This window comes from Lissotriton vulgaris, chromosome 8, assembly GCF_964263255.1.
Source record: "Lissotriton vulgaris chromosome 8, aLisVul1.2, whole genome shotgun sequence".
NCBI lineage: Eukaryota > Metazoa > Chordata > Amphibia > Caudata > Salamandridae > Lissotriton > Lissotriton vulgaris.
This window is the reverse complement of record NC_141696.1, coordinates 434,015,856-434,160,034: the sequence shown is the minus strand read 5'-3', so window position 1 is coordinate 434,160,034 and position 144,179 is coordinate 434,015,856.

Genomic DNA, 144,179 nt, shown 5'->3' with positions numbered 1-144,179 from the left:
TCATCCTAGACAGTGAGTGAATCGCTACACTCACCAGGCGGGGTGCGGTGTCTTTACTCCATCAGGACGGCTTTGTGGTATCTGGTTACTAACGCGAGTCCGGGAACGCGATATAAATGGACTTCCGCGTTCAACCTCGAGGACGTACACGTCGCCTAGCAACCCGACGCTAGACAACGTAACGAAGTGCGGGAAGAATTCCATGCATTACTCGTTATTAAACGAGAAAACTTCCTCAATTATATATGTACAAACAACCTATGGATTCTCGACATTTTAGAAGGTTAAAATTCTATTGATATAGAAATCGTTCGTGTTGCTAGTTAACCAAACGCTAAACAACGTAATGACGCCTACACACACAATACGGAGTGACCACATCCGAATGCGTGAGGATTTGCAAGCGTCTCTCGTTGCTAAGCAATCGGGAGACCAATGCAGGAAGGAATTCCTTATTGATTTTACGTTAAAGTTATTCGTGGATTTAATCATTAGAGGGTATTAAAAGTGTTCGGCCAAGTATGGTTGAGTGATGAACAAATACGGTCTATGTAAACAGTTAGAGGTGTCAGTTGGAAACAAAAATGATGAAAAATGAAAATTGATTAATTAAATTATCCTGACCCTTTCTTCAGTTTGGTTTTGCACTTCTTTGCTAATCACAAAAGCATAATAAGTAAGGAAGTTATGCTTTGAGCTGTGTTAAAGACATATATATGATTTAAAGAAATTGTTTGCGTGCCCGAAAGAACCACTGTTGATATTTTTCATTGTATTGCCCAGGTTCTTAGGGATACTGGGTTACCCCGTAAGAGTTATTGTGAATTCATCGCAGGCACTGGAAATTACTCGCTGCATCCCAGTCCATCATTTTTTTGCCCACAATGCCACCTCAAATTGGACCCTACCAGAGGTGCAACTAGAGTCAAATTTCGCGGGGGGCTAAGAAAATTTTTTGGGGGGAGGGGGTTGAATCTTTAGGCAATCGGCAGAGTCGAGCTGCAGGGGCTCTTAGAAGAGGTGAACCGTCAACAAAGCCCCATTAACATGCACAAGGTCTTTTAAAGACCTGTGAAGTCCTAGGGTGTGGCTGTGAGCGGGCCCGGGAAGTGTCTCATCCCGGGCTGCCACACAGGACGGGGGGGGGGCTGAAGCCCTTTGAGGCCAAAGAGTGTTGCGCACCTGGACCCTACCGTATGCAAACCAGTCTTGATCCGTTTTCAATAGGAACAGTCTAACACAAACTACCAAGCCTCTGAACTGGAACACAAGCAAGCCAGGACCAGTTTCAGCATAGTTATGTGTGGTACATTTGAGTCACATCTTGACATCACTGGTCTTCCTTCTGAGCTGACAGACAGCTCAATAGAATATTTCTGTTCCCGTGATTCCAGTTTCAAATGCAAGTCACCATTGACTTTTACCTTCTCATCTGGGGTGCACCAACGGACTTTAACTCAATGCACCTGAATTCTTTCTACGCAGACCTTAGTGAGTTCAAAACTCAGTAGGAGGATTTTTTTCTACACCTTCATCCTTGGGACTGCACGTTTTCTACCTTACAAATACTCCAATGGACACTAGTCAAGAGATATATCTTCCATCGAGTGCAGCTTGGTTCCAGTGGCAAAGTGGGCACGGAACCCTCGTCTGGGCATACCCGTCACACTTAGGATGTCTCACTGAGGTAAACAAAAAAAGTAATGTGTGGGATGCTTGAATTAATCAGAGTCACTGGTAATTACTCGAGGTCACATTGCAGTCCATTGTTTTGTTTCCCACAATGTCAGCTAAGATTAGATCCAGCCATATGCAAATCAGCCTTGATCCTGTTCGAATAGGAATACAGGAGCCGGAACTTCCAAACCAGGTCCTCGCTCAACTATCAAACACAGCAGCAGGTAAGGAGTCTTGATCAGGAATGACCCATATTATTTAAACTTGGAAGGCAGGCAATTGTTGAACCTTGCTATTGAGTTTTATTCTTCTGCTGAATCTTCCAGTATTGTGTGTGGCCATCTGTTACTAGGAAGAACAGTAATCAGATGCATGCACTCATTGAAGCGGAACACTGGGACAAAAATCTGAATTCTTATTAGATATAAACAACTTAGATGACGTTTTGTTTTACTTTATTCAATGCACTTCCATGCTTTTTGCAAATACTTTCAGCCTTATCATAAGCTGCCCTTTATTTCAGAGATCTGATCCTTAATTGCCATGTTTTAGGAGCAGGCACCAGAAGATGTTAGAACTAGACATATCCAAACCATTGCTTCAGATATATACGATTAGCATAACGTGTCAGTGTATTTCACTGTAGCCATTCATTTTTAACATTGCTTAAAGGTTGATTTAAAACATCAGTCCAAACATCTGTTACAATTAAGCAATACCACGTAACTCCAGGAAAGACCTGAATCACATGCACAGCATTGCCAATCAAGAGGATAAGCAGTAAAGCCCGAAAAAAACCACTGCTGGAAATTTTGCCGGTTCTACGCCATCTTGCTTTTAAAATAAAATTATAAACTATATTCTAATTATCTTGTTTACGTTCACTAATTTCCTTTTGATTCTAGGCTTCCCACTGAAACTTGGGGAGAACTGATTAATAATGTATGTCATGTATTGTAGACTTCCAAACATCTCTCAAACTGTTTGCAATTTACTCCACCCAATGGCAGAGTAAACATCTTTGCAAAGTGGGAAGTAATCCCCTCAACTCCTTACATTCATAGTGTGCAGGGAATGGGATTTATCCATGTGGAAAAATATTTTCCAAACGGGTTGATACATAAAAATGTCTAATTTCATCACAAAAGCTGTCATTTCACTATGTTTAATTGTATAATGTATGCATAGGGAAAATGCCTTTCCCAAAGGGAATGGCACTGGCAAAGACAATAGTTTTAGATATTTTGTAAGTTTATACATTAAAGAGATTGCTTTGAAGAGTTAGGCTGAGGTCGTGTGAATGGGTGAATGTGATAAACGAGTTAAATGGTTTGATGGATTAATGAGCACATGAATGGTTGAACAAGTAAGTGATTGAGTGCATGGGTAAGCACAAAATGAATGCGTTATTAAATACAATAATGGTGAAATAATTTAATGTATCAATGATGGATGAATTTCTGAGTGCATGATGAATTAGTGAGTATGGGCAAGAATGGACACAGACAGTTTACATTTACAAATTGATGAGTTGAGAGTGCATGCTGGATAAAAGAGTGTGTGCATGGATGGATGTAGATAGACCACAATAATCCTATGGGCGGGTGTCGCAGACATCAGTAGTAAAAGTGTTAAAAAAATGGCAAAAATTTACAATATTATGACTGTGAAATCATTACACCATGGCTACGTAAGACTATGCCAAGGATACCTACATCATACATATGTATGAATAAATACCAACAATATGCTTGTGCAAACATTGTAATAAAAGAGGGTATAACTGTTTATAACTGTTTAAAAAGTGCCCACAGTATGTCAAGAGTTACCACCATTATGCCAGTGCAAGAGGAGAAGAGTGGGAACCAACATGCCAGGAATGTCTTCCACATGTCAATAATTATCATTATGCATATTTAGATTTGCACCCTCACTCATTAATACTAACTGCATGTTTGGATTTGCTGCATTACACGGTAATATCAACAACAATGGGGAACCCATTGTACCCTTGATGGCTTGGGCAAATAATAATAGCGGGTAAAAGTACCTACAAGGGATATATGTAAATCAAAAGATTTTTGAATGAATTCATATAATTGACAAGCTATCTTGATTTGCCTGTACACGAATATTTTTCAAGGTAATTAGAGTTATTCACATTTGAATCAATCTATTATAGGAAGAAATCTTAGAAACATATTAGATGCACAGGTGTATATGTTCAAAGAAGAGGTTTATGGTAGTACAAAATGTTTCATAAGGGTACAGAATCATTAAATACCACAATGAAACCAGAGGTTTTCATTCTAAACACATAAATGTACTTCCTAAAAACAATTGTGAACACCGTTCCTTTAGTTGTTTACAAAGCAATCAAGAAAAATGTGCAATTTTCAACGTTTCGGTCTATTGTGGCATTTGACCGTTAGACCATCTTCAGGACTATAGTGAATAATGGTTGACCCCTAAAAGATACGGAAGAAATGACAATTACCGTATATTCTTGAACAAAACATTTTTGGGAGAATTACACCCGTGCAGAAAAGAAATGTGTTTGTTTAAAAAGGAAGAAGTTAAAAACATGTGGGATGCAGATCGAACACATATCATATTGTGTTTAACCTTTTATTGAGGGACATCAAAACAACTTACAGTATTTAAGGCCAGTCCGGTTATCCTTTAGGCCGAATTAAAAATGCTTGCACACAGGAGTGTGCAGGCATCTATAAATGAATAAAGAAGATGAAAACATATGGTCTCATCATCGAATAACGATTATTAAAATTTAGATTGGTAAATATAGATATGGCTCCTACTGGATTGTCTCACTCAAAGCTTAGGGAGTGGCTGAAATAAGGTATAGCACTGCATCAGTATCCTAATGAATATATAGTCCGGATTGGGATTACATCAGAGAAAAAAACGGTTTATTCCATACATTTTGGAATTCTACTTTTTTAAAGGCTAACAGTGTTAACCTGATGTAAGAGGTTTCTAATATCCACCTACAGTTATTTTACTTAGTCAAAGACTGACCCCTGGATTGATATATCATGAATATGCTACTAGAGCTTAAAAGGTGCCTTATTTCAGGCTTAAACCACCAAACTGTTAAATTGTTTTACCAGCCATCATCTGTAAAAGAAAAAACTACAATAGCCAAGATTAAGAGTAGAGGTGACAAGGGACAGCCTTGTCTTTTTCCCTGTTCAATGGCAAAGGGAGTGAACATCTCCCCATTCACCCTGACACTTGCCCAAGGTTTTGAGTATGGCTTAACATATATTTGTGGAAGGGATGGACATAGTTCATATGCTTCAGTAGACAGAGAATGATCCACCAAAGGACTGAATCAAAGGCTTTTTTAAATTCTACGGACACTAAGACCTTCCATTCTGGGGTCATTGCTGTTAGTGCCAGTGTATTGTTTAAGTGCCTCAGGCAGTGCTGCACTCCAGCATAAATCCATTCTGATCTTGGTGTACCAGGGTCCTGATTATCTTCACCAGTCAATTCACAAGAATCTTGGTCTCTACACTCAATAAGGAGATGGGCCTATATGATTCACATTTGTATGTTGCTTTCTGTGACTTTAAAATTATTAGGATCATGGGTCCTTACAGGTCGTATGGCATTATCCCAGATTCTAATGCTTCATTGTACATATCTTTTAATGATGAAACCAAGCACAATGCATTCTTCTTGAATATTTTGAGTGGGTAGCAGTTGGGAGCAGACGTTTTTCCCTAAGAGGAGTGACTGTTCTTCCCCAAAACCCTGTCTATCCATGTAGGTGGGTAAGAGTGGTCTGCTTAATTCAGACACTCTGTTCATCACCACCCCCTTTTCTGAATCGTTTTTGGCCACTATAGGTGTGGCAGGGTATACTCAGACATGAGTCCCTTTCTCACTGCTCCATCAGGATTCAAGCAAGCCGGGCCGAAGACGGCTGAAATGCCAGAAACCGGTCCCCGGTAGCTTGTCTCCTTTCTGGTGAAGAATTGGCTTGGTAGTTTAGTCTGCCCTGTTCCCATGATGCACTGGGCCAGGGACAGACTGATTTGCATATAGCCAGGTTCTGAGCTGGGATGGGGCAGTGAGATAAATAACGGTGATGGATCAAGCCCTGATCTTTGGACTGGGTAAGAGTGGTCTGCTTAATTCAGACACTCTGTTCATCACCACCCCCTTTTCTGAATCGTTTTTGGCCACTATAGGTGTGGCATGGTATACTCAGACATGAGTCCCTTTCTCACTGCTCCATCAGGATTCAAGCAAGCCGGGCCGAAGACGGCTGAAATGGCAGAAACCGGTCCCCGGTAGCTTGTCTCCTTTCTGGTGAAGAATTGGGTTGGTAGTTTAGTCTGCCCTGTTCCCATGATGCACTGGGCCAGGGACAGACTGATTTCCATATAGCCAGGTTCTGAGCTGGGATGGGGCAGTGAGATAAATAACGGTGATGGATCAAGCCCTGATCTTTGGACTGGGTAAGAGTGGTCTGCTTAATTCAGACACTCTGTTCATCACCACCCCCTTTTCTGAATCGTTTTTGGCCACTATAGGTGTGGCATGGTATACTCAGACATGAGTCCCTTTCTCACTGATCCATCAGGATTCAAGCAAGCCGGGCCGAAGACGGCTGAAATGGCAGAAACCGGTCCCCGGTAGCTTGTCTCCTTTCTGGTGAAGAATTGGGTTGGTAGTTTAGTCTGCCCTGTTCCCATGATGCACTGGGCCAGGGACAGACTGATTTCCATATAGCCAGGTTCTGAGCTGGGATGGGGCAGTGAGATAAATAACGGTGATGGATCAAGCCCTGATCTTTGGACTGGGTAAGAGTGGTCTGCTTAATTCAGACACTCTGTTCATCACCACCCCCTTTTCTGAATCGTTTTTGGCCACTATAGGTGTGGCAGGGTATACTCAGACATGAGTCCCTTTCTCACTGCTCCATCAGGATTCAAGCAAGCCGGGCCGAAGACGGCTGAAATGCCAGAAACCGGTCCCCGGTAGCTTGTCTCCTTTCTGGTGAAGAATTGGCTTGGTAGTTTAGTCTGCCCTGTTCCCATGATGCACTGGGCCAGGGACAGACTGATTTGCATATAGCCAGGTTCTGAGCTGGGATGGGACAGTGAGATAAATAACGGTGATGGATCAAGCCCTGATCTTTGGACTGGGTAAGAGTGGTCTGCTTAATTCAGACACTCTGTTCATCACCACCCCCTTTTCTGAATCGTTTTTGGCCACTATAGGTGTGGCAGGGTATACTCAGACATGAGTCCCTTTCTCACTGCTCCATCAGGATTCAAGCAAGCCGGGCCGAAGACGGCTGAAATGCCAGAAACCGGTCCCCGGTAGCTTGTCTCCTTTCTGGTGAAGAATTGGCTTGGTAGTTTAGTCTGCCCTGTTCCCATGATGCACTGGGCCAGGGACAGACTGATTTGCATATAGCCTGGTTCTGAGCTGGGATGGGGCAGTGAGATAAATAACGGTGATGGATCAAGCCCTGATCTTTGGACTGGGTAAGAGTGGTCTGCTTAATTCAGACACTCTGTTCATCACCACCCCCTTTTCTGAATCGGTTTTGGCCACTATAGGTGTGGCAGGGTATACTCAGACATGAGTCCCTTTCTCACTGCTCCATCAGGATTCAAGCAAGCCGGGCCGAAGACGGCTGAAATGCCAGAAACCGGTCCCCGGTAGCTTGTCTCCTTTCTGGTGAAGAATTGGCTTGGTAGTTTAGTCTGCCTGTTCCCATGATGCACTGGGCCAGGGACAGACTGATTTGCATATAGCCAGGTTCTGAGCTGGGATGGGGCAGTGAGATAAATAACGGTGATGGATCAAGCCCTGATCTTTGGACTGGGTAAGAGTGGTCTGCTTAATTCAGACACTCTGTTCATCACCACCCCCTTTTCTGAATCGTATCCATGTAGGTTAGCATATGTATTTTTAGATCTTCTATGATCAGGTGGGTATGGTCAACCATGGGTAGAGGTTGCTCTGCATAAAGGCTGGCATGGCAAAAGTCTATAAAGGCCAGCGATCCAGCCTATGCGTTCAAAATGACCGATGTACGAGCACGAATGTTGCTAGTATCAATTCCAGAATTCATGACTGCATTAAAGTATCCCCCCACTATTGTTTGTTCCAAAGGACATGACAGCATTACTTTTGTGAGTGGCCCAGGTGTGTCCTTTATGAGTGTAGGGGGTGGGAATAGACTGAAGTAATTGATCAGTGTGTCTCTTCCATTTTTCCTTCTATAAATGTAAATCTGCTGAGGTCATCACAGTGTGTTTTTGTGAATTGAACTGTGAAGTGTCTGTGGAGGAGAATGGCAGTTCCCTGGATCCCTTAGTGTGGCCTGCATGGAATACGCTGGTGTAACCACTGTGGAATAAAAAGGGATACCTATAGGCCAACATATGTGTTTCCTGTAATAGTATCACGGCTGGTAGATATCGTATGGGACACTGGAATATTGCGCTCCCACTTAATTTTGCTGTTCAAGCCTCTGATATTCCAGATGAGAGTTTTAAATAATTGTTGTTTCTGTCATGTGAACTTGTGTTGCAGGGGTGTGTGCCCTGACTGCAATCATAGCGAACGTAAGTGAATATATATATATATTCACTGAAAAACCATAGGTTATAGACCATATATAGTTAGGAATTAGCATTTACAAAACCTTATTTTACTCACACAAAACCATTGAAATTCGCATATATAGTTAGTTGCACTAACTATATATCGCGCACCCGCAATCCACTGCTGATGATGTCACATATTACATCATTCATGACATGGTCAGTGACATCACTGATGATATCACTGATGACATCATCCAGTGACTGTATTTTTCTGTAAAGTTAAAATATGTCTTACATATTGATGAATGAGTGGATGTATAAGTGTCTGGATGAAGGATTTAGTAGGTGCATGACTGACAGTATGAGAGAGTGATTAAATGTGTCTCACTGAGTGCTTGGGTTAGTGATGAAACTGTCTTAATTTGTGCATCATTATATCTGTTGTTCTGTAAAGTGCTGCATGTGTTGATCAGTACCTATATGAGTAACTATATGGGTTATTGATTGGTTGCCAAAGTATTTGTATGGGAGAGTGAGTGTGTGTGTGTGGGTGGCTGGGAGGTGTGTGGCTCTGTGCATAGATGTGTGAACAGTTGATTCACTAGATGTATGGGTTCAAAACTGCATGTGGAAACAGCTGTATGGGTGGTTGACTGTGTGCATGAGTGTATTGGTGAGTGAATGGATATCTCAGTGCTACATGTCAAAGTAAGTACATATGTAAAACACAGTACATGTGAGAGTTGACATATATAAATAACTGTGCATAAGAGCCAGTGAATGTGTGAGTGGCTGTATGGATCATTGTGAACTTGTATCAGGGATTGTATAAGAGAGTAAATATGTGTTAGTATATGTTTGAATAAGTTAGGTGTGTATTACTGTATAGTTGAGGAAATGGAGGTGTGATTTATTTTTTGCATGACTGACTAGGTGTGTGAGTAACTCCATGGATGAGTGACAGTCTGTGAGTGTCTGTTTACACTGATTGTATCTAAGGTTATATTAGAATCTGAAGAGGTTCATCGTATTATCACCTGAATGATATCATCAGTGATGTGATGAGTAATGTCAAATGAGATGTCATCAGTGATGTCATCAGTGATGTCATTTGAGATGTCATCAGTGATGTCATTTATTTATTTATTTATTTATTTTGCGAGTTTATAGAGCGCTTGAATAGACTCCCAGGGGAGTATCTCCGCGCTTTATGACTGCCAAACCTACCAGGGAACAAGTTATATAACTGTAATCCAATTCTGAAACCTGTCATCAGTGATGTCACTGACCATGTCATGAATGATGTAATATGTGACATCATCAGCAGTGGATTGCGGGTGCGCGATATATAGTTAGTGCAACTAACTATATATGCGAATTTCAATGGTTTTGTGTGAGTAAAATAAGGTTTTGTAAATGCTAATCCCTAACTATATATGGTCTATAACCTATGGTTTTTTCAGTGAATTTTCAAGGTTTTGTAAATGCTAATTCCTAACTATATATGGTCTATAACCTATGGTTTTTTCAGTGAATTTCAATGTTTTTTTTATTGCAAATATCAAAAACTGTTAAATGTATTATTCTTTTAAATGGAAAATATATTTTATATGTTTGTAATATAATTTTTTTATGCATCTGCCAAACCCTAACCTCTTAATAGTGCACTGTGGTGCAATTGATTTTGGGACTATGACTGGGGTTGGTCTGGAAATGCTTTTAAAGGACACCTTTCATCAATTGATGACACTTTTTCCCCAAACTGCCTTGGTATATTCCAATATATGCCAATGACAGAAATGGAAGTGGTCCAACCAATTTTTTCCACAATTCGAGAAAGCACGGAAACATGTGAATAAATCTGTTTCTGCTTACATGAGAGAATTTACAATGGGTTTAATATAACAATAACTTGCGTTACAACATGCAAGACATCTACAGAGGAGATGGTGTGCACTTCTCCGATGAGGGGAATAGAATATTCCTCCTGCATTTAAAACTGTGCATTGGAACCTACTTGTAAGTACCTTAATTAGCCACAGAACCCAATAGCTCTTTTCATTGCTTCCCTACCTCTGATCATTCAAAACGTTTATCTTTTTCTAACATTTTTTTTTTTCCACCAAAGTACGCTCCCCGGTTCGCTTACCGGTGCGCGTACCGGGCGCTTCCCACGCAATTTTTTTTTGTTGTGCCTATATCAGCGTCCTAAGCCCCCCTCAGAAAACCTAGAGGATCACAAAGTGTCTACCGTGCCCCCTTCTACCCATTCCGAACATTGTTTGTCCTCCATCTTGTGTCCATCTTGTGTCTCAATTCTACCGATACACAAAATGGAGGACTCCCGTAACGCTGCCGGTTCGCATACCGGGGCGCGCACCGGTGAGCGCTCGCTAAAAAAAGGTGGGAAAGTAATTTACAGAAAAACCACTAGAGACACTTTCATCAAATATAGAATAGGCCCTACTACATAGCAGTCCCTACCATTTACCCAAATTTGATGGAATTCCATTGAGAAAATTATGCTGTAGGCCTGACTAAATATCCTGAGGTAAATTACCTTACAAAAACACTTATGAAGTGTTAGAATTGACAACCAATTAAAATGCTACTTTCATTATCTTCTATTATTTCATGACATTTGATTGGTTATGTACCTGAATATATATAAAGAAAGAGAGAGAAACACAGCCATTTTGACTACTTTTTCCTGAAGTACATTTCAAGTGCATTTCAACTGACAACTTAAACTTCTTTTTGAAAGGTAAGATGTTATTTTAAAAACTGAAGTATGTTGTGCACTTTAAGTTAATTAGGAAAACATTTTCTGATAGTTATATACTATCCCTCTGTAATAGTTATAGAATAAGATAGACTTCTCTGTTATAGTTATAGATGGAGTTAGGCTTGTCTTGTATAATTATGAATTTACTTAGGCTTTATCACATACACTTTTTTATATTTTCACTTCCACTCTGATACCATACACTGCCCAAAGATAAAATCACTGTTAAAAAACCAAAACTACCTGTCTGAACTTAAACCCAACAGTGCCCTATCTCTACTGATATATTTTTTTTAAATTCAAATTACAGCACAAAAATGGAAGGAGAGCAAAAGAATACCATCAAAATTGTTCTGGAAAGCAACAAAGATACAGATATTGAACCCAATGACTCATAATTCATGGATGAATCACGGGACTATGAACTTCTTCAATGTGTAGAATCAGTAGATTTCCTGATTGAAAATGAGGACATTTCTGACAATCAAATATTAGAAGTTCTTTTAAATTTCGAAAACGAATCTGAGAAATAAATTTATTTTTAATTATTCAAAAATTGTTTGAGACATTATTCATTTTTATATGTATTTTTTAAACTAGTACCAAATTGATTATAATGTAAAGTCAGACTTTAAATATACTGTGCAACTTTTTTGTGTAACATAGTAAGTTTGCTCAAAGTTACTTCCTTTCTCCCACTATTTTATCTCCAATGTGTATTTAACATCTCTTTTTCCTCTCCTGCCTCCATATTCTTTCTGCTTTCCTCACAGACTATGCTATGAATTCCATATACCACAATAACTTCTGAAACAACATGCAAGATATCTACAAAGGAAACTGTATATTTTTATTTTTAGACTCTGCATTGGTACCTACATGTTGGTACTTAAATTAAAAAAAATTAACAAAAAATATAACAAAAAGAACAATCAATATACATACATTATTTGAACATTCTTTCATTCTATTTTCCCTATATTACGCTCCCCGGACCGCTTCCCGGTGCGCGTACCGAGCGCTCCCCCGCAAAAAAAACGATAATAAAAATTAATTTTTTTTGCCCCGCGGGGCCCTTTTAAAGCCCCCTCATCAAACCTAGGGGGTCAGGGAGGATGTACTCTGCCCCCTTATGCTCATTTCCCCCTTTGTTTTTGCCACCTCTTGTATCTCGATCCTACCGAGACACAAGATGGCGACCGCTCCGGACTGTTTAGAATGTTCACAGTCACCGGGGAGCCAATCCGCTTCTCCTCGCGAAGTTCCGTTACGCGTCAGGTACGCGAACCGGGGTGCTAACCGGGACGCTGTCACAGATATATCTGTTTTTTAAAATGTCAATTTCTCAAAATCCACTTGAGCACATATATTAAGACATAGCAAAGGCACGTCGGGCAAACCATATCTACAATTTTGCCAAGTTTCGTGTAAATCCATTCAGCCGTTCGAGCTAAAAGTGATTCCAACCGCCCTATGGAAAAATGAATAGGAAAAACGCGTTTTGGGACCCCCCTTTTTTCTCGGCCCCCCCTTGACGAAATCCCCCAAATTTCAAGGGGCTGCTCAGAAACAAAATGTGCCATTTTCCTGAAAATTTCAGCCAATTCCGTCCACAAACGCCAAAGTTATTCGACATAGAATTTTCAGAAATCCCATAGGAAAAAAATCCTAACTATATATACCTACTGGCGACCGCCAGTAGGTAATATATATATATATATATATATATATATATATATATATATATATATATATATATATATATATATATATTGCAAAAATGACTGAACCCACCACCTGTCTTGTCTCCTCTCAATAGAAAGTATAATCACTGCTATCCGTGAAAGAAATGATTTGCTCCTTCAGCAACAAGCTCCGAAGTCCCCAGAAGCCCACCCAATGGGACCCTGGATGCTGCTGTAATCTCTCACTGTCACTGTCCCCTTCATTGGTGCTATGGCCCTGCGCTCAACACCCTCATGCACCCCAATGAAGCACAGCTTGTTCTGTCATGACCAACTCTCCACGTCTTCCACCATACACTCCAAGTAGCTCACCTTGCTTTGTTAGTAGGCTACATCAGTGATCATTGTCTGCTCCAAGTTTTCTGTTGTAGAGATCTGTTTTTCTACTTCCATGACCCTCTCTGTGATCATTTGCATGTCTTGGCAGAGCAGCCCTACATCCAGTCCTACCTGGTCAATCTGTGTCTCTAGGGTGGTACGCATATCGCAGATGGCTTGGAAGATTTGTTCTGGGGTAATCTGTGTCACATCAACTTCAGGGCACCCTTCCAGTGGATTTGTCACAGTTTTGACATATTTGTCTATTTTGTTGTGTTGAATGGGTGTTGCTGTCTGCAGTTTCCCCATCTTGCCAGGGGTATGGGAACGCCTACGATGAGCAAGGTATAAGCAGGTCAATTTGTGGGTGTTTAGCCTTGCTCTATCATGCACCCCACTGGTGGGACTAAAGCACAGGGGCCCCACAAAGCTGCCCGGTGACCACTGTCTTTAGGGAGGCAGGAGGGCCAAGGAGTTCATCAATAGTGAAAGAGGTAGGTGATATGCTTTCCGCATTTGTGGTGTGGGTGTGCCTCAGCAGGGTCCTGCCCGCCACCGTGGCTAATCAAGATCAGTCCCCCAGTGTAGACACCGGAGGCATTGACCCTTTGTTAGACTATGGCCCCCGGGAGCCTTCGGCAGCACGACCCCTTGAGCCTCTCTAGTAGTGTTGGGATGATTCAGGCCCAACACTGTCCATTGGTTGTGTTCAACCCTCCAGCGGCACTGTGCTCCTGACGCTTATTCTGCCTCCCCAGGGCCGGTGCATGCGCTGGGCCAGTGTCAGAACACTGATTACTGAAAAACCTGTTAGTCTTCCATGCACTGCACAGAATCCTTCTTGTTGTGTGCTGAGCTGGCCGGCAGGGACTGGCAGGCTCACCTCCACTCCAGGTTGGGAACACCTAGGCATAATGCATTGCTTTCCTCCTACTGGGCCTATGTCACCCAGTCCAAGCAGCAGTTGCAGGCCTAATCTTGAGTATCATTGTCATAAAATGGATAAGATCGTTTTGCCAGAGTTAAAGAAATTGCAACAGCTGGAATTGAAAACAGAGATATTGGAGAACTATTCACGCAATTCATCAAAAATCATTTCTCATCACGGAAAATGTTCCTATGAGGGTGTTCCCGGATTTAGTGTCTGCAACGGCTAGACGTCGTAAAACTTTTTTGGAACTAGCTCAAGAGTTTAAACTTATGGGGGGCAAGGCTCGATTATGCAACAGGCAAAAGTAAAAGTGCTGGTGAAGGGGCGATTTCACCTTATTCTTCCATTGAAGATGTGAACCTTTTTTTATCAGAGTTATCTCAAGATAAAGCTTGAATGTACGATAGGACACATAACCTCTGATTGTGGAGACAGGAATGTATTTTTAATTTCTTGTTTTCTTTTCTTCCTTTTTCTTTTTCTTCTTTTTGGTGGGAGTGAAGTGTTTTTGGGGGGTCAGGTGCAATACCATGGCACCTGTTGATGAAGGGAGGGGGAAACATCTTTTACAACGCAACCATTACATCGCACTATACTTACAACGCAATCATTACATCGCAACATCATTTACAATGCATGTCACTGCAACGCAGGCATTACAACGCATGACACTACATCGCATATCACTACACTCTGGAATTTCAGCGCATACCATTACAATGCATAGTACCCCTACACTATCCAAAATGTACCCTACTATTGCATCCCCTGGAGTTAGAATAGTAATTTTTACCCCTACACTATCCAATACCTACCCTACTGTTGCACCCCCTGGAGTTAGAATAGTAATTTTTACCCCTGTACTGTCCAATACTTACCTTACATGCAATGTAATGGTAAGTGTTGTACTGGTATGCATTGTAAAGGTATAATGCAATGTAATGGAATGCGTTGTAAAGGTAGGTTCCAAAAATGCGATGTAGTGTCATGCGATGTAATGGAGTGCGTTGTAAAGGATGTTACGATGTAAAAACTGTGTTGTAAAAGCATGCGTTGTAAATGTATGCGTTTTAACATCATACATTCGAAGGGAGGGCCCAGGGCTGGGTGGTGGGGAAGTCCTCAGCACTGGGAAGGGGGAGGGGGTTGAGGGGTGTGGGGCTTTCGCAGTCACAAAATGAGCAGAGCAAGAGCTAAGGTGCAATAATGCTTATCCAGGGCTATAGGAAAAAAAGAATGAGAGTGAAGCCATGATATTGAATAAATGCTGTATCAGATTAAGATAATTTCTTGCAATGTGAATAGGCTTTTAAATTCATGTAAGAGGGGGGCTTTATTGAATTGGTTAGACACATTTGCCCCAGAAATAATCTTTTTACAAGAGAATCATTTTAGTACAAATACTCCCAGGATGTACCTTCCAAGGAGACATTCTTATGCATATTTCTCTTCCGCCACCGCAGCAGTTCGTGGCATTGGGATTTTGGAAGTAATTCGGGACAAGAGGGGGAGAGGGCTTTGGGTTGATGTTAAAATTGAGGAAATAGGACTAAATTTGGTGAATTATTAAGGCCCCTTTGAGGATGATACTGCAGCGCTAGAAACAGATTTATGATACAGCAATACAATCGGAAGGTGCTTTTATCATTGAGGGTGACTTCAATTTTATTCAAAATCTTAAACTTCACACCCCCAATAAAACTAAGTGCCAAATGAAACCTAAGATGGCAAGGTTAATAAATATGGTAAAAAACATATTTAGCGCTTGTAGATCCATGGAGGGCGGGACACCCGCACTTAGATATGAAATGAAATGAAAAGGGGATTTGTATAGAGCGGCTGCTGCCCGAGGGCGTCCAAGCGCTGAATAGAGGGCATAGTACTCTGAGGGAAGTGGGGGTAATTAGTTTCTAAAGAGGAAAGTTTTTAGCTCTTTGCGGAAGGACGAGAGGATCCGGTTGGCTCTTAGTGAGGGGGGAAGGGAGTTCCAGAGTTTGGCTGCATAGAGCGTGAAGGACCTGCCTCCTGCCCTGGACCTTTTGAATCGGGGAACTGCGGCAAGGCATGCATTCGTTGATGGAAGCTGTTTGCCGGGGCAGTAGGGGGTAAGAAGAGAGTGGTTGATCTCGGGGCAGGCTCTATGAAAGGCTTGATGGGAAATACAGAGGGCCTTAAATTTTATTCTTTCCCTAACAGGGAGCCAGTGGAGTGATCGAATCCCTGCTTCGGCCTATTCTCTGCGGGGTATTTGGAGTAGAGTACGAGCTGCTCAGTTCTGGGTCCAAACTGAATTTTTGGTAGGACTGAGATTTTTGGCAACTCGTTTTCAGATACGTCGACAGCCTCTTTTGTATTTTCCCTTCATTTATCCATGAGAAGAAAGTAAGACGGCAGTTTGATAAATCACAGCTGGAGGATCCTATTTGGTTAAAGGAGACAAAAGCTTTTATGAAGGAATTCTTTACATTTTATTTAAATACTGCCTTAATTTTTACGGTTTGGGAAGCTTTTAAAACCATCTTTAGAGGATAAGTTATCTCATATAAAGCACGGATTGCTTAACTGCATAAGCAAAAGGTGGGGGAGCTGCAAACAGCTGTCGATAAAGCCAGACAAAAGGTAAATGCAGCCTCAATTGTGGAACAATTACAAAAAATATGGCAGCAGGAATTATTTAAAACTAAGGAGGAACTAAGGGACTTCTTTTTGGTAGAAGAAATCATAGGGAGTAAAGCATATCAACAAAAATTCTATGAGGAAAACCATCAGATTAGTAAATTCTTACCATGGTCTTCCAAAAGCCAGAAGAGCTCCCAAATAATAAATCAATTGAGGGATCCAATCCAATATCCAATCAATTAGTGGAGGATAATCAAAAAATTGTGGATATCTTTCTCTCGCATTTTAAAGAAACGCAGATAATAGCAGAGCGTGTATTTTGGTACTTTAGAGCTGCCACAAGAATAAGGGAAACATATCCAGTGGCAGAACTCTATTACAGAATTTTTAGAGACTGAAGAAGCACTCAAAAATATGCCCACTGCTAAAGCTTGTGACGGGATCCCGGTAGAAGAGTATTAGAGTTTCAAGATGAATTACTTCCAGTTTTTTTTTTTTTTTAATCAAATAAAAGAGGGAGCAATGGTTTCTAAAGGATTCAAGTAGTCGGTAGTGATTATTTTTCTTTAAAAATATAAAGATCCTTGTGATCCTAATTCATATCGACTGATTAGTCTGTTAGATACAGATTATAAGATTTTTATGAAAATCTAGGCAAGAAGAATTGCACCCACAGCCCAACAGGTGGTGCACATGGATCAGAATGGCTTCTTACCCGGGAGATTACTGGCAACTAATACCTATCTTTTCATACAAACAATTGACTACTTCTCGGCAAATCAGATTGAGGCGGTAATACTGATGATGGACGCAGAGAAGGCTTTTGACTTGGTGGATTGGCGGGTCTTATTCTCGATATTGGAGACGGTTGGTTTCCCTAGTCAGTTGATAGGTATTCTAAAAGAATGATATAGCCATGCTGAAGCCTGGATTAATATAAACGGAACAGAAGTAGGGAGGGTAAATATCAAGAGGGGTACTCAGCAGGGATGTTCATTATCCCCCTTGCTGTTTGCTCTTTTTATTGAGCCACTTGCAGTTAAAATTCGGGCTAATGCCCAGATCATACCACCAATGGTAGGGATGACGAAAATAAAGCTATATGGAGATGATATAATTTTATATCTTACGGCAGATGGCTCAAATACAAAGAATTTGTTGGATGAAATTGACAATCTTACAAGAGTTGGGTGATATAAAGTGAATCAAACAAAGACAGAAATGCTTACTTTTAATTTGCCTCAGCAGAGACTCCAGCATGTTTACTACGTGTATCGCCCGGCCCTATTAGATATCTTGGGATTCTAGCTACAGATCAATATACAGAGCTGTTCTCATTAAATTATGGAAGGACGTTGGCAAAGGTAAAGAGACTATTAGATAAATGGACTTTACTGAATCTGTCATTAGTTGGATGGGTATCAATGGCAAAATGTCAATTCTCCCACTGCTCTTATTTCTTTTTTATTAACCTCCCTCTGAAAGTTCCTAATTCTTTTTTTAAAGGACTGATGGTCTGATTTGGACATTTGTATTGCATAATAATCAGCCTCGCGTGAAATTATCTACACTCCAACTGGACACATTATATCGGGGCTTAGCACTACCCCGTTTTGCAAGATATTATCAAGCATCTCTGGTCAATTTGATAAACCAAATAGGTGAGTCAAACTCAGTTTATGATAACTTCCTCTTGAACAATATGATAAATGAAAGTGCAACTAAATTACCAAATTTCTTACTAGTAGCAAAACTCTCCAAGAAAATGAGATACAAGGTGCTACTGATGTTGTGAGGGAGAATCCAGGTGTTTTTTACTTCTCTAAATATTTCGGCCTACTATGCCTATACCCCCATTCAGAATTGCGCACCTGGTGGTTTATTTCTGTCTAGAAGACTTTTGCAAGCTTGGTTTTCAGAATAGGTTGATATGCATTACTTAACATTTGCATGTCTTTTTGTTTTTTAACTATGGATGTGTTTGTGCTGTGTGTAAAATCTCAATGAGCTGGTCTGTTAGTGGGTTATTTTCCAATTAGCTGTGTCTGTTTTGTGAAGTAATTCTACTTGATTCGTGTTGAACTTTGCTTTTTTAAGTGGTGCCTCTGATTTACTTAACACATCAACTTGTGCAATAGAGTCTATAGTACTGTAAAACAAGTGAACAGTGATTCAGCAGACTATATCTCGGTTGTGCTCCAACAATTTTGTGATATTATGTTATGTTTCTTGTAATGGACACTTTGAAATTAATTATATACAAATGTCAGGTGTAAGACTACTTCATCGAAAATGGTGGACTATGGTGTTGTGAATTCCCAAGTCAAACTATGTTGTTAGTCTGCCTGCCTTTAATCCACATTCAGCTTGTCATAATCTTTCCCAGAAGTTGGGAAACTGTCATTCCATCTAAATACCGATTTGTTACAACTACTCCATATCTACCTTTAAAGATTTAACAGCAGTTGTGTAAGACAAACATAGTTAGAGTTGATGTATTCTCATTTTGCTGGTTTAGGCCAGTTGCATCTTAGATTTTGAGATTCCCCCCACTGGATTTTGCAATGTAGGGTAAATTTCACTGGTGAATATCCTGCATAAACTCGTAAATTGACCAATCAGTTGGAGATGCCTTCAGACCAGGGTATCGTGAGAGGTCCTGCCAAATTGCCAGAGCAATCTCCGTTATGCTAAGAGTCGATCCAGTGATGAGAGGAGCTGAGCCCAGCTGATCTTGTGTTATCCTTCTGAAGAAACACTCTCCCCATCTAAAGTCTGATAAACACAGTTGACACCCCATGAACAGGTATGAAGTGCACAGCACGCCAAGAAACTCTAGAGGCAAGTTAGCTATTCCATGCTATCTCAGCATATTGCTTGGAAGTAGCCTTAGTGCGGTAAACTGCTAGGAAAATTCTAAACATGTTAGAACTGTTCATTATTTTCGCTGCTAGTTCAATGCACAAGTGCTGTTTCATTATTATTCATGTACTTAGCAACTGAAGGAAACTGTTGAAATAAACATGTTTAAATGTATAGTATATTTTCTAAGTGCTATGTTTGAGAGTTATAGTCTAAGAATTACATTGGGTTTGAATTACCACTGTGCCCATCAGTAACCTAGAAAGCAAAAGTACCACTCTTGCAGCAATGCTCAGTTGGTCGTGTGGGGCTTCAGTAACCTGGACTTCCTTACTCAGTGTTTTTTTTTTTTTTTGAAAACCTTTATTTTTGAGAACACAGTACACAGCGTCAGCCTACAACCACTGCGGGCCGGCCGCCATGACAACATACAACCATTCCGGGGAACCTTGCGATGCAGCAAGTAAAAGGTAAAAAACACTACGATGGATTAGCAAGGAGTCACAGGAAAAGGATAAGGAGGGTTTCATTTTATGTTTTTGACGAATCACCCTAAAGTCAGACAGGGTAGCTGAGCGGGCGAGCCACGTGGAGGAGATCCACCAAGTATACATTGCTAACAAAGGATTGGCGTGAATTGTTCACAGTAAGGACACACAAGCACAGGAATAGATGTCGCCCCAATTGGCGCCCGCCCAGTCAATATATCACAACAGGATTTACCATCTAGATTGCCTGCAGTATGATAGGATATAGAAGGGTTCATTATATAGCAACTAGAAAGGATCCAAGGACACATAAGAGGGACACTCGTTACTTGGGAAAAATCATGACAGGATATGCGCCCTCAGACGATAGTGGAAAAAGGAAGGAAAAGCTAGTTCTGTAAGCATTCAATGAGGATGCAGTAAATCAAAATCTTAATAATGGAATCAATAAACCATGTGATACAGACTTGGACGCAAACCACAAAGAACATCCCGTGAGGAACCAAACCCAACCTCCCGTCTGACCCGAGATATATAGGAAGAGAGAGAAAATAAGAGTGAAGATAAGAAGAAGGCCATAGAAACAAAAAGAAAAAGTAAAAACCCAAACCCCCCACCCTGCACGTCGAAGAGGCTACGGCCCACCCCCCCCTACTAACGTGCCTGTCGCCCCAAGAGAACCCACATAAGGAATAGAGAGTAAGAAAAGACTAATCTAATCTTAAACTCTCATAGAGAAAAAGAACATTGGAGGAGGAGGTACACTTCGTACACGCTCGGACTCCGCCGGCACCTTAACAGTCTGAGCCCCAATATCAATTAACGGAGAACTTCACCAAAGATCCTGAGATTGGAGAGAGTCAGAAAATAGTACACCGTGTCACATACACAACCCAAGTCTCTCCCCGCCTCCACCCGCCACTGTATTGATGCAACTAGGATATCGCCTAACCCTGGCCCGATCTAGGATACAGTCCATCACCCAACCAACTTGGTAATACGATACAGTCTGCGTCGACAAAGAAACATGGCCGCCTCAAGGATGGGGGAGGTACATCACCGCAGAGGAAGCATAGCCCGTCCCTCGCAAACAAGAGTCCCATAGGAGAATGCCCTTCCAAGACATACTGGCGACAAAAGTCACTGAAGGATGAAATAAAATCGTTCCAAGAAGGAGAAGGGGACAGGGCAGGAGAACAGGCTAGCAATGAACAGCTAAGCGAGACTGGTGCACGAGGCAGACAGTTGATTGAAGAACAAAGGGGAGACATTGTAGCAGCAGCAGAGTCGACTAGCGGCAACAAATCTTCAAAAGTCCCAACAATGGTTCTCTCGATCGATACAGTGTCTCCAGGAGATAGTGGTGGGCTGACAAGCTGCAACATAGTCAGTCCCGGCTCTTGTCGGGGATGGGCCCCCTGCATTCGGCTCTCAGCAGTAATATAGGCATCCAGAGTCTCAGCCAGTACCTTATAGCAGCGCCGCATTTCCAATCGTACTTCACCCAGGATATTCATCACGTCCCTGAGGGTGTAGTCCGGCTGTGTTCCACGTAGTCCTCTATTCATGGAGGAAGAGTCAACTCCGGTCCCCTGCGCAGGGATGCACTCACCTCCCCTGGAGGAGGGCACTGCGCCATCTCCGCAGCGCTGGTGAGCAGGCATCGCCATCTTGCCAGCCGTCCACAGGGCACCAGGAGGGGGAGACACGGGGGCCACGGGCCCCGATGGGAGGTAGATATTGCCCCTGCAACAAACTGTACCCCCTCCGGTGTGTCACGGGAGCAGAGGACAACCAGTAGTGAGGCAGGCAAATAGGGCCGTGAGGAGTTCACCGGCAGCCTGCACAGCAACGGAGAAGTCCGTCCGACAACATGGCGGCCACAAACAAAGGGAACCTCGTGAGCCCTCAAGTATCCGTGCCGGCGCTGCTCCGCTGGATCTCGGCAGGGCTGAGGACGCGGGTATGGCAAGCAGCAGATGGGTGAAAGCGTGCCCGTGTGTTAGCCAGGCGCCGCAGCAGACTGTCCGCCTCGGGGCATGCGAGGTCCGGCAGGCGCCGATGAGCGGGCGGTGACCCGGGGCAGAGACGAGCCGCCCAGAGCTCACAACTCCGGGCGGGCGGAGAAATCAGAGGGACACCGACAGGATCGGCTCCGTGTCCCGCATATTCCGGGCGAGGGAAACCCCAGGATAGGAGTCAGGATGTAGCGCGGGTCTCCAGAGCCGGCGGAGCCGAGCGACCACACGTCCGTTCAGGTCGCCATCTTGGCTCCTCCCCCTCCTTACTCAGTGTTGGGGCACTGAACTAAGTCCTTTCACCCATAAACCTGTGCCCTTGACCCCAGGATATGCAACATTTGGGCTATTTGAATTACCTGTCTCTTCTACCTACAAATCGTGTCTGGTAGGGAGGATGCTCTGTTAATAGGCAAAGTTCTAGTAGTTTGAAACAATTCAGGTATGGAAAGTGTTGTAGAGTTATAGGAAGCATGTCTGAGAGTTATTGGAATGTTGGGTGAAGGACTTCCAACTTGATCATTATTCTGACTAAAAGTGAGTTGTAATTTCATAGTAGGATGTTACTATGCCCATATTATGTTGACTGTAAAATTGTCCGCCACAGGGCTCTAGTTGACTATAGTATTACTCATGAAAGCTACCACATGTATAATGAATGCTAATCATAATTACTTTGCTGACACCAGTCAATTTCATGCAAGGAAAGGTTTATCATCTAAGCTGTTTCAGTAGGACACTTTTTTATGCTCAATGATTTTGATCTCCAACTCCAGATCAGTTGTTCACCAAGATTTTAATTAATTTGTATAATTTAAACACTAGGTAGAGATGGGAATAATGTGGAGCTAGTGGAGATTACCCCAACCTTTGCACTGTTCCATGGATGGACACTTGCCTCAATCATTCTTGGATGACACCAATGAGCATGCTGCATATGATTATGTTGTCTCTGATTCTCAGACAGATTTGATGGTTGTCAGTGAAAGAATGGAAAGCGTAGCAGTCTGATCAGATAAACTCAGTGAGGAGCAACATATACAGATTAAAGAGGAGGGTTGAATGTGCCGAGCCCTGTGAGGCTAAAAGGAAGACTGCAAAAGAGCTTTTTATGCTCAGGAGAGAGACCTTGACCTAATGTTCTTTCTTGAAGAGGGAGAAACTCATTCACCCTGTTTTATGGAGTCAAATGCTCCATGGAGCATTTAATTTGTTTTAGCATGATCTCTTGTATGGCAGTCTGAGGGCTTTATAAAGGTCAATGGCAGTGGTGGTTTGCATCTATGGGGGCGCGCATGCTCAAAATGTTTTTTAAAAATGCAAAACTTACCTGAAGATGAACACGATGTCCTCTGCACCCGTCTTCTTTTTTCAACTGCTGAGGTCCCCTGTATCCGCAGAAACGGAACAGGCGGAAGAGCCTTCTCCCACATCACAGCCAAGACCTGGAAAGAGCTCCCTGTGAACATCAGACGCTTCCCGACCCTGCACACGTTCAGGAAAGACCTCAAGACATGGCTCTTCAACTGATCCGGAGCTGCCCCCCGGTACTTTGAGACCCTCACAGGTGAGTAACATGCTATATAAATCCCTGATTGATTGATATGAGAGCAGTGCTAGGATCGGTGGAAGCGTTCTAGGTCAGCACGTCACATCCCTGTGGAGGTTTTGGCTTCCTCTAACCCAGTTTTCTTAAGGAGCTGGGATAGAGCTGTTTAAAATGTGCACATGTGCCTGGCCGCTGCAAGACGGGTGGCAAAAAAGACATGCACACTTTAAACAGTGCACAGCCATCCCACCCTCCTACTGGTTGCTGTCAGTCAGCAGCAGTTCGCCCCCTTCCTGACTCTCTGTTTGGGACAGGGCATGAAAAATAAAATGGTTATAAATTGCCATTTTATTTTTCATCTCTGAGGCTTCGGTGGGGGGGGGTTATGTGAGGCCATGCTCCTCCGCTCCAATGGAGGAGATGCCCCTAGTCAATAGTAAAGAATGTAGTGAGTGTATCCTCATTTGCAAGTTCTATGATGTATTGCTGCACTGCAATTAGTGCAGTTATTGTCCCTTGTACCGGAGTAGACGTTCATTTCTACTACTAGGCATGAATCGTCATCTGGAGTCAGTAGCAGCTGCTACCGGACAGGGGTGATGGGGGACGAAGTTTAATTAACAAAAAGACCACTTACCTTGTAACGGCCTGCTGGCGACCGCCTCCCCAGCGTCCTCTTCCTTCTTCCTTTCTGCAATCCGGCCAGCAGCAGGAAGCACCCAACACACAGGCTCCCCTTAGCCAATCACAGCGCAACAATGCAGCGTTGTGATTGATCTGATCGCCGCTCAGCCTGGAACTGGGAGCCTGCGCATGTTTCTCACCAGGCTGTGTAATGCAGCCCGGTGGGGAACATGCAAAGTGCACATGAACTGTTTGGTTGGCCGAAGAGGACCAGTCAAACAGCTCATGCGCACTTTGGGAGTGCAAACCACTCCACCTCTGCTCTGGCCAGCCTTGCCCCACACTTCACACAGGTCACTGACTGCATGGAGCAGGAAAAATAAAATGATAATAATGATACGTTATTGTCATTTAATCTTTCCTTTTTGCGCAGTGGGGAGATGCTTCTCCTCCTTAGCGGAGGAGCCGCCACTGTCCGGGGTTACTGAATTACATCTAGGGAAATGTTAACACCCATATGGAGGTGTGAAGCTACATGTGCTGAAATGTGTGATGTCGGCTCATATAACACATTCTGTTTCTTTGCTAATGTGAATAAGCACTGCCTTTAGCATCGGTGCAGCAGACAGAAGCCAAGTGTGGAAGAAACACTCACTAATAAAATAAGCGATTTGTTTTTCATTTTGTAAGCTTGAAGATGAAACACAAAGACAGTAGCGATCTAAATATAACTGACACGGATAGGGGAAATTGCAGTTGAACCTAATCTCTAGATGCCTATAAGCATAATATCTACTGTATGCAAAATGAAAGCTTGATCTCAGTGCGGTTGTTCAGTGCCTGGCTCTCCTTTCCATTAGTGATCAATTAATCTATGTCTGCCACAGGCTGCCTTAAATCATACAATGTTTTGCCTAATGCACTTATGGCTTCAAGAAAGACTAGGCCTCTCGGCTTCTTCCCAAGGGAGGAACACTAAAGACGGAAAAACACATTGCTCGCCTGTGACCTTCTCTCTTCCTTCTATTACATGCAGGAAGCATGTTTTGGAATTCAAGGACATAATTACGCTACAACAGTATTTTTCTTAAATTTCCTCTTGGGCTTATAGTTTACAAATGTTCTGCATCTGATGATCACTCTCAAAATTAAATGTACTTAATTGAAATAACTCCCCATTTGATGGATAAGTTTGTTCCATCTGACTAGCACTGCGTGAACCCGCCCGATGTTGCCCCATGTACAATTGCAGGCGTTCAAGCATCACAAGAAGTATGTATGTATGTATGTATGTCTATCCAAGGGCGTAACTAGATCTGAGCTTGGGGTGGTGCTAACAGGTAATTCAGTGGGGCGGAGCCAGGGCAGACTGGGAACCCAAAGCAGCCCTGGCAATTTTGTCCGACCAGACCGGGGGAAGGCGGGGTGGGGGTTTGGGGTGATTGTTGCTTTTGTTACTGCTGCAAAATTGGTACTCTGTAACAAGAGCAGCCCCCATCGCTGCAAAACTGGGCCTCACCCTTCCAGCCTTCCGAGTAAACGTCCGATGCCCGCCACAAACCAGTCCGGCCCTGGGCAGAGGTATCCTTAGAGCCAAATCAAGGAAAAAGAGTGAGGAATTGTGCATTTTAAACATATGGATCAAACCCGATACGATTACAGCCAACCTGTTTTATTGAATTTTAACAGTTCTACTGAAAAACATCTTTAAAAAGGGCCATAAGAGGTTGGACAATTAAAAATTAGCTTTTACAGATTTCAATCCAAAAGGCTTTAGAGACAGTTTTCGCTAAGTTAGCTCAAGATACAATACTTTTTGGAAGAAGAAACAAGCTTCTCACGAGGACGCATGCTGCCTGGAAGAAATGAATATGTGTACAAGCGGGTAATCGGCCTAGGCTGTTCGGGAGCCAGTATATGACTTCAATTGATGCAGTCATATGAGGTTTCATGATGACTAACATTTTTTCTTTATGAGAGGTAATGTAAGGGGGTTATCCGCTGCATTCTCGGGTGTGTTTGCACTAGGTATAGTAGGATTTGCATATCACTAAAAAATAGGGATAGGAAATAGGAATTATACAAATTCTGTGATAATTATCACACCTTAGAAGTTTTCACAATATAAATTCCGGCAAGTCAAACCTGCTGACATTTTTCAGGAGAAAAGGCTGGAAAAAAAAGGCAAAACATGAGGAATTCACTGTGTTAGAAACCTGTTATACCTCATTTTCCTTATAAATTGAAGTTATTTACCACACATGGTAAATGCCTCACACTAAAACAATGGTATTTAGCACAAATGGTAAATATCCCACCTTATTCTGACAAACACATTATGAGGGCCTACATCTCTGTACACATTTGTGGTAGCCTTATATATACACTAGCAGGAATAACTCTCACAGTGGTTCCTGTCAATGTATTAAAAGTTTGATGGGCAGTACGGTCATATTTTGAGTCCGCTCCTGCATCTAAGTGCAGCAATCACATGCTTTTCTATGCAAAAATGTGATCAATTTGACCTATGTGATGTCAGGGTGTGTATAGGTAAAGGACACTTTCCCGACCAGGGGGTTCATAGACCTATCTGATTAATAATTTAATGAGAGAAAATGTAGCATTGTTTTTAGATCTGCAAAAACAATAGCTGTTGTTGGAAGCAGGGCAGGGAGCTCAGCAGAGGAAGTGGATACTTGAGCCATTGAAAACACTAACTTACGCAGGAGAGTAGGAACTCGTGGAGCAGGAGACATCATGATAACCAAAACTGAAAGATCAAAGGAACTCCAGGGATCATTATGAGACTGATTGGGAATGTGCTGTGCCACATTGGACCAAAACGTTACCATTTGGTTGTACTCACATTTTGCAGAGAACTGCTGTTAGGGATCAGGTGCTAACCTATTAACAAGTGAAAAGTTACATGTTTGTATACTAAATATACCTAGGGAATTTTAGTTATATTTAACCAAAATACAGGCAAGTATGAGAAATAACACTTAACACTACACATTTCTAAAAGCTTCACTATAGGAGTCTCCTTCAAGATTTGGTTCTTATTAGCTATGTATACTCTGATTACAAGTGAGCCAGAGAGTTTGGATCCTTGCACAAACGATTGTTTACGAAGAGGTAGGATTTATGAGATGTAAATGTAAATGTAAATGTATTTGAGCTTGTATACCGCACAGCTACCCGCAGTGGGTTTCCCGGCGCTTGCTTAGGGAACCCGTCCTGGTATTTCCCTGTGAGATAACCCCAGCAGGGTATCCACAAGGTGAAAGCCAGGCATCCCGCCGCGAGGGGCCGTTGTGGAGATTAAGCAAGCTATTGCCCAGAGTCGCAGAGTGTGAACCCGTGAGTCGAGAAGGCACCGGAGAAGGCATCGGAGCGAGAATTATCGAGTCCGTGGAATTTGTAGCCAAAGACCCGCCGAGGCAGGGAATTGAACTCTGGTCCAGGGCCGATCTCAGCTTCCGGGTCTGATTATCACACCCATCAATTAATAGACATTACAAAGGCCAAAGCCTCCATTAAATTTTAGCAGGTTCAAAGACTTTCTTGTAGTGGCTGCCACCCTGACAGAATGGCCTCACACTATGTGCCCAGCCTATCAGACACTCATTGAGGTAGGACATCCCATTCCCCCCAAATCCATTATGTGTCATATTTCCCATTAACCTGGCAAGTGTCTTAACTTCTGAACTTGCAGAAAGGCTTCTTATTACTCGGACTCGGCAGCCTTTCTGGCAATTCTTTAAATGTGGAAACAGTTTGGGCTTTTCAGTATAGTAGATAGTAGTCACTGAGAGTTTGCTTACCAGAAAGAAACCAGTGTCTTCACACATTAAAGTGAAGTTAAATGTCTGTGCCTGTCAGGGCATCTTTTATGCCAAGTTGATGTGACCTGATTCCCTACTACTTCAAACTATTCTTCCTCTTACCCTTCAAGGCCAGTGAAAATCTGCAACTTCTTTTCTTGTTCTAGCATTGACCAAAATATTTCAGGTCAGTGAGATGATATCGATTTTACAAATATTTATATGGAAATCATATAATTTTAAATTGTTTTAATAAATTAGTCAAGTTCCAATGATTGCTACTTTTTGATAATTACCCAACTCAAAACTGCTATGTAAGAAAACTCTGTGAATATGCTTGGGGCACTTTGGGATTTGACCTGACATCTGAGATTCCACTGGTGAGAGAAATGCATTTGTTCATGCTAGTTGTTGTAGACCACAATGGGAAGGGAACAACATAGAGATGTCCTAGACAAACAAAATCCAACGACGGACCCTAGATGCCGCACAAGCCTCAATGTGTTGACCCAAAGTAGTATCAGAGTATCAATTAGCTAAATGGTGTGCACAGACTACTCCTGCATCCGCCGTTGAGGGATGCAACCTGCCTGCTCTGGAAACAAAACTGGAATGAACTTCGTCAGGGTCCGATAGCCTCCCAGGATGACAAGATCCTATGTATGCGGCGTCGGCCTCCATGATAAGGGCCAATGCAGAAATGCTGGTAGTGCAGATGCAAACGTCTTTACACTTCTCGAAGTAAAAGGTTTTACTTCGGAAGCGCCGAGATATTTGCATCCTGGGAGGCCATCAGACCCTCGTTCGGCCATTAATGTTCATCTCAACCCACACCTCTAGCCCTTACGAAGTTCATTCATTGAACGAAACGTGTTGGCTGATGTTTTGTGTTTGTGCATTGGAATAAATTCAAATAAATGATGATATCAACGAAGGAACTGACTGTGCTTCATGATTAAACGTTGCCTTACCCGGTAGTGCACCACTCCATTGCTTTTCCAACATAGAGATGTCCCTTGCATACCAATGAGAGTAAATAAAACCTGCCTTAACTCTAGTAGTCATCCTGTGATGGTTGAGTTCAGCCAAACCTACCAATTGCTCTTCCTGACAGTGCCAATCATCCAGGACCTTCTAGTCAGTTAGAATGCAAAACCCCATTGCATGGCTTGTGCTCTTACCACGTTGGCCCTAAAGCTAAGCTGGTAAAGTTGGTGTAACAAGTTCATTCATATTCTGCCAGATAGGTTTCCTTCTTTGTTTGGAGTAACAAGTAAATGCAGGTGGGGTCATGTTGTCATGATGAGACTTCTGCAAAAATCAAAACACTCTAGCGTTAACCATTAAATAGGAGCAAAGTGATACTGCCCATGATATGACGGTAGGGAAACCCTCGAGACATCCAATATTCCTAGAATCTGGTTAATAAACAAACGCAAAAGAAATAGAGGTTCCTGCAGGTTTGTTTTCATCAAATAACAATTTTACACTTTAGGGGACACATATACAATGCCAATTGGGTTGTTAGTCAATTCAGGGATCTACTGAGCTAATCAATAAGCATACACAAGAAAAGCAGTTGCAAAAAGCATTAAAAGTTTACAAACTCCAATATAATAAGCAAGGTAGATGCTAAATAAACAAAAAAAGCAAAGTGACAGTGCAGTTTTCGAGGATATCAAACATGCAGAAAATGTGACAGGAACCTAAAAGCACGAATAACAAACAGAATGCTGTCAACAAGTATATAATAAGAGACCAAGAAGGAAACCTAATGTTGCATCTCCTATTGCCCACTGTAATGAAACAAAAGGACCGTTCAACATAACATTTTTGACCTTTCGACCACAAGGATGGTTTGAAAAGAGTCATTTCAGGACCAGTTCTAAGACATGTGGAGGTAGCAGTCCTAAAAATATAAGCATTTGAACCATTTAGGGTAAACAATTAGTGATCTAAGACCCAATCAAAGTGTTGGATCTACATGGTGCATTCGTTTATTTTAAATATCCCTTAAAAAACAAATGCTGAAGAAATCCAACACATTGGCAATTTCTGAAAGGTAGTGAGGTAGAGGATATACATATGTGAGCACAAATGAAAAACCCAGGGAATGGCAAACAAATTAGGAGAAATATTTACCTGAAATTGTAAAGTCAATGAAGTAAGCAGAAAGCATGTACAGTAAAACCTTCAAAGATTGACAAAAACTCCAATACAAAACACAACAAAAGAGAGAACTAGCTTGAGGCCACTGATGGTGGGCAGGAGGAATAAACACTTTTGTAGATAAATAAAAAAACTCATGTACCCGAATGGAGTCATCAAACACAGCGTACCATGACAGTCAGGTTGGGGAGTGATGTGGTGTACAGGCACACATATAAACTGTGTGCCACATACGAAAACAAAGAAGGAAGCATCCACAAAGCAGTTCACCAAAAACTGAAGTGGGCGGAAAAGGTTCAATGTAAATTTATAATTTAAAAAAAAATTGCAGGGAAGCGAGAGGACCCAATGTGTGAATAAAACACTAAGGGCCAGATGTAGGAGCCCAAATACCGGTCGGTAACGGCCGAATTCGGCAGTAACCGACTGGTATTTGGTGAATGGGATGTAGGGGCATCATTTTACAGATTCGGTAAATTTACCGAATCGGTAAATTTACTGATTCTGTAAAATACTGAATCGGTAATTTTACCGATTCGGTAAAACCCAGATGTAGGTGGGACTCTTCTGAGTCCCAAAGGCCTTTCAGATTCGGTATTTTACCACCCAATCCAATTGGGTGGTAAAATACTGAATCCTGGTGTGCATGCACATGTGTGCATGCACACCTGTGCAGTGTGCCACATGGCACACAAGTCCGGAATTGGGGTGCTAGAGGGTGTCAAAGTGACACCCCTGCACCCTTGCAGGATTCGGTATTTACCGATTCGGTAAATACCGAATCGGTATTGCCCATTGATTCCTATGGGCTTCATGGCCCATAGGAATCAATGGTCAATACCGATTCTGTATTTACCGAATTGGTAAGTACCGAATCCTACCGATTCGGTAATTCTCAATTTGGAATTACCTACCTCTCCCCGCTTCATATTTACAGACTCTTAAATACCGAATCGGGAAAATTCGGTGTTTAAGAGTCGGTAAATATGAATTACCTACATCTGGCCCTAATAGTTGCAAATTGAAGTGTGTGCTAACAGGCTTCAAATGTTCTAAAGTCTGGACTAGAAGTAGAGGACTGATATAGCAATCCAAGATAGGGAAGACCGTAGCAAAGTGCAGATAATAAAGACATTAGTATTATTAAAAAAACAATCAATGTGGAAATTCTAAGTGTGCAGTAGGGGACTAGGAAATCTTTATTACAGTTGTAGTATATATATAACATTCAGTTGTAATATATATATAACATATCTTATTGTATGCAAGAAGAACAATAGCCACTGGCGTTCTTTAGAATTCTGTGCTTAATAAGGTCATTTGGTAGGAGGAACAATAATGATTCAAAGAGGATGTACATTTTTTCACATAAGAGAAGTTGTTTTGTCTTTGACCCTAGAGAGACCTTTCATAAGATTCATTCTATCCACATTCTGTTACTCTGGAGTGGCCAATCCATTTGCATTCTCTATGAAGTAGTTCTCTGGCCAGGTCACCCAAAGGTGATGTCTTCAATGTCTTGTTACTGGATGTTATCCTCTTTGTGGGTACAAGTAGGTTCATGATTCTGTAGGTTGCTTTCTTGATTGGTTTATGGAGGGTAGGATCATGGTGCTGTGTTGGTAACTCACAAGTGCTGGTTTTTGAAAGAAACTATAATTGTGCTGCTGCAAATTTCTGCCTTCAGTGTTAGAGAATTAGGGAGGAACTAGGAGTGTCTAGGGTATCATTACTTTAGGGAGTGATTACCTTCATGCTACTGAGGTTTGGTTTCTTGTTTTGGGTTGGGAATTGCGATTGAGTAGAACAATACTTCTGGGGAGAGTATATAAGATGTGTTGGGTTTAAAGAGGGTAGAATCAATACAATAGACACAGTTAGTGGTCTGTGTTAGATTTAGATAGTAGGTAGAATCATTCTGCTTTTTACTGTTTTCTAATTGTTCTTAGGGGTCAAATAACTTGCATAAGTTAAAAACATATTTATTGTCAAAAACCTTCCATTGCATTTCATCATATCTATTTGTTGTGGCCTTCAAACATAAGAAAGTGAACTTTATCAAGAGTTTCCTGATGGTGCCTGTCCAGGTGAGCTCCATCATCATTGTTAAATGAATGAGTGGACCAAATTTACACTGGTTAATGTAAGTAGTACATGTAGGGTGGTACTGTTGTGTCTGCATAATCAACGCTTGTGGGCATATTATGTTTCGCTGGTTCTTTGTAACGCAGTTGTTTCTTTAATAATGATTGTAAGGCTGACTTCTAATTTCAGATGAAACCTAATAGAACACTAGGGGGCATATTCACAAGGATTTATCACCAAATTAACAGCACTTTATTGCAGCCAAAGTCGTGATAAATTTACCTCCCTATTCACAAGCTGGTGCTAACAGCCCACAGCACTAGTTTTTCTGTGATAGCATCCGCAAAAAACATTGCCACAGAGGACCCCCGCAACTATCGCTAATGAGATGCAGAATAGGCGTACCCGTGCCAAAAGCCGCAAAAACACCACACCTCAACATTCACAACGACCAGATAGATCGGCGATAAGAACACAAAACACGCGCTAAGGCGTGCTAGCAGAAGGAATTTTACACCTGCTCTGACCTGGTGTAAAGTGAGACCACAGCCTGCACCACAATAATGAGCCCAGCCCAGGACGTCATCGGAAGGGCAACAGATGCCATGGAGCCACACATCATGCAGCCCGGACACCCAAGAGGGCCACCACACCCACCCAGTATCCCCCCCAGACTGCCATAGATGCAGCGCAGACAAAGACAGCGGCCCTCCAGGAACCACACCTGTCTCACAGGCACAACATCTGACAATGTCACTGTCCACTACAGGCTGAAAGGGACAACCATCCTGCGCATCCTGGCCGTCATCACCCAACAGGCCTATGACACCAACACAGCGGACAACCAACATCCCACCCCACACCAAGCTGCTGACTGTGCTGCACCTGTTGGCCCCTGGCACACCCCAACCAACACCCGCCAGAGTCAGCGGAGTCTCACAGCCAGCCACATCAAAGTCCCCCACACCTGTCCTGGCCCTCACCATCACCCTGGCACCCATATAACCAACACAATGCGCAGGATCCGCTGGAGACCAAGCAAGGACCATATGCCATAGCTGGATGCACGCACGTGTTGGGACAATCCACTGCACACATGTCCCACCTGTGCCCCCTGGTGACACAGCACACAATCACCGCAACAGAAAGCACACGTCACACATCAATGTACAGGCAACCTCAGAACATCATGGGACCTTTACCAATTTCGCCTTCAAATACACAGCCAGTGTGCATGATCCCTTCACCCTCCGACAGTCCATCAGCAACCAGCAGTTCCAAGGTGGTACCAAGGGAAATGCACAGCCCCTTGGCAAGTTCCCAATTAACACCCCACTCACCTCAACTCCACAATTCTGGCAATGCACACGTCAGAAATTCACAACCAACATGCACCACAACATGCCCACCCACCAAACACAATAGAAAAACATACAATGGTAAACTAGGCAAGCCGTGAACATGACCAATCAATGGCATGGCACCTCAGCCATGCAATAGACGAATGTGGGGAGAGGTGGCAACCAGGCATGTGTTAATGATGCAGTAGAACCATGATTGGGAAAGTACACAATGCCAAGAGTGGCGGCGAAGTGCTGGACATACCGCAGTATGCAGAACACACCCATATCCACGGCGCCATACACCTCTGGTGTATGGAGTGTAATGGACAGTGGACACAACCATGTCACCCCAGCTAGTGGGGGTCCTCACAGAAATGTTGCCTGTTATGCCCCCTGTATGCATCAGCAGAGTGGGATGGTCCGACGTACAACAGGCCAGCGTCGGAGTGTGAATAAAAAGCATGTAGCCCTGGGTATGGTCCTCTTCCGGATAGCCCAACATCTCTGCCAGGGTGGTGCCTCCCACCCCTCCACGAGGCCCACGCCGTCCTCGACAGTTGAGCTGCCTGAGATCTTGTGCACCTGCCTTACCCCAGCCCGCTGGACCACGAACCCGTCAGGCCCGGCCCTGCACAGCCAGGCCACACTGATCAGCATCCGACACCGGCATGTGTCAAGGAGGGCCCACCATGTGCCAGTGTAAGCTCCAAGCCCGAGGCCTGCGACCCGGCCAGCCTTTCAGACCACATTTGTACCCCCGACGCTAGCCCATGTTACTCCTTTCTTGATTACATATGCTACCGGCGTCCTCTGCGGCCCAGTGAGTCCCATATTTGAAACTGTGTCCTGGCTCCTGATTGGCAGTGACCCCAAATCCAGGCCAGCGGCCACAGCACAAGTCCCCCGATCAGTGAGGCATAGTTCCATATGGGCATCTTAAGACCTGTGCTGCCACAAACCCTGTCCAATGCCATCCGGTGAGCCGTGCTGCCACAAACCCTGTCCAACGCCATCCGGCGAGCCGTGTTGCCACAAACCCTGTCCAACGCCATCCGGAGAGCCATGGATGAGGGACCAGACTACCCTGCGGACCAGTAGGTTTCACATCCAGCACCTAGTCATGGATCACGAATGGCTGAGTCACACAGTGGTCACACGGAGAGGAGTAAGAGGAAGATGCGGCTCAGTTCGGACGAAAGCCTGGTCACAGTCATAGAGGTGACCAAACACGTTGTGCCACTGAACCTGAACTACGCAGTCCAGTGGGGCCACCAACCTGTGCCGGCGACACTCAGTGAATTGCCCGTGCTGACCTCTGCCTCTGGCCTACACTGCTCTCGGCCTAGGCTGTGCTCGAGTAGGTCACAGATTTGGAACTGAACATCGAGTATCCAAAGGCAGGTTACACATCATTGCACGCAAGGAGAGGTCAAAGAGGTGAAGGACTGGGTTGTTGAAGACCCAGCGGTGCCAGGGATAACACCTGATACCTTCGTGGGATACCTGCTCCGGCGTACAAATGACAGAGACACGGGACACTTCCTTCGGCGTCAAAGATTCAAGGTTTATTTACTGCAGGGAACACAGAAGTCACGACAAGTACAACGTGTGCAACTTGGGGAGACTGCTTCAAATTCGTTATGTAGGTCGCTCCTTTTATACACAATTTACCCATAGGACAACATGGTACACAAAGGTTTACAACCCGGTTCCCACAATTATCCCCCAGAGGGGCTGCTTTGGTCGCTTTGATGAGCACGAGGTCCGGAACATAAGTGCGGAAACATTTGGCGGTTCCCAACTGTAAAAACCCATCTTCCCAACATTAGTGCATTCCGATCGGCAGTAAAACAGATCGAAATAGGAACGAAGACAGGTGCAGAGGAAGAAGGAGACAGTGGGAGATTGGAGAAGGGTGTAAAAGGGGAGGTATCGGGAAACACGAGATACAGGCTTCAAAGGGACGTGCCTAATGAGATGCACGGCTGAGACAATAAGTCCGTGCAACAAGATGAGCCTCGAGCGGCGCCATCTGCCTTACAGTGGCAACCCCCTCATCATAAAGACACTTACAAAGAACACGTGTCTTCCGCAGATATCGTGGGAATCCCAGGGTCGCGAAGCGGACAGCGTCCGTTCGCTGGCTACTTGAGGGCAAGAGACAAAATGGATGCCGCAGCTAAGATGGAACCCGTGGGTACAGATGAAAAACCCACATAACAAACGAACGGTTTAAGTTAGCACAGCGAAACTGCACACACTTACTAAACTCGTCATTTGCGGTTCATAGATACCAGACTCGACTATATTCGTGCGAGTCGAAAACACCACTTACAATCGTCACGGAACCTCAGAGGATGTCGCCCTTGCATCTTGGCGAAGAGAAAAGGATCATCGTTATGGAGGTGTTCGTACACTACCGACAACTGCTCTGCTGTCACTAGCGCTGTGCATCGCGAGCCAAAGACACGTGCCTGTGGGCCACTGCTGACCGCTGCCTACAGCCTACACTGTGGTCCAGTAGGTCACAGAGTCATAATTCAGCAATGGCGAAGTTCATATCAGTGTACCCGCATCATCGCAGACTGCATCCCCACTCAGCCATGGTGCCACTACGTCTGTTCCCTGACATTCATGGACACTCTGTGGTCAAACAGTGATGGCGTCTGAGCCTATGGGCAAGAGGGCAGTTTTCACCCCCATGTAGCTGATACGGAATTGGCGGTGGCAACGGGCTGTCGCATCCCACTCCTCCATTTGCTGCTTCCCAATAAAATCAAACCTTTCAGCGTCTAGTTCTGGTGGACACCTTCCACTGTCCCCTGAAACACTCTGAAACATACACTTCGAACAATGATGGTTATCCGCTCAGGTCACATGGCCCATCTGACTGCACCACAAGTCACATTCAGTGGCTGGGTGCCTGTGCCAGCCACAGTGCATCTGGGGCCACTAACTCTGTGCTGTTCCTGTCCGAGACCCCTTCTCTGGAGACATAGCCTGGCCCCTGAGGCATAGGCTTTGGGGTCATCAAAGCCATGACTCTGTAGGCTTGCGCTGTACTCAGCCTCCGGGCACAAATGTGTCCCACCAGGGCTCATACATCAAATCGAGTCCAGACCGGCTCGGACGACGCATCAGAGCAGGAGGCACACGCCACCACCGCAAGGACCACCTCCAAACACCATCTGCCAGAGTTGAAGCGGTGGTCCTGACAAACTTTGAGATTGCTCAGGCCTGTTGTGGATGCCAAAATTGGCCTGATTCCCTACTCAGCACTCCAGGGGCCAGTGACTCAGTGCACTGCTGGACATTATCCATTGCTGATTGTGTGGGGGCCCTAAGATGTTGATGGTGAAGATGATGCAGGTCTGACAGACCCCACTGCATCTGCATCAGGAATGTATCAAAGTGACATAATCCCAGACTTTTTCTGCACAAGAGCAGGCTCATCTCTAGTGTCCACAGCCCAGTGCACTGCAACTCATGAACACTTCAGTTTGCATGTTGGCTGTCCTCTGGACTTTGTCCTGCTCACCCCATGTTGCTTAGTAGTTGACTCTGTATTGCATGTGTTTTCTGTTTCCGTTGCACTGGTGTCCCATGTCCAAGTGGTTGCCAATACCAGACATTCCGTGCGGGTTGGCTTACACTACCCCACACACATCTAGCACAGGCATCAAGGTACATGTGGCACTGCCATTAAAGGGCCCGGGCGCATGTGCCCCTAGCCAGTTCAACATGATCTCTGCATGTGTTCCTGTGGTCTTGTAGTATGCATGTGGGCCCGGGCCCTACGACTTAACATTGAGCTGTGTACATTGGATGCAGATGTGTCACCGGAGGCAGCAGGGACATGTAGCTTTGTCGTCACCCACTCAATTTGCGAGGGAAGTGGCCAGGGCCGTCGTATGCAGAGCCAACATGGGTGTGTGACTGCTATTTGCGCGCCACTCGGTGTAGTTCTGTGCTGTGACTGTGCATCTCCATGTGTCTCTACGGCAGGGTGGGTCTCCTTAGTGGGGTGTGGGTGGGCCCTGAAGGGTTATAGACCCCTACGTATGTGTCCTGGTTCACATTCCATGGGTTCGGCCCCACCCACACGTGTTGGGCCACCTCCTTTTGGCATCCTGAGTGGGTGAAGTGTTGTGAGCCGGCTATGCTTGCGGGTGCTTCCTGCTGTGTGGTCTGTTGCAGGCTCGGTGTACTCCTCTGAGTAGCTTGGCTGGTCAGGTCCTGGTGGGGGGCTGCGTGGGATATCCATGTGCTGTTGTAGGGCATTGGCGTAGACAGTGTGGTGGTCCTCTCCGGCATCACTGATGTGTTGTATTATGTGCTCTGCTGCAGGTGTTGTGTGCCCCTCTGCGATGTGAAGGGGAGGCGTGTGTTGCCTTTGTGTTGACATATATGTTGGCGCATTGCGCTAGTTTGCATGCAGACTGTATGGCAGTGTACACTGTGACTGTTTGGGGGTGCTGTTTTCTTCTGCGGGTAAGTGTACACTTGAACTACACGTTGATGTGAGGTCGTACGCATAGATTTCCATTTCACAGTTACCGGCTCTATCAGCTGTAGTAGGCATGTTTCGGTGCATGTGCGTAGCCAGTTGTGTCCTTTGTTCTGCAGTGTAGGCTATGCTCGTAGTTCCACGTTGTCATCAATGTGGGTGTGCTGTTCGTGTTATGTGTGTATGCTGCAGTGAGCCAAGGCTATCAGGGACATGATCCTGGGTGTTTATGGTTGTGCACTGTGCTACGCCTCGTTGTGCATGTATGCCATTGTCCGCATCTCCCCTTGTTCCCCCAAGCCCTGTTCGTTGCACTCCCAGTTAGTGTTGTGTCAGGTCCACTCGAGCTGTGTCCGTACTCCCTACTCCTTTCACCATCTCCACACTGATGACTGTGGGCTAGGTTTCCTCCAGCTCCTCCTGGGGCGCTGGACTGCCACCTCCTGTCGCAGTTGCTGCCTTCCTGTTGACAGCCGATTGGTGCCTGGTTTAGGTTGTCACGTCATGCGGTCGTCTATTGGCCTCCTGAATTGGCCTCCTTGGCACTCCGACTGCATTCCAGGTAGTCTGCTTGTGGGTCAGTTGCTGGTAGTGTTCTTTCACCTCCGAGACTGGTGTTGTTTTCCTGCGGTCTGCACCCCGTCTTCCTCTCCCTCTTCTCCTTGGCCTTCCCCGACTCCGTTGTTCCTTGCTGGTATTCTGTGGGGGTTGTGGGGTTTGAGTTGGCCTCTGCGCTGGGCCAGGGTGCATCCATGTTGCTACATGCTTTGGCTTATTTCTGGTGTATTGGTTTTTATGGTGCATTGTCCCGGCAGACGTGTGGAATTTGCAGGCCCGTGGCACGTTTTCGCTACTTTTTGTAGCACGGTTAGCCCCTTCGCATGTTTTTCTGCGTTTGCGTATCGCATTTTTGCTGCGTGGCGTTGATGTTCTTGCGGACATTTGCCGCGTTATCTGGTGTCTATCGCATGCTACTGCCTTGTTGGGAATTACACGTTGACATTGGGTTATTTTCCTGCGATAGGCTGCGATGTTGAAAGTTGCCTTACGCTACTCTTGCGATAGTTATCACACTTTCTTGTGAATATATCCCTAGGTGTAGTACAGAGTTTTGTCTATTAAACACAGGCACAACAGTACTAGACTGCATGCACCACTATCATGATACTCTTGAAAGAATACTACATCTCAATGCATTAACCGTCCACAACTTAACTTCCTCTCCTATTACTTGTTGAATTTAAGCTTGCCTTTGACTATGTACTGCACTCTGCTGCCTTTTGGCTACTTTCGCACAATAGAAATACCATATACATTCAAGTCTGTGTTCACTTCTCAGAACTTGCTTTATTATTAAAATTGATGACAAAGATTAATTGATAGGAGTTCAATAATGCCTACCTCTGCTTTCAATAGGATTGTGATAAACCGGTCATGAAGGCATGACTCATAGTGCTGGAATGAGTCCACGGAAGGCCACCTTGTCTGTTGTTAATCAAAACTGAAGTGCATACTTTCAAGACATTGCTGCTGTCACTATTCTTCTCGCAAGTTCATTGTGTAGCATCTGTGGTCTCAGTAGTGGGCAGTAGGTATTGCTGAAGACTAAATCAGCACTGTGTTGTATGTCTCATTGACATAATGAACAGGCTTTGAACCTGCATCACTGTTAGGCATTTCCCAGTAAAGTAACCTGCAACCTACAAGCTACAAGCATCCTGAAACCTACAAGCATCTGGTAATCTTGCTTCTGGTGTTTTAAAGAAAAATTATTTTTATTGATTTTCAACAGTGCTTACGAACACAATATACCAATGTTATCATGCCCAGTTATTACATGCACTGTTACAAAAGCAGCCTTGGGGGGTGTCAAGTTAAAATAATGACATTTAACATGTAACAACCATGACACATTATGCCACAGATCAATAGGTTTGAACAATATTAACATTAGCAATAACTACTGTCCGTCTCTTTCCTTATATGACTACCACATAACATTAATATGTCCCCAACAAAGCATAGACCAATACATAGATGTGTGGCGTGGTTGGCGTCGCTGAACAGGGATGTCTACAAGCTTTGCAGTTATATCGAATTTCACCTTTACTATCCCTGTATACACAAGTATTAGCAATCTGTATTCATATGATAGCAAGCGCAACCATGCTAGGTCTCAACCGAGCACTGTGCCTTGGTGTGTCACATGGTAAGTGTGGGTTTGTGGTGTTCAACTTCGACTCTATGATAGTTGAATATTCTTCGATCAACCTAGGAAACCTATGGGTCTAACTTCTGAATCATGTATCAGGAAAGGAGCTATGGTCTCAGATTAGTAAGAGTACTAGCTGAAGGCGTCATCCAGAAGATGGTTGACCCTGTGTTAGCAAGATGAATACCCGTGTTGGATTCCCATCAATATCATGTATGATCAATATTCTCATGTGGTCCTCCGTCCTAGGTCCAGTGTCTCTAGATCATTGAGACAAGGTGGTACCCTCTGCGGACACATGGTTAACTCATGCCAACACAAGGACAATCATAAGAATCTGATAAGACGGGTAGGTGCAGTGCAAAAAGAAAAGTGTGTGAAAAGTTAAAATAGGATAGAGAATCTCATTCCAACTTTATTCTACCAAGACCTCTTCCTGATTAAAAACAAGGAACAGCGCAAAACTATAATCCTGCAGTTTAACATTTATCTGCATAGGGGCCGACATGTTTCTGCCTAAGCGGGAAATTGACCCTAGGCTTTCATCAGGGCCTCTGTTCTCTTACTAATGCGACTGCGAAAAATGTGTTGGTGACAAAACTCAAAACAATAATTATGTGATAATACAGTAAAGGATATGAGTCTCCTAATACTGTGGCTTCACTCCTCCATGACACCTGGTAAATTAGTTGAATCCAGGGTGCCCGGGGAAGAGACCTCACCTCGTCCTGGTTCTGGCTCAGGGGTAGTGAGACCCCGCTCTGTCCGGCGTTGTCTCTGGCAGTGGCTGAGACAGGGGGAGGCCAGTTGAATATTCTTGCCATTGCATGGGGTTAGATGAAGGGGGCACTCGCATTACATTGGATAATTGGGTCTTGCGCTCTGCTACTAGCGCCTTATGGAGATCTAATAGCCATGCTTGTATGTTGGGGCCCGCGGGTGACTTCCAGCATTTAGCAAGGCCTAGTGCCAGAGCTAGGATTTTGTTAAGGTTTTTGCGATGTGCATTAGGTTTTGTGATTCTGAGTATAAAATGTAAATCCTGGGGTACAACTAGGGTTCCTGCTGCTTCCGTTAGTGTCACAGCCACGATATTCCAAAATGCTCCAAGTTGAGGCCAGGACCAGACCATATGGGGGAATGTACCGTCTACGGCCAAGCATCTAGGACAGGTGTCATTGGAGGTAGGATAAATGCGTGCAATCCTGTATGGTGTTAAGTACATGTGGTTAAGGTAAGTGAATTGCGTGTATTTCAGTGTAGCATTCGTAGATGTAATTTTAGGGTACCCTATGCACTGTATCCACTGATTATCAGTGACCCTGACTGACAGTACTGAGTCCCAGTATTCATGCAGTGGTGCCAGAAGGGGGGCGGTCGGGTCCGAGGGAGTTACATATCACTGGGATCACCTTCCTGCCACTTCCATGTGTTAGGAGTGTTTGTAGCACCCTGGATGTGATGTGTTCGGAACGCACAATCCCCCTACCTTAAGGAGTTGCTGCGTCAGTGTTGTGTAAAAATGTCCGCGGCGGAACTCCATAACCATCCATCAAGCCTGCAAAATCACATATGCTCTTGTCTATCAATAGGTCCCCCCATGTGTCAAGGCCTGCTTTCTGAAATATTTCTAATTCCGGGTGCTTAAGGCAAGTATATGGGCCAGGAAGCACCTCCAGGGGGAGACCTGGATCATGTGATAAGAGCTGGTGGTTTGACAGTACATATTTCACCCAGCTATTACGTTCCGCTGCCAACAGAAGGTCCCCTGTGTTTTCTATAGTGGAGTTTTGGAGCCGTATAGCCATTCCAGCAAGGCTGGTCATCGCAGTGATACTGCCCATGGATCCAATTCTATGAGGTTACTGCTCACAAGCCATTGCATAGGCCACTAGAGTTGGTCCACTGCCTAGAAAATATTCAAAGTTAAGTGCCCCCAGGCCTCCTCCTGTTAGGGGGAGGTACAATTTCTGAAGTGCTGCTCTGTCCCTGGAAACACTCCCCCATAATCAGAAACAGAAGCAATGATTCTATGTCCCTAAAAATGCTGTGCAGGAGTCAGTAGGGGAGGGTTGCAGAGAAATATAGGAGTTGAGGGAGTAAAAACATCTTAGAAATAGCAACCCGACGCATACGGGACAAAGGTAGCCTGACCAGAATATAAAGCGCGGCTCAGGCTCTAGTAATTGCTTTGCCCTGGTTACCTTCTATTATATCTGCCAGAGAGTGGCAAATTTGAAATCCAAAATAGTTTAAGGAGTTGAAAGCCCAGGTGAGTTGGGTGTCTAGAAGAGTTAATCTTTGTCCCATTGGCAGGGGTTTCATTGGGACACTACCGACTTCGACCAGTTGACCTTTAAGCCAGAGATTCGAGCATGCTCGTCAAGAAGCTTCAAGAGATTTGGTAGGACTTCATTCTGGCCACAAAAGGTAGATTAGCGCATCATCTGCATAAAGAGAGATGATGTGCCATTGTGTATACTCTTGTATTAATGAATCCAGGACACAACTTCGTAGCACGCACACCAGAGGTTCCATGGCCAGTGCAAAAATAATGGGCGGTAGAGGGCAACCCTTCCTTGTGCTGGGGCCTAATTGACAGGAGGGGGAAATGGTGCAACCCGTCTCGACTCTGGCTTGGGGATTGGTGAATAATATCCTGACCCAGTATAAACATTTCCGGCCTATGGCAAATCTGGACAAAACTGTCAGTAGGTACTCCCAACCCAGGGCATCAAATGCCTTTTCGATATCTAGGGCAGCTATCCACAGCAGATCTGCTTCTGTACGTGCCCATTCTGGCAATTTAACCCTTTCCCTGCTGCCGTCGGCCAATGGCCGATGGCAGCACTACCTCCCCATTGGCCGACGGCATTCCACCCGCGCACGAAAACGCCCGCACCACGGCAGAATTACCGCCGCGGTTACCAGGTTAAAGAGCTGGCGTAGGTTTAGGCCAGTATTTCTTCCTGGGATAAAGCCATTCCGATCATTATGGACCAATATTTGTACAATGTCTAATAATCTATTGGCCAATATTTTTCCAAATATTTTATAATCAGAATTTAATAATGACAAAGGGTGGTATGAGCCCATTTGGAGGGGATCCCTACCTGGTTTTGGTAATACTATCAGTATCACTTCACAGAGAGAGGGTGGAAGCTCACACCTATTGAATGCCTCCTGATATATAATGTATAGATGGGGAGTCAGCTGATCAGTGTAGGCCACATAGAACTCCGACGGCCAGCCATCCACACCTGGGGCTTAGCCTCTCACTAGCTGAGTAATGATCTTTGAAATCTCTGCTTCAGATATAGGAGCCTCAAGCAATGTATATTGGGGTTATGTTATCTGTGGGAGGGCTGAGCGTGTCAGGAATTGCTAGATGACAAATGGGTCACAAGGGGCAGGATCTTTATATAGGGAGGCATAGTAGTTATAAAAAGAATCAGTGATCTTTTCCTGCGTGTTTACCAGTTGGCCGTCTGAGGCGTATATGGCCATAATGGGAGGTTGTGAGGAGTCAGTTTCTAATAGCCATGCTAAGGACTTGCCTGCTTTATCCCCTTTGGCATTTTGACCGGCCAGGTATCCCCTGTAGTCAAGAGCACAGAGTCTATCAAATGTCTCTTAGTATGCCAAGTGAGCCTTGGCCAGTGTAGGTCCAATGTGTGGATTAGTAGGGGAGAGACGTTCACATTGTTGCACCTCAGACTCCTGAATCTAAAGCTCTTTCGTAAGTGTCATTCGAAACCCGTACACTGCCTTAATTACCTGGCCATGCAACCTTGAACGCCTCCCATTCTATGCCGGCGTGGGTAGCAGTACCCGCATTAGTTTTGAAATATGAGTGGATGGACTGTGTTTTTGAGGTGCATATGCAATGTCCTTAAGCACCTACAAAGGGAGGCGCCAAGCTGGTATGCTAGTTTTTTGTGACCCCACATCAGCTGTATTTGCAGGGGGCTATTATCAAATAAAAGATGGATAAGTATTTCACGTGCGACACCCTGGATGTGGCTGCAGCAAAGCAGTATATTGCATCAATTCTCATATGCAGGTCGTGGATCCCTGAGTAATGTGAGTATGTTCGTTCAGTGGGATGTTTACTCCGCTAGGCTTCACTTAATTGCATATCACTGGCCCAGGCCCTCATGAGCTGTGCAAGACTAATGGATTGCGCCCCTGGGAGTTGTGGGCATGAGCGGTCTAGTTCTAGATCATACACACAATTAGGGAGCCATCCAGGAGTCCCTCAAGGATCGCATAATAGCCCTGTGGGGCTACACGAGTATGTAGCAACTGCAAGGGAGTCTCTGCTGCTATCCATATTAAGGTGCCTCTGGCATAACCCAAGTATGTGGTCCCCATAATTTCGGTTACTGAGACTAATTATGGATATTAGGGCGGGACTATTTATGTTATATATTTTTGTCGATGTATGGCGCGGAGTTATGGCCATTCAGGTACAAATGCCCAATATAAGATGTCCCCAAACTAACACGTGGCACAAACATGGAAAAAGCGAGTAATCTGGGAACGTCCATAGGACTCACAACAGGCACAATAGCAGTATATTACTCACTGAGCGTTCGCCATGTTACATGTAGCAACTTTAATGAGGGATTGGAGACATTATAGGGAATTATATTCATTTTATAAGTTCTGAGCATGTCGATGTGGCTATTTGGAGGGGTGAGAGATGGATACACGGTTAGTCGATGATTAACTTTGCAATAGTACAACAGACAGACTTAGATAGATTGCGCCAACATATCCCGGTATTTCATTTTACAGGGTTCTACTCCGCCCATTCATGGTTGTTTGGATCGATATAAAGGATTTGGAGGTCACTATTTTAGAATTTACCGGTGAGCGTAATTTTGGGAGCTTCTTTTGGTGTAGCTCATCATACGTATATGCACTAGCATTTCTGATTATTTTACTTGTTCTTACTAATAGATGAATGAGTATGCTCTTTGCATTTACTGGATATATTGTTCGGTGCGATATTGCGTTTACAGAGGTGAGCTGGTATGCATACATCAAGATACGCTAATGATCCTGAAACTTACTAAGTGTGATCATGGGTGTTTTTTCTGAGCACATTTCTTTTGCAACACTTCCTTTACGGTGACACATATATTGTGTAAAACATATGGAACGTAGCATTGGTTCTATACCCAGTTGTCTGCAGCATATGAACTATAACATGGGACACCATACAATATATAATTGGTATACAACGTTTACCACGCATTTTTTACCACGCACTACACTTACAACGCAGGGATTACCACGCATACCATTACAACGCATTGCGCTGGGGGGCGCTCTAGGATAGGGAATAAGTTTAATTTTATATCCAACACCTTCCCTAGTATCCACGGGGACTGGAGTTGGAATGTAAAATTATACTTACCACTATCCAGCACCTCAAAGCGCTATGCGTTGTAACGGTATGCGTTGTAAATACCGCGTTGTAATGGTATGCGTGGTAATAGTATGCGTGGTAACGTCATACATCCTATATAATTTCTATCTTGGAATGATCACAATCTGGTGGTAATAATTGGGATTTTGTGACTTTGCTCTTAAAATCAACTAACCACAGGTCTGGACAGGATGTTTCTTAGCTTCCATTTTAATAACTGTAATACTATGTATTTTTTGATGTAATCTAAGGAAGACTACAATATGGTCTATTTATTTTGTAGCCCTGATGAAGTCGATTGGGTTAATGTACCCATGACGAAACATGTGTTGGCTACAATTAAAACTGGAATGATTTGTGGAACTCAGAAGGATTAGCAATTGATGAAAAATGAATAAAAAGACAAAGGATCACAACAGAAGATTACGACTATATATATTGACTCACTATGTTTTTGGAATAATGTGTTGCTCAGGGGCAGTACGAATATGTTCTGGTAGTGGACTACATCCACTTCACATTGTGAGGGTATAGGTGACTACTCCTTTCCCCTTGGAGCACCACAAGACTGGGCATAATTTACATGGGGATACTGACAGGTTTGCGCAACAGATTCATTTGCCATGGATTGTTTCTCATGTTAAAGTAAAGTATATTGCTGTCCTTGTGCCCAATGCGTAAAGTGGCGGGATACTGCAGTGCATATGGTATTTCATGTTCCTCTAAGAATCTTTTAACTTCCAAGTAGGAGGACCTGCACTGTTAACTTGTAGTCCGGATAAATGTGCACAGTGGCAGTTTCTATGTTCCACGGGCCTTGGTTACTTGTAAAATGTGATCTCTGTCGCTGTAATTGAACAAGCGAGCAACCACTGGGCACCCTGTGCGTGCATTTGACTGAAAATAATTTTCAGTATTTGCTGTTGAGAATGGTTGTGGAGAACCAAGTACTGAGGTACAATTCCATACTTTGATCCTCAAATCGTCCTGGGAGGCCTACTATGCACATGTGAGATCTGCCCTCCTGATCTTCTACTAACCATGGGCGAATTTTGCGAATCTCGCGTTCGCGAATTTTGCGGATTTGCGAACTCGCAATCCGCAAAATCCGCGAATTCTCGCGAATTTGCAGATTTTTTTTTTGTGTTCGCGCGGTTTCTGCCAGGTCGAGAGGGTTTTTGTACAATTTCGCAAACGCGAACTTACCTGTCGGGTCGCAAGTTTTGCGAACTTGTTGTTTCTACGTGTCCAGCCTGTTTGGGACACTCTTCTTCATCACTGCCACCCTCTGTCACCACTGCCACTCTCTGGTTCACCCATGCCACCCTCTGGCTCACCCATGCCACCCTCTGTTTCATCACAGCACCCTCTGGTTGTCCAGTGTACATTATTGTGGCAAAGCAAAGCACACCTTCCCTGCCTCAAGTGACCTGAATTAATTTGGGGCTGATTAATGTGTCACAGAATATTTTTTTAGCTGGCACCTGCTTCCTTAGTGCTTCCTGATTAGTGATCTTTTGCACTTGCTAAGTGCTTTCATTGTTGCAAAATTAGTTACAACACCTGCCCTGCCCCAACTGACAATAATGAATTAGGGGCTGATTAATGTGTCACTGGATTTGAACTTCCAGCCTGGCTCCTGCTTGTCTCCCTTAGCTGTAATTCAGGACCTTTGTGGCATATTTGTAACTATTCTGAGGGTCAGAGCAGGGCCACATAATAGTTGCAAGTAGGCAACTGAACTCTGGAGGGGTCCCTCAGGAAGCACTACAGGAAATGGCTACTAATGATGAGCTTGAACTTTTGAACCTGGTAAGTAGTTTCAGTTTTGCTAAGATCGTATTTCTGCAATTTAGCGCTTATTCGCGGGGCGCGAAGTTGAACTGGGAAGCCGCGAACTCACACGAACAGTGCGAGCAAGCCATAAAATCCGCTGCTCACGGATTTGCGGATTTTGCGGGAAATTCGCGAATCTCGCAGATTGCGAATTTACCGAAAATCCGCAAAATCCGCGAGCGGATCGGATTTACCGCCCATACTTATCTTCTACCCGGCCCTTCAGGTACTCCACTTACTATTGAAGTGCCATGAATTGGTCCGTTGCTGAAGACATCGTAGGTCGCAGGGATGCCAGCTCTGATTCAGATTCCACCACTCTTTTTTTATAGTTTCTTGTGGTATTCACGTAAAACTTCTGAGGTTCCGTGACGATTTGAACCCGTGTTTTCAAGTTTGTCGGAAATACATAATATTGGTATCAGCGAACCGCAAATGATCCATTTAGTATATCCTGGTGTTTTCGCTACGCAATGAGCAAGAGCACTCCTTTTATAAACACATTTCTGATCTACCCACGGCATCCATCTTAGATCATGGCCGCCATTTTTTGTTTCTTGCCCTCACATACGCAATAACCTCTGATCACTTCATTTCGATTAAGGACACGTAACCTTAGCCGGAGATTCACCTCTTTCATGACACGTGCACCTTAAACCAGATCACGCTGTAGCTGCATGACTCAGCAAAGGCTGCCTCCTCTGCCCGAGGCCAGTCCAGCTATACTGGTTCTTGTGGTCGTTGGCTTGATCACGATTAGGCGGCCGAAGCCGGTAGCCTTGCCCATTTACAACCCACAAACATCCCTTATCCTACTTTTCTATCTTCTGCACCTGGCTCTGCTCCTTTCCTTCTGGGCCTTTATTAGGGGGAGGTAACGAAATTTACGATGAGGCGGTCCGGGTCTTGAATGAAAAGCTGACATGAAATTATGATGGAGAAGTGGGAACCCCTCGTTCGTAATGTTTTGACATCAGATATTGTCGACGATTCCTGTGCAACGCCAAATATTTATTGTTTAGGACACAAAGGTTTGGGAATGTACTAACATGTAAAGAATTTGCCTGAAGGCTAATTTTTAGTATATAAGGAGCAACCCTCTTTGTACAAATCGAACAGGCTCCTGGTTACTGCCCGTGTGTAGTATCTGTGACTTCTGTGTCCCTGCAGTAATAAACCTTTGGTCTTTGACGCCACCATCGAGAAGCCCGTGTTTCTGTTCATTTGTGCACCAAGGCAGGTGGAACTCCGGGGTCTTTGGGTGTTGTTCCCTGACACCTCTGGACGGAACCAAAAAGTCCAGAACTCCAATTGGCGCCCAACGTGGGGCGACGTCATTCGGTACCGGTCCAAAAGCCTGAAGAGTTCGAGAAGCTTCGTGTGAAGATTCCTGAGGGAGGCGCCCCACTTCATCGATCCCGGCATATCGCAAAAGTGGCCCGAAGTTCTCTTCCACGAGGGTTTCCCGCTCAGGACGGCTGCAGTGGTCCGTTGCCTTGACCGTCGCCCTGTCTTGGACCCGAGGTGCAGTCCTTAGTACAGCGAAACGTGACGGGTTTCTCCTTGGTGACGTCTTCAGTGCCTCAGTTAAGTATTTAGTGATAGCTGGCTGGTTACTTTGTGAGGGTTGTTAAAATCCTTGATCGGTTCTTGGTTTGGTTTGGTTTCGTAAGATTATCACTGGTTGTTCTAGTTACGATAATCTATTTGGTTTAGTTTGGGTATCGATACATCAGTTCGTTTTGGTAGGCCTAAGTTCTTGGTTCGAGTGCACATATCTGTTCCGTGTTTTGTTTGTTTTGTGTTCCAGATTGAAAATGGTAAGTCGGAAAAACTGTATGTTGTCTTGTTTTAGTTGCAACAGTGATTCACGATTGGAGGACTCATGTCTGGTTCCTCCGATTGGGACTCCCCTATATGATTTATATTGTAAGCATGGCGTGGGTCCTATATCTTATAATGAGGTATGGGTCCGTTACTGTAAGAAGGATGGTGTCCTTAGTTGGCCACTGCATGGTAGTTTTGAACCCGAGATTCTCGACAATTTAGAAGCGAAATTGTTTAGGAAGAAAGCCCGGCCGGCAATGTTTGATTCTTTCCGTTACTGGCGAAAAGAATCCAAACAGAGAGAAATGAAAAGGTTGAAGAAAGAACAGAAAGAACAAGAAGAGTTGACTCTAGAGCAAGCGACTAAACAGTTGCAGGATAACGAGTGTGAGAAGGCCATAGATGTAGCCATTAGAGAACATAACTTAGCGATTGACAAGTGCTATCCTGCCTTGCCATCGAAAACAGCTAAGATACTGGAGGATTCAGAAAACGATCCTCTGCTATCTTATCTGTTACGGTCACCTCCACCGTATGCACAAGGTGCTACGGCTCCGCCTTTACCGAATGTTCAATTGCCGGTTGCTGGACAACCTGGTATTCCTGCTCCTGTCCCTCAGAATCAAGTTCCTGTACTCCCTGTGGTCAATGTGAATGTTCCTACGGCTCCTCCTCCTGGATTGCCGACTTCTATACCTGTATCTGTCTTGCCTACATCTACTGTTCCACAAGCTATTTTCCTCGACACTCCTACTGTTCCGTTATCTGTTCCTACCTCTACTGTGTTTTCCGCTTCTGCGAGTGTGTTGACTCCACTTTCTGTTCGTCGGAGAATCACTGATTCTGTATCTAACATTCTGTCTCCTTTCTATAAAACTCTAATTAAGACTCCTACTCCTGAATCAGTTCAGAGACGTAGTCAGCTTCCAAGTACTGAGGAACGGGGAATTTTAGATTCCACGGCTCTCAGATGGATTTCGAAGAGTAGAAGATATAGTACGAGAGATGTACTCGATACGTTTATGCAGTGGAAAGAGCCAACGCAACGGTATGTCTTTGATGAGATGTGCTCGTTGTTACGTGAAGAAATAGAAGAAGATGATGTGGAATCAGATTTGGAGGATTTAATTAAAGTTCAAAAAGAGTTTGCTGCTGGAATGATAGTGGGTGAAAATATAACAGAAGCGATGGAACTAATTTTAAGTTATAGGAATGATCCATCACTTCGTTCACCAAGAGATTTAGGGAAAAGCAAGACGAAGCTAAGTCGCCAATATCCTATGAGGGAGGTTCCTCCAATCTGGCGTGAAGCAATAGCACGTGATGACAATGCTGGTATTGCAGGTGCTCCAGCACAGTTCCAAAGAGTGTGGATACACATTCCATGGAAGCGAGCTGAAGTGCTAGCGGTGAAACAGGCCTTGCCAGATCCACGTAAGAATCCTGCTGGATATTACAAGGAATTAACACAGACAGTTGAGGCTTGTATAATGAACTTAGCCGACATCGATATGTTGTTTGGTAATGTAGTTCCGCAACCAGTGTGGGCTAAAATTCGTAGAGAGGATCATCAAGCTGCCTTAGGTGGTGATTGGGCAGCTATCATTGCAGCAGATGGTCAGCAAATAGGTGGCGCGAAACCCGAACCTCTAATTGCTAATCTTCCAGGTAGAATAATTGATCTAATGAAGACTCTGATGCCAGCATTGCGTGTAAATTGGGACAAGCTGTCAGCATGCAGGCAGAAGAAAGACGAAAGTGTCTCCGATTTCTTCACGAGGTTTGAAGAGACTTTTGTAGATCATAGTGGTCAGGACATGAGCACAGAAGGAGGGCAAAGACTGTTTGTCGATAAATTTGTGCATAATTTGTTACCTGAATTATGCAATAAATTAAAAGACTCAGAGAGTGCGTGGGCTGTTTCCACAACCGCGCAAATACTTGCGACTGCACAGTACTACGAAAATAGGGATAAAGAGGAAAAGGAAAAATCAGAAAAGAAAACGAAAGATTTGAAAACTAAAGTTCTTTTGCAGCAGGCGTATCCGCCTCGAACGAATCAATCTAATACGCAACAGGGTTCGTATCAAAGAACAGATTATAGCTCACCAAGGCCTCAATATCAGTGGAACCAATGTGCATACTGTAAGAAAGAGGGTCACTACAAAAATGAATGTCCGATCTTAGCGCAAAATAATGCAGCAGCAGCTCAGAGAGGTCGTGGTGGTTTTGTGCAAAATTCTAGAGGTCGAGGTCGAGGTGCTATGCCTCCACAAACGAATGATCGTCCTTCAAATCACTTTGATCAACGAAATGGACAATCTACTCAGCAGAACAGATCTCAACAATATCTTGTTGAGGACTATTGTGAAGTAGATGAGGGATTTCAGCAAAATGGGTACTAGGACAGCCATGGACAAAGAGAGGGAGTAGTATCAGTTCCAGTGGATCAGAGTGGGCCTTATGTCGCAGTAGCAACATCAGGTGTAGTCGAACCGTTTCTGTTGGATACTGGTGCCGCAAAAAGTTCTATCATTCATGCGAAACTCCCTGGCGCACCTTTGTCCGGCTCAACAAATGTTTCCGTAGGTTTTTCAGGCGCCCCTGTTTACAACCCGATATCTGGTCCTTTGTCTATTTCTGTTGGACCGTGCCAATTGAAAGCACCCCTGATTTTGACGACAGGTTGTAATGAAAATCTGCTTGGTTTAGATTTGTTAAAACGACTATATGCGACATTGTACTGTTCTCCGGAAGGAGTACAGCTTACATTGGGTAAAAATATCACTTCTCCGATGTACTTGTCAATGGACGCACTCCCACCAGAGCTACGTTCACTCCCTGATTCTCTTTGGGCGACTGGTCCTAATGATGTAGGTCTCCTAGAAATACCACCATATGTAGTAACTTTGAAAGCAAATGTGAAATTTCCAAGAATTCCCCAATATAAAATATCTAGTGAAGGAGAGCGTGCACTTTTATTGATTGTGCAAGATTTGATTAAGAAAGGTGTGGTTGAAGAAACTAGAGGAAATGTCTGTAACAGTCCTGTACTACCGATTTTGAAACGAACTGATCCCGCAAAACCTCCAGTTTATAGGTTTGTCATAGACCTTAGAGAGGTTAATAAGATTGTAGTTCCGCAGTTTCCTGTAGTTCCAGACATTACTGCCTTGCTAACATTGATTCCTGCTACAGCCACATGGTTCTCAGTTATCGACTTAAAGAATGCCTTTTTCAGCATTCCGATAGCCGAAGAAAGTAGGGATATTTTCGGCTTCTGTCTAGGAGGTCGAAGCTTCAGATTTAAACGCGCTCCACAAGGCTATTGTGAGAGTCCATCTATCTACAGTCAAGCATTAAAAAGCCAGTTAGATTCTTTTGTTCTTCCTCCAGGTTCTGCTCTAGTACAGTATGTAGATGATCTTCTAGTGGCTGCCGATGACAAGGAAACTTGCAAAGCAGCTACAATTTCCCTATTGCATCATTTGTCTAATTTGAATCACAAGGTGTCTCCTTCCAAAATGCAATACTGCTGCCAAGAAGTGACCTACCTAGGTCATCTCTTGTCAAAGGAGGGAAGGAAGTTGACCCCAGAAAGAATAAAAGCAATTACACAGATGAGTGTTCCACGCACACAGAGGGAAGTACGTGCCTTTCTAGGTATTACCTCTTACTGTAGGCAGTGGATCCCAAATTTTTCTCTTTTAGCAAAACCATTGGTAGCTTTGACTGGGAAAAATGTTCCGAGTCCGGTGCCATGGTCTGATGAATGTCAAGAAAGTTTTACTGAATTACGAAAAGCATTGTGTTCAGCTCCTGTATTGGGTACACCTGATTACAGTAAGCCATTCACGCTCTACGTTCACGAGAGAGAAGGTTGCGCGTTGAGTGTTCTGACACAGAAGTTTGGTGATAAACAACGCCCTTGTGCGTATTTCTCATCAACATTAGATCCGGTAGCCAGAGCGTTGCCTAGTTGTTTGAGAGCTACAGCGGCAGCTGCGGCTTCCATTCGACAATCTGCTGGTTTGGTGATGAACAACATGCTAGTGGTCATGGTTCCTCATGCAGTGGATACACTCATGAACCGAACGAAGACACAACACCTTACTAGTGCGAGATTATCTGGTTATGAGCTGACATTACTAGCGAGTCATATTCAGATCAAAAGATGTAATGTATTGAATCCAGCAACACTGTTGCCGACTGATCAAGAGTCGAGTGATTCCGAGCCACATGATTGCTGTTTTAAAACGGAGGAAGAGACAAAAGGACGCATCGACTTAAAGGATACTCCGTTATTAGATCCGGATGGTACGCTGTATGTGGACGGGTCATGTTTTAAATTGGAGAATGGTGATGTGACTGCTGCTTACGCAGTAACGACTTTGAAGACGATTGTGGAGACTGCAAGAGTGAGTCAGAATTCTGCCCAAGCTGCAGAATTAATAGCTCTAACAAGAGCGTGTGTTTTAGCTAAGGGAAAGAGAGTGAATGTCTTCACAGATAGTCAGTACGCATTTGGCGTGGCCCATAGTTTTGGCCGGTTGTGGAGAGAAAGAGGTTTCATTACGTCCCATGGGACTAAGATCCAACATGGTCAGCTAGTTAATGACTTGTTGGAATCTCTAACCTTGCCGACTGAAGTTGCGATTGTGAAGTGCAGTGCTCATAAAGCAATCACGGATGATGTTGGTCGTGGGAATGCTTTTGCTGATGAAATTGCTAAACAGACAGCTAGAGACATGATGAGCAGAATGTATGTTGCTACGTCTGCAAGATGGATTGCTGAGTCTGGAATGTGTGAGGATACTATGGAAAGTGTGAAAGAGATTCAGAAAGAAGCAACTGAGGAAGAAAAACGTATATGGAGAGAAAGTACGGGCAAGTTGGACTCGAATGGATGTTGGATTGATTTGACAGAACAGCAGCGTTGGATGTTGCCCGATGCGTATGTGCTTGCAGTAGTGACGATGGCGCATGGAGTAGCGCATATAAGTTCTAAAGGGATATGTAAGATGTTAGCTCCGGTCTGGAAGAATGAGGGAATCAGTAAGTGTGCAGAGAGAGTGGTGAAAAATTGTATGGTGTGCTTGATGCATAATCCTGGTAAGGGAACTCCAACTCCAGCTGGTCATTTCGCTCCTCCTTCCTGCCCCTTTGAAGTGATTCAGTTAGACTTCATTCACATGGAGCGCTGCAATAATTTGAAGTATGTCCTGGTAGTAGTTTGTGCTTTTTCCAGGTGGATCGAAGCATATCCACTAAAGGACAACACTGCCCTATCAACTGCCAAAATTCTTCTCAAAGAATATTTCCCTAGATTTGGAATGCCACGGATTGTATGGTCAGATAACGGAAGTGAGTTTATAGGGAAAGTTATGCAGAGTGTGTGTGCCGGCCTAGGACTGAAACAGAAATTCCACAGTGCAAACCATCCCCAGTCTGCTGGTTTAGTGGAGGGTTACAATGGCACCCTCAAGCTGAAAATAGCTAAAATACAAGCATCCACAGGTTTAGCCTGGCCAGACGCACTTCCTTTGGCCTTGTTATCAACGAGAGCAACGGTACATTCTAGAATAGGGCTTAGTCCGTATGAAATAGTCTTTGGTCGCCCGGCAAATATCTGGGGTGTACCAAGGCCTAAAGAATTTTGTTCCATAGAATATCCTATGTTGATAGACTACCTTTACGACTTGACTGCTAAATTGAGTCTTATTCATCAACAGGTTTTCGATGCTTTGCCAAAACCTCCGGAGAGTCCAGGGCATCAGCTGAAACCGGGAGACTTCGTTGTCATCAAGAACTTCGCGAGGACGAAGAACCTTCAGCCGAGATTTGTGGGGCCCTTCCAAATCCTACTGGCAACGAGGACAGCGGTTCGAGTGGCTGGTCGCAAGCACTGGGTGCACGCGTCCCATGTAAAGCGTGTACCCCTGCCGCTCCCTTACGACGACTGGGTAAAGAAGGGAATTGGTGCTTCCGAATCTGAAAGCACACCGAAGTTCATCTCTTTCAGCGATGCCGAATTGATTACTGACACTTCAAAACCTGACTCTCCTCCTGAAAAGACTCCTTTGAACACTGAACATTTGTCTCCAGCATCAGAAGAAACTTTGCTATCTGCGAACTTAAACACTGCAACAGCTGCTAGTGATACACTATTTTCTGATCAGACAGTACCAGCGAAGCAGAGATATAACTTACGAAACCGTAAAATGGACAAATAAAGCAGGCAACTGCATATTGTGATTTTGATATATTGAACTTTTGCCTTCAGCCAGGAAGTTTGCTATTGTTTATTGTTTTTAAAATTGCCTTGCCGTCTGGGTAGCCGTAGGGTCGTGGCTGTGTGCCTAGTTTGAATCTGCAGGGGTCTGACACAAGGTCGATCTTTCTGTTGGTTCTGGGAACTCCCAGGGCTGATAGAGGCATTTTCATCTACGTACACATCATCAGTGGTCGCGAGCGGATTGTAGAAGATGGAGCTTCCTGCGCTGCAACGAGATAATGTGATTTATGTTCGCAGAAACAGACTTAATAGAATTCTTCATAGCAAATGCTTTTTGATGCAATGTGCCATTACATTCTTGATTATTTTAGCAACATTGGTGGGTGGAATCGTTTTTAGTATAAATTTGATTTTTGTGCCAGTTACTACAGTACCTCCCCTTGATCCTGCCACTTCTACTGTTTCTTCTATACACTCTTTTCACTCGTTTCCGGAACATGAGCAAGCCCGACGCTCAGAATTCACCAACAACACTTTTGTACAGCTCTTGCACCAACACCAACTGGTAGTTAACACTACAGACTGCTGGGTGTGTGGCTTGATACCCCACACTATGGATAAAGGTATTCCCTATCTGGTTTTGCCTTTCAGCTACAATGGATCATTTCAGGCCCTCCAAACCATCTTTGCTTATGCCCTTGAAACCTATCCTCCACGTCCACCGCGTTCCACTAAATATAACTCTGCCAACAAAGCCTTAGTCCAGGGAATTATTGACATGGTCAAGGACGTCAATAATACTCCATCTTACCCTAGAGACGAATTGCGAGTATATTTAAGTTGGAATACTTCAGAGTATCGCCTTAGTTTAGGAGAAAGCAAGCGTAAAAGCTCAACTCCAATCTGGGTCGTACCTCACCGAGGTCAGGTCTGTTTGCAAGGTAACGGGAGAAATCCGAGAGCTCAGCTAGGGAGGAGTGAGTGCGTAGAGACTTATGTGTTTCCGGCTAACTCTTCCCCTGCCTTTCTCACTGCTAGGGGTACCTACTTCATTTGTCGAGACAGAGCTTATACATGGTTGCCTGCCGACTTTTCAGGATCATGTTATATTGCTCGATTGTTGCCTCCGACATACACTGCTTCATCTGATTACCACAGAACCAGAGTAGCGAGAGGTGTCTTCAGCAAGGAAGATACCGCTGGTCAGGAAGCTGGAGACTTCTTCAAAGGCTTCCTTCCGTTCTGGGGGCCTATGGCCAATAGTAGAAACATACGTCAGCTAACACGGGTAGTTGAATCTACTATTACCGAAACTGCTGGTGCCCTTAGCAACTTGACAGCTGAGCTTCAGGCGGATAGGCTCATGACGTTGCAGAACCGTATGGTTCTAGACGTTATACTTGCAGATCGAGGTGGGGTATGCAGAATGATCCAATCGAGCTGCTGTGTCTTTATTCCTAATAATGCTCCAACAGTCTATGAGGCGATCTCTAAGCTACACAAGATTTCCGACTCCATACATGTAGACAAGGGAAACTGGTCCTTCATGGAGTGGTTTTGGACTCTGATATCAGCGTGGGGATGGAAGGTTCTGATGGTCATTGGTGTCATCTTAGTATTCCTATTTTCATGTTGTCTGATTATCCAGTGTGGTCCTGCTCTGTGTAGTCTTTGCGCTGCAACCTGTCTTAGAAAACCACCTGCGTTTGGAGAAAAGACACGAGAAAGGATGATGATACAACAGCATGTCACTGACCTGATGAGCATAGAATTAGATTCTGACATAGACTGAGTAATTGCCTATGTAAGGGCAAAAGGAGGGTCTGAGGTTCCGTGACGATTTGAACCCGTGTTTTCAAGTTTGTCGGAAATACATAATATTGGTATCAGCGAACCGCAAATGATCCATTTAGTATATCCTGGTGTTTTCGCTACGCAATGAGCAAGAGCACTCCTTTTATAAACACATTTCTGATCTACCCACGGCATCCATCTTAGATCATGGCCGCCATTTTTTGTTTCTTGCCCTCACATACGCAATAACCTCTGATCACTTCATTTCGATTAAGGACACGTAACCTTAGCCGGAGATTCACCTCTTTCATGACACGTGCACCTTAAACCAGATCACGCTGTAGCTGCATGACTCAGCAAAGGCTGCCTCCTCTGCCCGAGGCCAGTCCAGCTATACTGGTTCTTGTGGTCGTTGGCTTGATCACGATTAGGCGGCCGAAGCCGGTAGCCTTGCCCATTTACAACCCACAAACATCCCTTATCCTACTTTTCTATCTTCTGCACCTGGCTCTGCTCCTTTCCTTCTGGGCCTTTATTAGGGGGAGGTAATGAAATTTACGATGAGGCGGTCCGGGTCTTGAATGAAAAGCTGACATGAAATTATGATGGAGAAGTGGGAACCCCTCGTTCGTAATGTTTTGACATCAGATATTGTCGACGATTCCTGTGCAACGCCAAATATTTATTGTTTAGGACACAAAGGTTTGGGAATGTACTAACATGTAAAGAATTTGCCTGAAGGCTAATTTTTAGTATATAAGGAGCAACCCTCTTTGTACAAATCGAACAGGCTCCTGGTTACTGCCCGTGTGTAGTATCTGTGACTTCTGTGTCCCTGCAGTAATAAACCTTTGGTCTTTGACGCCACCATCGAGAAGCCCGTGTTTCTGTTCATTTGTGCACCAAGGCAGGTGGAACTCCGGGGTCTTTGGGTGTTGTTCCCTGACACCTCTGGACGGAACCAAAAAGTCCAGAACTCCACTTCCCTCTCTACACATAGCCAATCAATTTTGGGGCCTAACGTAGTTTTAATGTCAAGGACTGCCACCATTAACTCATCAAACCGATGTGAGTGGTCTGTAGATTTTGGAGTCGCTGCTTACGTTGCACCCTCAGTGCCGGATGTTTGGTACATTGCGTCTCCCGGCGGAGGTTGCGCCCTGCCCTATCCTTTCTGGGCTTACCCATTGCGTAGAATATAGCGACTTATCCGTAAAGACACCTGGTAATACCAGCAGCAGTGGTTCCTTTGAGGGTCTAGCCTAAACACACTTGGTAACGCACTTGCAGGAGGCAACGCTGTTATTTCCTCTCCGCAGTGGACTGTAGATATATATGGAGGCAGTGGCGTACTTCTTAGTGATCATATAAACCACGCGTATAGGCCCTGGGCACTGCTCCCGACATACCTCTTCTACTGGGTATAAGCGCTGATTACCATATGGGAGATGGCCCGGAGGAGACCCACCAATTCTTTACGACAGGCACACAGGGGGAGCCACAGTTCACAAAGGGTGGGAGTTTTGCAAGATTATCTGTGCAGGGTATGAAGTTGCTAAGGTTTAGCTGTGCACAATGTATGTGGCAACCTACCACTTGTGGTGTGGCAAGTCCTTTTTGTTGTTGGGGCCCACAGCCTCATATTGTCCCACCATTGATTACAAACCACTAGCTTAAGCCTGGTATTGAAAAAAGGTACAATTGCCCCAGAACAGTGGGCCTGCGCTGCAAACATGTGCATCCAATTTAAACGTCCTAGGACACCCCCGCGCCGCACGGCCACCAGCTGCTGCGTGTGCTCCCAGCCCTCTGCCTCACTGCCCCGGCTCCGCCGCGTGACCATGCCCCCTGACATCGAGCGGCGTGGTCTCTGCCAGCTTCCCGGCCTGTGTCCCGGCCTGCTGTTGCCATAGTGACCTGTTTGTTGTATTGAGCTGTTGCTTTGTTTTTCTTCCTCCCCCATTTTTGCCTGCCTGCGCCTTCGTTTCTCTCGTCCCCGTCTCGTCCCTGCCTGCTGTTGCCATAGTAACCTGTCTGTTTGTATTGTGCTGTTTGCCATTTGCCGGTGTTTGTTTTCTTTCCCTCTCCATTTGTACCTGCTCTCGCCTTCGTTGTCATCGTCCCCGTCTCAACCCTCCCCGCTTCCCGCCTTCACCGCTAGCCTCGCCCCTTTTCTTTGTGTACCCTCCCCGCTTCCCGCCTTCACCGCTAGCCCCGCCCCTTTTCTTTGTGTACCCTCCCCGCTCCCGCCTCCCAGCTGCTCCGAACCCCCGCGCACTTCGCCATATATGGCGACCGTGCGAACGCGCAGCGGGAGCGCCATTTGTGCGCCGAAGGCGCGCCAAAGGTAAGCCCGTCTGCGCCCGTCCGCGACCGGATCGCAACCAGCGCCAGGACCCCTGGCCCACGAAGACCCCGACCTACCCGCCTGACGTACTCCGCCGCCACCCTCATCGCACTCAACACCGGCCGACTCCCAGTATGCCACCAAGCCACACCACGACGCACCCACGGACCTTTCAGCTGCCATGCCTGCAAATTCACCTGCAACCGGACCTGCCTCGCACCAGCACCCGCCAAGTCGAACACCAGCAGCACCCACCTCAAGTGCATCCTGCTCAACACCCGCTCCGTCCACAGACACGCCATCGAACTCTGGAACCTCCTAGACACCACAGCCCCTGACGTTGCCTTCCTCACGGAGACCTGGATGAACGCCTCTTCAGCTCCCGACATCGCCATTGCTATCCCAGAGGGCTACAAGATCGTCCGGAGGGACCGCAACGCCAACCAGATGGGAGGAGGCATCGCCATCATCCACAGGAACACCGTCCGTCTCACGACCAGCACCGACAACACCCTGACCACCGCCGAACACCTGCACTTCCAGATCCACACCGACCCGAACACCACCCTCAGAGGCACCCTGATCTACCGACCCCCGGGACCACGCACACAATTCAGCGAGGACATCGCCGACTTCGTCAGCCCGCATGCCCTCCCCTCCGCTGACTACATCCTCCTGGGGGACCTCAACTTCCACCTGGAGAACAACAACGACCGCAACACCAGCACCCTGCTCGACAACCTCGCCAATCTTGGACTCAAGCAGCTGGTGTCCACCCCCACCCACCTCGCCGGACACACACTCGACGCAGTCTTCTCTTCCAGCACAGACATCGACTTCAGCCACGCCACAGAGCTTCAATGGACGGACCACAGCTGCGTCCACTTCACCTTCAAGAGAACGACGACCCACCACCACCGGCAACAGGCCGCCCGCAGAAGCTGGAACAAGATCACAGCAGACCAGCTCGCCACCTCCCTGAGCCAGCACCCTCCTGCCAGCTCAGCGAACCCCAGCCAGGCCGCCGACAACCTCACGAAGTGGATCAGCATCTGCGCTGACGAGCTCGCCCCGCTGAGGACCCCGCCCAGCAGACCCGGCAGCAAGAAAGCCCCGTGGTTCACCGACGAACTCAAGAGCTCCAAGAAGAACTGCCGAGCCCTCGAGAAAGTCTGGAGAAGGGAACCTACACCGGACAACAGGACCACCTTCAAGCTGGCCACCCGGAAGCACCACCAGCTGATCCGCGCCGCCAAGAAAACTGCATTCAAGGACCGGCTGGACAACAACGCACACAACTGCAAGGAACTCTTCAACATCGTGAAAGAGCTATCCAACCCCAGCGCAGGAAACAACGAAATCACCCCATCGCAAGACCTCTGCAACTCCCTCGCTTCATACTTCCACAACAAGATCGCGGACATACACAACAGCTTCAACAACCAACCAACGCACACCAAGACCGAACAACCACCCCCCACCACCACCCTCCACGCCTGGACCCCGATCAGCACCGAAGACACCATCCGCACGATGAACTCCATCCACTCCGGATCACCGACCGACCCCTGCCCTCACCACGTCTTCAACAAGGCCGACGCTGTCATCGCACCCCACCTGCGAGACATCATCAACACATCCTTCGACACCGCCACCTTCCCTGAGAGCTGGAAGCACGCCGAACTCAGCGCTCTACTCAAGAAACCCACAGCGGACCTCACCGAACTCAAGAATTACCGCCCCATCTCGCTCCTCCCGTTTCCAGCCAAAGTCATCGAGAAGACCGTCAACAAGCAGATGGCCGCCTTCCTCGAGACGAATGGATCCCTCGACCCCTCACAGTCCGGCTTCCGAGCCAACCACAGCACCGAGACCGCCCTCATCGCCGCCACCGATGACATCCGAGCCCTGATGGACAACGGAGAAACAGCGGCCCTCATCCTCCTAGACCTCTCCGCGGCATTCGACACTGTCTGCCACCGCACCCTAGTACAGCGCCTCAGCAACGTCGGAATCCAGGACAAGGCGCTCGAATGGATCATCTCCTTCCTCGATGGAAGAACACAGAGAGTCCGCCTACCACCGTACAAGTCAGAGGCCTCCGAATTCATCTGCGGCGTCCCTCAAGGATCCTCTCTGAGCCCCACCCTCTTCAACGTCTACATGAGCCCCCTCGCGGCCATCGCACGCCAACACAACCTCAGCATAATCTCCTACGCCGACGACACCCAGCTGATCCTCTCCCTGACCAACGACCCCGCCGCCGCCAGAGCCAACCTGCACGAAGGGATGAAAGAGGTAGCCGAGTGGATGACGACCAGCCGCCTGAAACTGAACTCTGACAAGACGGAGGTCCTCATCCTGGGCTCTTCACCCTCCGCCTGGGACGACTCCTGGTGGCCTCCCACCCTGGGCACCGCACCCAAACCGACAGACCATGCACGCAACCTGGGCTTCATCCTGGACTCCTCCCTCTCCATGACCAGGCAAGTCAACAACGTCTCCTCGGCGTGCTTCAACATCCTTCGCATGCTACGGAAGATCTTCTGGTGGATCCCCACCGAGACCAGGAAGACCGTCACCCAGGCCCTCGTCACTAGCCGACTGGACTACGGCAACGCCCTCTACGCCGGTACCACCGCCAAGCTCCAGAAGAGACTCCAGCGGATCCAGAACGCCTCAGCCAGACTCATCCTCGACATCCCACGAACCAGCCACATCTCCGGACATCTGAGAGACCTTCACTGGCTCCCCGTCAACAAAAGAATCACCTTCCGCCTCCTCACCCACGCACACAAAGCCCTACATGACCAAGGCCCGAGCTACCTCAACAGCCGAATCAACTTCTACGCTCCCAAACGCCACCTCCGATCAGCCAACCACGCCCTCGCCGCCGTCCCCCGCATCCGAAGAGCGACTACAGGAGGAAGGTCCTTCTCCTACCTGGCCGCCAAGACCTGGAACTCCCTCCCGACCGACCTGCGCCTGACCCAAGACCACCTCTCCTTCAGGAAGAAGCTGAAGACCTGGCTGTTCGAGCAGTAGCGGCACCCCCCCTCCCCCAGCGCCTTGAGACCCTACGGGTATATAGTGCGCTCTACAAATGTCATTGATTGATTGATTGATTGATTGAAACGTCACTGTCCTTGAGTGCGATGCCGCAGCTATCGGACCACAGGTCTTATCGGGCCGCTCCAGCAGCATCACATTCAGGCCAACCACACCAGTTGTGCTCGCTGCACGGCGGGCCAAACGAGGACTCACCGTCTGGTAGAGGAGGATGTCCCCACTGCACACTGCAAGCGGGGGACTGAGGGAGGAGTGAAACCACCAGCTCCGGCGCTGATAGGTGCAGTGGTGAAGGGGTCCAGATATGCTAGCTGGCGAAGGCAAAGCGTTCGCGATCCACAAACCCCAGCTCGCAGTCCTTGGGCCTGAGTATGACTCCACACCGGTACTGGCCCTCCACCGTGGTGAGCTTTCACCAATGATCTGACATGGCCGTGGGCGCAAGCACTCAGGACTCACCTTGATACCGCACACTGTCCACCAGGTCTGCAGGCCGGGTTGTTTCCATCGCACTGGCAGCCCCCCTCCCCGTGGCTCCGGTGCAGGGAATTTCGATGCGCAGGAAGGAGTAGAGTTGTTTCAGAGGTGGTGCGCTGAATTAGGCGAATTGTTTGGCCGGCATTAATGGGTATATAACAGGATTGTTGACTGGCCAAACATGGAGCTGTCTAAATAGCGTCCGCACTCGCTACCATCTTGGCCACGCCTCCATTTAGCTTCTGGTGTTAGTTCAGCATTGCCTGGACAAACAGTGAAATAAGAACACAACTAACCCTCTATAGCCTGTTGTGTTAGTGACAGGCGCACATTTTCTTTAATTTTTTTGGTCTACATTGAGCCAGCTGTAGTTTTCTCATGTCTTAAGTAAGAAAAAAATAATGAATTAGAAATACTTTAGTCCTCATCTTTCATTGGTCTATTTACTTGTCATGAGCATTTTGCTTCCATTCGCGCAGCATACAGCATTATGCAAGGGGTCACCCACTTGAGCCGTTGGCAGCCATTCACTGCAACTAACAGCATTTGCCTAATCACTTTTGTACATCTGCCTAGATATATGCGCACCTCAGGGCAAAGGAGGTTGGTGGCCCATCAATTAACAGTTGCAGTGCTTTTTTCCTATCATTTAACCCTTTTATTTGATTTTAGTCTTTCTTGCGTGTTTTACACAGGATCTTTTGGTTAAAGTAATTTAAGCCAGCAGTACTTTCCTTGGTACCAATAAGAATCAGATGTTCCTGAAATGTTCAGTAAAACTAAACATTGGTTTCTGCAGTGTTGTATTAAAATTATAAGTGATGGTAGTTTTTTTTTCTTTACATGAATTTTTTTTTATAAATTACATATGGCCACCCCATGTAAGAGGCAGAATGTCCTCTTTTCTATTGTGTTATTTTTGTAACATATTCTTGAAATACAATTTTTTTTTTAACTACACAGTGGCACCAGCTTGCAGAGGCTAGCGGCCATATGCATCATTGCACCCGTTTGCGATATCTTAATTGCGAAAATTAGGGAATCGCAATTAAGAAATCGCAAACGGCAATGCATTAAAAATTCGCATTTTTTTTGTGATTCGGTATTTTTCCTTAATTGCGATTCACAATTTGCGAATCGCAATTAAGGAAAACCCTTCTCATTGATTCCTATGGACCAAAAGGCCCATAGGAATCAATGGGAAGGCATTCACATTTTGCGAATTTCAAATTGCGATTCGCAAAATGTGAATGCAATTTCAAGGGTGCAGGGGGGTTCAAAGAACCTGAAATTTTACTTTAAGTGCAATTTACACACACACATGACCCAAGGACATGTGTGTGTGTAAATTAAAACTTTCAAATATGAAAAAAGTGCATGTTTGAAAGTTTTCGATGAATTAGCATGAAGTTCAACTACATGCTAATTTACCCTTTCCAAATAGCGAATTCGCAATTTAAAAATAATCATGCATTGCATTTAAGAAATCTGAAATTGCGATTTCTTAAATGCAATCGCAATTTTAGAAATCGCAACATGGTTGCAATTCCAAAAATTGCGAAATGCATGATGCATTCCAAATTAGTCAATTGCATTCGGAAATGGCCGAAAATTGTGATTCGCACCGTTTGCGAATGCAATTGACTTTGATGCATGTGGGTGTAGGTGTATTGACTTTGCTAATGTTTATTGTACGCACATATTTGGAAAATTGTGTGAAACTTTGCATTTTTAGATGAAATACCACTCTGGCACCTCACGTCCAACAATGGTGCGAGGGTGTATTTTGTGCTAAGAAAAAGCTCAAAGCAATAGTGACATTTGTTTAACCTTATTTTCGCTTTCAGTTTTGTTTTCCCCCTAAGCTTTTATTATTGTCTGTAGGTAGTGATTTGGAAAGAGGGTCTGTTTTCAGAGCCCCCTGTGAAGGTGCAATTCAGGGTTTTATCACAGGTCATGATTTAAATTAAAGTCTTTCTTCACATGGCTAAAGGCCAGCTACTGTGAAGTGAAAGTTGCACCGTAGAAGGTATGTGCACATCTCGTAGCCGTTCCGTAATATGCAGAGATAAACTCTGTGTGGAGCGAATATTAACTGTAAACAGACACTGAGATGCATAAAACAAAGAGCTCTATATAGAATATGAGAAAAAGCCCATAAATTCACTTAAAAAAGCAGAAAAACTAAAGGTTAAGGGGAAAGTATTGTTAGATTTGTGCAACCTGTTGTCAACCCCCATGTAGAAGTGCGCAGCAAGGAATTGGGTACAGGCCCTCTGGCCACCCCCCACCCCCAGAAACTGAAATTCTGTGCAAAAAAAACAAGATTAAAGTGACGTTATAATTAAGTATGTTAATACAATTTTAGCTTACATTAAGAAACCCTCAAAAATTCACTGACATTTTTTTTATGGTCATGTTATACTTAGTTGTTGAAATGAGATAATAACTTGTCTGTAAAAAATCAAAATCTAACATGTTTCCGTTATAGTTTAGTGAACTAACAATAGCTTGCTTTCCTGTACTGCTTGTGACCTCACATATTGCAGTACTCACGACATGTTAACTGACATCATTGATTACATCACTGATGGCATTGCATGGCATCTCAAAGAAAGAGCATGTCTTTAATGCATATTACTTAAATGTTTTCTTCTCTCATGAGAATAAACTCTATTAATGTTCCTGATCCTCATTTAGATGATTTTTTGAGAGCTGCACTAAATTCAATTTTTCAATTTATTTCAGGTATTGGTTAGTTAGTTAGAAACAAACATGACCACAATTTAACTGATGAAAACATTATGCCCGTTATTTAACCACTTGCTTGCGGCTGCGATTCTGCGCCTGTGCGGCACTTCTAAAGAGTGGGCGGGTTCATGACCGCCCCCAGCCGTCATCAGCACAGGCCCTCCGTGCTGCATGACGGACGGGGGCCGTCATCAGCATGCAAGGGGTTAAAACAGACAACAAAAGCAAAGAATGATTTTGGAAAATACGGGGACTGATAACAGTACGCACATGTAGAACCGATAGTGAGTGAACAAATCTATATTCTCTTTGCTGGCCAGCTAGTGAGTACTGGTATGCCCCATCAAACCGTAAGGCGTGATTAATAGTACTAAAATGGCTAACCATATCAATATAATCACTTTGCTCTCCAACCAATGGAACTTAGGAGCTAGTAAGTACTACAGTGTCAGTGTGTACCTGTAAAAGTCTTATCGAGCCAGTGAGTGCTGGCATAGCTATTCCTACCAAGTACACTGCCTTATCAAGTGAGCTGTACTCATTTTGGGCTTCTTGTGCAATGTCTTGTGATTGTTTTGGTCTTATTATAAATAGGGATTGGACTGGTCAGTAGAACTCTCTGATGACTAGAAGAAGGGGCCAGGGAAGCTGCAGATAGATGGGCTTTGGTGGCCTGTGGCGGGAATCTGAGACTGATAGCCAGCCGTGTCCACACTGTAACCAGAGCACAACTTTAGCACTAGACAACTGGTCTGTGAAACTCTAAAGTTAAGTTGAAGGGTGGTGAAGATGCATACAAAGCAGAATTATTATGAGCTATAATAGGGGTTCTGTGAACACTGAGGGGCAACACACAGGTTCAGTGGTCTGAGAAGGATATCAAAGACGTAAACAGACTCTTGTGGGTCAGCAAGGATATGGTCAGAGGAGACATGGGGATTGAAAGCTGCCAAAAGTGACTTTTTGAAGGCTCACAGGATAAAGTGGAGGCTGGCAGGGTACAAGTGGGAGGTCTGAATGCCAAGATCAGCAGTGAGGATCAAGTGCTAGCCAACTGGCTGTGAGGGTCAGCTAAAGATGGTCCAAAAGATAGGTTTCATGAGTGGACTGATGATTTCAGAGGGTCAGAAGAGGTGTAACAGTATAGCTAGAGATAGGAATACTAATATTAAAAAAAATGTTAAAACATTTTATAAAGAAATTTCCTAATATTAACAGTAACTAACACATTATTGTAAGTGAAATCAGGGAAAGTATTGGGCTTTGAAGGGCTTAGATAAACTGTTACAACTCCAGCATAAGCAACAGTAGGGAAATGTTGGACTTCAAAGGGATAAGATTTACGATACCTACTCCAAAGGAAACAAAATCATGGATAGTAATAGACTTCGGGGAGGTTAGATTTACTATTCTCACCCCTAGGTATGCATAATCAGGGAAAGTTTTAAACTTACATTGCTAGGAGTTCAGAGTTTAAACTCCATTTGTCTCACTTCCTTTATACCTGCTATGATGGCACTCTCTTATATGTTGCAACTACCTGTGCATTAGTCATGTTTGTAGCCTGGTATGCTTCACAGTAGGTCAACTTAAACTCTGAAACGGTGTTCCAATTCAGCACCATGGAGCTAAACAACTTATGTTCTAGTGATAGCTTGCGGTCACAGGTGGACCGTAATGCATTCAAGATTAAACACCCCCCAAGCTATCTAAAAACGCAGCTAAGAACTTCAAGCATAAACTACACAAACAGAACTCGGAAACGCTCATATCTGATAACTACTTTAGTTCTATTGAAGGAGCCGCGGTTAATGATTTAATCTTCTTCACCAACAGAAGGGCACAAAGGAGCAGAGTTTTAACCTCAACGCTCTGGAATAGCACATCTAGAAAAATAACACATGGTTTACAAATCTCCATAACACCCTCACCTGCCTACAAGGCCAAAGCAACCATCTCCCTTTACAACAATGGGAATGTTCTCATCCAATCATCAGAAGTAACCTTGAGCAGTTTGCCAAACTTTTCATGAGGATCAAAAACTTGGTGTTGAATAATGTCCCCATCTCCTCTCAAAGTCAATATTTCTCTCGACATTCCGTGATAGAAACACAGACACCCTCCTGACCCACCTACACACTATCACCTGTGCCTCCCCATAACCATTCCCTCTATTCCAACACAGAAACCATCACTATTGGCTCCAGTTTACTTCCCTCCAAGCGAGAGTTCTAGCCCTTACCCCCAATCCACTTTTACTACCTGCCCCTAGCTCATAGAGGGGCAATAGCTAATACCCACATCACAAGTATTGTCAACAACCTCAGCCTTGAGACGTTCATGACCACTAATTGTCCGCGTTCAATCAGAAGCACCCCCTCTCCTACTACGTCTGCTACCCAATGGATAACTGACTCAATCACTCTGACCTCCAACAGGATCGCTGCAATATCTGGACAGTACGTTATGCCCATCACTGGTGCTCCTAAGAGACTTCTCCATATCCCTCTTCCAAACATCACGCCCAGCAAACTTCCTCCTAGCTCTCATCCTCCAGTCAGTTCCCCTATTGAACCCCTCACCACCTCTAATATTTCAGATTTTCGGACCACTAAGACAGCCCCAGACGGATATTCTGCATCCTCTGTCCCTAGACCACACTACACTCCCATTGATATGGATGACCCTTCTTCCCTTGAGGACAAACTCATTGATCTTAGTGAAGACATTAGGCTAGTTAAAGATGACCTGCAGAACCTTAAATACATCATCTCAAAGCTCGAGAAGCTTTGGAATCTCAACCTGTCCACTTGGGTTAACAGAACCCTACACACAAAACATTCTAATTCACCCGCAACGGGGTGGCTGAACTACTCCTGACAGGAGACATCGATCAACAATAACTCACTGAACTCGCTTTGGAGAGCCAACCCCACCTCAATCCCATCTCCAGACCCCAGAGAAGTACAGACCATATATCTAATGCTGACATTCACTCCCTCCTGTTATCTTATACCTCTATTCATAAAGATGTGTCACCCTCGCCTGTCTCTATCTAGACTATCCCCAACAATCTGCTCAGAGAACCCAATCTCCACTATAGAACGTTGAACAAGTAAAATCTTCTACAAGTCCCTAAAACACAACAAGGAGCATCAGTAAACAAATATTATCTTAGGTCTATGCTTCTTAACTGCAGGTAAGTGGTAAGACACACAGCTGACTTGCTTAACTCATTCTCCCACAAGACCTTGACCTTCTAATCTTAACAGAAATGTGGCTCAATGATACTCCCTCACCCTTTCTAGACATTGATTTGTTTTAAATGTTATTTTCTCTAGTACCCCTTCTTGGTAAGGAGGACTTCCAAGAGGGAGGGGACGTGCTGGGCTCCAGTTTGTTTTGTTTTGTTACCCCCTATTTAGGCGTTTGTTGCGCCATAGCCACGCCCCATTTAGTGGCAGGCTATTTAAACATGCAAGGTGCAGTTGGCACGCCGGTCGCGCACCAATGGCGCACGAAAGGCAAGCCTGTCTTTTTCCGTCTGTGACGAAAGGTGTCAGCATGGGCGCGTTGGTTGCACCGTCCATAGCGAATGTATACATGGCAGCCTTTGAAAGTAAATCCATATATAATGAGGTGGCTCCCTTTTATGAGTCAATTTCCCATTGGTCCAGATATATAGAGGACATCTTTTTTATCTGGACCAATGGGATGGACTTTTTAAAAGAATTCTTGGAGTGGCTTAACATGACGGATTCTAATCTGAGATTTACTGCACAATACAGTACAGACAAAGTTGAGTTCCTTGACCTCCTAATAAGATATAGGGACAATAACCTGGAGGTGGACCTTTTTGTGAAGCCAACGGCACGGAATACGTTGCTACATTTTAATAGTTTTCATCCAAGATGTCAACGTCAGAGTATCTCGTTCTCTCAGTTCTTGAGAGTCAGAAGAAACTGCACTAATCTGGTTGATTTTGACAGTCAGGCTGCGGTAATGAGAACGTTTTTTTAAGAGAGAAGTAACTCACATAGGCTAATAAGGGATTCCTATAAGAGAGCGAGATTTTATGATCGTGACCACTTATTGAGATCTAAGACAGTAAAAGAGAATGTCCAGTTGGTTTGTATCACTAAACACTCGACTTTGGACAATAAAGTCAAACAGATTGTCAATGCCAATTGGCACATTCTCAACAGTAATCCAACTCAAATGAATAAGTTAGCAAAACCGCTCTTTGCATATAAACGGAATCGGAATATTAAAGACCTAATAGTCCATTCACATTTTGAAGACAGAACTATGGCCCATGAACCAGTCCAGAGATTATTGTTGAATAACTTACCTGTTAAGGGCACTGTGAGGTGCTCCTCTTGTAAATCCTGTAATAACATCTTGGGAGGTGAAACATTCACACACGACAGCTTTTCAATGAGTGCTACCAGTATGTGGAATTGTAAAACTGCAAACACGGTTTACTTTATCCTATGCCCCTGTCTCCTCAGTTACGTTGGCGAGACCTCCTGATCTATCCAGGTAAGATTGACTGAACACTGTTCAGCCATTAGAACAAGCAAGACTCAGGCTCCTCTAGTCAAACATTTTAAGGAAAAGAATCACAAACCTGCCGATTTCAAATGGCGCATTTTAGAAAAAATAAGGACACCAGACAGCAAAGGAGGATGTAAAATACAAAAGAAAAGGGAAGTCTTTTGGATTTTTATGCTGGACACCTTTAAAAGGGGTCTAAACAGCGAGATTCCTTGGGAGAATGCGATAGTATAGGTTCATATTAGACCTTGAAAGAATGCGATATTGCTTGTTCTATCCAGCTGTACCCTTATTATTAGGTTTTATTAGCTTTTAGTTCCCCAAGGTAACTGATTGTTTTTTGATCAGGTTTGTACATGATTGCCCATTGATTAGACAGCATTATGCTTATAGGGACTGGGCACACAAATTTGTTTGTTGGTATTTTAGGACTTTTTCTTGACTACCCGTACCATTGTTGACTACTTATTGTGTCATTAAATATTGATACTACTATGAGCCGACATTTATTAAGGTTAGGTGAGTGATTTATTATCAGTATGGATGGCATCTGCTGTTTAAGTTCATTGTAACCCTTAGCGAATCTCATCCTTAGTCCTTGATCTTATATATCGACTTATATTATTTGTGTTGACGTTAGCATCTAATATTTAATTTAATATCTTTAGTGTACGAGAGTATGATCTGACAGAGGTCTCGTAGGATCACTTTTTGGATACTATTACGTGTTGTATCTTTTCACGAGTCAAACGAAGGGTGAGATATGAGAAGGGCACAGTCCTCTTTCTACTTTGCTGCCAATGCTAGATGATCGGTGTTGTTTACATCACAATCATCACTTTTGTGGTGTATACATGTTGGCCCTCTTGTGACAATTTGTATTTAATTTAATCGTCTGCTTTCATTATTTTTATTTTTATCTCAGTAAGAAATTGTCCCTGATCTTAAAAGAAACATTTGTGGTGTGTACATTTTGTCCCCCTCGTGACAATTTGTATTTAATTTAATTGTCTGCCCACATTTTAATTTTATCTCATGATGACAATGTCTGTATTCTTTAAAGAAACGTTTGAGCTTTATACCATGAAACTGACAGCGTGTCACGTGATTGATTTCGCAAAGCTATTAAATCAACTGCTTTGTAATAGGAGTTTGTTTCCTACTCCCCGTGACGTAAGACGCCGGTGGCCATTTTCTAATCGTAAGGATAAAGTCCAATAAAAATTGTATTTGGCTTGTTTTCATTAGGTTGTAAAACACTGCTAGTGAACAATAAAATTTGAGGCTTGTGACGGAAATATCTATCCCGTGCATTAGAGTTATGTTGATTCGTTTGGCCCCTACTTTCTGGTCCTTGTTCCTTCCCCCGTCCTCGTTTCCCTCTTCACATCAGCTTCCCTTCCCTTCCACGGACTGTATAGTCTACATATTGAGATGTGGTGTATGTTTAATAATAAAGTTTTATCCCCGTGATGGTAGAATCTATCACATGTATTAGAGGTATGTGGCTTCGTTAGGCCCTGTCTTTCTGGCCTTTGCACCTTCCTCCATCCTTTTTTCCTTCCTGGCATCAGGCCCCCCCTCTTTCCCTTCCATATACTGGATAGTTTACACATTGAGATGTGTTGTGTGTTTAATTATTGATGCACCTTTAAATGCCCTAATGATTATTTATGGTTTATCCGTACTAGGACGAATACCGACAAAATCTATGCTTAAATCAACATTACCTTTATGATTGGAGGAATACATGGAAATATTAAAGGTATGCTCCTTTAGGACAGAATAGTTTACATTGAACCATCCCGTATGTTCTATACTTGACCCATACTAAGTATGTTGTTTTCCTTAGGTTTGATCATCAACCGCTATCCTACTGTTAAGAATATCTACATTATACTAGCCGTTGGATCTTTGATATTTTAGGAAGATCTTTCACCTTTTTGAACAATGGGCATGCATGGGTACTGATAATTTGATAAATGATATATGTCATCACCCAATAATATATAAAGCATTAGCCATCTCTTAGGTATGCGTATTGGGTTGATAACTTTCAGGATTATTAGCTCTAGTCAATACTATTTTTATCTAATTTTTTTCCATTGACTGACCCTATAATGTCAGTAGTGCTGAGATAGCTTGCTGATATTTGACGTCTCAAGTATGTTATTCAAAATAGGTTAAGTTACTATATACCCTATGCATATATGATTTGGAGAGCAAGTGATTATTCTGTGCTAATCCTTATTCAAGGTCTTACTATATACAGTTTTCAGCGTGTAATGAAAATACTAGGAGGAAGGTGCATTCTGGGTAATCCTCTAGTCACTTTTAGACTGAGATAGCCCTCTCACTTTGTTAGGTCATCTTTAATATGAGCATTCAGATAAAAACATCTTTGTAAAATGGAAACTTGATTCTACAAGAGGGTAAATTAGTATAAAGTTTTGTAACTAAGATATATTTGTTGGCAACAAAATGTTGTAGAAATTGATTATGTAAAAAGTACATCTGTCTCCATTTTTTACCGTTCTAACTTTTGGTACTGTTAGTAGGTTTATATCTGAGGATCGGAGGGTTCTAGATGGACAGTATTTCTTATGTTTTTTCTGCAGGTATTTAGGTCCTTGACCATTTATGGATTTATGAACTAAGCAGCAGATTTTGAATTTGATTCGCTTCCTTATGGGGAGCCAATGCAACTTCTTTAGGCATGGGGCTGATGAGGTGCGAGGTGGAAGGTCCAGGACCAATCTGGCTGCCGTATTTTGAAGGGTTTGTAATTTGGTCAGGGAACATTCCTTGATGTCCGCTAGTAGTGCGTTTCCGTAGTCCAGACGACTTATAATTAAGCCCTGCACTTAGGGAACTGCACTGCAATTGCCTAGAAATTTGTGCACACATATTTCCGTCTGTGCCAATCCATGTCTGGATAGCACCATTGTTCCTGCTCGTTCTGGGTCAACCTTCAGGCAATATTCGTCTGCAGATCTAATGAATCTAGTGACTACCCTACCTAATCGCTGTCATCATGTGCTGGACCTCACCCAAATGGCAATTTGCTGTGGTAAGTGTGGGTTCCCACCCTTGACTGAGCCAGTCTTAAGTGTGTAGGTCAGCGCCAAACCCCAGCCTGCGCTTGCTGCTTAGTTCCTTTCGCTTAGCTGTACATTATTAGCCGTCCATCACCACCCCCTTTTGTACCGCTTTTGGCCGCCATAAGTGTGGCAGGGTATGCTCAGACGTGAGTCCCTTGCTCACTTTGCCACTGGATTCAAGCAAGCCGAGCTAAAGACGGCTGGAATGTCAGAAACCTGTCCTCGGAAGCTTGTTTCCGGTCCAGGGAAGACATGGCTTGGCAGTTCGGGCTGGACTGTTCCCATGAGGCACAGGGTCAGACTGATTTGCACATAGCCATGTCTGAACTGGGGTGGCAGAGTGGGCTAAAGAACGGTGATGGATTAAACCCACATCTTTTGACTGGGTGTGAGTGTTTGATTGATTCAGATGCTCCGTCCATCACCACCCCCTTTTGTACCCCTTTTGTACATTATTAGCCAAGCATAAGCTTGAGATTTATGATTTCTTGATAGCCCATTATCCTGATGCAAACTTTTTGTCACAAACCTGGCTTACTGAGACCTCTGACATTCTTTCAACCATTCCCCAAGACTTTGTGATTGCAAGATTGGATAGGCAATCTCAGATGGGGGTTGGATCACCATTATGTTTAAACAGACTGTACTCTGCACTTTTACCCAATTGACCATTGCAGGGTGCTCTTTTTTTGTTTAATCTTTTCTAGTAATTTCACTCAAGCAGGGATCAGAGATCTTATTTTGTACTTTGATGACATTACATGTCTCATGATCAGGAGTGAGTCCAGCTCTCCCAATCTGTCTCTTTTCCCAAAAATACAATTTGTTTTAATTTGACTAATTTATCTATTGATTCCCCTCTGCCACTCTTGTGATTAGACTACTTTGCTACTGCCTTTCCAGGCCCCTTTGTTAAACCATCTCCTGTCCTCTCTTCTGGTCAGGCTGTAAGGACTCGGAAGAGGGCGAGGGTGACCTCTGCCAGCTTTACCCAGGCGCTGGACTTGAATCGTCCCATCCTTGACAGTTGTGTTGACACAGCAAATTTTCAACTGGACAGTTGGATATCCAGTGCACTGGATCAAATTGTTCCATTGGCAAATCAGACGATATGTAGAACTAAACCTTTGGCTGATTGGGTTAGTGGAAAATTGCCCTCACTTGAAAAGAATTGCAAGGACCTAGAGCACCTGTGTCACAGAGATTTTGATCCGGTCAACAAAGTGAATTATCGGTCAGCCTTCAAGGTTTACCATTGCCATATATGGCATGTCCATATGGAATACTATACCCACAAAATCACTGCTTCCCAGAACTCATATTGAGAATTTCTGTCTATTGTCAAGCCTTTAGCCACCTTTGTCTAGTTTCAGCCTCCACCCTGCCTTTAAAGGAGTGCTAAAATACTCTTGCTCAGTTCTTCTCTGAAAAAGTGTCATCTTCCAAGGGTGCTTTGTGTATCAATGCATGGTTTGAACGTTCAGTTGACAGCACTAGGCTGTTACTTTTAAAGCCTATAAAATCTGCTGAATTGTCTCCTCTGTTTGCCTCAGTCAATTCTGGCTCTCAACTTGATCCTGCATCCCCTTCCATCCTGGCACAAGGAGTGGTAGTGGTGCAGCCTGTGCTCTATGAGCTCCTTAACAGCTTGCTTGTGTTTTCTAGGTTCCACAGCATTGGAAGAGTGCTACGGTAATTCCGCTTCTCAAAAACACTGTGCCAGACACAAATAATCCTAAAAGTTAATGCCCGATCTCATTGTTACATTTCTAATCCAAGGGTGCTGAAAAGTATGTCAACCAGCAGATTTCTGCTTTGATTGAGTCTAATGACTTACTTCACAGGATGCAATCAGGCTTCTGCCCCTACTATAGCACAGAGTCTGCCCTGTTGCTTGCCTCAGAAAGCTATTTGCCATATCCTTGACTGGTGTATTGCCGCAGCACTGCTTATGTTGGACTTCAGTGGGGCTTTCGACTCCATGTCCAACAACCTCTTAATCGAGCACTTGTGGAGGTGCAGTGTCGGCCACAAAGCCTTGCAGTGGGTTCTCTCATTCCTGAAAGAATGCACCTTTCAGGTTTTTCAGAAACCGTTCTACTCTTAGGTTTTTCTACTGCAGCAGGTGGTGCCTCAGGGCTTTTCTCTTAGGCCCAACCCTATTTAACTTATATATGCACCCCTGGCTGAGATCAAATAGTACAGCTTCAACATCACAATATAAGCAGATGATACTCAGCTGATTATCACTCTGTCAGAATGTCTGTCTTGCTGACGACCTGTCTGTCGGAGATCACTCAGTGGATGGATATCAACTGTCCTAAACTGAATAAAGGTAAAACTAAGGTCCTCATCTTAGGCAAACAACTCTCTGGTCCTCTACTTGGTGGCCAGACACTCTTACCCTTTTACCGTCCCCTAAGCCTAGGGGTAGGAACCTAGGCATCTGGTTCGATTTGACAGCTGGATCATGGCTCTTGCAGAAAAATGTTTCTGGATTTCAAACACACTCAAAAAACATTCTTTGGCTCCTACCTGAATCCTCCTAGGAAAACAGTAGTCCAGGGGAGTGGTCACCTTCAGGCTGGGCTCCTTTAATGTCATGTATTTAGGTGTATCTCCATCCTGGCCAATGATACTTCAGCGTGTGAAGAATTCTGCTGCCCTTCTTCTGTTGAACCTTCCTAGATGGCCCGCCATGGGGACAACGCTCTCTAAGCTGCATTGGTTGCCTCTGAAGAAAATACTCTTATTTAAAGCCAAGTGCTATTGCTACAGGGATTTTACAAACAAGGGTTGGCATCTGTATCCCTTTATCAATCAATCAATGACAACTTTATTTCGGTCGAAGACCATAAAAGTGCAGATAAAATACATACAAGTGGCACAGTAAGATAAAACAGTAAATAACAATGCAATCATACATGTTTAAAAAAAGGATTAAACTGAGTAGTTATCAAAATTGGAATATAAAATACATGATCATGCATCCCTTTATCAAGCTGTACTTTCTTGTAAGTAGCCTCAGATCTCTGGGGGTCACCCTGGCCTGCATCCCCACTGTAGAGAGAATAGGAATCTGGGGCAGCTCCTATGGCTATTTAGCATCCAAGCTGTGGAACTCTCTTCCTCTTACAAAACGATAGACCCAGACGGAATCACTTATTTGTTAAAATGTAAAAGATTGGTTATTCAGTTTGGGCTGAGTATACTTTTTATTTCTGCTGTGTACTTGACCTTTGGGAGCTGGACCTTGCAGCACTGTGACACTTCGAAACTATGCACTATACAAATTACACCAGCATTATTATTATTATTCTAGTTCCACCTAATGACATCATTAGACTGGATAGAACCGAAAGAACTGGGGGTGGGCATATCATACATTCTCACTTTGAAACATGCACAAACTGTTCCAATGCCCACTTGTGAATACCTAGGTATTGAAATTTGAAGCAATGATAAGCATGGGTGCAAACTTCACATGATTTACCACTCACTGGGAAATAACTGCCTTTCATCGAAGAAATTAATGGAGACAATCTCTTCTAGTTCGAACCAACACTCCAATCAATCTATCTTGGAGATTTCAATATTCACTGGAATGACTCATATGACCCCATACTGAACACCTTCAAAGCCTTCCATATGGACCTTGCCTTTCGAAGTCATGGCCCAACACCTAATAGAGGCTCCACCCTCGATCTAATCATCGCTAAGAATAATGCCGTACAACTTGAATCCATAACCCCCTGTGACTGGTCAGGTCACTACCAAAAATCCTTCGTCGTCTTGGAAAAAGGGTTGACTAGAAAGAGTTTACCTCTAAAACCTAGACAATGGTCTAGAGTCTTGAGAATTATTAACCCAACCGATCTGATTTCTACTAGCAACAAAATCCTACCTCATCTCACAAATATGACTAATGTGATTAATCTTAATGAGCATTACATCCAATCCATGTCATACATAGATGATACGATTGCTAGAAAACAGCTAAAAAGAATACCCAGTAGACACTCCAAACCCTGGTTTAACAGCACCCTAATGAGGAAAGACACAATTTAAGGCAATGTGAGATATTATGGAGAATCTATCCCTCCATCTCACACCTAACGTACCTGGGATCAACAAGAAGCTCCAAACAAAACACATTCGAAATGCAGAAGCAGAATACTTTAGAGTGCTACTAAACAATGTCAAAAACAGACCTAGTAAAACGATTTGAAATCTTCAAACAGCAAGCAATCTACCATTCTAACCACCACTTGGAAGATATGGTGTAACTCCCAAGTGGCGAAGAGTTCTCTGCCTATTTCAGTGATAAGACAAGGAGTATTGATTCAGAACTGCAACTCACCTCTCAGCTTCTGACAAACCATGTTCTGCCCAATGCAACAAATGGTTAGATCCCCCTCATACTGACTTTAGTACCAAAAATAGTTAAATTGAAATGCCTTCAAAATTATGAATGAAACCGATATACTCTCAATAATATAATCAATTACATCCTCAAATCGCTTCAATGATTCTCTGCCTGCCAAGCTCATCAAAGACCTTAGATCTTCCATAATCCCTCTAAGGACTATGATTGACAGTTCTTCTCTCTCAGGGCATGTTTCGTGATTGCTTAAAGATAGGACAAAAATTTCCGTCCAATGACCAGCATCCTGACACTAGCAAAGCTACTAGAGAAATGCATATCCCTATAACTATGCAAACACATTGAGCAGTTTCATCTCCTACCCACTGCCAATCTGGCTGCTGAATCGGACACAGCACTAACATGGTTCTAACACTCAATATTGATGATGCCTTGAGACTGCAAGATCAGAACAAACCCTGCCTGCTTATACTTCTTGATCTCTCCTCTGCATTTGATATGGTTAAACATGACTGTATGATTGACCTGCTTGAGAAAAGGTCCTGTTTTAAACTGGTTTGTGTTGTTCCTTTAAAATAAAACTCAAAGAATCAAAGTCAATCAAATTCTATTTGACATTTCTCCGGTCACAATTGGAGTTCCTCAAGGATTCTCTCTCTCACCCACGCTATTCAACTTTTTCATGAAACCCCTCACCAAAAATCTGAAGCTCTCAAACATCCATTACCACTTGTACGCTCATGATATGCAACTATTTTTGAACATCTCCTCTCCTTTAGATATCAAAGCACTCAACTGCACCTTACTGAAATCCCACCAGTGGCTGACCAACAATCACATCTTGCTTAACACACTCAAACAGGAATTCCTCTTGATCACCCCTCACAATCACGCTGCCCCCATAGAAGAATAGCTCAACCAACTCACAGCTCTCATTTGCTCTCCCCCACATTATTGACTTCACTAGATCGTTAGGTAGAATGTTGAACAAATATCTGAATATGCAAGATCAGTGCATCTACCAGGGGAGCCAAATTCAAAATGAACACACTAATGTAATTGAAACCCTTTGTGCCCCCTGATGACTGTCAAACTGCAGTCCAATCCCTAGTCATCTCCTGATTAGATTATAGGAGTGCTAAACTTGTAGGCTTAGCCAGAGTAAATTTGGCTCCGCTAGGGGCCACTTTGAACTCAGCTGCTAGGCTCATCTCGGGATCCATAAGATTTGACCACATTACACTAGATTTAAAACATCTTAAATGGCTCTCATTTGAAGCAAGAATACAGTTGAAAATAGCTTGCATGACGCACAAGGTTATTCACCATAACACTCCTGTCTACCTTGCCAAAAAACTCAAACTATCTGGTGGAAGTCTTCCTCAAGAAGCGCTAACTCCCTGCTGTTGAAACCTCAGAAATTCAACATAAAGAACATTTACAACCGCTCTTTCCATGGCCTAGACCCAAGAAAACGGAATGCACTACCTCCTGAAAGTAGGACAACCCCCTCAACTACCTCCTTCAAAAAAGAAGTAAAGATGCTTCTGTTGAATGGATTCCTTCACTAGTAGTCCTAAATTCACTCAGCTGGACTATTATCCTGTGGACACCTCCTGTGCTTTGATTTGTCAGGCAGATTGGTATACTATATTTATATATACTGTATTTGTTTAGTTCCTTGCTTGACTTGACTGCTGCATATACAGCACTCTGATACCCTGAGGGGTCATGTTTGCGCAACATAAAATTCCTAAAATAAATGAATACATGTACTATTTTCAAGAAAATAATTAAATGCCTTACAACATAAAAGTATTAAAGCATATACAATATTATTGTACTTTCCATCTCCTGGTTCTAATACTCTATGTGGAGACCCGTAGAGCTATTCTAAAGAAAACCCTCTTAGGAAACTCCTGGCTCCACAGCAACCTTTATTTACGCTATGCTATGCACCAGCCGGAATAATGAGGTTTGCACACATGTACTGTATGATTATCCCCACTGTAATTAACCCTTTCCCTAGGTGTTTTAATTATGTAATCTTAGTTGTTTTAATTCAGATTTTTTAATATCCTTTTAGAAATATTTATTAGATAAAGTCAAAGGGCCTCATTTATGAGGCCCCTTGCGCCATTCGAACGTCACTTTTTGTGACGTTCCGTGGCGCAGAAGCCTGCATGATATTTATCAGGCAGCACTAGTGGAGAAGTGTGGCTCACTGGTTAGAGGAGGCAGACCCGGACGCTGAGATCAGACCCGGGACCAAGGTTTAATTCCCGACGCGGCAGGGTCTTGAGTCCAAAATGTCCACGGACTCGGTAATTCTCGCTTCGGTGCCTACTGGAATCACAGGTTCACACTCTGCAACTCTGGGCAATAGCTTGCTTAATCTCCACTACGGCCCCCCGCGGCGGGATGCCTGGCTTTCACCTTGGGGATAACCAGTAGGGGCTATCTCACAGGGAAAAAACCAGGACGGGTTCCCAATGCAAAGCGCTTTGAGACCTGGCGGTGATATTGCGCTATATAAAAATCCATCCACTAAGCCACTTTTTTGTGGCTTAATGCTGCCTGATAAATATCAGTCCCTTTAACGCAGTGTTCTGCGTTAAAGGGGCGTGCAATGGGTGTTGCTGGGGGCGTTCCCAGCAACATCCATGGCCTTTTGACACTGCCCCAGATTTACGAGTAATCGTAAATCTGAGGCAGTGCCAAAAGCTTACACCTCCCCAGGGGAGGCGTAAGGGAGGCGCAACGGAGAGAAATATCTTTATTTCTCATTGTTTTTCCTTTTTCTACGTTTGCTGCATTCTGAGGCACACGTAGAAAGAGGAAAAGCCTCTTGTGATTATTTTTGTACAGAAAGGTTTCCCTTCCTGTACAAAAATAATCATCCCCGCAACGCAGGCACCCTTGCACCATTGTGCAAAGGTGCCTGTGTTGGCGCACAGCAGCTCATTATGCACTGGCGCAGAATAAAGGACAGGAATGCGCCGTATCTTATAGATATGGCGCATTCCTGCCTTTTTCTTTTGCCGTAGGGAAGCGCAGCAGGAGGTCCTGCAGCGCTTCCCTACGGCAAAACTCCATAAATGAGGCCCAAAGTTTTTAGCAACCGATATGCGTTTTATCTATTAATGAACTAGTCATTCGCTATAATATGTGCCATTCTATCCCCTCTTGTATCCAATGTAGAAATTATAAATGTTGTTGTACATCATACTATATCCAGCCATAGAACTATGAGCAGGTATAAGGAAGTCGATTCAAGAATGCACTAACAACTTGCACATTCAAAGTGTTTTAACTTTAAAACACGAAAATAATGTGTATAGCTTTTGTGATGATATATTGTATTGTTTTTATTTTTTTCTTGCTAAAATGTATTATTGTTGTTTTTTATGTGCTTTTATGGCCTGTATGGTCGAAATAACGCTTTCTTTGACTGACTGAATGGCATATACAAAATAAAAAGTATGTACTATATAAATCACAAACAATCGACAAGAGGGGAGTCAGCTATAGTGGCAGCTGTAGTGGTAAACCATACTTCTCAGTTATCATCATCTGATGATGTTTTAATACAAATAGAAGGTTCCATGTTGTTTGTTCTATTTCAGAGATGTTGTACTCCCCCTTGAATGGAGGAAGTCCTCATCCTGGGACCATCACCCTCGCATGGGACGACTCCTGGTGGCCCCCAGCCCTGGGCACCGCTCCCAAGCCAACAGACCACGCACGCAACCTGGGCTTCATCCTGGACTCCTCCCTCTCGATGACCAGACAAGTCAACGCCGTCTCCTCATCATGCTTTCACACACTTTGCATGCTTCGCAAGATCTTCCGATGGATCCCGACAGAAACCAGGAAGACTGTCACACAGGCCCTCATCACCAGCCGACTGGACTACGGAAACACCCTCTACGCCGGAACCACAGCCAAGCTGCAGAAAAGACTCCAACGCATCCAGAACGCCTCCGCCCGACTCATCCTGGACATCCCCCGACGCAGCCACATCTCCAGCCACCTGAGGGACCTGCACTGGCTCCCCGTCAACAAGAGGATCACGTTCAGGCTCCTCACCCACGCACACAAGTCTCTCCACGACCTGGGCCCCAAGTACTTCAAAGACCGCCTGACCTTCTACACGCCCACCTGCCAGCTATGGTCTACTAGCCTCGACCTCGCCGCCGTACCACGCATCCGAAGAGCCTCCGCCGGAGGCAGATCCTTCTCCTACCTGGCGGCCAAGACATGGAACTCCCTGCCTATCCACCTTCGGCTGACCCAGGACCACCTCGCCTTCAGGAGACAACTCAAGACCTGGCTGTTCGAGCAGTAGCGGTCCCCTTCCCCCCAAGCGCCTTGAGACCCTTCCGGGTGAGTAGTGCGCTATACAAGTGGTATGATTGATTGATTGATTGATTGTTTGTGCAAACTCTGCCCATTTTATATTATTATATGGCGGCATAACGGTATGGTTCAGTATCTTACACAGGTTTATATCGTGTTTATATGAAGGACAAAATCTGCTGCAACATTTCCATTCTAGGTTCCCTTTGTTAACAAGGGTTTATCTAAATGTATCATGAACAAAAGGAACTTTTTAAAATGTACAGTGCAACTTTGGTTACAAGTTCAGAAACTGCTAAATCCTTGTATACCATGTTAAAAATGGTGGCTTAACGATAAGAGCACCCATCTGCACTTACGTTTTCATGCTTAAATGTGATATTTGAATTTTTAAATAAAACATTTTAAACAGTTTTGAAAAGAATGCTCCACTTTTGTGTGTGTCACTGTGTAACTGGGGTGGCGAAGTGAGCTGATGAATAATGATGGATTCAACCCAGAACTGTGACTGGGGGTAAGTGTCTAAAAAAGTTTCAGTGCCCCGTTCATCATCTTCTTTTGTTTGCTTTGTTCTCTCTAGGTTGGCAGACTATGCCCAGATATGGGTCCCTTGCTCACTTTATCACTGGATTCAAGCTAGCTTGACTGATGAGGGGTGTTACATCGAAACAGGTCTTAGGATGCTTGTTTCCGGTCCAGGGAAGACTTGGCTTGGCAGTTCGGGCTGGACTGTTCCCATGAGGAACAAGGTCAAGACTGATTCGCATATGGCTGGGTCTGAACTGGGGAGGTGAAGTGAGCTAAAGAATGATGATGATTTGAACCCAGATCTGTGACTGGGGGTGAGTGTCTGAAATGTTTCAGCACTAAGTCCATCGTCTCCTTGTGTTTGCCCTAAAGATTTCAAAACAGGAGAATACTCTGAGTCTAGACCGTGGTGTCTTGAAATGATCTTCTGATCCCACATATATTCTTATTCATTCATAACTGTCAGTCAAACAGTACTCAATCTCTGCAAATTAGCTTGCAGCCTGGTAAATATTGAAGTTATGGCTACCAGCTAATTAGTGTATGATCTATTCTAATTAGCTAGTGACAAATAAATAGTGAAATGTCTCTGTTAATTGTAAAGCTGACACCCAGAAAATTAGTAATCTTTACTATTTATCCAGCATCTGGGTTAATAGTAGAGAAGATAAACTATTTTCCTGGCAGCCCTCTAAATAGCTTTCGCCTTATTGTTTACTACTCTGCTTTCCTGATAAGCGAGGAAGCTCCATCTTCCTGGCAGAAGCAATCCATGGACCTGCCATATCACAAATAATGTCCATTCATCATCCTTTCTCTCTCTACCAGACCAAACTTTCCAGAATATCCTAAATGTGGGCCACCACCTGCTTTAAACATTGTTGGAAAATTGACCTAGTCCAGCCACTCTTCATGTCTTGATCTTATTTAGTGCCCTTCCATCAGAAATAGGTGTGTACTAAACTCCTCTCTGCAGTCACCACAAAAACATATTTTCTATCCATAAAACAGATGTCCATTATGATGCCTCCCACCACCAAACCAAACATCTCCCCCCTACTCACCTGAGCCGCAATGTCTACTGTCTCCCCCACATATTTGTGAGTACCAGTTGATTTAGGGATTTTCCCTAATGGACTAACTGCTGGCTGCACTAACAGGCCCAAAAAGGAAAGATGTTACAGGAAACAATGTTTCTGAGTGAAGCAGGCAGTGCGTAGATTATGAAAAAACGTGCACACTACCTAGCTTTAGCTTACTACTAAGTGTTATACTGTATTTTCTGCACCATGATATCTCATGGCCAACCTCGCCTAACAGTTTGCGTCTTTATACTACATACCTGCTCAAAGTGTAAGATTTGTTAATGGTAGAAATTGATTACAGCTCAATAGATCTCACAGCTGGGGAAAGAAAGCTAAGGGAGCAATTAGTGAATAAGTAATAGGAATTAGGAAAACTTTAAAAAGAAACTGACATAGAATTCAGCACTTCATGAACATGGCACATCTGTCATGGAAGGAAGATGACAGATATGTTAACCTATACAAACAGTCTTTAGCAGCCCAAAGATTTCCAGATTAGTTAATAGTTACCTAACCTGAAATGCAAAAGAGGGAGGACACAGACAGTTCAAAAATATTCATAAGAAGTAAATAAAATTGATAATGTAAAAATAATTCTATTACATTCCTCCATTGCCTGTTTTAGGAATAGGGCTAAACCTCAGATCAGACGCACCAAGAGGGTCCTTGCAGAAGCAAAACCTATGGAAAGAGAACAGAAAATGTCAATATTTGAGAGTTGAGCTAAAGATGATGTGCAAGGGGTCAGAGTGAGGATCATAGGCTAGTATACCATTAAGTAGGAGAGGCCTAACGTTTTATGTGTGGAGTAATCTGCCCAGACTGGAGATTCTCTGCAATTGTTAAAGTACTATTAGTACAAATAAAATTAGAGTTTGTGAATACCAAAAAATAGTAAACTTACACCAAAGTGTAAGTTCACCTTTGTAAATCAGGCTGTGAGTCTTAGAGTAAAGGTAAGCTGAGGGGTGAAACAAAGAAGTGCTGGCACTTAGTTAATGAAAGACCACTTAAGCAACACTTCTAGTAACAAATTGAAGCATTCAGCTAGAATGATCACCCAAACATTAAAAATAGCAGATTTATCAAATGGATCATCATTTAGTATTAATTAATTAATGCAGGTTACATGTTTCAAATGTGGTGTCTATCTATTTATGCATGTTTTCTCAAAGCAGCGATATACATAAGCAGTGCAGTCCTTTGAATCTTCACTGATAGCTAAGCACCCAAATGAAAGGTTAGGTATGGGATGCATCTTATTCTTTTGGAACATGGGAACATCCATTTCAGACTTAGAGGCCATTGCACATTGCAGAGTCTACATTTGACCTTAAGGTTGATCTAATTTTATTTCTTTATTACCTTACTAGTCAGTCACCAGGCCAAAATGGTCATGTCTTCTTCCTTGATTATCTATTTGTGACTTCCATATAGGTTCATTTAAGTGTATATACATCTCTTAGCACACCTAATAAAACATTGAATTATTTTTATTTTCTTTAATTTACAGCAGTCATTTCTGTTCTGTTCGAAGGGTATTACATTTAGGTCCCCAATGAAAAGTCAGTCTCCAAATCAGGGACTTCGTCTGGAGGATAAACACTCAACAGACTTGAGACATCAGAGAAATCCCCCTCATCCACTGGTGTGTCTTCTGAATACTTTTGAGAATGAAGGGGCATATTATCAACAACTAGCAATATTTTTCGCTAAATGAGCTTAGTGATTTTTTTTTATCGCTGCACATCGCCGGATTTTATCGCAGAGATAACGTGCTATTAGCAACGTTTATCTCAAATGCGATAAAATATCCGGCGATAGCGGCGAAATGCATGAATATCGCGGGGAATCCAGCGATATTCAGGCATCATCGCTAATAGGGACTTACCCTGAATATCAACCTCCCATTGAATATACAGGTTAAGAAGTGGTCTGAGCAGGCGTTAGGTTTTAGCGATAATCGCGCTTAGCATGATTTTTTTTATCGCTTTGCCTGCCTTGCTAATAGGCGATAGCTGTGCTAGCGACTGTTTTCAGTCGCTAACAGTTTGGGTGCGCCCACTTTGCATGTCATTAGTGATAAATATCACTAATATACAAAGCGGGTCCCAAACCTGTAGCTATCGCCTAAAAGCTGTCGCTAACTGCTGTTAGCGACAGCTTGCTAATAGGGCGAAAAAATATCCACGCTTTAGCGGGAAAAAGTCCCCCTAAAGCGGCGATATGGCCCTTGATAATATGCCCCTAAATGTTTATTCATTTTGCTATAAATAAATGCATTACAGTGGTTGGATGAAGGGATGCTTTTGGTATTGTCGGGGGCATAGCTTGGTCAGTAAGATTGGGGGGGTGGGAGCATCAGATTTTCCGACCATAATGCTGGCCCATAAAGTTAAAATACACTATATGTCAAGCATTGTGCATGAGAGGAGCTTAAGAGGTAGTGTAATGCAGATTAATAGGAGTACTACGTGAGAGAAACACAATATTTTTTAAAATAAACATTATTAGGGCTTTCATAACAGAGATGAGAGAGAGTGTGTGTGTGTGTGTGTGATTTTGTCAGTGTGTGCATGCAAAAATCCCAGATGAAATCAGACAGACACCTCACCATACCCGACTGAAAAAAGCACCTGTACCCAACTATTCCTCTGAAAATACAGTCATGGGGTTGGGGGTGTAACACCCCAAACACACCCCTTGAAGCTATGTCCCTAGGTATTGTTGATTTAGTAGCAGGTGTGTTGTGTAATGGTGACTGTTTTATCACTGGTGCAGTGATAAAACTGTATTGCTGCAGTTGTGACATGCTTCCGAACTTGGGGCCACCAATGTGCACTCCAATATTTGGTGAAGATAGAACTTGAGTTCCTTTTTGTGCTTGAAGTTGTAATCGTTCATCATCCAGTTCTATTGCTTTTCTGATGATCCAGTTCTTATAAATGAAGAAATCCAGTACTATGAAATAAATTAACGGAGCTACCAATTTATTCATCTAGGGTCCCATATATTGCACATTCGGGGGGCATTATCTATTGTTGCAGCCTGAAATTTGTATCCAGGTAGGCCAAAGCAGCTTCTTCTTCATATGCATTGGTATATGATTGTTCCAGCTCATGCAAATGTTCCTGATGGCATGTGCACCAATGGGATAGCTTGGCTCAAGGTACATTTCTCTTTCCTGACTTCCAATGGCAAAATCTCAAAAAGCACTAGCATTTGGATAAGACACTACTTTGGCAATCACATAACCTCTCCTTTGTAGTATGTTAATATTTAGAAACTTGTACTGCTCAAACAGGCATTGCAACATGTAAAAGGTGGAGTTCCTACGAATTAGGACCACATCTACAAGGGCTTTTATGAGGACTCTATAATTATTCTGTATGATCCTCAACTGCTTCTGGGCTTGGAAGGAATGATTGAAATTACTGCAAATCTGGCAAAGTGTGACGAGTATGTTGTTGACCATGTCTTTTTTTAGGACGTCCTGTGCATTTAGGTTGATGCAATGAGTTAAAAATAGTACTCTTAATTCAGTGATGAGATCTCTGAGTTCAAGCAATTCATAGATTGTCATACTCTTCCAGGATGTTGGCAGCAGTATGTGGTTTCTCCATCCAGAACAGTGAAACTGTTGCTTTAGCACAAATGCACTGAAACGTATCTGCTGTTGTAGCTTCAGTAGCTAGGTTTTGCTTAAGCCACTTGAAGTAGACTGAGTGGGCAGTGATGCACATTTAGGGGCTGATTAGGATGGAGGATTCTCCGCATCCTCCGGGCCGGCGGAATCCACCGCCGGCCTGGAGGATGTGGAGAATCCTCTGCGGACCCACCAAGACCCACCGCCACGTTAGGATGGCTGGTGGGTCCTGGTTTCCGTCCGCAGCTTTTCCTCCACGGTTGGCTTACAACCGCGGCGGAAAAGCACTAATATGGTGAAGGTGTCTCTCAGACACCGTCAGCCAGATTAGGATGTGCTTGGAAACATGCTTTTCCGCGGCGGCTTTTCCACCGTGGAAAAGCATGTGTAACTTCACTGCGGGGGCCCGTTGCGGGCCCCCTAGGTGAAGGAGGGGGTGGGGGGTGCACATGGGGGGTACCTAAAGTACCCCCCTGCATTTGTATGCAGAAAGCGGCAGGCACCGCGCGGTGCCTGCCTCTTTCTGCATACAAATGCAACACCTGCATTTTTAACATTGCCGCAGGTGCAGCTTGAAGCTCCACCCGCCGCAATGTTAAAAATAGAGGATGTGACCGCCAGGGTGGCGGTCACATCCTAATTGCACAGGAGGGAACTCCGCATGTCATGCGGAGGTTCCCTCCTGCTCTGGGTTCACGGACGGACGCAAGTCCGTCCGCGATCCTAATGAGGCCCAAAGTCTGTATTCTGAAAACTGGTCCATGGTACTGTGGGTGTACGGAACCACTGAATTTGTACACCCCAAAATATTACCTCACCAACTTGCCCATGAATTGATGAATCAGAGAAGGTGTTAAACTTCAATTTTGTGAGGCAATATGCTAATGTCATACAGAGATTGTAGAACAAACTAGCTACATGAACAAACAACAGTTTCGCTGTTGTAAATGAGCACAGCGCTGTGAGTTATCAAAAGGGCCTTTGCAAACAGCAACATTTCTGTGTATGTGTAGAACATTTTCCACAAAAACAGCAAGAACAACATCAATGGATATAAACAAACATGACTCTGTTTGACTGTGTGCCACAGAAATAATGAACAGTGAGCATGCAGAAGGATACATTCATTTTGGGGGTGTGGAGGCCTAAATTGAGGCCTAGTTAACATAAATCGGAAAAACACACTTCATAATCTTAACAAATTTGTTTCAACTACAATAGCACTACACCAGTTTGAAACACATTCTGCACAAAAATATAAAATGTACAAAATCTTCTACAGTATGTTATGTTTAATTTGAAGTGACCTAACCTTGATAGTAAATGTGCATTATTATAATTTCCCCAACAAGGAAATGTCAGCACTCCAGCGGAGACTAAATGCAGAAAAGTCTATATTGAATACAGTTTATGAAATCAATGGGTTTCAACTCTCAGGCAGAGGCTTTGTCAAGAAAACGGACTACAAAATTAAAGTGAACCATTTCTTGTTTTAAAAATTGAACATGTGGACCTGTAAACACAGTAAACAGACTATGTTTGCAATCAACAAAAACAGGTACAAGTAAAGGCAGACTAATGTTAAAAATCTAAAAAAATCACAAACATATTTATTATGATTGGATCCAAACCCTGTACCAAGAGTCCTTCAACAATGCTACTGCACTAAGCTTAGTGTAGAGATATGTATTATCATCAGATGCCTATTAACAGTTTTCATCTGTTAGATTTGCAGGTGCTCTACTGAGATGATGGATTTCTTCAGGCCACCAAACAAAGAAAAACTATTTGCCATGTCATCAGACATTATCATTGTGGACTGTTTTTTGCTGGATTCTATGGTGTCTGTGTGTTCTGCCCACAGATGTAGTTGTGTTCCTGTGTTGGGATTGCTCCTCATCACCTTTCATAAAGTTTGGTAGTGGTGCCACATTTGGTGTTTGGAGTTGGAGTAAGGAGTGTAGGAGTTGCAATTGTACTGTTCTCCATTTCCATGTGTGCGTCAGTAGCTTCATCAGCCTCAATTGTATTTGAGACGTCCTACATGTGATCAGTGGAAATGTATGTATATAGTTAATGTAAATAATTGGTACATTTGTATTCACAATACTGTTGAAAACTGTGATTTATGTGTTTGTGACAGGTACATAATCTACAGAGATGTGTAGTGCATTTATCAGCACACAGTACATCATGTACATGTGAAGTTCTCTTGGATGCTAAGGAACTGTGGGGACCAAGAAGCCCTCTTGGTACTTTCTGTAAGTCCTACACAGCGGGGTTTCCTGAGTGCTGTTCAGAGGCCCTCCCCCTTTCCCACCAATCTGCAAACATCATTTCTACTTTAAAAAAACTAAGAAATTCACTGAAAAAAAACAAGATTACAGTTATAGTTAGGAAATATAATTTAAAAAAACCTTAGAAATGCACTGAAAAAAACAAAGGATACAGATAACCCTGGGCAAAGCACTACGCTACACTCACAAAGTTTCAAAGTTTGCGCTACTTCGCACTACGCAAACTGCACATAGCACAGTGCAAACACGCGCAGCGTAGCGTAGTGCAGCTGTCATTTTTTGCTTGCTCGCGGTCCTCAACGTCAAGTTGGCAACTGCAAGCAAGCAAAATAACATCCCGGCGAGACTTTTTCCTCGTTCGCGATCAGCAACATCAAGTTGCTTATCCCGAACTTGGAAAATAAACCTCCCCGCGAGATTCTCAATGCGGGGAGGTCAGATTTCTCATTGCGAGTGGTCACGTATGCTCGCAATCGCTCATGATGAGAAAGTACCAGTCCGCGTTGAGAATGCTGCTTCTCGAATAAACATCTACTCGAGCGGCAGTAAAAGATAGCTCGCACTATGCAGGATGCCGTTTTCAAAGATTGCACAGTGCGGACAAGCATCCGGCACTGTGCAATCATTGCGAACTGGGTATTACGCAGTTCGCATAGTGCTACGCATAGCTCGTGTAGTGCGAAGTACACTTTGTGTAGCTGCGTTGCGTTACTTCGCGAACAACGCCCAGGGTTAATTACAGGGCCGTTTTAGTTTGGAAATATAATTTTAAAAACCTTTGAAATTCACAGAAAAAAGCAAAGGTTACTTGGACGCTATAGTTAGGTTGACATTTTACTCATACAAAACCAGAGAAATTCAGCAGTTATAGTTAGCTGAGCTAACTATAACTCATGCCCCACAATGACATGCTTATGACCTCACATATTATATCACTCAATACATGGTCAGTGATATCACTCATGACATCACTGGTGACAACTCAAATTACATCACTGATGACATATTCAAGTGAATTTAAGTGTTTTAAGAGTTTATACGTGCTAAGCATATATACTAACCTACTACAACAGTTAAAATAGTATGCTAGGTGCACTACTACTTAGTGATACTATTTCTAGCATGCATTATGTGAGTAGCTGTGTGACTGTATGTATCCTTGTGTGTATGGGTGAGTGACTGGCTGTATGGCTGTATAGGTGGGTGTGGGAGTATCTGTGTTATGTGAGTGAGATACTGTGTGATTGGCTGTATTGGGGAGTGAGTGGGTGTGTCAGTGGCTGTATGGGTGAGTGAGTGGTGGTGTGAGGGACTCTACGGGTGGGTAAGTGGGTGTGTAGTGATTGTATGGGTGAGTCAGTGGGTGTCTGAATGGCTGTATGAGTGAGTGACTGTGTGCGTAAGTGAACGTATGGGTGAGAGAGTGGCTGTTGAATGGGGTTTTTAAGTGAGTTGGTGTGTGAGTGGCAGATTGGAGAGTGTGAATGACTGGGTGAGAGAACGGATCTGTGAGTTCTTGTATGAATGTATGAATGGGTATATAAGTGGTTGTGTGGGTATGTGAGTGAGTGTGTGAGTGCTTGTATGGGTGAGTGATTGCCTGTGTTCAGAGGTGGTATGGGTGAGTGAGTGGGTGTTTGAGTTACTGTATAGGTAAAAAAGTGGGTGTGTGAGTAGCTGTATGGGTGAGTGTGTGGCTATGTGACTGGCTGTACAGGTGAGTGACTGTATGAGTGCTGTATTGGTGAGTGAATGGTTGTATGAGTGGCTGTTAAGTGAGTGAGTAGGTGTGTGAGTGCATCTACGGAGGAGTGAGTGGGTGTGTGAGTACAGGCATGGGTCTGTTAATAGACACTTGGTGTACTTTGGAACTCAACGGCCAACATTGCCAATGCCAACCACCCGCTTCCATCAACTCCCTCCATGTCCCAGCTTCAGTCCTTCCTGTCTCGCCTTTCAGATGTACCAAGGGCCAGCACACTGAAGTGGAAGTGACTTTTTCAGTTTTCAACCAGAACTCTGTGCTGGCCACAGTGCTGTCTCTACTGGCCCACAGTGCTGTCTCTCGTCGTGGAGAAGTGTGGCTCACTGGTTAGAGCAGGCAGACCCTGAAGCAGAGGTCAGACCCGGGACCAGGGTTCAATTCCCGACACGGCATGGTCTTGAGCTCAAATGTCCACAGACTCGATAATTCTCGCTTCGGTGCCTGACCTAATCATGGGTTCACACTCTGCAACTCTGGGCATTAAGCTTGAATACATGTACTATTTTCAAGAAAATAATTAAATGCCTTACAACATAAAAGTATTAAAGCATATACAATATTATTGTACTTTCCATCTCCTGGTTCTAATACTCTATGTGGAGACCCGTAGAGCTATTCTAAAGAAAACCCTCTTAGGAAACTCCTGGCTCCACAGCAACCTTTATTTACGCTATGCTATGCACCAGGCGGAATAATGAGGTTTGCACACATGTACTGTATGATTATCCCCACTGTAATTAACCCTTTCCCTAGGTGTTTTAATTATGTAATCTTAGTTGTTTTAATTCAGATTTTTTAATATCCTTTTAGAAATATTTATTAGATAAAGTCAAAGGGCCTCATTTATGAGACCCCTTGCGCCATTCGAACGTCACTTTTTGTGACGTTCCGTGGCGCAGAAGCCTGCATGATATTTATCAGGCAGCACTAGTGGAGAAGTGTGGCTCACTGGTTAGAGGAGGCAGACCAGGACGCTGAGATCAGACCAGGGACCAGGGTTCAACTCCCTCCATGTCCCAGCTTCAGTCCTTCCTGTCTCGCCTTTCAGATGTACCAAGGGCCAGCACACTGAAGTGGAAGTGACTTTTTCAGTTTTCAACCAGAACTCTGTGCTGGCCACAGTGCTGTCTCTACTGGCCCACAGTGCTGTATCTCGTCGTGGAGAAGTGTGGCTCACTGGTTAGAGCAGGCAGACCCTGAAGCAGAGGTCAGACCTGGGACCAGGGTTCAATTCCCGACGCGGCAGGGTCTTGAACCCAAAATGTCCACGGACTCGGTAATTCTCGCTTTGGTGCCTACTTGAATCACAGGTTCACACTCTGCAACTCTGGGCAATAGCTTGCTTAATCTCCACTACGGCCCCCCCGCGGCGGGATGCCTGGCTTTCGCCTTGGGGATGCCCGGTAGGGGCTATCTCACAGGGAAAAGCCAGGACGGGTTCCCAAGGCAAGCGCTTAGAGACCCCTGGGTGATAAGCGCTATATAAATCCAATATACAATACAATACTGTAGTTCTCTGGTGCTCCTCCCTACATCACTTCATTTGTCCTCCCTTTCTTGCTCATGCAACTCCGAAGGATGGCTTACAGTACAACAACTTGCACCGCTCAAAAGTGAGAGCATAGTCAGGGCAAAGCACGCTTGAAGTCACCCGCTGACCCTGAGTTAATGAAGTATCGCACAGCACAGAGAGTGAGCTAGACCCGGGCACCTTACTGTCTTGATATCAGCTAGCAGGGGAGTGGATGCAACCACACTTGATAAAGCCAGGATCGGCATGCATAACATTTCTAAATTGCTGTAGGCAATGAGGCTCAGTAAATTTAGCCTTTCCGGCAAAGGTTCCTTGTTTAAAGTTCACGCGTTTGTGTCAAAAAGTATTTTTGGAGGAATGTAGTGTGAGGTGAGACACACATACACGCAAGTACTGCTGGGTTCGGAGAATTATTAAAAAGAGAAGGACAAGGGTAGAGCTGCTGTTATACTGAATTAGAGTGACGGCCCCTTTGATTTATAGCCCTGGCCTTGGGTCGCACAAGTGTTGCTACAATTATCAACTATTTTCCTCTTCCGTGTTTCCTGATAAGTTATTCCTTTGCGTTTTTCTTTGGGCTAGTACAAGGGTGTCTCTGACAAGAGCCATTGAGTTGGTTGTGTGTATATGGCTGCTACACATAAGACCGGATGCTGAGTTTCATGTTACTTAGAAACACCCTGTTGCCTTCATCTGTAAAGTGCACTCCATCATTTCTATAAATTCCATGCATATCTAAATTCTAAATGCAGATTGTTGTTAAAGATACAGCCCATGCAATGGTCTCTGAGGAATGCAAAAACAGTTTTATTAGCATGTTTCCTGGCTTTGTCAATCTGCGGACAGCATTGATTTGACCACTTCCATTTATGTCTTTGGCATATATAGTAAAGTACACCAAGACAGTGTGAGGGAAAAGCAACATCAGTTTTGCAAAGGTTTCTTTCATGAGGATTTCCAACCCTACCCCAGCCAATATGCCTAGATCATTGCCACCACAGTGCATAATTATGAGGGGAGGAGTTTGGGAATCCACTGTGGATATAACCAAAGCCTTCAACTGATTAAACTTTAACACTCTCTGGGTAAACCAAGTAATCTGCACATTTGGCAAACCCAAGTCCCTGTCAATACTTCTTTTTTTTGTAGCTTCTTTAGCCCAATAGATATAGCTGTGGCCCACAATCCATAATCCGAGCATTTTGAAGTGAAGGAGTGATAGTAGTCATGGGAAGGTTGGAACTGAATGAGGTAGCTTTCCAAAGGAAACGCAGTTAAGCTGGAGCTGTTAAAAAAAGGAATATATATATAGGTGTGTGTGTGTATATATATAATTATATATCTGTATATATATATATATATCTATATATATTTATATTGTGATAGAAATAAAACAGTTCAGAATGTATCGGCTAATTTTCATTGTGTATGCCAGTGAACAAGAGCTCTTAAGCTCGAAACGTGTATGGCTGTTGTAAGGGACTGTGACATGGTGAACAGCCTACTACCTGTGGCATCGAGAGCGTTAACCCTTCCTTGTGTGGCGGCTCCAATAGGGCAACCTGTGGTGTGAAAATTTTAGCGGCTTGTCTGGTCGCGGAGCTGCCCCACCGCTACCAGTGGATCCTGGGTGTTTGCTACCATAAATGCTTGCAGGAAAGGAGGGGGCCTGAGCCACAGGTGACTATTGGGTAGCTGGTTATCATGCTACAAGGACCTTTGCCCAACCGGGATATTATTTAACATGATGAATTGAGCGACGCACTTGCTTTTATGAATTCTGAGTTTGCAGGCATATCAGGACTACCGCGACCAGCATGCTTGAAGCTACGCCCACATGGGCGGGACTCGTGATAGAAATTAAACAGTTCAGAATGTATTGGCTCATTTTCAGCATGTATGCCAGTGAACAAGAGCTCTTAAGCTCAAAACGCGTATGGCTGTTGTAAGGGACTGTGACATGGTGAACAGCCTACTACCTGTGGCATCGAGAGCGGTAACCCTTCCTTGTGTGGCGGCTCCAATAGGCAACCTGTGGTGTGAAATATCTATATATATATATACTCACACACAAATACCTATCTGATACTGGTTAGGCAGAACCACCAGGCACGGACCTCGAGCACTCCCAAAGAACACGATTTACAACGTAATGTTGGTGGAGAAAGCAGTGAATTTAATCTTCAATAGTCCACAAAATCAAACAGGCATGATGCCGGCCGTGAAGCATTTCACTCGACACAGCGAGCTTGGTCACATGATGCGCCTCATATGCGGGAACTCTTATAAAACCACAAATGTACACAATTGCCTGTGAAAATAAGCTCACCATAATATTGTGCATGAACAACAGACCACATTTTACAACAGTAAGTTTTGTTTCCATACAATGTTAATGTGTGCTAGCGAAACACAGATTTGAAATATACTGTGCTCGATTTGTAACATAACAGTATTGATGTACAAAAAACTAATTCAATTATAATCGCATTCTAGAAAACGTTGTAAAATTCAATATTATAATAGCATGCAGCAATATATATATATATATATATATATATATATATATATATATTACCTACTGGCGGTCGCCAGTAGGTAGTTATAGTTAGGACCTTGTTTCCATAGGAAATCCGCAACATTCTATTTGGAATAACTGTCGCGAAATTCTCCAAGAAAATGGCCTGCTCCGCTCTGCTCCATCCCTGAAAGTTTGGGGGTGATTCGTGAAGCAGGGGCCGAGGAAAAAGGGAGATCCTAAAACGTGTTTTCCCCATGCAATTTTCTATAGGGACCTTTAGCCAGGGCTACAGCTGGAACGGCTGAACGGAATTACACCAAATTTGGCAGATAGGTAGAGTTCGGTTCGCAGATTGAGCTTTTTGTTAAATGGTGTAAATCCGTTCAGTAGTTTCTGAGACAATTACAAGTAAATTCATAGCGATATCTAGAGACAGAGTTCTACACGCGGACTGAGATCCGTTCAATTACGAGCGCGTGCTGCATGTTGTTTGGTTGTCAAGTGTCTGTCAACACTCGAAACCAGTAAGTGTTGGTGGCCATCTTGTGCCTCTGTAGAACCGAGTCACAAGAAAACAGTAAAACAAAGTTGAGAAATAAGGGAAGTGGGTAGGCTAGAAACATTCTGACCCTCTAGGCTTGCTCAGGGGGTAGTAAATGGATGTTTAGGCTCTTATTTTTTTTAAAAATAAAAATTGCGACGTACGCGTACGGAAATCCCTACAATTACGAGCACGAGCTGCATGCTGATTGACTGTCAACACTCCTAACCAGGAAGTGTTGGCAGCCATCTTGTTTGTCGCGAGAACCGAGTCACAAGAAAACAGTAAAACAAAGTTGAGAAATTAGGAAAGGAGGAAGGGTAGAAACAATTCTGACCCTATAGGCGTGCTGAGGGGGTAGTACATGGATCTTTAGGCTCAATTTAAAAAAAAAATTTTAAATAAAAAATCGCGGGTTACTCGTGCAGTACTCGTACGCAGTGGAAAAGGTGAAAAAAACTAGAAGTCCGTTTTATTCATTAGGTCCCGGGGGGGCAAATTATGGAGGCATTTTCTTTCCATAATGGGGGGCTTGTAAGGTGCCCCGAGCACTGGGGAACGCCACTCGTCTGGTTTTATTTTGAAGTATGCGGGGGTTATGGTTCTACTACCCGCAGTCTCGGAGAGCGGCACTCCTCTGGGCTTTTTAAAAAAATATATGTTTTGAGCTCTCCCTCCCTCTCTCCCCGTACACGTGTCGGGGAATGCCACCTTTCTGGGGCAGTAATATGTAAAATGACCTTCCTGCTCCGGGTACCTGCACTGTCTGGGATTTTTTATTAATGTTGGGAGGGCGTCACGCGGCACCCTTAGTGGAACCATTGATGGTCCTGGGGAGCACCATTTCTCAGGGCAGGCTCTTGCAGTGTGTCGGGGTGCGTACTCCCGGGACACTGCTGTTGGTATGGTAGGGCGGTACCGTCATCGCTCCCACTTTAATACAGCAAACTGTTTTTCTATTTGAAAGAGAGAGCAAGTTAATCTGCTCTCTCTTTCAAGTAGGAAAGGAGATTGGTAGGACGTGGGGAGCCGTCTGGGATCGTGGGGGATTTGGGGCAAAAAAAAAAAAGAGGGCTATATTATCAAGCAAGGGCGATACATTATCGCCGCTTTTATCGGCATGAAACTGCTGCTAAAGCGGCGATAATCGGCTTGATAATATGGCCTTGTGAATTCCCATAGAAGCCCAGGTTAACCCCATAACCTGGGCTTCTATGGGAATTCACAAGGCCATATTATCAAGCCCATTATTGCTGCTTTATCTGCAGTTTCTTGCCGATAACAGCGGCGATAATGTTTTGCCTTTGCTTGATAATATGGCTCATGGTTCTTTTTGAGAACTAGGGGGCATATTATCCAGGACCGGTGATAAAATTATTGCCGTTTTATCAGCATGAAACTGCCGATAAAACAGCGATAATGGGCTTGATAATACGTCCTTGTTAATTTCCATAGAAGTTTGTGCTCTGGTGTTAACATGGGCTTCTATGGAAAATAACAAGGCCATATTATCAAGCTCATTATCGCCGTTTTATCGGCAGTTCCCTGCCAATAAAACGGCGATCATTTTAACACTGGTCCTTGATAATATGCACCTCCGTTTACTGGTCAAAAAAAGAGGTATATTTCTATGATAGTATGTAAAATTTTCCGTTTTGTTTTTTGGTGCAGCAGTTGTACTCTCTACGCATGCGCAGCCTCGTTTCAAAGCCCACGTTTTTTTCTTTTTCTTCAAGTTCAACAAGCAAACCTTTCTTTATTTCAGGTATTAAATTTGCCGCTTTCTCTTCCCGGGTCGTGTGTGTCATCCGCTGCTGTACTTTTGTAATGTATTAATAATCATACTTTATCTATATTTATTTGAAACGTAGTGCCGAGGTGCCAAACGTTGATTACGTACTCCGTCCACCTCCATTTTAGTAGTTTATCACCATTCTTTTTATTATATCTGTTACTTTCATTTTACCGTCCTCCTATTTTCTCTGTGATCGATGAGATTTCCTGCCACAGACACCACTGTGTTTGTCCTTGACCTCTGATATTATCAGACTTGGTCACACGTATACGTAAAAACTAATTTGAAGGACGTAAGCCACAGCCATTACAACGCGTGTCCGTCAACACAAAGACATTATTAAGATTATGTGTTTAACATGCGTGGTAAATGCATAGTAGTTTTAAAAGCATGCATGGTAAAGGCATGCGTGGTAAAGCTATATGCTTGCTAATGGCTTCGTGGTGACGATCACGTGTGCTTATGACTGCATTGTAATGACTATTTCCCCCAGGACACTGCAGCAACCGGGTCTGGGCGTCGTGGACTGGAGGGCAGTAGGCGGAGGGCTACGCAGCTCCTCATACAATATAGAAATCTTTGTGGGGTGATTGTTTCAGTGGTTTGAGGGGCGTGATTGAGGTCCACACATTTAATTTTGTAGTGGGGTAAGTTTTGCACGGTAAAATGTGGCATGAGGTTTGTAAATGTGGTACACATTGTTTCGTATTATTTTGATTTCTTTTGTAAATTATAGTCTATCCAGAGGAAATACAACTCAGTAGTTTTCAATCCTAGTCTTGAACATCTTACTATAGTATTTCAACATTATTTTTATTGTGGACCGTCATACCTCCCCAAAATAAAAGAAGTATGTAGTTTTCTTAAATAACTTTTATTAAAACAATAACTGTAAACGAAACTTAATTATAACTATTAGAAGCAACTAGAAAAATAACTTTTAAAAAATTTTTATTAACAAATTGTGAAATAGACTCCAAAAGATGTCCGGTTGGTAATCTGCAAAACAAAAAAGAAAATTAGAGTTTAGAATTATGTAGATGTGAGTAAATGAGCTGAAGCATTACAAGTCAAGGTAACTCTACGGTTTTATGTGTGCAGTGTGCCTGGTACAATTCACTTCTGTTATAATGCTGCCTTTAAGTGGTATCTATATGGAAGTGCCTACTGCGTTACTGACAGAAAAGTGGCACAACAGGATTGTAAAGATGCGGACTTATTTCTAATGCATTGCAATGAAGACTTTGTAGATCTAGGCCTCTGTGCTTACCGTTGTATAAAAACTGCGGCCAAACACTTTGGCCAGTTGAATTCACAACTTCTTTTGAACAATTCTTCTACACGTACAAGCAGACAGCAGTGTCTATAAGTTTAAGAGAGAAAGAGAAATGATGTCACAGAGAGTTGGAGAGAGAAAGAGAGAAAACAACATTAAAACTGTCTCGCAGAGTCTGGAGTTGACATTTTTTCTTGAAAAGTCAGATGTAGATTTACAAGCTCCTTGCGTCACTTTCTCCATGTTAAAAGTGGCAGAAAAGTGGCGTAATAAGTTTGTAGATCTGTTTGTGAGACTGTTGTAACCTATCTGTTGTCACTGCTCAGAGGAAATTATTCATTTTAGACAGAGAAGCTGCTGCACACTACACATACTCTGCTTTCACAAACAAAGGTAACACTACGGTTATACGTGTGCAGTGTGCCTGGTACATTTCACTTGTTATAGTGGCGTGTTCAAGTGGTGTCTATATGGAAGTGCCAACTGCGTTACTGTCACAAAAGTGGCACAACGGTATTGTAAAGATGCAGACTTATATCTAATGGTTTGCAATGAAGGCTTTGTAGATTTAGGCCTCTGTGCTTACCGTTGTATAATCACTGCGGCCAAACGCTTCGGCCAGTTGAATTCACAACTTGAGCTGGGCTGTTCTTCTACATGTGCAAGTAGACAGCAGTGTCTATAAGTTTAAGAGAGAAAGAGAAATTATGTCACAGAGAGTGAGAGAGAGAAACAGAGAGAAAAGAACATTAAAACTGTCTCGCAGAGTCTGGAGTTGAGATTTTTTCTTGAAAAGTGAGAGGTAGATTTACAAGCTCCTTGCGTGACTTTACCCATGTTAAAAGTGACTCAAAAGTGGCGTAATAAGCTTGTAGATCTGTTTGTCAGACTGTTGTAACCTATCTGTTGTCACTGCTTGGAGGTAATTATAGGTTTTTCAGTTGTTATAGTGCCGCGTTCAAAAGGTGTCTATATATAAGTGCCTACTGCGTTACTGACGCAAAAGTGGCACAACGGGATTGTAAATATCGTGACTTATTTGTAATGCATTGCTATGAAGGCATTTTATATATAGGCTGCTGTGTTTACCTTGTATAAACAGTGCGGCCATCAGACTTCACAACTTGACTTGAACTCTTCTTCTATACGTCAAAGTATATTCAATACATTGCAGAGAATTCCATTGCTGCTGCTCGATAGGCCGTGATTGCTTCTGAAGAATGTTTGGTGAAGGACACAAAAGGACATTTTGATTAATCATCGTCAACTGAGTTGCGAAACTACTGTCAAGAGTGAATTTTAATTTAGGTTCTTAATATTCCGTACTTAAACTGTTGCAGCCCATTGAGTCGCAGAGTTTGTAGTTGAGAATTTATCTTGAAAAGTCAGACGCAGATTTACAAGCTCCTTGCGTCACTTTCCCCATGTTAAAAGTGACAAAAAAGTGGCGTAATAAGCTTGTACATCTGTTTCTCAGACTGTTTTAACCTATCTGTTGTCACTTGTTGGAGGTAATTATACATTTCTACACTTTGAAGCTGCTGCAGACTACCGATTCTTTCCTTTCACCAATAATTTGTTGTTGTTTCGGAAAGAAAGGGCCATATTATCAAGCAAGGGTGATACATTATTGCCTCTTTTATCGGGAGGAAACTGTCGATAAAGCGGCGATAATGGGCTTGGTGATATGCCCTTGTGAATTCCCATAGCAGCCCCGGTTACCACAAGAACCTGGGCTGCTATGGGAATTCACAAGGACATAATATCAAGCCCCTTATCTCCGCTTTATCTGCAGTTTCTTGACGATAAAAGCGGCGATAATGTATCGCCATTGCTTGATAATATGGCCCTCAATTCTTTGTCACCTAGTGCCATCGGGGTGATTAAAAGATGGTGCTGTACGTGTGGAAGAAGTATTCACTGTAATCAAGATAGTTAACTACTTGAATTCAGATAAGGTTGTATACAGCAGAGTGGAGATAGTATCGCTGAAAACTTTAAAAAAGGAAGAGAAACAATTTGAGAGAGTAAGAAAGAGAAAGAGAAATAGGACTTTAAAACGTGGGAGATACACACACTCGACAGGGGGGTGTACATGAAGCCAGAGGCGCTACCACAGTCAAAATATTCGGGGGGGCTTAAGTTCAAACAAAAAGAAGAGTGGAGCTGCAGGGGCTGTAAGTGGGGGGATCATTAAAGCCTCTTTAAAAGACCTGTGACGTACTTGGGTGCGACTATTTGTGGGCGCAGGAAGGTATGTCATCCTAGCTGAAGCCTCGTTAGCCCAATGTGTGTTTTGCGCGCCTGCTGCTTACTATAGATTGTCTCCTTTTACAGATAAGTTGTTGTTTCAGAAACAAGCTTCTTTGCTCACCTTGTGCTATTGCCGTCATCATTGTTACATGATCCATTGTAAAGTTGTACATCTAAAAGGAATTAAAAGAAAGATGTTATGATTGATAATTGTTTCTATATTAATTTGGAGTTAGATAATATCGCTGTTTTATAAACGTTCATTGTCATATTTGTACGTACCAGGGGGCATATTATCAAGAACTGGTGATAAAATTATCACCGTTTTATTGGCAGGAAACTGCTGATAAAACGGCGATAATGGGCTTGATAATTCACCCTTGTTAATTCCCATAGAAGCCCATGTTCTGGTGTTAATATGGGCTTCTATGGGAATTAACAAGGGCGAATTATCAAGCCGATTTTCGCCATTTTATTATTTGTTCTTGAGAATATGTCCCTGTTTGTATTGTGAATATATTACGGACATTTCAGCGATTATAAAAACGTTAGAGCTATTGCGAAAAAAAATTATACACGTAAATTAATATATTATATAGGAGTGCATTTGTCTAAAATATTAAGTCACATTTTTGTATGTAGTCAGCTACAACCCTTTGACTCCTTCTGATGCGTACTAAAGTGTCACTGCTCACCTTTTGGGGAAGCAACAGTTTCTTCATGATGTAGTCTTGATCTCCAACAAAGACGTCTCATATATCGTGCCAAGTCTTGATATCTCTATGGCTAACGACATACTCGTTCTCCCATCATCATCATCATCGCAGGTTCTTGACCCGCTCAGTGCTTCGGGCACTACTAACTCAGTGACCAAAGAGGCCACGCATGTAGTAGTGGGCCCCTTGTTCGGTGCTTTGGGAACAACTCTAAAATGGCATACAACACGTGTGCCCCGTCTTTTTTATAGATAGGGTCACGTGTGTAGTGACGAATGCGCTGGATGGGTGTGGTGTGAGTGTATACTAGAAGTCAACAGAAAAGCAAGAAAGGGCTATTAACTATGTAAAGGTGAAGGAGAGGCTTACCTAATAATGTGTGCTAATAAAGTCATGCCTAGGGTATCCCTTCTTTGTGAAAAGATTCCCATCAGTCACCAATCGAATCCGCCCTTTATCATCTGGGATCCTTCACATCTGCCAGTCTGCTGTGGGTATACGACTCTGCCTTCATGGTAGTTTGTTAGTTTAACTGTTGACATAGGGACAGTAGCATTGGTAGGTCTTTAAACTTTCCCTAGGACCCTCTCTCCCCCCTTGTTGTGTTTATGTGAGTGTTTACCAGCCATCAGGTAACTAGACCTGCAACTAAGAAATCACCACAATGGAAGTTTGGGACTTGTACTTTTGCTGTGTTTTCCTAGTAGCGTAAGAGTGGCCTTCTTTTTTCTATGTGACGTTATAGGGTCAGCATGTATGTAGCCTATTTTGTGACGCATTTTATTGTACAATGCATTTCAAAAACTAGTTGTTGTAGGGTGCTTTTAAATTAAACTGTGTACTCTGCTTACGAGTTTGTTGAGTGTAGAAGTTTATATATTTTTTTCTATTTTGTATTCTATCATAATTGTGCCAACTTTTCTGCTTTGCGTGCAGTACTGTAATATTTTATAAATTGGAAACTGTTGAAATCATGTTTGAAATTATAATGGAAGCATGTAAGCTGCTCTCTGTGAGGAATAGCAATGCCGGCTCCCGCAGGAAGTGGGGAGCCGACTGCGATCGTGGATGCCTTGGGGCTGTTTCCACGATCCGCAATGTTAGATTTGAGCCCGGGGAGATGGGGTCCTCGGGAATTATAGAAAATTAGTGATAAAGGCTATTTTTGTATATGGTAGATTTATCGTACGCGTACCAAGCACATATGGATGACGTGCAGCTGGAATATTGGAAGTCGTCCAGTAAGCGTACGTAAGCAAGAAAAATAAGAATAATTTTAGATATTTATCAAGTTTATGTTTTAAATGTTGGGTGCCTCTAAAAAGAGCCCTTGTGTTTATTGGGAGATTCTAGTACCTACAAGTAAGTACCGATGCAGAGTCTTAAGTTTATGAGGAAGACTCTGTTCCCCTCATCTGTAAAATGTACGCCATCTCTCCTATAGATGTCATGCATATGGAAACGCAGATTGTTGTGGTAGATGGATCCCATTCAATAGTCTCGGAGAAAGGCAGAAACAGATTTATGTGATTATAACATGTGTTATTTATACACACGTTTCCTAGCTTTTTCAATCTGTGGACAATAGTGGTTGGACCAGTTCCATTTCTGCCTTTGGCATATATTAGAATAGACAAAGGCAGTTTGGGGTAAAAGTGCCATCAATTTTCTAAAGGTGTCCTTCATAAGCATTTCCAGACCTACCCCAGTCAAAGTGCCTAGGTCATTGCCACCACCGTGCACAATTATGAGATCAGGGTGTTGGAGATGTAAAAAGGATTTCACCAATGGCATCAATTGATGCCACTTTAATCCTCTCTGTCCCATCCATTTAATGTCTACATTTGGTAAACGTAGGTCTTTGTGAATTCTTTTCTGTTGTGCGTACCTTTGACTCCAGAAAATATAGCTGTGTCCCACAATCCACACTATAAGCATTTTGAAGAGAGGTCTAGATGCACTCTGATGGTCTCTGTAAATGAAATGGCAGTTTGAAAAGTAAGATTTTTCTAAAATGGTGGACAACATGCAGTTTTGAAAAAAGAAAAGAAATGATTGGTTGTTTGACAACATTTTACAGAAAACGAGGGTGCATGTTTCTGTTTTTTAAAAGCCTTATTTTAATTGGTTAAAAAAACTGATAGAACAGAACGTTACATAAGATAAGCTGGTATATTCTCAAGTCAGGCATACTTGCTGTTTTAATTTGCAACAATATATGATGAACTTTTCACCTGTGTGCTGAGTTCGGTGTTCCCTGAAGTGTTTCTATGGTAACTGGCAGATTGTGGAATGGGGGAAGGGTTGAATGTTTTGTCAGATGGAAAGGGTGCAAAAGTTCAAGCAATATAAAAGTGTGTTTCTTTTTTAATTTAATGTGGGAATAAATGTGATTTTTTATTTATTTGTATATGTGTGTAGATTGAGTGTGTAGATTGATCGGAAAAGTTTGCTATTTGCTATAGGACTTCCTGATCCCGTAGGACTGCTTAGGGGGATTTACAATGATCCCCAAGGTCAAAATCTTTGATGGACTTTGTTGAGCCTCCGATGCAGGGCACGGTACAAAATTCGTTTAATTAATTTAATTGTTTACTTACCTGCAATCATCCAGATTCCGTTGTTTATCACCCTCCACCCTGCCCCTCCCCCGCCCTGCCTGCCTGCCCCACCGCAACTCTCTCCACGGGCCGCGGCTGAAAGATGCAGTAGTGATCTAATCATTTACCACAGACTTGTGAGGAATCCTTGGTGAGGCGCACGCTCACTAACGAGTGCGCACTTCACCGATGACGTTCCAGAGTTCAGACTCGTTTTCAATTGCTCCTTAGACATTCCTGAAGAGAAAGTGCAAATATTTCTGAGAGAGTTAAAGAACGTTGTATAGCAAGTTAGTGAGTAAGTAAACTTACCTGACATTATAGACAATATTGAATGTATTCAGTCAATGTATTTTCTATAACTTAAAACAAGAAATGATAACATTCGTGTTAAGCAAGGTCTTAAGGGAAAAGAACACATTGAGTAAGGAATACTAGACAGACTTTTGAATTAAGAAGGAACATTAGTGAAAAACACAAGATATTCAAGGATTGATAGAATAGATAACAAGCAACTGCATAAAGAAAGGTTAGTAGAAGAACACAAGGAAATTAATAGTATAAAAATTAGACAATAAACTGAGAGGGCTAGGTTAATGAATGTTAGATAATTATATGTTATAAGCAGTGAGAAAAATAAAGAACCGCAAGCTACAAGCTTGCAGATAAATACTAGAGGGGAGGCTAGTTCGAAAGTCGAAGGGGTAGGTAATTAGTAGGGTTAGACTAAGTTATAGATGAGGAATAGAGATAGAGTAAACACATGAAGTATTTACAAAGTAGTGTGATAATGATGTCTAAATATACACAAATACACAGTGTTATTCTGGACAATGAATAGTATCTTTCGCATTTTAGTAAAACATACTTAGTATTTTGGAATGGGTAAGGTGAATAGACATATTCTACATTTTTTAGTCGTGTATTTTACTATAACAACCTGAGTCTTTTCTTATAGTCATAAGGAGTGACTTGTTTCAAAATTTAAGAAAAGCTAAGAACAGGATATCCTTATAAGTAATTATATTTATATAACTTTGCAAAGGACTAAAACTCTACTAATGGAATGTTATTAGATATTAATATTTATATAGACTTAGAAAAGGCTTTATTCAATTTCAATTTCTATAAAATCATAAAAGCATTTATATAGTATTTTTTGGAGGCCAAAATAGGTGAAAACTGCAGTTTTGTATTATATTATAGATTAACTGTTTATATTTTTATACAAGGAGTGGGAACATAAAGGAAACATTATGGAAAGGGAACAGCCTCATACTGAGGACATTTTGGATATTTCCTTGAGTATAATTGAAGAACTAATCGTATCTGTCACAGGCAATGAGAGTGAAGAAGGGGAAATTAGTGCTGGAGACATGAGGTGTGATTTCGAAGAGGAAAGCTTGGATGGAGAACTTCTGGAAGTATTAAATTATTATGAAAGTTTAGAACAAATTAATTCAGAAACTACTAACGAGGGAATTGATCTGTATGACATATGTTTTATTTATTTATTTATGTTCTTCTCTAGCGCAGGAATCGACCACGAGAGGTATCTCCGCGCTTATGATCTTCCAAGATGCCAGATCAGTATCATATTCATAGAGAGCCCTAGATCTTATACAACCGGAAACAGATGAGTCTTCAAGGATTTCTTAAAGGCATGTAGATTAGTAATTTGTCTTAAAATAAGGGGCAAAGTGTTCCATAGAGTGGGGCCCTTATAGGACAGTGCACGACCCCCTTGTCTTGCCTTCTTAATCCGATGAATCTGCAGCAATATTAGGTTGCTAGAGCGCAATGAGCGGGTCGGGATGTATGGCTGAAATAATTCAGCCAGATATTTAGGGCCAAATCCATAAAGACATCTGTGAATTACACAACACACTTTAAACTCAATTCGCTGGCGGATAAGCAGCCAGTGCTGTTTATGCAAAAGAGGGCGTGAAGGGGACCTAGGAGGAGCGTCAAGGATTAATCTGGCCGCAGTATTTTGGACTACCTGCAGACGGCTCAGTTGCTCCTCGTTGGCTGATAGGAGTAGTCCATTGCAGTAGTCCAATCTACTGACGACCAATGTCTGAACCAGTGTTTTCCTGTAGCAGTCATCTAGGAACAGGAACACACGCCTCAGGAGTCCAATGGTCCTGAAACAGGTTCCCACCACCAGACTGATGAACTTCTATTGGAATGTGTGTTAAATTATGAGATTTTAATAGAATAAATGTATTGTTTGAAAATAATAAACGTTTGAGCACTATCTACTAATGTTTTTATTGTACTAAAAGTGAAGCACTTATATATTCAGTTATATATTCTTTAAATGTTTGTATTGATTTAAAATATGGAAAGTGGGTCTGAGGGTATGGATTGCTTAAAATCCGTATGGAGTATACATACAGTCTTGTATGCACCTGTAAACTTGTGTTTTATGCCTTCAATTCCCCAATCTGTATCCTTAGACTTCCTCCAAACACTCTGACACTGCTGTTTTAGTATTGTAGTGAGCCAGTCAGCAGTATGTTCTTTTCCATTGTACCGTGGTCAAACTGAAGCTGGAATAAATTTAGTGAGGAACTTTCTTTTCAGAAGTGTAATGATGCAGTCAGTATCTAGATACTCATGGATTAAAAGAGGCCTTAATCCATAGGCTGTTTCAAACCTCTATAGATTGTGCATGCACTGTTCTATGCACCAGCAAACTTATGTTTTATACGTTCAATTCCTCAATGTGTATCCTTATACTTCCAGCAAACATTCTCACACTAGTTTTTCAATATTGTAGTGAGCCATTCAGCGGTATGTGTTTATCTGTATACTGTGGTAAAACTGAGGCTGTTATAAATGCAATCAGGTTCTTTCCTTGCAGAACTGTAATTATCCAGTCACTACCTAAGTACTCATGCATTAAAATAGGCCTTGGGCATAGACTGCTTGAAACCCTTATAGACAATGTATGCAGTCTTCTATGTACTTGCAAATTTGTCTTGTATACGTTCAATTTACCAGTTTGTATCCTTACACTTCCACCAAACACTCTGTCACTGTTGTTTTAGTTTTGTAGTGACTCATTCATCAGTATGTAGTAATCCATTCACTACATTAAAACACTAATGGGCACATATACAATAACTGGCATATCCCCAGGAATATGTCAGGTATTGTGCTCTGTGACACCACCACCATGGATGTGCTGTATTTACAATGCGGTGTACCATGGGACAAATATGGCACATATATGTGATGTATCTGTGCTGTAAAGGTGGTGCTTTGTTTGAGTTATGTTGCAAGTGGAACGTATCTCCAGCAATGCTTTGGGGGCCCTATGCCCAGACTGCTATGTCAATCCTTACACATGCTTCAAGGTAGGGCAGGGTTTTGACACAGCTCGAGCCCAAAAGTGACAAATTGAAATCTTGTATATTTCAGTCAGCCACTTTTAGGAGGTGTTCCTGCGCCGGAACACCCCCCCACCCCCATGTAGGAATGTCTCCTTCTGGTACAGGGTTTTACAATGTGACGCACCTCCCAGATGGGTCACATTCTAAATACCACATACCATGGTGCATCTTTTGCACCACTGCTTCATCAAAAAAGTGATGCAACGGCGGTGCAAAAGAGGCACAAGGGTGTTGTAAATCTGCCTCTAACAAACACTTACAAATTCACCAAGGCAGTTTCACTAGATAGTTAGGAATTATCATTTAAAAAACCTTAGAAATTCACTGAAAAAACCATAGGTTTCAGCCACGTTATAGTAAGGAATTAGCATTTAAAAAACCTTAAAAATTCACTGAAAAAACCATAGGTTTCACCCATGTTATAGTTAGCTGGACATTTCTCTCATACAAAACCATTGAAATTCCTCCGTTATAGTTAGTTCAGCTAACTATAACTCGTGCGCCCGCAATGCACTGCTGATGACGTCACATATTACATCACTCATGACATGGTCAGTGACATCACTCATGACATCACTGATGACATCTCAAATGACATCACTGAGGACATCACTGATGACATTATCCTTGTGAAAGAGTGGCAGACCTCCTCTCAGCGTAATATAACCTTTGATACACACATTGAAAAATAGAAACTAAAAATTTCAAAACAATGGATACCAATTCCAGTTACAACAACCTGTTCAGTAATTCCAACATCTACATACACATCCACTCATTCACCAACAGTTCTATAAAGTCACACATACATGTACTCACTCATCATATGTACTCATACACCTATACTTCCTGTTACACACAATACTCATCCATAGGGTTACTCACACACATACTCACACATGCAAATAAACTATCAAACATCCATTTACTTGCATATATAGCTATACACACACCACTACACTTACTTCTACAGAAACATACACATACTTATTCTCTTAAACAATCACTTATAGAAACACATATTTATTTATATAGGAACTCTTCCAATCTCACACGCTCACACATACTCACTTATATACATCAATACTCACATATACTAGTTTAAAACATATGTAGTTCCTTATAAAGATACTATTGAGACAGTCGTTCACTCACTAACACACCTATACACACACTCATCCACCCATACAGTGCTGCACACATGCTGTGTTAAAAACATATACAAACAGTGAGTCAGTCATTTTTGCATCTGTGCGCTAAGTAATATCCCCACCTTACCATACAGAAACTCATTCTCATACTCAAAAAACCAACTAATAACCCATATAGACACTCATGTATCTACTCACCAACCCATGCAGCCACTTATACATAAAGTAAGACACTGATACAGATATTTACATATTTAAACATTACTCGCTAATACATGTATTAACTAAGATATACTTAATATGTCAGTTATACAATCAATTTTACAAAAAACCCCATCCATTTAGACACTTATTTGCCCCTTTATCCTTCCCTCGACCTTTAGATATTCATATATATAAAACATATTTATTTTTCGGAAAGACACACATTCACTGGATGATGTCATCAGTGATGTCATCAGTGATGTCATTTGAGATGTCATCAGTGATATCATGAGTGATGTCACTGACCATGTCATGAGTGATGTAATATGTGACGTCATCAGCAGTGCATTGCGGGCGCGCGAGTTATAGTTAGCTGAACTAACTATAACGGAGGAATTTCAATGGTTTTGTATGAGAGAAATGTCCAGCTAACTATAACATGGGTGAAACCTATGGTTTTTTTCAGTGAATTTCTAAGGTTTTTTAAATGCTAATTCCTAACTATAACGTGGCTGAAACCTATGTTTTTTTCAGTGAACTTCTAAGGTTTTTTAAATGCTAATTCCTAACTATAACGTGCCTGAAACTTATGGTTTTTTCAGTGAATATATATATATATATATATATATATATATATATATATATATATATATATATATATATATATATATATATATATATATATATATATATATATATATTCCACTGGATGCTGTCAGCATAAAAGTGAATAAAGTTAGGTAGTGTGTTGGATGGCTCAGGAAGAATTCTTATTGTTGGCTGTTGTTTAGAAAAAGAAATGTGATACAGAAATTGATATGCTTTTGAATCTATGGGGTAAACCACACCTGCTCTACCTCATTTGGAAGTAGCATATTATTTCTAGAATGTGCTGTGAACTTTTGACCTACTGGTTCCACTGGGTTGCTAGGTAAACTAAGCTAAGACTGTATTGGGGGGAAGGGTGTTAAAGAGACAGAACATTTTTTTTAAAGCTGAGGAGTGATGACACAATGTAAGTAATGAAAAACCAAAGGAAATGATGGAATGAGCGTTGACAATACAAGCACTCACCCCTTTTGGTTTTTCTTTGTTCGCCCTAAGTTGGCAGGGTATGCCCAGACGTGAGTCCCTTGCTCACTTTGCCACTGGATTCAAGCAAGCCCAGCTGAAGACGGCTGTAATGCCAGAAATCGGTCCTGGGAAGCATGATTCCGGTCCGGGGAAGACATGGCTTGGCAGTTCGGGTTGGACTGTTCCCATGAGGCACAGGGTCAGACTGATTTGCATATGGCATGTCTGAACTCGGGTGGCGGAGTGAGCTAAAGAACGGTGATGGATTAAACCCAGATCAGTTGACTGGGGGTGAGTGTTTGTATTGTCAACGCTCCATCCATCACCCCCTTTCGTTTTACAATGTAAGTAATGGCAAGTTTTAATCCCCAACTCAGGACTATGTAATAAACTGCTGTGCAGTATTTACATTTCAGAAACATGAAGCTAGATATAGGTTTGAACTCCGTTTTTTTTCATGATTTCTTGAAAGCATTGCGAAAACACGCAGGGAGGAACCTCGTTTTGAAAGAGACGGAAAGGGTTACCAGACGCTAACCATTCACAAGTGGAGATAATGTAGGCTAAAATGAAAGACAGGATTTCATTTGTTGCCTTTCTCATGATGATATAGTGGAAAGCTGAAGAGGTTGCCATTTTAGAGTTGCTTTATATGAAAGTTGTGCACCATTCTTTTGCTTTATTTTTACAAACCTTAACAGTGTCAAAACTATCCAGAAATACCTCAATAACAACATAATCTACACACTGAATTCACAGGTATGTATATAACTTTGCAAATATTTTAAAAATGTACATTAGAAATGAGAATCTATATGGGAGTTTGATTAAAAGGAGTATCACATTGATGAGAAAAAATATATGAGATGAACTGTATGTATGTATTAGAAGGTACGTGTTTAAGAGGGTAGTGGTGAATGTTTTGGGAAGTAAGAGAAAAATAAATCAGTGTCTCTTTATTACATTGTGTATTTTATTGAAAAATAACAGTATAGTCTTGTGGAAAGTGGCAATGAGAAGCTACGAATGTTTTAAATGTCTAAACATCATGTGCAGAATAGATACATCTGTTATTTTAATTCTGGGAGTTGCAGTACTTTTAGTAACATTATTAAACAGGAATAGTGTAGTGAGAAATAAAAGATGAGAGCATGTTGTCCGCCTGTATATGAATTAAAAGAAGTAATACTGGTTAGGGATGTGTTGGGAAGTGTTTGTCAGTGTGGTTTTCAACTGATAGGACCGCTTTGCATATGCTTAGATGGTGAGATATGGTTTTTGTGCTTGCACATAGCTATATACGGTGTGACTTTTGAGTTTAGTTATAGATGCAGAGAGGTATATATCTTGCTAAAATTGATTTGAAGGTGTACATCCATTAAGAAATTGCATATATGTTTACATGGTGATCTAAGTTTGTAAGGTTGATGAAAATGTCATGTATATGGTGAGGATAGTGTTTTTCTTTAAGCATGTTTTTTTTTAAATTGAGAAGGATTAATAGTGCAGAATGCCTCGAGAGTTCTTTTGCTAGCTTCATTTCAAGGGTAACTTTTGTTTGAGATATTCTGAATATACGTTTTAGTAGCAGAAGAAGTATTTGAGAAATGATGTAGGTATGCCATTCCCAAAAGGTTTCGTGCTTCAAAATGTTGTTTTCCATTTTAGAAATTTACTGATGTATATGCACGCTCAGTAACAAAGCAATGTATGTATCAAGAGAGCCATGTATGCAATTATATACCAAGTTTGATACCAAGATTTCACTCACATATATAGATGTGTGTGTGTGTGTGTGTGCGTTGCCATTTAAATGTTTGTTGTTAGTGCTACATTTTTGGGTATTTTTTATAATTTATATTTTAGATATATTCTTTTTTGTGGTGAATGGTAAATATTTTGTTGATGTAATATGTTTTTATTTAATTTAAATATGTGTATAACAAGTTTTGGGTTTACTTGTAGTAATTGTTTTTTGTGAAAAGTATTTTTAATTTATAAGTATTTAATTATTTTAAAGATAATATTGTAGTCGATATTGTGTGAATCAATATTTTTCACATGGTAACAGTATCTTTGTTTCTGATATTTTTACTTTTGATATATGTAAAAATGTATATTTTGAACAATGATATTTTTGTTATTGATATTTGTTGTTTTTACAGTTAAGCTTAGGAAGTTGATATTATTGTTATTGGTATTTAATTTCCAGTATTTTTGTGTTTAGATATTTTATGCATCAATATTATGTATTTATGTAATTTATCCAAAGGATATATAGTATACCGCTTTACCAGTGTCTTTATAACTAAATTAAATATACCAATTCAATGAAAGCCAATTTAACCATGTTTTAGGGAGTGAGCACAAGCACCTTAGCTCTGGTTAGCAGTGGTACATCGCATGGAGTCCTAAAGCCAACAACAATTAATTCAGCAAAATAGAAGGGTGAATACAAAAAGCTTGGGGAGCCAACCTTGAGCTGGCAGATCTAAAAGCCAGCAATTACTAAAGATGTTTACGAATTTGAGGCTGCTTGTGCAGTTTGCTCCCAAGCCAAAATCAGTCATTTGCTTATGAAGGGTCTGCTACACCCATCCAACAGTGGCATACAGTATTTATGGACTTAATAGTCGAACTACAACAGTCCAAGGGAGGCCAAAACTCCATTTTCTTTTTGTAGACCACTTAAACAAGGTGGGTCATTTTATTCATCTTAACGGAGTGTCCTCAGCTTCCAAACCGGCCACTATATTCCCGCCAGAAATCATGTGATTACAGCAGAATACCATCAGTACTAATCACCGATGAAACACCTAGTTTGTATCCTTTTTCTGGTGAACTCTCTGTACAATAATGAATATTGACATCAGGATGCCTTCAAATTACCACCCAAAAACTGACAGCCAGACTGAGAGAACAAACCAAACAGTAACCCAGTTTTTATGCCGTCAAATCAGATTACGTAGAAACTCACTTGCTGAGTTTGCATACAATTATATGATAAATGGCTCATCAGCATTTTCTCAATTTTTCCGTGCCTTCGGGTATCACCCTAAATTGTTAAAAACTAAATAAAAAATAAGAATCTTCATTCCTGTACTGCAAGCAAGAATCCTACAAATCCAACAAACACATCAAGAGAATGAGAAAAATCTGGAGGAAGCAAAGAGAAGGTACAAGGACTGTGCTGACCAAGATAGAATCATAGCCCAAAGCATAAAACCAGGAGATATAGTCTGGCTGTCTACAAAGAACATCAAATCAAAAGGAACTAATATGCCCATTTTCATTGGACCTTATGATATAACTAAATTAATAAATTCTGTGGCAGCCCAACTACAATTAGCCAGAACACTAGCCATCCAACCTGTGTTTCACATGTCTTTAATAAAAACCTGCACTTAAAAAGACGAACCTTCCAACAACTCCACATTCACAACTTAATTATCGACCATTCAGAATATGAAGCGCCATATTAGAGTCAAAAGGCTGAAAAGTTCTGACAACCGATCATGGAAACCTGCTAGCCATTTGCTTTCCCCAGACTGTTATAAAATGTACTGCTATAAAATTTCCACCAAAAATATCTTGACAAGCCGAATGTGATGGCGATGCTCAAGGAAGAAGAGTAGTATCAGACCCTCACTTGGCCACCAATAACCATATTCAACCTGATACCTGCAAGGGCACAGACCCATTGCGGTCATCTTTGTTGTGCTTGGAAGAAAGTGTAGTAAACAGAACACTGGTTAAAGAGGAATGTTCATGGACGTGCATTCAGGGAGAGATCCCAGAATATCTCACAAGTTTCAGTGGCCATTTTGGGAGCAGCCTTGGTATAAAGGTCACACCCAAATAACCGCCAACCTCTAGTTTTTTCAGAGACTCCATGAAGCAACATCATGTCTTTAACTCTTGATCCAGAATCCCTGGAAGAAAGAATAAACAAACTGCTGCACTTACCCGTGAATCTTGGTAGTCTAATTGCCATTGGCTCTTCAGTTCTAGAAGATCTAAAGTCAAGCATCAGCAGAAACCAGGTACCTGTAATAAAACAAAATCGGTTATAAAGGAAGTAAGATTGGTTATATGTTGGTTATATATTGCTTGCTTTGGCGTGTACAATATCACTGCCATATACCTTCCACTATAGTAATTGATACCTGGAACGGCATCTTCGACAAGAAAAATGCATTCTGCCAACCCAAGTGTCTTCAAAATAGGCGATTAGGAGACTTAGTTTGTCTTTGCGTGATTTGAACTAGGGAGAGTCTATTGGGAGGTTGTATTAGTTTGCTACTTCTGTTGCTGGAATGTATGTGAGGGCAATTTGTTTATTATTTCGTAGGCAAATTAGGCGTTTTTTTGGGTATTCAACAATTAGGGGCTTTTTACGATGTTGGTCGGAGTTGCCTCTGACCGACACCATCGCAGCCTCGGGACCACCTGATTATGATGCAACCAAACACTGTTTGCTCACATACTCCCTATTCTCTATGGAAGCTTGTGTTACGGCCTTAAACCGGTGGTGATACAGGTTCCCATAAAGAAACCGGGTGTGTGTAAAACCCTGCACCATGTGGCAGGCACCCCATGGTGCCTGTCACACATTGCAGGGATTTACAGGGGGCACCCTAGGTACCCCCTCGGCCACCAACTTTACGCCGCAGAGGCAAGGGAGCCCTTTCTAATAGCCTTTCATTGTCAGAAAGGCCAGCACCGAGAGGCTGTGGGAAACCAACATCATAATCCCGATGGTGGAAACAAAATCCATAGGGGATTACGGTGCGGGTCTGACTGGCCGGAATATTCTGAGAGCCGGTCGTAACCACCTTGGCATGACAAGCCAGTTTACGCTACGACCACCGCCATCGTAATTTGGCGGTTTAGCGGCAAACCAAAGCTATGTAGTCTATACGCATGCAATTTCTGTTATTGCTTTTTCTAGAAATTCAGCAGAACATGAATCTTTGTCTCAGACCAATATAGTGTTTAAACTTTTGATAGAGCGTGGGTCAATCAAAAAAATATCACAAATCAACAGCAAAGCTAAAATGTCATTTACATTTGGTCTACTCTGATAAGAAAGATCATTACCAAATGTGTTTCACCCTGGCAGCATGATTTTGTACCTGACAAAGGAAATATGGATAATATTATACAGGTCATTACATTATACAGTTTTGTAACAGAGCAAGACCATCTTTTGGCAATGATACTGCTTGATGCTGAGAAGCTATTTTATTAGATCTCTTGGAATTGCCTATGGGTGGCAATGAAAAAGATGTGGTTTGGCCTAAGATTTACAAGTTGCATTCAGCCTCTATATCAGAAAGTATACGAAACCTAAAGCAGATAGGATGTCTTCCAGATATGTAGAGTTGCCCATCGGGGTTGTCCCAGTGTTGCACTGTTATTTGCTTTATTTATAGCACCTTTTTGTATAAAAGTCTAATGTCAGAAATTATAACATTGATAAACTATTAGGGATATCTAGCAAATGTGTTAGCATAAGCAGTGTTATGCTTGGGAGTTGACATGTCAATTCAATTCATCAAAAAAAAATTGATTTATGTGGTACATTCTTAGAGTACTTCTTCAACAGAAACAAGACACATATTACATCTAATTAGGGCAAGATCAGCAGAGACTTTAATCAGCTTTTTATTTAGCGGTCAACCTTTCGGCCATTGTTAATGATCCGATACAATAGAATAATGACCCTCACTTAAGAAGATAATCAAAAAATGAAGTAAAAAAATAAGCAGTATTGAATACAGGTTGGACACATCGGCCACTCTCACATTTTTACAATGTCAATCTTACCGAATTTTGTACATCTTTTGAGGTCTATACCCCTGTTTTTAACAACAAAATTGTTCTATAAGAACTAGTTGGTCATCAACAACTTCTTATTGGGATATAGAAGGTCCGTGAGAGCAATGCAATTCCTCAGATTACCCACAGGACTGGTCGTTGGGCTCACCCTAATTTCAAATATTATTATTTTGCTGCTATTTTGGAACATGGGTTTCCTTATGAATTACACTTTTTATAACTTCATTTGATGCAGGGAGTCCATCAAGCTCATTTTAGGAGAAGAAACTGAAAGGTTTTTACTTTGGTTTGCAAAATTAAGGCCTACATTTATGGAGGGCTTGCACTGCTGTTGGGTCACATTTTTGTGATGCTGCAGTGGCGTAAACAATGCGCCACACTGCCCCTTATTTATAAATTGACGCATCTAGGCAGAGGAGTCACTTTTTAAAGAACTGCGCTACATGATACCTTCGCCAGGTATAAAGTATGCAGGTTGGGCTTTCCCCTGTGAAAAAGCCGTGTAGAAGTGCTGCATTGAAATTTATGAGATTTCACTGCTTCACCTCTATGACTTGCCTGAGTCCCAATCATTATGTCTGCAACAAGCAGGCGTTGGTACTGACACAGGGCTTTTCGCTTGGATCTCGCCCATGTGTAATAGTTGAGTCAATTATCCGACACACTTTAGCAATGCATAATTTTTGCGACACCCGATACATCAGGATTCCTGACGTATCTGTAAATTCTTGCTCCATGGAGCACCATATTGTAAATATGGCGCATCCATGGTGTCATAAGAATGCCGCTATGAGAAGCGACACATCGCTGTTTTTGCCCAACGATGCACCACTTTTCATAAACGAGGCCTTAAGTTGCTATAAAACAAAGTACGATTTAAGGTGGTGGGATATGCAATTAGCCTTTTAAGAATCTGGATACATCAGTATACTATTAATCATACCAACATACACTGAAATGGCAATGTGCTGCTCCTAGATACTTTTCATGATTTCAATTGTCAGACATGGGCAAAAGCCGTGACAAGGCAGCTAAGGTACCTATTTCTGAGTTATACTATGCTATCTTTTGCTTAGATTCAAAACAAGTTTCAGCTACATGCATTCATTTTTTTCAAATATTCGAAATTAAGGGACTTTTTCACTAGTTAAGGCAGATGTAAACCAATTTAATACAAGTTCCACTTCTAGAAACATTCTTTCAATATAATAAAATTCTTAGACTTCGAATTTTCTTTTTTCCGAAAATCTTCCTGACGATTTAGCAACTTAAGCCGATTATTGGAGTATTAAGGTGAATGATGAGATTACTGTGCACAGACAATTAGTTTGTGTACCTTATCAATTACTGATGTAATTCTTTATTGAGAAACTGCCTGCTTCATTACACTCAAGAAAGAATATTTAAATGGGTTTAACAAAGTAATTCTGAATGGAGAATGGGCCGATAGGAAGGGGACAATATCTTGCATATTTGTTTACATATGGTTGCACATTGTCCAGTTCTTCAAGAAAATTGGAGATTTATTTCTGATCAATTAAGCAATATACTTAACATCCAAGATTTTATCACAGACCACCTGATTACATTAGGTGTTAATCATCTTGTGTGTAATAATTCTTTTATTGCAATACATGCTGCTATTGTTGTTGGAAGACTTTTGGGTATATGTACAAGGAAGTGGCGGAGTGCGGCATTAGCCGTCATGGATTAATGCCTCACTCTGCTGTGTCAGAAATGCAAGGCTGCACCATATTTACAATGATAGGGTGCAGCCTTGCGTTTCCCCTTGCGCTGGCGCTACACTTAGCAGTGTAGCGCCAACACAGGCACCCTTGCACCATAGTGCAAGGGTGTCTGCGTGCAGGGGAAGGTTGTTTCTGTACAGGAAGGTACCCATTCCTGTACATAAACAATCTGTAAATGCCATTTTGTCACTTATATGTGTGCTGCTGCTTAATGCAGCACACATGGAAGTTACAAAATGTCATTTTTTTAAAGATTGTTTATGTTCAGGAAAAAGGACCTTCCTGTACATAAACAATTCATGTCATTTTACTTTTTCCATGTGGGCTGTATAAGGCAGCACGCTTAGAAAAAGCAAAAAGTAGGAGAAATAAAGCATTCTCCTTGTTTCGCCAACTTAAGACCAGGTTTTCCCTGGTCTTAATTTTGGTGCTGCCTCCTATTTACTCTACACTTATAAATAGTGGGCAGCATCAAAATCAATGGGTGTTGCGGTGGAACGCCCATCGCAACACCCATTGCCCTCCCTTTTCACGCTAAGCATAGCATGAAAGGGGGCCATATTTACAAGGCAGCGTTAAGCCACGTTAAGTGGCTTAACTATGCCTTGTAAATAAGGCGAGGCCCTTATCGCCACCACAACGTCACTGAAAGTGATGTTGTGATGGTGATAGGGGCTTGTCCATATGCCCCTTTGTGCTGGCTTTTCCGGACGTGACATCTGAACTGGGATGGTGCAGTGAGATAAATAACGGTGATGGATCAAGCCCTGATCTTTGGACTGGGTAAGAGTGGTCTGCTTAATTCAGACACTCTGTTCATCACCACCCCCATTTCTGAATCGGCTTTTCCGGACGTGACATATGTTTGACAATGACGGTCTACGTTTATGGAATATTAATTTCTCGGGCCCTCTCCAGATATAATAAAATGTGAATCAGGATGGGAAAAGGCCAAAGAATGTGGGGACCATTTGAGCATTGAATACATTTTAATCCTTTGTAAAGTTATATAAAATCAGATCTTGATGTGCCAGGCAGCTTTTGTAAGTATAAAGCAGGAGTAGAGGTGCAATTATCATAACAATGTATTTCTCTATGTTTTCTTGTCTAAGGATTCTATTATATAAATTTAGTATATCATTGTAAACATGTTGCATTGTTCCTCTTAACACCTTAACCGCGGCCGTTATTTCGCAGCAGTGCAGCGGTTCCGTGGAGTGGGCGGGGCCGCGTAGGCCGTTGGACATTCGCAGCACCAGCGAGGTAGTGCTTGCGACGGCCAACGGCCGACGGCAGCAGGGAAGGGGTTAACAGACTTTGTTTATTGGTTGTTTCTAACTTACATAATAACAAAAAAAGCGTAGAATGCTGGTGAGACACCCATTAATGATTGTCATCATTCCTGTTCTTCTGGTGTGATTCATCAATTCCTAATTTTGTATGAATTCCAAAGTAGAAATCTCATTTAATTTCTTCTGAAGATTAAACGTAAAACAAATCATCACACACTATTCTCTAATCCTCGTCTTTATGTATAATCAAAGTCAAAATTAAAGTCGATGCATCAAAGAAGGACGCCCAAAAATCCATATAAGTTCAAAACAACCTATTGTCATCAAAAAGGGACGATGCATTCATGTATATCACGCAATGATTCGTGCATTTCTAACAAGCCAGGTAATATAAAAAAATGCATACAATTTAAAGCAAGGAGTAATTTCAAAAGCAGCATTTAAATAGTAATCAAATCAGCTATAAAATGTACATTATTGTTGGCCCTATGAGGGGACACATTGAATAGATAAGACCGTAATTGAGCATAACACAGCGATCTTGCGCCACCTTACTGGAGTATATAAAGTTATTTTCTTCCAGAGTGTCACCCCAGACACCTTTAACCTCTAACTGATAAAAAAAAGTTGAGCTTAGCACTTAAACATCTCATCACCGGATTAGATAGTCACAATACATATCTTTGCATGACATATTTTTATAGATCTGTAAACATGTCAACATGCACCCATCATCCATGCACTCCGCCACTTTTCCTTGCACACGTGCTTCATTCTCCTGCCCTATAACTTTTTGATGCATTCATCCACTCACTCCTTCACAATGCCACACACAAATTCACCAATCAATGAAGAGGCCATTTGAGTTACAAGCCAGACATTTTAACTGTGCCAATAATTTGTTTACCACAAATAGACACAGAAGTTTCGTAATTTAGGATTTTGGTTTGGAATTTTCATTGGAACTACATAATCGCTGTTACTACAATGGCAGGAATTCAGTGTTCTCATTAATACAAACACTAAGTGGGCTGGGTCCTGGCGGGTCTGTTCTAAAACCATGGGGCAGATTTACAAGACCCTTGCGACACTTGTGCACCGCGGTTGCGTCACTTTTTGCATGCAGCGATGACGTAAACAATGCGCCACATTGCGACCCATTTACAACGTGACACATCTAGAGAGATGCATCACATTGTACAGCTCTGTGCCATATTATGTCTGCATCAGGTTTCACTGCACCACTTCTAGGAAAACACTGCGTCAAAACCCTACGCCTACTTGGAGCAGCCATAAGTAGTGACGCATTGTAGTAAGATAGGCCTCCCCATGCATTGCTGGTGTTGTGCCATGCTTGCGACACGACTCCAGCAATGTGTGACTTTTGCGCCTACAGATGTGTCAGAATTTCTGACGCATCTGTCAATGCTTACGCCATGGTGCGCCGTATTGTAAATGTAAATATACATATAAAAATAAATGGTGGTGCAAGCAATACGCAGGCTGGCGCAGGGAAACTGATGCATCTATAAAGAGGCGTCCGTTTCTTGTGAATAAGGCCCCAGGTGCTGAGGCGGGTCTCTATCTGGTTCTCCATTTTTGTCCAGAGGGTGATCTTAACTATGAAGCAGTACCATTCTTCACTGCCTTTGAGGTAACTGCAGATTCTCGTCATAGTTCTTTGACAGTCTCATCATTTCAGAAATTAAGCATTTTCATTATTCTATACAACAAAACCAGAGTTGTTGCTTATTTATCTTACACAACTAACAACCATTGACAAAGCCAATAAACCCTACTTGATGTAGGTGTAATGTTTCTTGTTCTATTACATATCTGTATGCAATGACAGAAGGAGCAAAAAAACAGTCAGGTAACACACGATGCTAAGCACACATTTTTACCATGCACATTTTTAAGTCACACACTTATTTTCATTGGCCACGCCCCTTTGCAAGACTCCCCAGTTTTTTCATTCTACTTAAAGCCCCTGCAAACATTGATTATTAATTGTGTGCTCCTGCCTTCTGGGATGGCAATTTCAGTGACCCAACATGAAATGTTGCCTCCCTCCACTGCCTGGAAATATTTATGAGGGACTTCTGAGTCTAACTGCCCTGACACTAACATCTTAAGAGGGAATCTCACAGAGGTACAGATATCTCGGAATGGTGGGGCCTTTCTGTCCTACAGGGAGTGAACCATCCCAGTTGTATGCCTGACTGTGATGGAGGAGCGTCGGTGGTCCACAGCACCACTATAAACCCCACTCAATGTCTTCCCAAACTAAAACTTTTTAATTTAAATCAGAGCCTGTCTCTTTAAGACACCTGGTCTGCTTTTTAAAAATATAAATGTTTCTCCTTGGGGAATGCAAAGGCAAGGATGGAGGTCTGCTGTCCCTTGCAGGCCCCCATCCCAGCGCTTTTTTTTTTTACCTCTACAGGGAGTCACACATTTGCACAAAGCAATCTCCCTTATTAATATTCACTAGGCGGTTAGTTTTACACCCTCCTCCTACGGTCAATTTGCAATGTGACCTCTTTGTCCATTAGTTGAATAGGAAATTACAAACCCTCGGTGTGTACTTTGCGACGTGATATACGTACAGTACAACAGGTCAAATATTACCTATTACTAACTGAATGCGCTCGGCACAAACCACCCAAGGCAAGGCCCTGGTCGTAGTTGTTTACACACTTCTTCTGTTCTAAAAAGAAGGTTGTATACGCATTTCACCTACACCCCCCCCCCCTCCGTCCCACCCCCACACCTTTTGCTGATGCCTAAATTTCCTGTTGCATTGTGGCTATCTGATTGAACAGAGCCGATTTGATTTATTCGCTGCAACTCCAGTTCACATTTGATTGATGTGCTTTATGCAAAATACGAGAATTCAGAGTTGATTAAAATCAAAATATTCTGCAATTTAGATATTTGTCACTTGAAGGGAGCAAATTACAAAGCCAGGGAACGTGGCCACTAATCATGGCGCGTGTGAGTTGGCCATCAATCTAGTCTTATATCCGGACCTGGGTCATAATGACTCTTCCCTTCCTTGTGGGAGGTGTAATGTTCCTGCTGTTGGACTGCAGGTTGTGCACTGTGGGGATGAACATTTAATAGAAAAACTATTAACATAGCAAAAGGCAGCAACAAAAGCCATATTGTGATGCAAAGGAATATACGGATTGAACTTGCCATGTTGTGGGAGGCTTATAAAGACTGAGAGGAAACCTGTCAGGAAGTACAGAACAGTTTAAAAACGTTATAGGAGTCCTGCTGCCATACCTTTATAATTGTCCGCATGACTCCTCAGCTGTGAATGACAGCTCTGGTCACCATGAGTCAAAAAGGTGCTGAAGCTTCTCTGTGATCGCCAAGCTCCTGCTAAGAGGCATCTCAAGCTTCTTCAAAGACATACAGATTTTTTTTAAGAAACAGAAAACTGTGTTTTACAACAACATTGTTTACCAAAAAGATCTGCAAGTGACTGGGCTTTCTGTAGACATAGTCAATGGTTCCTATTTTGGCCAATCCCAACAGGGAAAATGGCTGCGACCCCCTGCCAGAATGTAAATAAGTGCCTTGAACATTTTACAAGGACCCCTGTAGCAAACGGATTTCTGAACAGATCGGCAAGGATTAAATATGTTAATTTCACCTCTGTTAATTAATGCTTGCATGATGAATTAGTTATCACTCCTAAGTCCTGTGTAGTTGTTGAATGGACTTCTGTTGGGCATTGTGTGATTAAAAAGGTCCTTTCTTGAAAAGTGGACCTAAGAGTGTTAGACAACTAGGATCTAACTACATGTTGGGGGGTGCTTGTGTCCAAAAATAAAGGGCTCTAAAATTACTGTTTTAGTCGGTAATTTCACCCCTGCACCATGCACTTGCGAGTTATACTGAAACGAAAAGAGAATAAAATGTGCTCCATACTTCACTGGATTAAAACCTAGACGCAAATTCCAATTCAGGGCCAAATTATGGTTCTTTTCCATTCCCATTAACCGCCTGCTTCAAATAGATGGTAAATGAGAATTTGTGGATCCTTACAAGCTGGGGGGTGGGAAAGGGGAGAGCGTGCAGAGGAGGGTTGGTTAGTTGCATGCAGGATAACACCTTCCATGCTCTCCCATGCCACAGGAGGGGTTCAGGCAGGAGTTCTGCTGCGCTTGTGCATAACTGTCCCTTCCCAGCCCTGCACTTGATTTTATAAACTGGCGGTTTCTTCTAGTAAAACCGGGCCTGGCGTTCCTCCACCCTTCAGGAACACCAGGCCACTTGTATCTGGTGAAACGATATCCCACCTGGTATCACCACTCTTCCTGGCCTAAAATTGGGGGCCATAGAGTGAGTCAATGTATACAGAATCATGGCACCCCTATGGGAGTGTCAGGTTTTGGTCCCCATTCTAAGCTATAACTGTGTGAGTTAGAGTTCTTCACCTGCTCTGCAAGGTGGAAAGATGCAGGGTTGTCAACAAGGAATCGAAGGGGGCTACTGAGTGTGTCCGCAGTAAGCGAGACAACACACTCAACCCGTGAAAACTTTCACAAAATCAAACATTTAAAAATGTAATATAATGGGATGCTAATTAAATAACACTTAGGCCCCAATTAAGAGTTTGCGTTGGAGAGGTGGTGCGGTGGTGCAAACCACTGCACCACTGCTCCGAGGAAAACTTACACCACCCACCCTAGTACGACTACACAGTAGTCATCCAGCCGGGCTGTGTGGCGGTCCCATGGCACCCCCATTAAGAAAAGGCACTGCAATGGGACCGCACTACGAGATTCCTGCACGGCATCAACTTGTATGTCCATGCTGTGCAGGAATCTATGTGCATGCACACAGGAGGGCACATGTTGTGCCCCAATGTGTGCATTCACAAATGTTTGAGGCACACTGTAGGCCCCCTTTGTTTCCTCTCCGCCAGGCTTTTCATGGTGGTGGAACCACTGGTGCGGCAGGGGCTGGATACGCCAGCCACCGCCACCTCACCACGAGTCTGGTGGTCCTCAGACCGCCAGAATCATAATAGGCCCCTTAGTTGTTCTAATGAGGAAAAGGGAAAAGTTAAGCAGATAAATAAAATAAAATGGTAAGAACAACATTTCCAAAAGCTTCTAAGGCTCTGTCTCTCAGGCATATTTTCAACCACGTATCATCCAACCAAAGTGTATTTCAGTGAGCAGCGATGTGAATCAAGTATTTAGTCACAATTATGGCAATATATGATGTAGTCAGTGGTGTCAATTGTAGATCCAAGAGGGAGAGATGTAAGTTAAATTTCTAGGATAACCACTGACTATGTAAATAAGCTTAATTTGAATGATATGTAAACTCATCTTATGTGGCTATTGTGAGAAGTTAGCCTGGCATATGATGTCCACTAGTTCTAGTGGGTACCTTGCACCAGCCTAATCGACCCTTATTGATGCTGGTTGTAAAGTCAACCTTATAGAAAGCTATCCAAGTAGTAGCATGGACCAGCAGTCATCAGGCTAAGACTTCAGAGAGCGTATTAATCAAGTTGTTTTTACCAATTATAATCCCTTGAGTACCAGATGAAAGGACACCACACAAGGTATATATCAAATATATATGCATTTATTCTAAACACAACTCCTCTGCACACTTTATGAGGCCAGAGATAAAAGTACAATACAAGTTACTCAATTACTATACAATAAGTTGCACAGTATACGTTATGCAATAGGGACCTCACACACCATATACTAAAATAGTGGTATAAGAACCATGAGAGAATTGAAAATCAGGCCTGGGGCCTGTGGAATCACTGGGGCTACTCTAAACAACCAAAGGTTAGGAAGTAGGAGGCCCACGGGAGACGTGTGCAGTGTCTAAACACAGGCGCGGGTTACCATTGACTTTCTATGGGACACGTAGAAGTTACAAATATACAATTTAAAGACACTTCCGGATGGACTACGATCGAACCCTTTTAAACTAGGAAAAACCAAAGGTCCTGGGAAGCTTGATTCCGGTCCAGGGAAGACATGGCTTGGCAGTTCGGGCTGGACTGTTCCCATGAGGCGCAGGGTCAGACTGATTTGCATATGGCCATGTCTGAACTGGGGTGGAGGAGTGAGCTAAAGAACGGTGATGGATTAAACCCAGATCAGTTGACTGGGGCTGAGTGTTTGTATTGTCAACGCTCCGTCCATCATCCCCTTTGGTTTTTCTTTGTTCACCCTTTTAAAAAAGGACATTTCGAGAGTCAAGACCCATGGGAGCACTGGAGTACTGGTGTTACCTCACCCAGGGAAGCCGGGTGCGTAGGTGTCTTTTCGTGTTGGGTTTCGTCGTCATTTTCAATGGAGAGCTGCAAAGAAGTGCTGCAGGCGACCAGAGGAAAAGTGTCTGGGTGGATCCAAGGGTGGATCGAAGATCTGTAGAACCTGAAAGCAGAAGGGAAAGAGTCTGGGTCACTTTCCAGTGACCAGGGCGGAGATAGGAAGATGCCACCAGATGTCGGGTGATTTCAGGTGAAAATGTGAAATTTGTCTCTTCAGCCACGAGGACCAGGAGGTGTTGACAACAACCAGAAGCTGGATTTGAGCTGTCCCACAAAGGATCTAGTGGACTGCGGTGTCGGTATCTGGACTGGACCCAACAAGCCTTGGTAAACGCAACCCACGAATGTCGAGATTGGCTTCGGAGCAGACCATCAAGGTCTGAGGAACTTCTCCGTTGTAGGAAAGTTGGAGCAAGCCTGGAGCAACCAGGAAAGCAAGTTAGATGTAAAAGAAAGTCTTTGGGGGGGTTCACTAGCCAATGGACTAGGAACCGCAAAGATGCATCAAGTTGAAATGCAAAATTGGGGCCCACTGGTCACTCGTGGAGTGGGGGCCTCTGAGCTTCAATGCAAATGGTGCTTGGATCTGGGGCTTCAAGCACCCAAATGCATGACTTCGAGTTATCTCGTGAAGTGAGTGCAGCTTGCAAAATGCAGGATGTCCAGGAGGGCCGTCCCACATTTCTCGTGTCTGCCACGGGTCTCAGCTTAGCTGTGAGCAAAGGTCACGGTCAGGGATGTCAGAAAGTCTGTGTCCTATGTCACAGATTCTTCAGAATCCAGCAGGAGTCTAAAAAATGCAGACCAGCAAAGGTGCTGTTGGTGCCTGTTTAAATAGGGTGGTCACTCCTTGACCACAAGGGAGATGTATTCCATCTTCCAGTTGAAATGGAATGTCGAAGGTCCAGGATTTATGTTTCAGAGTTTCATCTAGGGTAATCTAAAGTCCTAGTGACTGGGCTCCTATACTTATACTAAGTTTTTGGGGCTGGACTACCCTTAAGGTCCCTCCTATGGGTGGGCCTGGGAAGGGGGTGGTTACACCCCTTTCCCTTTGTCCAGTTCCGTGCCAGAGCTGGGGCAGAGTGCCATAGCAACCGGTTTGAACTGGGAAATGCATGGAGCACCTTGTGTGCCCAAGGCAGTATCTGGAAAGCATTCACTGAATGCAGCCTTCTATGCCCCAATATAATAAAGCCTGTCTGGGGAGGTGCTGGCACCTCCCTGGACAGGAAACCTATTGTCCAAGCCTCCCCTGCCAGAGTTTCGTCCAGCAACAGGAGGTCAGACTCGTGTCTGTGGCAGCAGCATCCGTTTGTGATGCTGAGGCTCTGTTTAACTTTAACCGGGTAAACCAGTAACTACATGCCTTCCCCCTCTAGAAGGGTGGAATGCTACCCCCGCCACTAGAACTGGCGGGAGGGATAGTATTCCAAAGTGTTTGACACCTTACACCACATGTTTTGATAAAGCCAAACCAAAGTTAGCATTAACCACGGGGATTATAATGCACTTAAGAGTATATGGTATGGCTATATCATAGAACAGCTATAAGGAGATGGTTACGAAAGCTGCAGAGGGGCTCAGCTCATGCTAGGGCACCCTCTCACATAAAACAAGCACTCTGCCTCCAGGATTGTTAAGGCCTGCCATAGGAGTGACTTATGGATCTATATGTGTCTATATGTATATATAGATATAGGTATACTATATCTAAGTAAGGGGTGATTACACCACCTTATCCAGGCTGTGTAAACAGGCCTGTGGTGTCAGTTTGGAAGACAAACCATGGGTGGCACAATACATGCTGCAGCCCCTGGTAGGCCTATGGTGCACCTATGCCCTGGGTAACTATGGTACACTATACAGGGGCTCACAAGGGTGACCCAGTAACCAATCTGGTATGTACCTAAAGAACATGGTATCAATTTAGAGAGAGAACAGCTGGGCTGTGAGCCTGATTAGCAGGGCCACAGCCACACTAAAGTCGAAAAACCAGAGAATCACAGCAAAAAGTGGGGGTAACCATAGGAAGCAGACCCTACTCTCCTACAGCTATTCTGAAACTCATGTCAGAATCATGACTTCCTGCTGTTGTGTTGGACATCTCTGATGTAAGCTGCATTTCCTTTGGTGAGTTCAGCTTCATTTTGATGCAAAGTGAACAGAGAGAATACTACTCAATATAATTCTCCATTATACTGCATGGTATTCTAGTAACACATTAATTGTTCATCACACACCACACAATACCCTGAACTGCATATTGGGTGATTGAAAAACTTAGATTTGTAGTATAAAAGTCACAAATACAATTTTCTTAAACAATGAGAGTTTCTACTGCAGCCCTGGCGGTCCTTAAACAAGTTCTACAAGGAACCTATCACCTGCTGTGACAGCGATTTTAGTGACCCGAACCCAGGGCTCTGTCACATGTCCAAATGTGGTCATGTTGTAACTGGCCATTGAAGCAAGTCTTCCCATACACTCACTAGATTCTATCACCCAGTGGGTACAACAGGAAGCACAGGAAAACAGTTTCAGAAGGGTTTCCACTAATGGAAAGCGGGTGGTACATCAGTTTGCTGCATAGTGTGAGCCTGATGAGGGCAGACAGCTGAGTTAGACTTTCGCCTTCTTAAAATGTACAAATAACAATGAGTTCCTAGATAGTTCTGTACAGAAGGTAGGGGAAATGCTAATACGTTGTGCAGTGTGCAGTGCTGAAAAATTACATAGGAAGGTTCAGAGATTTCCACCAACCACTAGGGAGAGGAGTTGGCCTAAGGGCTAGGGTGGTAAACCTCCAATCTGGGGAACTGGGTTCGAGTTTTGGCAATGACCCTGAAGGTCCTGTGATCCTGGGCAAATCACTTAATCTCCCCGTGCCTAACAAAAATGAATGTGTCCTCATGTAATGAAACTGTTGCTATGTAAAGCGCTCTGATACCCAATTCAGGTCAAGTTTGCGCTAAATAAACCTCTGTAAAATAAATAAAATAAACCACTGCAATATTACCTCAACAGCTTAGGCCCGCACTACCTGAAATCAAAGCACTGCTGAAAAATGCAGGACACAAGAAGAAGACTGCTGCTAGAATACCACTGTCTTTCTGATCGGGGACCACTGTTATGTGGGTTATGTTGCCCTAGGACATGTACCTAGGTGTTTGGAAACGAGTGGCCAGGAGGAAGATAGTATGGTTTCTGTAAAAGTTAGAGTTAGACAAAATGTAACTCACAATGTACTAGGAGAAGGTGCTCAGGCTACCCAACAAAGGTGAGCCAACAACAGGCAAAATACCATGATTTATTTCACCTACAATTTGTTGCAACAAAGTTTGATGCTTAAGTGAGATCACTGAAACCAGGTATTAAACCTCGTAGACACCTGCCAAGCTTAGGATCCCACTTTGCCCAACTCAAGGATTTGAAGCTCTGAAAACGTGAATTAGTCCTAAAGAGAAATGTAACAGTAGGAAATGTCAGCAAAGTGATTGGGCAACACTTTCAGAAAAAATCCACAGTATGACTTTATTCATTTGCTGCACAGTATGCCAACATATGGCAGTTAAAAAATGAAATCACAAAGACATAAACTGTTGCTTTTGAAAACGTGTTTTGTGTTGTGGCGTGATACACATGTAAATAACAGTATGTGGTTGTACGGGGATGGCCGAAAGAAGTTCTAGAGCCTTGAAACTATCTACTTGTAGTGGAAAGTTGGTGCGGTTTTCTTGGTTGCATGATAATTCAGGTTCTAAATGCTGTAAGATTTGACATAAAAGTATAGGTAGGTAGTCAGTGAAGGAAGTGATGCTAAGACTATAGTCTGAGTTATGTTTCTTCATCAAAATCTCTGTACTAGGTCCCTATTTCATCTTTTGGCACATAAGCCCTAATGAAAACCTCATCCTTTTTAGGTCTTCCTTCGGGAAATACTACATGACAGATCTGAGCTATGGAAAAAGGTCTGATCCACATGGTGCAGCTGGTATTTTTCTAAAGTTTCTTTGTGTCTTTCAAAGTGCCCTTGTGTCCTTGTAGAGGGAATATGTGCTTTTGCATAATTTAGTTTTTCTAAATCACATTTTTATTAGACCATAAAAGAATGACTAAAATATTCTAGATTCTGGATCTGACTCAGTGATGTTCAAAGCTATAAACCTTTTATTTCAATATTTGATGGAAGTGAGGTCAAAGGGACCCTATCTAATAAACAAATCTATCCCAGGTGAAGCAAACACAAGGAGATAATGGACGGAGCACTGAAACTTTTCAGACGCTCACCTCCAGTCACAGATCTGAGTTGAATCCATCATCGTACTTTAGCTCACTTTGCCTCCCCAGTTCAGACCCAGCCATATCCAAAGCAGTCTTGACCCTGTGCCTCATGGCAACAGTGCAGCCCAAACGGCCAAGCCAGGTCTTCCCTGGACCCGAACCAAACATCCTGCAACCAGTTTTGGGGTAACACCCCTAATCAGCCAGGCTTGCTTGAATCAGCAGACCACCATGTCTGTGATTTCTGTTCAATAAAGCAATTTTCTTTTTTGAAATGCAGCCCGTTTTTCACATAAGATTTTCTTTTCATTTTTGAAGAGTGGGCAGTGGTCTGTAGGACCACTGCCTGCTCTTATATATTTTTTATACAAACAGTCTCAAAGGGAAAGAGGTCCCCTAAGGACCCCTTCCCATTTGCAAATGGGTTACCATCTACTTTAAGTAGGTAGCAAAATGTGAATGCTTTACGACCTCATTTTGGTCACAAAAAATTCACACATACCACTGCAGTTCAGCATTAGGAGGAACGCCTTAAAAATGCCCTTTCCTGGGGAGGAGCCAAGCTCGACAACGAGATGGCCGCACGTTAGCTCGGCTCCGCCGCCCTACCTGCCTGAAATCTAATATCCTGTCGATTATCCTGCCCAAAACAGACAACAACTTATATGCAGAGCTCTGCAGTAACTTACCTTCCATCCCGGTGGGTCCGGTGTTCGGTGGATCCACAGCGGTGCCCTCCCGGAAAGTGCGGCCTTCCCGGGGCTGAGACCGGCGCCTCGCCCTTAGCAAGTTGCCGGCGAGACGGTGTCGGCGGCGGCCTCGGGTGGAGGTCTGGGGCTGGCCGGAAGATGCCGATGTGCGAAGAGCCCGGAGGCACATGAACACGCCTGGGACACTCGTCCGGTGCTCCAGAGGTGGTGTGCGGCAAGTCGTGGGGTGGGGACGCCGTGTCTGGTGGCTCCCCCCGTTGTTGCCGTCCGGCCGTACCGGGTTCCTTCACTTGGTGGCGAAGAAGGACTTTGGTGGAGCGGTGTCACCGGCGGGTCCTCCTCCCTTGTAACCACTATTTCAGCGCTGTGGGTGCAGCTTGTGCGCTTGAGGGGGGTCCCGCCGGGGTTCTGCTGTTGAGTTAAACCTTGGAGACGAATCCGGAGAGACAGCGTAATTGTTGCAAAATGGCGGCTGCTGCCATCTTCTGTGTAGGGTCCCGGGACGCCGATTTCTTGCCCTTGCACTCCTCCTTGGCCTGTACTGGTGAGCTCGAACCCACGGTGGGCGACGTCCTGCAAGCTTTGAGGTCCTGGAGGTCGACCTTGGTCCGGGATTCCTGCGTGCGGGGAGAAGTAATGGCCGCCATTCCTCCCGGGCCAGCGCTTGAGGACGCGGATAGGTCCGGTGCGGTCGTTGATTTTCCCCACTTCCTGGCTGGGGTGGCGATGGTCCTACCCATGAACGGGTGGAACCGCCGGAGTCCATTGACATTGGTATGTACGGCTGTTGTGAACAGTATCTGCATTGCCCGCGTGAGAGGGGGTCCCATTGGCTGTTTCCGTTGATACTCCAGCAATTTTTCCATGGCCTTTCTTCATCGTCATGTCCTGTGCCCACTGGATCAACGTACTTAGCTGCGATGGCCAAGAAGGGACTAGGATGAACCCGGTTCATTTCGGAGGACTACTGATTGGTATATGGAGTTATGGACTGCCTTACATTGTGATACTTTTTTGATTCCTTCGTATTTGCGTGTGGCCGAACACTTGCCAGTTTCGTTTTGGGTATTACTCATAGCGTAAGTGGGCGGGGGGCGGGGGCCATACCATTTGCTACTGGTTCCTCTCCACAGGCTCTTTCTTCTTTCTCCCTTCCTTTTCCGTTTCTCTATATTCTCTTTTTCTATATTTCGGGTTCATCATTAGGGCGACAGGCACGCTGCTGGGGGGGTAGGCCGTAGCCTTCTGCAGGGGTGCAGGGTGGGATGGGTGGAGTAGGGTCTATTAGGTAGTTCTTTGTTTCTATGGCTCTTTTGTATCCCTTCCTTGGGTCTCCACGACTGTTTGTAACCCCGTGGGGTGAGTTACAGTGAGGGGAGGAATATGTATTTTACGACACATGATACTCATGGCACTGTTTCTCCTGATTTGTCGCTCCACCCCCAAGCACGTTCGCTATTTGTATTATTGCTCGCCATTATCATTGAGGGGCGGGTACAATAACGTGGAGTCCCCCTACTTCTTTCTTCTTTGGTTTTCTCGTTTTCTTATTTCTGGGGTTGGGATGTATAGTGACTGCAGCCTATTTGTTTCCCTGATGGGTTTTATTACTGCGGAATTGCTGTTCAGTTAGTCTCTGGGTACATGTGGTTGGGTGTGGACACTACCATTGAGGAACTATAAACAGACCTATGTTTTGCATGCTATGGACCTTTCTGACTACTGCTCTTCTGTTGTACTGTAACGAAACAGTTGGATTATTCCCGCCATGTACTCCAGGTTGCTATCTATACGACCGATCCTTTATTCTTTAAATATATAAAATTAACCTCCTCTAATCCTGTGTTGAGTGGTTCTAGTTAGCTGATAATACTGACTTGCAGCGCTGGGTAATATCGTTTAACCACTCTGTGCCTTTAATTGACGATGGTGCCTTCCAGTTTTGCTCCGTGGCCGGCCCCCGGGTTGTAGGCCCGTTTTTGTATGCATCCATTTTCTCAAATAAAGGTTTTCAAAAATTAAAAAAAAAAAAAAAAGTCCTTTCCTAATACCGAATCGCAAACCCAATTTGCGATTCGCTAATAGGTTATCAAACCGCAAATTAGACCTTTGTACATTAAAAAATGTTTTTTTGCTGTCGCAAACTGCAAAATTCTGCTAATAAGGACGTTTGCGACCTCAAAAAAGCTTTGTACATCTGGCCCTTAATCTTCTGTATGAAGGGAGTTTTCCTCCAGAAATGGCATCCAAGATATTTCAAGACAATGGGTTACAACAGAGATTGAAAACGGTGAAAAAGAAAATAATGGAGCTGGAAATTAATGGTGGGCACCTGTTGATCCAAGTATCAGTAGATTGGGTAAATCTATAAATTAGCTGAACACCTTAAATGATTCATCTTCGGAAAAGTGTGAGTGTACTAGTGAACCCTTTTAAAGATAACTGGATGCTAAATCCACAAGTGCATATGGGTCATTAGTGAAGGCGCAATAACTACAGTGGGAGTTTAATCTAACAGATACCTCTGATTGGGACCTTAATCAGGTCTCTGAATTTGCAGTGGAAAGTAATAGAACTCCCAATTTTGAGTGTCAAATGCTCCCGCACCCAAAAGGGGGATTATAACATTCAACAAAGAGACAAAACAACAACTGCTGGGATTAAAGAAAACTTTCATACATTTTATACAACACTACATAAAAACAGGAGTATTATTGTTTCCCTTTGACAATACTTAATCAATTAAATACTTACTAACATATTACTCCACAGTGGGTCACAAGCTACATTATCATCAGAGTCCCACTTTTAGGTGTTAAATGCAAACAAGAATACGTATGAAGTGAAATTTGGCTCATGAACGGTACTATTAGAAACTTTGGATGCAAAGAAATTGAAGACTTAAATTAAATATCTTAATTTTAAATTAAAATAGGCCACCATACAGAAAATGTTACTTGCCCTGTAACAATCTGTTTGAAGTGTGTAGATACACATGCTCTGCACACTTCAGCCTCTAGTTTTGTTGTCAGACATTTTCAACATTTATTTCTTTGAAGAAGTTTTGATTCTCAAGACCTGTTTTGACTCCTCCCTAAGTTAACAATGCACCAGGATAATAGCTCCACCTCTGGTTGTTAGCTGCTCAGCAGGTGCATAGTATAAGTGGAGTGGAGTTTTGAAGACAAGTGATTTTTAAGTTGAAAATACAGAGTCAAACATCTGTGATCATGGTTGGCTTTCGGGAAGGAGGTTGGGCACATGTGAATCTACCGCACTAGATGCTACTAAAAGATGGCTACTGGGAAAGTAACATTTCCCATTCATATAATTTTTGGCTGTAGATACATATCCTTTGCATAGACTGTAAAACACTTTCTTCCCAGGGTGACTAGCAAGCAAATGATGCAAATGTTTAGAACAAGAGTGAATGTCCACACAATAGTGTTTAGGGAACATGTGAGGTGCTGTCAAATTGCAGCTTTATCGATGTCTGATAAAGAGATGTTACAGAAGAATGCCACATTGATTCCCTTCTTGTCGGTGGAATGTGGTATGGGAAGCATACACAGTGTGAGCTTCTAGACATAGCAAGTCTATATGCATTTAACAATCCATGTTGAAAAGGCTGACTTTGAGTTGAGGTGCCCCATGTGAGGTTTATCAAATCCTATAAAAAGTTATTTTGTCTTATTAAAGGATTTAATCCTGTTGATGTGGTACGAGTTCCATTTTAACACTTAGTGTGTTTATAGCTGTTATGTGGCATTCAGGAAGAAAATGGGCAGCTCAATGGTGTGATTAATATGAAAAGGTGAGACAACCTTAGGCAGGAATTTGGGATTGGTTCTGTGGTCAAACCTGCTCCATAGACCTTAATAAAGGTTTTTCTATGTGGAAAGCCTACACCTCACTGATGCTTTTGAGGGAGGTGATTGTGATCAAGAAGATCACCTTTTTCATGACAATTTACTGCATATCACAGGAGTGGTGTGGTTCAAAGGGCATGCCGATCAGCCATGTGGGAAATACAAAGAAGTTCCGTACAGGGGCTGAAGGCGTTGTGGTAGGTATAACTATATTGAGGCCCTCCAAGAATTCTTTAATGACATAGTTTTTTTAAAAAGGAGTTATATAACTTGTCCTACATGTATGCTGTAATTGAAGCCAGATGTAGAAGAGTCAGAGTGCCCTATTGATGGAATTACCATGTGGGTTCAGCTCATATATGTGGACTTATTGGTGAGTCCTGCTTGGCAGATGTGTAAGGCCATTGTCCAGTCCAGGCAAAGGCTCAGCTAACAGGTGAATGTTGCTACTAATACCCCAATGCCAAATGTCCCAGGTGAGCACAGACAGCTGGGGGAAATGGTGCCCCCCTGATTCTGAATGAAGGAATTTCTGAGGAACACCATATTGTTCATCAAATACTAGATAAACAAAAACCATTTAAAACAAAAATTCAAAAAAACTGAAATCATCATCCTGAACAACACATTGGACTCCAGCCTACTAGCCACCGGAACTTGGCCCGGCACCTATTCCTAAGAACTCGATCAAGAGTCTAGGTATCCAAATTGACTTGGACCTCTCCATGAACGAGCAGATTGGTTCAGTTACCTCGGCCTGTTTTTTCCAACTTCGGAAACTGCAGAAAAGCAGAAGGTATTTCAGTAGAGAGGCATGCATCCAAATCATCATCGCCCTGTTTTTTTTTCAAATCGATTATGCCAATGCACTTTTTTTCTTGGCCTCCTGTGCAACCAGAAACATCATCTGCAGCTGATCCAAAACCAAGCAGCCTGAATCATCAATCAACAAGGTAGACAATGCCACATCAAGCCAATACTGAAGGTACTCCACTGGCTCCCAGTGGAGCAACGTTCCATGTAAGCATGGGCGGAAAATCCGTTCCGCTCGCGGATTTCGCGACTTTTCGGTAAATTCACAATCCGCGAGATTCGCGAATTTCCCGCAAAATCCACGAACGGAAATCCGCGAACGGAGATTGGGTCTAAAGTTCCAGCTGACTTTTGTAACTCTTTTAGAATGGCGCCAGCAAGCTGCCAGAGCCATTCTAAAATAGTTACAAAAGTCAGCTTCAACAGGAAGCTCTAATAGATAAAGTAAAGCAGGTGCTGCTCAAATTCAGTTACACAATCATTAATCACCCCCAAACTTGGGGTGATTAATGATTATGTAACTTAATTTGACCTTCAACTGGAGCACCTGCTTTACTTTATCTATTAGTGCTTCCTGTTGAAGCTATTTCTAGCTATTTTAGAATGGCGCTGGCAGCTTGCCGGCGCCATTCTAAGTGGGGCTGAGGGCAGAAGGGCACAAAAGTGGGACAGAGGGCAGAAGGGGATAAAAAATGAGTGGGGCAGAGGGCAGAAGGGCACAGAAACAAGTGGTACAGAGGGCAGATGGGCATAAAAAACAAGAGGGTGGCAGTGATTAAGCAGGCAAAATAAAAAACCCCGCGAAATTGCAAAGCGCCTTGCGAACACCCGCGAACACGCAAAGCGCCTCGCGAACACCCGCGAACACACAAAAATAAAAAAATCCGCGAATTCGCGAATTTTGCAAATTGCCAATTTGCAAATCCGCAAATTCGCGAATTGCCAATTCGCAAAATTCGACCATGTTTAAAACTGGATGTGTACTATTTAAATCTATACAAGGTATTGGCCCTCAGTACATACCCTCTAGAACTCAGAGGTACTCTCCACAACGCACTCTAAGATCCATGCATATGAATCTTCTGGTGGTGCCTAAATTCAGACACAAACGGATTGGAGGGTCACGTTTCTCAACAAAGGGTCCCTAATTTTGGAACTCTCTGCCCTCTCCGTTGAGACTAGAAACAGATCTTTCAAGTTTCAGGAAAAAACTGAAAACCTGGTTGTTTACCCAAGCCTATAGTTATTTATGGACTTATCCAAAACGGTGCCTCCAAAGAATAAAAACTACCCACCGCCAAGACACCTGTTGGTGAACGGGTGCTCTACAAATTCTCAATAACATAACATAGCCATCATGCTGTCCATCTTTATGAGGAGGATTGTCTTGCCCGGGATGAGCTTGAAGGAAGATGTGTTAGACAGATGGCCAAGAGATCCAGGTAGTTGATGTGATGACCCTGGTATTATGGGGTCCAGCTGCCTTGAACAGTCGTGTGTCGGAGATAACGCTTCCATTGGAAAATGGTTGAGGAAAGACCTATTGAGCAAGAAGCTGTTTGCTGTTCTACCATTGGAAAGTATGCTGAGTTTTGACCTTTACCAACACTAGATCCTCCCATTGACTCTCTACTTGTGATGCTTGCCTCACAAAGTGCTCTTGATGTGAGTGCATGGGCAGCCTAGCATGTGGCACAATAGCAATGAATGAAGCCATCTTCCCCAACAACTTCATTGCCATCCTGTCAGTAAGGGGATGTCTTGTCTCAAAATGTTTTATTATTTTTTTTATTTGAAAGGTTTTTTATAGCGCTGTGTAGACCCAGAGATATCAGAGTGCTTTACATGAGTATCAGACCATATTTGCAGGTTACATCGTTACAAAGGTTACACAGTTAATAGTGCATAGCTACATAGTTACATGTTAGGTCGAGACAAGCAATAAGGACAATGCATAAGGGAAAAAGCAGGCAAGGGGAGAGATTCAGGGGAGAGGGGGTAGAAGCAGGGGAAGTAGACAGCAAATGAAGGAGGGAAAGAGTAGGGGGAGAGACACAGCATGAACAAAGAGGGGTAGGATGACGATGGCACAAACCGAAAGACGAGTATTAACTGCGTCCAAAGTCCAGTAAGCTGTGATCCCAGTGTAAGTGGTATAATTCCCCCAACTCCGTTGTGAGAGGCTCCCTTTATGCAGTGGACTCTCTCAGAGGGGTCTCTGAGACTCCAAGGCCTACCTACTGGATCCTTCCCAAAAAAGGGGAGAGGAGATGCTTTGGCAAGGGGCGCCATACCATACCTCAACTGTAAGTGGCCCCCTTGGCGCTGTGGACTCTCTCAGAGGGATCACTGAGACTCCAGAGTATAAGTAATTGGATGTTTCCCCAACAAGGGAAGAAGGAGTGCTTAGTTAAAGGGCATAAGGGACAGGGGCTAGGCGGCGTAGCAGGCAAGGGGAGAGAATAATGGGAGAGGGGATAGGGGCAGAGGAAGTAGACAAAGACTGAAAGAGGGAAAGCGGTAGGGGAGGTTGAGAGATAGCATGAAAGTGGGAGGGTGAAGGGGGCACATACTGGTAAACGGGTAAAAACCTCATCCAAGGTCCGGTAAGCTGTGGTCCCAGTGGAAGTGGTATCATTCCCACATCTCTGCTGCGCGAGTCTCCATTTACGCAGTCTACTCTCTCAGAGGGGTCTCTGAGACTCCAAGGAATACCTACTGGATCCTTCCTCAACAAGGGGAGATGGAGTGCTTTGGTAAGGGGCGCATACCATGCCCAGCTTTGCATGGTTCCCTTGACGCTGTGGACTCTCTCAGAGGGGTCACTGAGACTCCAGAGTAAGAATATTGGATCGTTCCCAAACAAAGAGAGAAGGAGTGCTTAGTCAAAGGGCAACAAGGGACAGGGGGCTAGGAGGCAGGTTGGAACTGGCAGGTCAACAGAGGGGGAACAAATGGCAAAAGAAAATCGCATTAATTACAGAAAGATAACACATTCAATACCAGGGTAAATTCCAGAAAAAGACATGATGCACGAAAGGCAAGGGTCAGGGAGGACAAACAGAGGGAGTCTGCAAGTTGAAGAGTCCCACAAGGAAGAAATACGGATAGCAGAAAAAGAAATGTATACGTTGTAGAGTCACTCAGGAGAGAGATGCAAATGGGAAAGCTCAGAATCACAAAATAGTGATATTAAGTACAAAGAACTACTACATATACTAGTGGTTAGAGTTGTAACTATGAAAATAGTACATTCACTCAGGGTTCCATTTTCACAACAATTAGGCTAAAAACGATTGTATATTACTTTTCAACAGAGTGGAGTGAGCGGAGAATAAGACATCCAAGGTTGGAGAGAGAGGGAGGGGAGGGAGAGGAGATACGTGACAAGGGAGACGGGGGCCTAGAGGGGGGAGAAAGAGATAAGGCTGTCCAGCCGAGGAGCAATGTCTAAGGGTCAGCAGGATGAAGTCCAACGGATCGAGGGAGAGGACAAGAAACAACAAAATGGTGGCTCCGTTCGCGATCCACCATTGTGCGCCATCAGTCCCACACACATCACTGGACCGCCACTCTATGGCATCTCCAACTATGCAGTGATAGGGCAAACTAAGCAGTCACATGTGTGGGATAAATGCGAAGAACAAACTCCAAGGAGGCAATCTGTGACTATAAATCCTCAGAGGGTAGTCAGTTCAGGCAGGCCGTTTCATACAAGGCCATATAGGAAATATTCACCATCAACAATGCGGAAATGGGGTAACAAAGCAGGCCATGAGTGTAATATATATAAAAAACACACTCCAAGATGGCCGTAAAAATGGTGGAAAGGAACACCCACCTCTCTCTCTTTCCATGCCCAGCAGTACACAGCAAGCCCCTTTCTGTTTCCATGGCTGGCAGTACCTAGTGCTTATGGAGGCGGGCACCCTTCATCATCTCCCATGGGAGGAGGCCAAAATGGATGCCAAACCTCCCCCAAACAGGGTTATGTGGCCATTTGTGTCCAGGCTGCAGCGCCTTTTTTGTCACCTCCACCGGGCGTGGGTCAGTCTGCGGATCACCCATTCGCATTGGGCCTTCAGGTGCGGTCAGTCATTTTTCTGGCTGGGTTCCCATGTCACCTGTCCAACTACTGTTGTGTTCATGGTGACGAACGGATCACTGGGTCCCCAGGACAACTATTTGCTCTTTACGGGGGAACCAACGTTGAGTACACCTGGTTGACTGGGCTCAGGAGAAGGAGCGGGCCTGTTCGCCGACCGAGGCCAAGGTAGTAGTATTTGAAATCCCATCACTCAACCTTGGTTGGGGTATGTTTTGTTCATGACAGCATTTATGATGGATTCCAAGAAAGGCTAGACCTGTTGGGACTGGAGGTGTAACGTTTTTCCATTAATGGTGAATCCTAATTTGTGGAGTGGGGGCACTCCTGTTTGAGTGTGTCGTAGCCATTTTTTGGCTGCTGCTGCTCTTGATCAGGTGGCCGTCTATATATGAAAAGATATGAATGGCATTTCTGCATAGATGCATGTCCACCATTGCTAAATAATTTGTGAACACCTGTGAAGCCAACGTGAGCTTGAAATTTGGGACTGTGAACTGGTGATGTGGCCTACTTAGCACAAAACGGAGCTGGCAGTGGTGGGGTGGGTGAATGAGAATGTAGAAGTAGGCATCTTTGAAGTCCAGTAGTGACCAGTTGGATTATATCCTGCAGAGTGGTCTTGTTAAAAAGCTTCAACAGAATGTAATGTTTCCATGGACGGAAGTCTAGGATCAGCTGGAGGTCCTTCTTGGGTATGAAGAAGTGGAGGGGGTACACTCCTTTGCCACACTGACGTGGGGGCACCAGTACACTGGCACCCTTGCTAGAAGCACCTGCACCTCCTCCGTGAGCAGTCGAAGATGGTCTGGGTGGAGGTCATGACATAGAGGCAGACTGTTTGATGGCATGGTGTGGATGCTGTACTATCGATAGGATCAATATGTTGTAGGTTTTCTCTCACACTGATGGAGGAAAAATCTTAGTCATTCCCCAATAGGTTTTGTGTGACCATAAGGAATGGAAGAAGGGTCACTGCTTTAAAGCTGAGGTGCCCCAGTTAGAGGAAAACAAAAAGACTCCTCTAGAACTTTAGACACATCTGTTGTCTTAAAAAATCCCTGTGATTCAGATGTAACGCTTACAAATATATCATTTTATTAAAAAGAAAGAACAATCATGGATATGTTAAAAACACAAAAGGAACTTGTTTCAGTGCCAAAGAATTTAGAGACAGTCTTACCCCTTATCACACAATAGTTAAAAATATCACAAATGTACAATAGTATTCTATCAGCTATTTTCTAAACGGGCATATACACAATATTTCATAAAACAGTGAACACACATAGAAATGAATCTACCCGAGGAAACCCTATGTACACAGATATAGGTTCTGTTGTCTGTGTGGAACCAACACTTTTATATAAGAGGGAAAACCTAGTATGAGCCCTGCTCTTATCCTTAGGATTCCTCACTGTTGGATTCTTTCTAATTACAAATTGCGTCAACGCATTTTGGTGGTAACAAAAAGAATGACCGACCACATTCTTCAGGACTCAACAAATAAGAGAATTTACTCCTCCATCTAGAAAGAGATACAATTACACGGGATATTAATACAATTTTATGGCTCACTTGCTATGACAATTTTACATTAATGAAACCAGTTAGAGCGCTCTCACTCCTCTCATAGCAGTTGCCTTTGTAACCATCACGTGTAAAGGTATTAAAGGGCTGAGTGTCCTAGAAGGACTGCCACTGGTGCTGGATGCCAATCTTGATTGGATGCGGAAGCTTTGAAGTCACTTCAGGTTTGGTGGGTTTGAAAATCGGATCTTGGGGTGGAAGACTGGAGGATACAAATGTATTTAGCTATGTCTTTGTTCTTTATGATATTCTGCAGCATCTCATTGACAAGAGGGTGGAAGAGATACAATAAAAAAGCACATTGAGAAGGTGCTGCAGCACCTCTGGCCAAAAACCAAATATTTGGAGCCAATTTGGACGCCTTGGGATGATGCTAGTAATTATGCCTATGGATGCAGTGTCTGCAGCATCCAAGGTGCATGAAATATTAGCATTAGATATGACCTTGCATTCTGCCAGCAGTTTCTATCCCCTTTTCCTGTGTGCCTCTGGCAATTGCTTGATCAGTTCCTCTTCTATTTCCTCTCAGTAGTGTCTGTCATTGCAATAAAATAGGCCTACGGAGTTCATGATACACCAACATGTGGAAACCCTGATTGCCACATGGTTGCTAGCAGCATCAATCCATTTACTTTCTTTGTCAGGTGGCGGTGTGGTACCCACTGTGTGCACCAAGGCAGGTTTGCGTTCTTTGTGTACCACAAGTGAGTGCGGTGGAACTTGACACTGAGTCTGTACTGGATCTCATAAAGCTGGTTTCTTTACCCTTCAGGGGATAAATCTTGACCCCAATAGTTTCCAGACATTTTGGGTAGCAGTTTTCATCATACCCTTGAGCAAGGGTGATACTGTTCTGATCTTTAAGTTTTTAACAAGGTTTGATTGAAAAAATCATCCTCTTCTCATCACATGCATCATCATTTTGTAATGGTGGGCTCTTCTTTGGATTACCATGCGATAAGTGGTGGAGTCTTCAGGCGGGGAGGCCTTAGTGGGTAAATTGTCTATATCTGGTAGATCAGTGGAATCAACATTATAGTCTTCCCATTCCCAGATACTGGGAGCTTATAATACAGGTACTGAGGGTGGTATGGACTACTGGGTTCTGAGACTATGTGAGGAGGCTTAGGAGAGGGTTGTGAAGAGTGAGGCTGTGAAGGTGTGTGAGGACATGGAGATTGCATTAGAGAAGGGGAACACCTAGGGACAGGGGGACATGGTGGTCGCTTCTGGCACTCTCCCTTCCCCTCTTGGGTACAAGAGGCTTAAGAGGCTCAAAGGGTAACTTACTTCTTAGGGATATGTGTGTGGGCTCAGGAGTTGGACGGCTGGCAAGGATCTAACTAAAAGAGGGGATAGGTGTATTTTATTTTGTCTCCTGTAGAGGACCTCAGTCAGCTGTAGCTGGATTAATACCTCAGTGGCTTTGGATCTCAGCTTCGAGGGTTAAGTGCAAAGAGGTTTTGAGGTTGGTTTAAGAAGGACTTTCAGCTCTGGCTTTGGCTCTGAAACTGGGTGTTTGATGCTTCTATGCTAGGGGGACAGTATGGGCTGTCACCCTTAGGTGAAGAGTTGCTTGAAGATGGCCCTCTGGGTTGAATGGTGTTCACATGGAGACCCAAACTTTAAAATCAGTGGCTTTTCAGGTTGGGCTTGGGGCTCGATGTCTGAGAACTTCAGGAGCAGTGCTTGATGGCAGGACTGGGACCTTAGTCATGGACTTGTTCTTCAATATGAATCTTCAGAGGACACCACCTCTGGCATCTCATCCATCTAGGTGTCTGGAAGGCTGGCAGGCCTGCTCCTTCCTCCTTCTTGATGAACGCATTTTTGCCCAAAGATACTGGAAATCTTGAGAGAGGCTAGGTGTTTCATTCTAAGATGTACCCAACGCCTCTCCCTTTGGTATCCGAGGATTTTCTTAATCTTGAATTCCTGGTAGTCAGTGCTGGAGGCCTCATTGTGTTACAATGACAGGCACAGGTTGCACATACCATGTTGGGCTGACCAAGGGCAATTGGCATTCAACCTAGGGGAAAACTGAAAAGGTGTCCATTACCTAACACCCCCACAGTCATTCTGCGAAATAGGACTTGAAGTGCATTGAAGTCTTGATGATGTAAGTTGGTATTTGGGGTGTCTGATTGCGATAAATTGAAAAGTCATTGGGCGCGGTGCCTCAAAAAATACACTATGGCGTCAGACAAGGGTCCTTTGACTGGGATCAAAATAGGCAGTAATTGCTTTTAAAGAGACTGAGTTTGAAGAATTGCAAGCTGGGCCCAAAAATTCCAGCAAGCAATGGATCAGTCCCGGAGCTAGAACTCAAACATCCAAACTCGATGACAGGAGAAAAAATCTGAGGTAGAGTCGTTGTCCTGGTAGATTGTGGCCTAAAGGTGGAGTCACAACAGATGTTTTGACTCAAAATGTGTACGTAGGAAAACAATTTACATATGTCTGAGCCCAATACTAGATGACAGCAGGTTGCAAAGCATGTGAATCTACAGCCGCACAAGAGACAAACAAATTTTTCCATCAAGTGACTATAGTCAAAAGCCATGGTAATTCATTTTTGTAACTGACTGACTCTATTTAAAAACTGGCCCCACCGACTAACTATGTTAATAACTTATTATGGGCTTTGGCCTGCCTTCCTATTAAATTTTCTAAGGCAATAAACTATATT